General features: G+C 46.6%; 4 long non-coding RNA genes across 4 annotated transcripts; 2 read left to right on the forward strand and 2 right to left on the reverse strand.

Moving 5' to 3' along the window:
• Nucleotides 1-5265: 5265 nt before the first annotated feature.
• Nucleotides 5266-9680, reverse strand: LOC110348150 (uncharacterized). Its single transcript, XR_002393134.2, has 3 exons — nt 8509-9680; nt 7666-7806; nt 5266-7163 (listed from the first exon to the last, which is right to left on the reverse strand). It is a non-coding gene; the product is annotated as an uncharacterized LOC110348150 (long non-coding RNA).
• Nucleotides 9681-15644: 5964 nt separating this feature from the next.
• On the forward strand, nt 15645-20041 carry LOC106008998 (uncharacterized). The gene is made up of 3 exons (XR_001183164.3): nt 15645-15969; nt 18241-18306; nt 19446-20041. It is a non-coding gene; the product is annotated as an uncharacterized LOC106008998 (long non-coding RNA).
• Nucleotides 20042-28482: 8441 nt separating this feature from the next.
• On the reverse strand, nt 28483-97978 carry LOC110348191 (uncharacterized). Its single transcript, XR_002393184.2, has 3 exons — nt 97033-97978; nt 30912-31019; nt 28483-28758 (listed from the first exon to the last, which is right to left on the reverse strand). It is a non-coding gene; the product is annotated as an uncharacterized LOC110348191 (long non-coding RNA).
• An 11769-nt stretch (nt 97979-109747) lies between these two features.
• Nucleotides 109748-121408, forward strand: LOC110348151 (uncharacterized). Its single transcript, XR_002393135.2, has 3 exons — nt 109748-110063; nt 117912-117961; nt 119500-121408. It is a non-coding gene; the product is annotated as an uncharacterized LOC110348151 (long non-coding RNA).
• Nucleotides 121409-121896: the final 488 nt, after the last annotated feature.

The following is a 121896-nucleotide window of genomic DNA, read 5'->3' on the forward strand; positions in this document are numbered from 1 at the left end:
GCAACGCTGTCTTTCACATCACCTACCACTGTTCAGCTCCCAGATCCACTGTGAGACTGAAGTGAAACTGATTTCTACACAGGAAGAGAGGAGAAACGCTCCTGCCAGCAGTGCCCAACAAAGACATGGCTCCACCTAAGGCCACCACCTCAGTGAAGGACAACTAGAGACAATGCCCAGCATCCTCAAAGGGACTCCTTGGTGCTGACAAGCTACTTCTCCTTTCCCAAGACAAAGTTGCCCTGTGACATCCCAAGACAGGCTGGTGTTGGCTTCTCCATAGAGCTCTCCCGGGTCTGATTTATTGTCCTTCCCTCCAGGACACTGTGAAGTTCTGGAAGGGCCTCCATTATTGAGCTCACCTACAATAGCTGCAAAGCTTTTCCAAAGAGAAGACCTAGAAATACTGGCAAGAGAAAATGGGAAACCTAAGTGGAAATGTTCACTCGATTTTTCTCACCATGAAATGTTTTATTCCTATTTCAATTTTTCTGAAGGGAAGATGTTCAAAATTCCAAGCAAAGTGTTCTCTGATCTCTTTCCTTCTCACCAGCTTCCCTCTTCTCTCCCATGTTCCTGTGGGATTATGGGTGTAGGAGACGCTGGAAGGGTGGCTGAGGGGGCAGAAATTCAGGGCAAGGAAAATACACCTTCCCGCAACTGGGAACTGCCTGGGTGTCTCTGGCATCCAGGATTTAATGGGCATCGATGCATGCTGGCCTGCATGTCTGGCCTCGGAAGGAAGCTTGTCCCTGAAAATGAGTGACTGCTGCCAGGGACACAAAGTTTGCATGACCCAAAGGCTCTGGCTATTCATAGATTTACTTACTAAGGGCCCATTAGCTCCAAAGAAGACGGTGCTTTCCACACTGGCTCCCACCTGGGCTCTCGGAAGGGACAGCTCCCGGTCCTGGTGTTCAGCCTCAGCGCTCCTTTCTGTTGTATTTATAACTCTCCATTTGCCCTACTTCCTGTCTACTGGCTTTTGCTCTTTTTAGCCAAAGTGTGGACAGCATAGCATTTTCCTCCTTTGGTTAGAGATCCCCTATGGTCACATAGCATGTGCTTCGACCTCTTTTTTTTTTCTTTATTGCTGCCATTTGATTCAAGGCTTTAGTGAGACCTTTTGACATTTCTCCCCCAAGTTTTCCACTTACCTTACAAGGTAACAGCCTTTTTAAAGCTTTGCAGAGTTCTGGGCATGGTAGATGAATCACCTCTCTGCTGTTTATGTGTTTGAGTGCAATGAAGGCTTCTGACAAGAAACAAGTCTCCCCAAGCCTGGCATTTCTGACCAATTTCTGCAGCTGTTCAACAAGCTCATAAGCTTTATGGAAAAGTCTGTCTACTCATGATTCTTTTTGGTCCAATAGGGTTCATGGTTGTGGAAAGTTCTTGTCTAGCATCATGAATAATACACCAAGGAAAACAGACTGTTATCTGGTTTTTTATTTATGAATCTTGGGTTTTAGCAGTAAAATGGAGAGTTTGATTCTTCTAGAGAAGGAATGTCATTTCCATACGTGTCCACACTAAGCCTGTCCTGTGTGCAGCTCCTTAGGAAGCCAGACCCAGGGTCACAGCCCTGTCCCGTTCCCTAAAGGACCAAGTGGTGGTGCACTGTGGGAAAATCTCCAACGATTGGTTGAGTTCAACCCTCATCAGAAAGGAGCTTTGCAAAAGCTCTGAAGACACACACAGGTAGCTTCTTCCACACTTCACCACCTGAGCCTTTCCAGGTGATGGCCACCACAGAACGAAGTCATGTTTTAAGAATAAAAATTAAGCAAACACAAGCTGTGAGGCTGCTCAGCCCACCAAGCTTTTCTAAGCTGTGCTTCAACTGTCCACTCTGCTGTCCAACAGCGACTCAGAGGTGACAAAACAATCCACCACCGATCAAAGACCCGACCCATCCTGAATTGGTGAAGACCACCATAGCCCAGCTTTGGAAAAATGAGACCCAAAATGCAAGAGCCCTTTATGCCTTCATTATCAAGATAACTGGGAAAATCTTGGTCCCACTTCAACTGGCCCACAGACGCTTGGCTGGTACGATTGTTTCCACTCTCCTGGAAGCTTATAAACAAACTAGGAATGATCTGTCTTTGTTGGCAGAAGCTCTGCAGTGGTTCCTTGGAACCAGAAAGCAAGGGTATCTGCCAGGCTCTGACGGAGCCCACAGCTATGCGCTGCCTGGCTCACCCTCACTGGCAGACATCTGTTCAGATACCTGAGAGCCCAATGCACAGAAGCCGCCTTGGGCCCAAGGATGGGTGGACCTAGCAGAGACGGCAGACCCTCTTTGCAGCCTTCTCCATAGACAGCCTCTGGGTTAGACAGAAAAGGAGAAATTACAGAAAAGAACTAAGCTCCTTCCCTCCCCATTCACCAAAAAAGCTGGCAGTGTTCAATATACAGGACAAGGCTCTTGGAGTGGATGATTTCAGTTAGGCGATGGTGTCCTCATCATGGACAGGCCAGGCTCCAGCAGCTAGTGATGGCAGACCCAACTTAGCTGTCGTTGGGAAGAAAAGCCAAAGGAATGCAGTGAGGGTGCAAAGCATGTGGTCAATGGTACCTCAGCTACTCCACCTCTGACCTTGACTCCTGGCATTGCTTTCCTACCGTGCCCCTGCACACAGCAGTCTGCCTCCAAGTTCAAAGCTTACATCACTCCTGATGAGTCTGTTTTCACTGCACAAGACCTCCTCAGATGCAGGACCGTATTTCTTATCGATTTGTCTGTTTTGTCTTACTTAGAGAAGCAAATTTAGCAATTCTGGAACCAGGGAAGAGAGTGTATGGTGATCAGCACAAAGTTTTATCTACTGCTCTTAGTCAAAATACTGCCTCCCAATGAGCCTGTGATAGCTTCTCTTTCTTCCATTTTCTGCTTTTCAGGTTTTATAAATGAAGGTTTGTAGTCATCTTGAGAACTTCTTCAGCAATCAAGTTAACGCAATCCGCATAGGAAAGTAGGTTTGGGAGAAGTTTGAAGAAAAAAAAAATTTTCCTTTAGAGACAACTTGTCTGAGACTATGTGACCACAAAGTGTTGGAGCCTGGCCTTCACCTCAGAGCTTTTTGCCTCCAAGTTCAATGTCATTCCCACTTCATCACACTGTGTCCCCTATGATCGTATTTCCCCTGCTGTAGCGCTACACCCCTCCCACGGGCTTATCACAGAGATGGGTGCTGGAATTCAAAGATTAATAAGACACCTTCACCCTTGCACTCAGGAGCTCTCAGCCCCATTGCAATGTGGGGCAGGGGACAAAGCACCTGCCAGGAGTTAGGTACAGCTATTGCCTGAGCTAAATGTGAGAGATAAGAGTCATCCGAGAAGCAAAGGCAGCTAAGACAAATGGGATGCACAAGGACCCAGCCTTCCAGTGTGAGCCTGCACAGAATCACCAGGGACATTTGCAGAGTTCTAACTGGTGAAGTCATAGGAGGCCTGGGAATGGTGTTGCTAGAACACTCTCAGGTGATGTCGATGCTGCTGCCCTGGGACCACATTTAAGAGCCACTAGAATGGGAGCCTAAACAGAAGAGACTAGGCAAAGGCATGGAGACCAGCATTTCTCCCTGTATTAGACTAAATGCTCAAGACATGGCTGATATATAAGCTGATTGATGTGCATGGTTAGGAAGGGTGTATTGTCTCTGTCCACCATTTTGTTTTCTCCTCTCCTTTCAGCAGCCCAAACCCCCAACTAAGGGCCTTAAATAATGTCTGCTTCTCTCTTTACACTAATCTATCAGAAGTCTGTATAAAGTAATTACATTCATATGAAGGGATTCTCTGTATTACCACTACTACCAAAGAGGAATTCCTAGGAAAAGGATAAAGATTAATTCAGAGAAACTAAACAATGATGGAAAATTCTCAAGCATCAGTGGAGAAGAAATGTGGAGGCATGGCCCTACTGAACCCACATTAAGACACAACAGGACAGTGTCTGCTCCCTGGCTTTGGCAATAACAGTAGAGACAGAATTAAACCAGAATAAGTCAATGCATATCACAGCAGCACTCTAACAAAATGCACATAATAATATTTAGTGTCTACTCGGTATTATGAGACAAATTCTCGATAGTTTTGTATTGCAGCATGCTTCATTGCTTTATTTTTCTTCTGCATTTGCACTACTTGTTATATGTTTGTTAACAAACATTTGAAAATCTGTGTTGTATCACTTAATCCAGATAATGGTTTTGCCAACTCAGCTGGATAGCTGTTATCTTTCATAAGAAAAAGGATTTCATCTACAGAAGCTACTTACATGGAATCTGTTGTATGCATGGCCTAGATGGCTTTGAACTTGGGCCTTTTAGCGTCTACCCTATTACTTTGTCACTTTCCCACCCACAAGCCTGTAACTAAAGAGACTAGTGAACATCAGGACCTACCCTGTTCCTTCACTGAGAAATTTTCCTGTAGGCAAATGTTTTAAAAATCAAAAATGTGCCGAGAAACAGACCAAGCAACTGTCAACACCAGACAAGGGACAGCATGACTCCGCAGTGCAGTGTGAAAGGAAATTCTTTGCAAAACCGATACAGGAGCAATTTCAAGCTCATTTTTAAACAATAAAATGGAATTCCCATCACATAAGACACAAAACTTGATCTCTAAAATGAACCATATTGTATTAGTCACTTTTCCATTGCAGAAAGAAAGCACTTGATGTGCACAACTTAAAGGGCAAAATGTTTATTTTTGCTCATGGTTTCAGAGGGTTCAGTCCATGATCAGCTGGCTCCAAGACAAAAACAGCATGGTGGGAAGGGATGGTAGAAGAAAGCAGCTCAACTCATGGCAGAGAGCAGGAAGGGGCTGGGGAAAAAAATACACCCTTCTGAGAGACACTGCCAGCACTACCTCCTGCAAACAGACCTGCCTCCATTCAGCCATGAACTCATCCATAGACGGATTCACTAGTGAGTATGGTGGCCCCATGGTCTGATCACCTTCCAATAGGCCCACCTCTGAACACATGAGTGTTTGGTAGGCATTTTAGATATAAACCATAATCCACACCCATCCATTAATATATCACTTAGAGAATAAAATTCCTATCACCAAATAGGAAAATACATATTCCTATGTTAAAACAATGGACTTATATTGAAAATAGATGAAGAATTACAAATCAGTAACAAAAAGACAGAGAAAATAATAGAAAAAAATATATGAGCAGATTATTTACAAAACAGGAATTCCTAGTTATCAATAAGTACATGCAAAAACTTATTACCTTGTTAATAATTAATGACATCCAGATTAAAACTATGAGGTACAACTACACTTCTAATAGATATTCAAAAATCAGAATTGTGCCTCAGTACTAAACATTCAGAAGGTTGTAGAGAAAGCTGAATTTCAGTAATACTGGTAATTTAGACTGATAATAAAAACTTCTGAAAGCTTTTGATATTTTCCAGAAAATTTGAAAGTGCTTACACTTTGTAGCCAAGCAAGTCAGTATCTGAATATACAAAGTTATGTACCCCAGAAAAGAATCATAAGCAAATATATGAGATAGTAGTCAAAATACTCAGAATTTGAAAGCATCCATATATCCATCTGCATTAAAATGGGTAAGTTGTGATATTTTCATACAATAAGGCAATACAGAGCAAAGAGAATAAATACAATACAATACTGTGGATGAGTCCAACAAAAGTAATATTAAATATAAATGAATTTACGGTGTAATTCCACCTCTGTTGTATAAAATCAGTATGAGCCTTACGTTGGTAAGGAGCACAAAGGGAGGCAATGCACTACAAAGCAAGCCAGGCATTGCTTGTATATTAGTCACTTTCCTGTATCTGAGATAAAATACCCAACCCTCCCAATTTTAAGAAGGAAAGGTTGATTTTGGAAAGGAAAGAAGGAAAGGGAACTTAGTCCAAGATCGGCTGTCTCCAAGGCAGGAACAGCACCATGAAGACCTGGCAGAGGACAACTGCTCATGCCATGGCAGCCAGGGAGCAGAGAGAAGGGAGGAGCCAGGGACAGGAACACACCCTCCCGGATCACCCCAGGGACCACCTCCTACCAGGCCCCACCTTCTAACAGCTCAGCCAGCCGTGAACTCAACAATGGATGAATCCACTGATTAGTACAGCACCTCATGGTCCACCTCTGACACAGGAGACTCGGAAACATTTTAGATCCCAGCCACAACAGCTTGACACAGATGTTTAGGGTACTGATCACACAATGGAGAAAGTGATGGTGCCATGACAGAGAAAGACCACAAGGGCATTTAGGCTGCCTTCTGCCAGGACGGGCTTCCGGGCCTGCACATGCAAAGCCTGCTCTCAGAAGACCCTGCTCTGGGCTTCATGCTCTGCTGCTACTATCTTGAAATTATTGATAATTTTTAAGAAGGACCCCCATATTTTCATTTTGCACTGGGTGACCCCAAATTCCAGACCTGGTTTTCATTATAAGGTATTTGCTCTATAAACTGTCCATTAGGGAATGTGTTATATTTCAAAAAACGTCAGAAAAACGTTACTTAACATGATTCGAGGTATGGGAAGTGTGGATTCGGGCACAGATATGGTACCAATTATGAAATTGCATAAAATGTCCTGAAAAATTTATCATGATCACTTTTTCACTTTTCTTTTCTTGGCAAAAGCCCTGGAAATAAGATGTGTTACTTCTTAAACTCTACTAATCTGTGAACCACCCTTTGCATCTCAATCACAGGAATTTAATTCAATTTTCAACCTATGATTTTTAAATACATCCTCATCACCTCCACCAGAGAAACTGAAATTCTGCCATGCTCTTTGCTATATACATATATATTTTCAGAACTTCACACATTTTCTTTGATTTGCATTCTTTCATAATTGAGTGCACTGATGTTTTGCTTAAGAAAGAATCCAATTGTAGTTAAAGATTTTTCACTTTGATACACTGTAATGGACAATTCCAGCAAAGACAGAGAGCCACAGGTTCTAAGAAGCTCAAGTTTATGTTGGGGCCCCTTGAGGAAACACAGAGTTCCATCCATGTGTCTTCATTTCTGGGCACACGGCTCATGTCTCTTCCCACTTAAACCTCGGTCTTCATGGCCCTATTTGCCAATGTCATGTCTAGGTCCTCATCTTTGTGAACACTGTCTTGCATCCATTCTGGAGCAAAATGGAAAGAAAGTTGACAACATGAAAATCAGAAGAAGAGAGAGAATGTGGAATCTTGAAGACTGACCAGTAGCCCCCATTAGCCAAGTTATTGTTCAGCCTTGGGTGGTTTGGGAAGAATGAGTTTGAGAAAGGGCGTCACTCACTGATCAGGTGACTTTCACCCAGAGAGAAAAGAGAAGAGGCCACTGCAGCAGGCTCTACCCTGAGGGGAGCCACAGGGTATGGGGCCAGGCCTTTGGTGCACAAACTACTTTGGCAAAACAGAACACTCTGACCTCACAGGTAGGTCTGGGCAGGAAGTCTCAGCCCTCTGAGGTATGCCAGCCCACACAGATGTCTGACTCCACCACCCACATCCCTATTTCCCCCTGAGGACCATCACTGCTTTCAGCATTAGGCAGCTCTGTCTGGTCCCATTGTAAGCCAGGTCCACTTGCCTTAGTCAGCTTTCTGTCACTGTGACAAAATACCTTTAAAAAAATCAACTTACAAGGAGAAAACTTTTCTTCTGGAGCATGGTTTCAGAGGTTTCAGTCCATAGTTCAGTAGTCTCGCCATCTTGGTCCTGTGGCAAGGCAGAGCATCGTGGCTGGGAGTGCCTGGTAGAGTCGAGCTGGCCACATCATGGAATCTGGGAAGGAGAGAGAGACAGGAAAGGGGCAGCCGCCCCATGGCCCCTTCACAGATGCACTCCCAGTGACTTAACTTCCTCCAACTGATCCCCACCGCATATATGTCCCACCACCTTCCAGTGGTACCACAGGCCGGCCACCAAGCCTTACAGACAAGAGTTTTGGGGTCACTGAAGATGCAAACCATAACACCCCCCTGAAATTCAGTGGGCCAAGGCTCACAGGAGATGTTGGCACAGGTAGGCTCTACACCCCTTTGAGTACAGCAAACTGAACTATGACAGTGGTAACCGCCATACAGTGTATTTTAGTTACTTTTCTCTCGTTGCTGAGAAAAAATACCTGGCACCCAAAGTTAAAGGAGGAAAGGTTTATTTAGCTCATAGTTTGTGGGGACTTCAGTCCATAATCAGTTGGCTCCAAGGCAGAGTGGATGGCAGAGGGGCCTCACAGAGGAGGAACACCATGGGATGCCAGAAGGTAGCAAAAGCAACAAGGGGCCCTAACAGCATTTTCCCCCTTTTTATCCCATCCAGACTCCCGGGGTTAGGGCGGTGCCAAACTAGTCACCACTCAAGCATGGTGGTTTAGTCACCACACGTCCTTAACCCCAGCACCACACATTCCAGATTCACCCTCCTCTAAAAAGACTGCCTGAGACCTCGGGGAACATCTACTCACAGAAACAATGCTGTACATACCCTTCTCAACCAGGGCTTCTCCGGGGACAGTGGATTCTCAGGTCTTCCCTTTATTTGTTTTGGTGTTGTCGATCTTTTCCAAGTTTGGATCCCAGGATCTTCAAGTAGAAAATGATCGGGAAAAGGTATGCACTTATCTTAGGGCTGATGAAAACCTTCTCTTGCTGGACTATCAGCTGCGCAGAGCAGACTTTGCTACCCCTGGAGCAATGTAGGGCAGGACAGGCCCCTCATCAGAACACATCAGAGAGGGGAGGATGGGCCCCAACACTGGCCCAACCACTGCCTCCAGGAGCCACACGGATTGGGAGCAAGGCTGGAGACCCTCCTGCAACTGCTTCTCACTTAACAGGAATTCGATAACAATCTCTAAGTTCTTCCCATCCTAGACGTTGGGACAAAGATTTTCCAGATTCTCTTTGTCCCAAACAGCAGTGGATACTTGAACAGGACTATGGTTCACACCTACAAGTGGGTGAAAAAAACAAAAGTGTGTGTGTGTGTGTGTGTGTGTGTGTGTGTGTGCATTGCTCTGAAAGAAAACATCTGCCCAAATGGCACAGGCTAGAACTCGGTGTGGCAGGGTGACCTGTACTTTGCCACGCGGAGCGTCTATAGTGTCTAGGGTGAAACTGTGGGAGTTATGAGGGGGAGGAAAACAAAATAGAACAAGGAACTCACAGAGTTTGGCAGTTTATACAATTTTCTGTCTCTAAAATCTTTAGTGATATTACAAACAGTTCCGGAAGACTGGAGGCAGCAGAGGGGAGGGAAATGTTTGGTGAGATGAGGCCTAAAAATTCTCATGTTTCACCCTAAATTCTGCTTCCTGGGCCACAGAGGACGCACGGAGGGTGGGCAGATGCCGTCCTTGTCCTCGTGGCAGGAACAGAAGCTCCAGATAGTAAGAGTGGCCACAGCCCTGTCCCGAGGTTGTGGCCACCTTCGGGGCCTCACCCCAGCACCTGGGAGAATGGAGCTTGGCTTGGCGGGCCCTGGTGCTCAGATGTATGACCCGGGCAAGTGCTTGGGTCTGCCGCTTCCGTATAGCCGGCTCCACTTCCAGCCCTCCAGAGGGTGGAGTCAATGCACACAAAGGACTCAAAAGGGTGGGCGGTGCAGAAGGAGCATTGGGCAGGAAGGAGCCAATTCCAGCTGCTCAGCTCCTCCACAGGTCAGTGCTTAGGCTTGGAGCGAGCCTCCCACACCCACAGGGCACGTTGACAGCCAACAGCCACAGCTCAGTGCTCCCCTCACCGCCCTCCCCTCGCATCAGCCAGCCCACCAGCTCCCTCGCCCGCCCGGGACAGCAGGCCCAGCACCTTAAGGCAGAGACGCAGCATCCTGCGACCTTTCCCTTCTGCCAGTCTTCACCTCCGCACTGTCATCCTACACTTCGGGAGGATCCCAAGTCCAAGGCCTACTGGACAACATAGCAAATGCTTGTCTCCAGATAAAAAGTAAAGAAAGGGCTGAGGATGGGGCTCAGTGTGAAAAGCCTCAGTAAATTATAAACAAACTAAATATCTCAGAAGCGTTTTCCCCTCAAAAATGAGACGGGTGAACATTCAAATGATTTCCAGTCAAATCCTGACTCTTCCATTTTCACTCGGCCTCAGTTTTCCCCTCCTGGAAAATGGGAGGACACAACTGGAATACTCTTGCGGGCTGGCTGCAGGGATGAGATGAGGTCAGGTGTGGGTGTGCACTCGGTGGAATGCAGGTCCGTTGTTACATGGATAATCCTCAGTTCACGGCCTACACGTCTATGCCTCATCAGATGTATGGCCTGCCACTCGAACTTAGGACCGGTCGTTTTTGTACAGTTCTGTACCTCTTGTTGCTAGAGCCTCAATATCTTTCTTATTTCTAGTAGACCTTGTTTGTACAGTGCTCACTTAGGCTGACTGTATGCACCATACAGTGCTGTAGCTTTATGCTCTGTTACACATGACGGCACTGCATGGAAGAGTTGTGCACATAAAAGCAAAGTCACAAGTTGGAGTCTCCTTTCCTCACTTCTCTGTTCTGAATACTGTAATGTGCACACTGCATACGATGCCTCATTGACCCACCAGCATAACTGACGACCTAATTGCAAGAAGGGGACTCGGCAGTTAAGCGACAGGCAGTTAAGCGAGGGGCAGTTAAGTGAGGGGCATCTGCACCATAGGGCTGAGCGCCCTCTTGCTCTCAGGCCATTGTCCTTTCACGAATGAGGACTGGGTCTCTGTCTCGACATCTGCTGCACTCCTGGCCTCATGTCACCCTTGGTCGCATTAGGTTCTGACGTCACTAAATTGAGCAGAACGTTTAGGTGATCCATGCTGTCCTGTACATGGCGGTCACTTTGGCCAGCTTCTGAGGGACCTGTGACCCCAAAGCAAGAGGCAGAACCCTGGGAGAAGTTCTCAGGCATCAACACTGTACCACATGCCCCAGGGAAGTCAAACCCACAGCCAGAGCTGAGCACGCGACTCCTGTCACTCGCTCCCTACTCACCAATTCCCCACGGCCTACTCGGGGCTGAGGACACCAGCAGAAGCTGCAAAGTCTCAGGTGAGCAAGAGCATGCACAACCTTATAAGCTTCGCCGGTGATCATCTGTCAATCATTAGCACACGAGTGTGCGCCCTGGGCAGAGCCGTGTGTGCCGAGGACCGCCCTGGACTGAGATGCGTTGCTGCTGTAGATGGGAGCTAATTTCACAGGAGGGGCAGAGCTGGGGGGATGGCCTTGCATGGACTGAACCTCACGGTTACCCTCAGGGCGTATCCAGGATCGCAGTTACCCATCACTGATACACGTTCTGCTCCGTGGTGCTAGGTGCAGACACACATTCTGTGACACACGTGTGTGTCCCACTGGAAGACCTGCTAAAGGAAGGCACAGGCATCTCCTTCATTCAGTGGCAGGGACCCTTCCCTCCTTCCTCATCTCCAAACTTCAGACTTTCTTCACACTCGAGCTCCGGAAACCTTATAGAGGAGGTTCTATCCATTGATGAATTTTGTGCCCAAAATTGTGACCCAACTATGAAAGATTTCCTTTTCCTTTTTCTTTCAGATCATTCCCCTTATTTTTTTTAAAAAAATTGCTTCAAATTCTCTTCTTAGACAAGATGAGCAGAAAATAATTGCATCGAAATGCTGCCACTCTATAATTTCTTCACAACAAAGTAACCATGATTCATTTTCCTAATTCAGCTGAGTTAGACACGAGGAAGGGAAACGCAGATGTACGGGGTGCTTATCATGTGTCAAGCAATTTGCTATGTGCTTTGCATATGTCATCAAATTATTTCTCCCAGCAGTCCTGTGATGTCTTCTTAACCTACCATCTGACAAGAGCAGAAGTAAAATGAGTCAGATACCGAGAGGTCTGCCACCTTCAAGAGGCCCAGCGAGGGACGAACAGGAGGTGCCCTGAGACCCAAAGTTTGCACCTCCCCTCTCCTCGCACTCACTGCTGGGTCACTGACAACCACAGCCCACACTCCCCACTTTCCACAGGCAAACCCTCACCTTTTCCCTCAGAGTCACGCACCCTCCGTTTAATAAATTCAAGCTATAACTAAGCAGTGCACACCCAGCTGCTGGGTGTGATGGGGAGAAGAGTCAGAAGTGGATTCTGCCTTTAAGGGAATTTGTTAATCACTGGAGCAGGAAAGCACATGCAGAAAAATAAAACCCAGCACAGCAGTATGACACTGTGCCAGGTGGGAAGAGCTGAGTGCGAGTCCTCCACTGAGCAGCACGTGGCAAAGGCCACGCTCAGATGATCCCATGGGAGAGGCTCCAGGGTTGGACAGGCGCGGGACCCAAAGCTCGGAGCCGAAGATAGAGAAAGGGCCTTAAGTACTTTGACCCTCCAGGCTGAGACTACAGGATGGCAGTGGTTTCCCTGGCCCAGGGCAGGGAGCTAATTCAGAGCAGGTATTTTTAAAACTTCCCCTGAGAGCAGGAGTCCAACATCCAAACTGCAAGTCCTGCAGCGCAAATATGGTGCAAAGAACAAATGAGCAGCCTGAAGGTCAGGGTGGGCTGTGCACATGGACAAAGAGGAAGTCAACAGGAGAGCAGGGATGCTCTCTCCCAGCCACGAGCAGAGAGTGCCCCGACGCCACCCGCGTTCAGTGGGCTGGGGGAAAGCAGGTGGGCCTGGCAGCTTAAGCCTCCTAAGGATAGTGTGGGTGGAAAACCAGGAGTGGCGGTGCACACCAGCAATCCCAGGACAGTGGGAGGCTGAGGCAGGAGGACTGCAAGATGGAGCCGGCCTGGTGTGGTGGGTGAACTAACGGGGCACTCAGAATGCCCAGCTGAACTGAGGCAGCATGTTCTGAACGTGGAAGGCCCACCCGAGGATTGTTCCCAACGGCATAAAAAGAGAACTGAAGGAGAAGATTGTGGACTGCTGATTTCTAGGAGAAGCTTGCTGCAGCTGGTTTTCCTGGGGCAAACTTGCCTGTTCTCGTCAGAGGAGGACCTCGGGCCTCACTCTCCCTGGGAATGGCTGCTGTTCTCCTCAGGGAGCTCTGGTCTTCAACATGAGCATCGCTTCCTGGCTCCAGGGCAGATGCCTCAGCCTGGGGTCTCAAATCCTTCTTCATCCCACTGGCCCAGGTTTTCTGGCTTCCACCACTGGCCTTTGGGCCTTCGGAGTGCAAATCCTCAATTCTGACTTGCATGAGACACTGCCACGGCCTCCAGGCCTCTGGCTGGACTCACAGAGGACACTGCCTTGGACTCTAGGCCTTCAGCTGGACTTGTGTGGGACATTGCTGTGGGATCCAGGCCCTTGGCTGGATTCTTTAGGTCTCTAGTATGAGGCTAATCTCTTGCACTTCTCTGCATTTGACTTTTTGGGTGACTATTATAAAATAATCCTATAAATTATGTGTCCTGTATTAAATGTATTCCCTTACCAAAACCCTGACTACATCACCTGGGTACATTAGTGACTTAGGAAGATCCTATCTCAAAACAAAAAATAAAAAAGGGTCTGGGGATGTAGTCAAAAAATTAAAAAAATAAAGGATAAAGTAGATAGTCACTTGATGCTCTCATCTTAAGATCCTGGGAAAATGGGAATAGAGAAACAAGAAGAAATTCAGTGATTCAGGCCTCATTCTTAAACCCCAGAAATTCAGGACCATGCTTGACATTCCTCCAACATTGCTTCTGGGCAGTTGGTCTGTGTTCTTTCCTGTGGTTTCTTGTTTGTCTGTTTCCATGGTAATTGCTATTTAGATTCATCTCAGCTTATTTTCAATCGTTGACAAGTTTGGAGATGTTACTTTTCGGCAACAGAGAGGTTTTGTGGCTGATGTTAAGTAAAGAGTGAAAGGAGATCTATTTGGAGTAAAAAAAGTGGATTTAAAAGAAGGTAGAAAGACAACCTAAGTGCCACTTGGATTTTTTTCAGGGCATAAGTTAAACTATTAAAAACATCCCTCACCTGCAAAACAAAAATTACCAATAAAGAACAATCTTAGTCCAACACCAAAAGTGACGTTATTTGTTTAGTATTAATGCAAATATGACTGATTTCTGGCTATGGTACAGAGAATGTAAAATACCCTTTGCTGTTTGGTTTGTACTTGAGTATGTGAGTTGACTGATTTTCTAAAAGAATCTGACTTTTCAGTTCTGGATCATGATACAAAAGTGGCAGCCAGAATAACGTGACAAAATCGTCCTTTGTGTAAACGTCACACGCTGTCACTAAGGCCTGACTTCCTGAGTGCAGGCATTTCCCAAGAGCCCTGAATGATGAACCCAAGGGCATGTACGGGATGAGCAGAAGATACAATGAATGTTTACATTAAATCTTATCACTGTAAAGGATGCATTGCTAGGAGCAATGGGCAAGTGTGATTGAACACAAGAGTATGGGAGTATTCTGATTATTTTGAGGGAATTAATGACATTGTGTTTACTACTATATATATATATATATTTTTTTAGTACCAGGGATGGAACTCAGGACCTTGTGCTTGCAAGGCAGGCATGGCACCACTGAGCTGAATCCCTGGCCCAACTACAATATATTTTTTAATTTAATATCACCATATTTTATGATCACCTCTCATTTATAGCAATGTCTGTCAAACAGAAACATGATGGTGTGTCCTCATCCAACTTATTCACCAGATATGGCACTGGCTCTTCCTCAAAGTCAAAATGACCATGATAGGTCACTGTTTTCATTGATTCCGGAGACCAAGGCAGACACAACAGAGAAACTAAAGACAATCACAAAAGTGCACTTCCAGAATTGCAAAGTGAGGGTTAGTATTTTGATGGGAATTAATACCAATGTGTCTTGCATTGTAATAAATTTTTAAAATGTAAACTTTCGCCATCTTTTTTATTATACTTTATACATAAGAAAAATCCCCACCCATTTTGGACCATTCTTGCCTTCCTGGTGTGAAGTAGATATACAAAAGTCAGCTGTTCTTAGCATTTTCATAGTCTAGGGCAGCAAACTCTGTTCCAAGAAAATAGAAGAATGGTGTGTTTGGGAATAGAGAGGATACCGAGCTCCAAAGGGAGGGACATTAAAACCCACCCTAAAATGACAAGTGGGACATCAGGTCCACCTGAAAAGCTGCCCAAGAGTTCACCGCAACAACCAAGCAGCAGACAGTGCCTGACACGTGCTTCAGGGGCTTGGCAACTTAGGTCATGTGAATAACATGCCTGGACCCACAAGCCATCTCGCTACCCTAAATGCACCATGAAAGAGGGCACAGGCATTGGAGGTGGGGGTGACCCTACAGGGAAACTGACAGAACCACACTGAACTACTTTGCTTGCAGGACCCCAGGGATGTATAAGCAGCTCTGTGTGACCTCACACCTGTGTAAGAGACTTGAGGCCACCAGCCTGGCACCTTATGTAAGCCCACCACACGCCCAGACTGAAACACACGCCCAGGAACAGGGAAAAGTGGCTATTTTTAGTCCCAGTTCTCAGCTTGACCAGGGACTACCCCGCTCCAGCCTCAGCAGATGGCGAGCCAGGCAGTTTTGTCTGATGATCTAATTAGTTTTCAGCACCTCATTATCACCTCACAATGGAATCTAGAATAAAGACTCCAAGTGCAGAATGTTTACAGGGCTGCTTTGAATGCAGTGCAGAGTTCTTTAAGCTAAATTCTCTCACCAGAAATGGGCTCTATCCACTCAGGAGACATTTGAAGGAAATGAAGATGTAGGAGAAAACTGTTAATCAAGTAGCATGTCTCTCATATTGAAATGTTGTCAAAATGTGATGTGTGTTCCAGATAAAACACAGCTAAGCCACAGTTTGGACTAAAAAGAAACTTGGAAAGAGAAGATAGGAATTCTAGTCTCATCTCTGTCACTAACTAGCTGACTGGCTGAAGGCATGGCAGCATCTCTGAGCTCCATCCCCTTATCTATGGAATGAAAATGTTGGACCACAAAGATGAATGGTAGGATCCTTTCCAAATTCAACGTTCCCCTATTTTAATAAGATACATGCAACATCGCCTTGGGAACCATCTTTGAGCACTTAGCAAGATGTATTTTTTCAGATAAAATAAATTTTCACTTTGCTAAACACTAACAAGCTTCGCTTCAATAGTAGAATTGCTATGGCTGATCCGCCTGTGTGTGCAAATCCACCATGTGAGCTGGCAAACACCTGGCCAGCCGAGCTGGTGTGCAGGGAGGCTAAGCGACAGCCTCAGCGACACACTCAGCAGGGCGGTCACATCAGGGGGACTGCGAATGCCTGGGGCCTCCCAGGACACCAAGAGGCACTTGCTGAGCCTGTGAGGAGCTGGGGAGGGACAGATACTGTGTTCTCGGCCCTCGGAGTCTGGCTCCCACGCGGTATTTCAAAAATGTTGCCTAACAGCGTGACACTAAGTAGCCTTGCACCATGGTTAAAACACATCTCAAATGTAGGGTTCTCTGCTGGCATCAGATTTTTTCTGACATGATTCAGAAAATACTCACTTCCAATGTCTGTTGCCTTTAAGCTGTCAACACTTTTGACCTGCTGGATTCCAACATGGTAGGTACTGGCCATATGTGCCTGTGGAAATCTGCTTTAACTGATATGTAATGAAATTTCAAAGTCAGTTCCTCAGTGGCAACAGCCACATTTCAAAGGCCCAATAGCCATGAGCAGCACATGGGATGGGACAGCTGGGGAACATCTCCATCTTCTCCAAAAGCTCTTCTGAACATCAGTGTCCCACACTAGCCTTCGCCAACTCCGTGAAATTCCTCTTTGGTTTAACTTATGTGCATAACAAATGAAGACATCAGGAAAAGAAAAACCTGTATAAATACTTTCATAGTAAATTTATTGAGACATCATGAGATTAATACAAGTTACCTTTGGCCTCCACAATTGCCAGAGGAGCTCGGAGTAGGGGCCATTGGCTTAGTACAGTGAAGTGCTAAAGAGTGTGTACATTTTTTGATGGACTCTATTCAACTACATGTATGTGTTAATCCTATCAGATATTAACTATAATAAATATGAGTGATTTGAAGTAAAGTAACACAGAGAGTCCAACTGGGGCTGATGGCTTACTCCCCATCACGCATCTGAACCTGGGCAATGCCCCAGGGCCAGCTGCCATCCTTGTTTGGAGGCCCACTGCTTGGAGGCAGAGGTAAGACACATGTGTGTCAGATCCTCCTGCATCACCTGAGGTAACTTCCTTCACGTAGGTCAGAGGACAGGCACAGGAGACACAGCTGACGGGTCTCAGCACCCTGTCAATCACTTTGTCAAGCACGCCCTGAAACACCCAATGGGAGACGTCCCAAACCCGCACAACATTTTTAATTTTTAAATCCATGAGCTCAGCGCTGCTGCCATTTTCCTTTCTGTGGGTGCAAGCTCCCCTCACTCCATGCACACGGTCGCATCATTAACACTTTGCTGCTTTTTCCTTACCATTCCGTGCCACGTCCAATGTTTTATTCATGGAGCACAAGAACCTAGAATCCCCTCAGAGACACCATCACCTATGGCAACAAAAATATACTTTAGTAATTTCTTCAATTGTCTTTGGGGGAACACCAAGGGCTCGTAGCAGAATAAGTCCAAGCCCAACTAAAATAAATAAATATACATTTATCAGGTCAGAATTAGCTATATTTAAAAAGAAAAAAATAGTGAGCAATACATATTCTCTTCATTATTTTGTAACTTGAAATATCAAACTTGTTGCCATATTTTATGTATAACAGTCTCAATTTAACAATGGTTCAACTTTCAATTTTTACTTTATAGTGCAAAGGTGATAGACATTCGGGTGTTTTCCCAGCAGATGCAGAGGGTTATTCCCCAGGATGCTGGGCAGAGGCAGAGAACACACTTATCTTTCTGCCACATGCTCCACAGTGCACTATCTCTGAGATAAGAGGCACAGCAGCCTAGGTGCCCTCTTCCTGCCCCCCCCACTAGGGTCATGGCCGGCACCCCACCGAATGTCAGGCTAACAAGAGGAGAAGCACACATGCCTTCTGCCATGGCTTTGTATGAGTCAGGGACTGAAAATGCAAAGGCTCAGGGTGAACTCTTCATTTTTGTGCTCAGGCTTGGTGAAGCACAGAGAGCCATGTAGAAATGGGACTGGACAACAAGACCCAGAGCGAATAGTGGTAAAGCAAGTGGGGGACTGCAAGCCTGTCTTTCCTGGTTCTTCTGACCTCTCAGCTGTAGCATTTCTTTCTTCCAGGGAGAAGGCAGGACCTACATGGAAGGAGAGTCCAAAGTTCTTTATGGCCAACTCTTCCACAGAAAGGTGAGGGAAGTTAGAACAATATTTGTAGGTTTTATGGCTGTCCTTGGGGGAACAGGGCTCTGGTTTCTATGACCTACATCAGGCCAGAGGGATGGCACCTTCTATAGCTTCCCTTGGGGAGGAGAGAAGGGCAGGGGCAGACGGGCAGAAGGCAGTCAGGGAGAAACTGCTTTTGAGGCTGCTTTCAAGGCCCGCACTTTGGAGAAGCCTTCTCTGAGGCCCAGTGGTGTGCTAATGCCTCTTCAACATGTAATATTTTCAATTTATGGTGTGTATATTGTGATGTAATCCCACTGTAAGTCAGAGCCCCTGCACTTGTGTGTGTAACCTTCTCATGTGTACAAATGAGCTTGTAAATGTGCAGAAATATCAGGGAGGAACACTGGTCAGCAAATCCATGATTGTATCCTCTACCTTTCTAGAAGTGAGTATGTTCCTATTTTCATCTCTTACTGTCCAATTTCTTCAGGCTAGTGAAAAGATTGGCTTTGTTTGTCTTTATTGCTTTTTCTTCCCTTATTATGGAGGGATTTTTCCTTTTTCACTCCACTTTCTTTAAAAGGTTAATTCACAAGGAAAACAAATGCACTGATGACTATTTTGCCACAACCACTAAGACTTCATCTGAATTGATTTCTTTCTTTGAAAGACCTTTTCCTACATCTTCATTTAGGGAATTCTATTTGGAATGTATCAAGACATAGTTTTGATATAGGAATTGTAGTTACTAAGTACTGGTATATAAAATAAATGACATCAACATTACAAACAGGAACATCCTTCTCAAAATACTGATAGAGTTGTCCCTCAATATCCAAGACACCTTCCATTACTAAATTCTGTGGGTGCTCGGTCCCTTATAGCAAACCGTGTAAAATTTGCATGTAACTAATGACATCCTCCAGCATACTTTAAATCTTTGCTAGGTTACTTACAATGCCGAATAATATCTAAATATTATGTAAGAGGTTGTTATACTGAGCTATTTAGAGAATTAGGACAAGAATGAAATGTCTGTACTTGTTCCATATAGACACGTTTTTAAATATTTTTCATTCATGCTTGTTTAAATCTTTGAATATGGAACCCGCTGACCATGTAATTTTTGTAATCAGCTTCTACTTCTCTTCTTCTGGCAGTGATTGTCTGGTTTCCTCCTCAACAGCAGACCCACTGTGCCTGGGCAAAGGGTCAACTGGAAATGATCCACATGGGGATCCATAGCCATCAGAGTCACAAGCTCAGTCAACCCTGCAATGTGTCCCAGGCAGGACTGAGGCTACAGCTGCTGCCACATCCTGTGGATTCAGCCATGACAGAGGATGGGAGCAAAGGGAATGGGACAGACATGAGGTGCCAGCTGAGAATGGGCAGGCTGGGCATGTCTGAGCCCCTGCACTCTGCCAGTCTTGAGTCCAGAACACCTGCAGAATTCCCATGGAAGGCACTGCCCATGGACTATACAGTCTTTTCCAGATTCCACTCTGAAAACCTTTAGACAAAATCTCAACTTAGTAATAATTATTTGCAAATTATTTTTGAAAACTGACACATATTTTAACAGAGGAAAACTTTCCTCAAACTATCTAATCCGGAGTAGCACAAGAAAGCAGTGGTAAGATCCTGCTGTAATTAATAGGCGTGTTGTTAAGTGAATTATACAAGATTGAAATATTACCATGGGGACAGAACCAGAGATAAATGTCCTCATCTGGGCTGGGTGGAGCTCATAGGAGAGAACTACATTATAAAATCCTTTAATTTAAAAAATTACATTTCCAGGGCCTAATACTGTCAGAAAGACAAATAATCTGGCTCAATAAGGAATACAGATTTAGAGGATTGTACTTACAGGGCTAGTGCAGTGACCGTCCATCACTGTGAGGAGGAAGAGCAGAGCCATAGAAGCCGCATCCTGGGCTGGCTGCCAGAGTGAACAGCAGAGGCATCCTGGAGCCACTGAATTGGTGCTGAGAGCCCCTCTTCCCTCTCCGAGGTTCCCAGCCTTGGGAGACTCCCTCACGAGCGCTCTTGAACACAGGTCTCGTTATTCTTTAGGCAGAGTAAGCAGGAGACCGTCATTTCAGAAGGCCCTGGGACAGAGGGGCTGCCCCTAGTGGTGTTTGACGGCTGGGGACAGGGACAGGTGGAAAGCGGTGGGACTGAGAAGGCTGGGGGAGGTGGTTGGGGTCTGGGCTCCGGTTTGGCCGGTGCTATGATAAGTGCACCAAAGAGTGGTGATTTAGAGAACAACATCTAGTTCTCGTGGTTATAACAGCCAGGACACCCAAGACCAAGGTGCCAGTGGTTCTGGTGTCTGGTAGGGCCCACTTTCCTCGCTGCATCCTCATATGATGGAGAGCAGAGGAAACAATGTCTCTTCTCACAAAGGCACTATTCCCAGCACTCAGAGAGGCTGAGGCAGGAGGATCCCAAGTTTGAGTCCAGCCTGGACAACTTTCAACTTATACCCTGGTTCAAAAATTTTTTTAAAAGAAAATTAAAAGGTCTGGGGATGTAGCTCAGTGCATACGACCTGGGTTGCATCCTCACTGCTGAAAAAAAATGGCACTAACTCCATCAAGTGGCCGCACCTCATGACCTAATGACCTTCCTGAAGTGACCTGGAGACCCACATGGGCCAGCACATCAACTGCACCTCACAAAGGGTCGGGTAACAGATGCCTTCTGTCCCTCTCACTTCCTAGCTCTCGGAACCTGAAATTCCCTGAGTTCTCATGTGGACTCTGGACCCAGTGCCAGGAAAGAGGCCCTACCTCCTCCCGAGCTGTCCCCAGAGGGCTCCAACAGCAGAGTGGACCAGAGAGGTGGCCGGGCCCCCTCATCACCAGCGACCCCAGGGCCATCAGCAGCTAAGGTGGTCGTGAGGACTTACAGGCTGGGACAGCCCCGAGGCCCAGCGAGTCCCAGGCCTGAGGGAGACCAAGCGCCCAGTACCCAGGAGGAACCTAGCCCCACAGCACTCGGGGACCATCCTATCCTCTCTGACACTGCACACAGGCTGAAGAGAGACTGAAGCCAGGGACAGCAGAGTCTGGAACAGACCCCTCCCCTGCAGCTAGGAAAGAACTGCCCACCCTGTCCCTCCTCCCAGAGAAGACCCCTGGCTGTCCCAGCACATGTCCATCAAAACCCAAAAACCTGTGGGGTGTGGTAGCACACTCCTGTCATCCCAGCACTTGGGAGGCTGAGGCAGGAGGATAACAAGTTCAAGCCCAGCCTGGGAAACTCAGGGACTTAGCAAGACCCTGACTCAAACTAAAAAATTAAAAAGGGGGCAAAGGTTGTAGCTCAGTGTGAAGGCCCTAGGTTCGATCCCCAGTACCACGTGCACACACACAAAAGATGCAGCCTCCAGCTAACAGTTGCCCATCCCTGATTCTCCAACCTAAGGGGAAAAATCCTCACAAACTAAAATGGAACATTTTTCTCACTCTGATGCACTCAGGCCCTGAGGAGACGCAGAAGGCAGGAGAGAAGCGAGGCCATTCCAGTGCTGTCGCCTGTAGGAGAGGCAGGTGCTACAGGGGACAGAGGCGTGGAGGCCATGGAGGTCAGGATGACCACAGGTTGCCTGCCAGGAAGCAGCCCAGATGGGCATCTGTCACCTGAGCATCTTCAGACTCCTGTTCCGAGATGTGACCTGCAGCCAGGGTGCTGAGGTTTACAGAATCTCTCTGGAGGCTCTGGGCCCCGCAGGTCAGGTGGACAACCTGATGAGTCACCACGGAAATTAATGGTGAGGCCGAGAAGGAGCTCTTTAACTCAAGATGTAGCAATGAAAAGGAGGTTGCTGAATATTGCTAAACCTGCAAACCTGAACGAGAAACTTAGGCAGTTCAGTGTTCACTTACACAGGACTATGATAATCCGTTGATATCCACAAAGACACCTCAAAATCCCCAAGTTTTGGGCACAAAAAGGTTTGCACAGTCTGCCAGCTTTGCCTGGAAACAGATTTCCATTAAGATCCATTCATTTAGGGGATTTCCTCACACCACACACTGACCATCTCTCAGCCCTGGTTAGGGTTTTTGTCTCAGTTAATGGGCACTGGGAAGAATTGTCTGGAGAACTTGATTCATGGTTTCTCTGATCAATTAATTGGTTTTCACTTGTGGGCTGGTAGCCAGTGTGAGGAACTTCAGTCCCATGCCCAGGGCTGGGTCCACTACCAAAGACTCCTGCTGTAGCCTTGAAGGAGTCTCCCAACAGTCAATGGAGATCCCCAAAGAGTTATCATACCCAGGAACATGGCACCTGGGTGTAAACTATAGCTCCCAAGGCTTGCAAAGCAGAAAACAATGCAGAATTTACAACCCGCTGCTTTCTGCAAAGCCTCCTGAACTCCAGCCTTTCCCAAATCCATTCACACTGTTGTTGTTCTGCCCAAACACATAGATGATTTGGGTACATTAAATCCACCCAGCCAGTCTCCGCTGTCTTTTTCTTTTTCACATGACTTGGAGTGGAAAGCACAGATAAAATTCTAAGAAACTGCTCCTCACCCCTGGTAGGTGAATTGTTTCCTAAAGCACATTGCTGTCACCCAGTGAGGCTAGGTTCACTGAGTACCACTTCTGTGGCTAGTTGGCTGGGGATGATGTTGGAAATTGTGCTCTTTACACAACAAGATTCAACAGAAGGGAGAAAATCTCAATCTCTCTCTCAATCTCTCTCTCTCTCTCTCTCTCTCTCTCTCTCTCTCTCTCTCTCTCTCTCTCGGGAGGGGGTGATGGGTGGTGCCATAATCCCATGTGTTAGCCAACTTTCTGTCACTATGACAAATAACTGACAGAATCAACTTGGAAAGAGAAAAGATTGAATTTTGGCTCAGAGTTTGGGAAGGTCCAGTCCATGGGTTCTATTGCTCTGGGCCTGTGGAGAAGTAACCATTACGGCAGAGCAAAACTGCTCACCTCATATTGGGGAGAAAAAGAGGAAGAGACCAGAGTCCTCCCATCCCCTTCCCAGGCACAGCTCCAATAACCTAAAGACCTCCCACTAGGCCCCACCTCTCTGTGGTCTCACTGCCCCTCAGTAGTGCTACCTTGGGGATTAAGACTTTAACACACAGACTTTGGGAGACACGTGAGATCCAAACTATAGCCCCTAGGAAGTCAGACCCACATAATGGCCCCAGCTTACTGGATCTCAACCAGGCAAAAGTCCCAGTAGCTCTAGCATATCCCAACAGTCCTCCTCCACAGGACTGACCGTGGCCACCATCCTTGCAGTCCTGCCCCCCATAGCTCTGTAAGTGGCCCAGGACCACAGGACTCCTCACAGGCTGCACCTGTCCACTCTACTTGTTCTGATGGTGCAATGAGTGCTCAGTGGAAGACGTGAGCTGTGAGTATTCCTGCAGAATACACAGAGTGTGCAGCTGGCCCACTGTGTCTGGGCACCCAATCTCATTGCTTTTTAAGGCTTGGTAAGCTGCAAGCAAATAATTTCAAATATAATGATAAAATAGCTCTTGTGCATCTGCTTACTTTGGTGCAGATACTGTTCTGAATGTTTTTCAGACATGTAGTGTTTATTGCTCCATTAAAAACATGACAGGAATTAGATGAAATCACCTGAGGAGAAGATGATCACAGGCTGCCTGCATGGTGGGAGAGAGTGATGGTGCCTCATCAGGCCTTAAAGAGGAGCCTGCAGGAGGAGAAGGCTCTGACCACACATGTCCTGGGAGAGGCTGTTGTTCTCAATGGCCCACAGTTTGGCAGGGCTGAGGGCCACTGTACCAATCCCAAAGCAGTATTATCTTATCAAATGTGTGTTTGAATAACAGCCATGGTGTATACAGAAAAGGGTTCTAAGCCAGAACTCAGAACATCTGTTCCAAGGCAGAGTCAGACCAAACACATACAGCTCAGGCTGTGGGGTTCAGTAGCTGATGGGCCCTAATGAGCAGCACAGCGCTGTGTCTGTGTTCTGAGCTGCCGACCAGGAGATACAGAGAGCCCAACTGACTGGGACTTTCTTGCATTTCTTTCTTCTGTCCATTGCAAATGTTATTTTTCCTGCACAGCTATCCCCAGAACACTCTCACCAACTCAGCTGTTCTCATGGGGTGATCTCATCTTTTCCGTGGTTTCATCCAGTCATAATTTATATGGTAATACATCCTCAATAAGTGCACCCACTCTAGGCTCATCTCCCGAGTTTGCAAACTGAAGACTCAAGAGTTCAGTGCACAGGTCCCTTAGGAAGCACTTTGGACGCTCCAGTACTTCATGCTCCCAGTGCAAGGCTTGATCCTGCCTCTCCAGGTACCCGGCTCTTCCTCCTCTTCTCTGCCTTCCACATACATCATTACCAAAGTCTCACCACTTACCTGCCTATGTATCTCCCTCCACAGCTCTTTGCTTCTTTGACCTATTTACCTGACTCTCGTTCAGTCTTTCATCATTGCCTGCCTGTTTATTTCCACAACAACATTTTAACTTTTCTTCCTGCTTCCAGATTTGAGATCTTCAAATTTCCAGAAGGGTGCATTTACTAAATTGCAAGTCTGCTATCACAATCCTGTTTAAAATCCTCCTGTGGACACCCAGCACCCTCAGAATAAGCTTTGATCTGATTACCAATGTCCTTCTGGGTCTGTTCCCAATGGTCCCTGTAGCCTTCCCTGGATCCTGCCTCCCCTCTGTCCCCAAACACCCTGATGGAAATTCACTGCACAGATGCGGCTTGCTCATCCCACCTTCCTGCTTTGATGCTGCCTTCTGAAGCTCTGGTCAAGCTTCCTCCATCAAGACTCACCCCGTCTTTGCCTACGCCAGCACTGTAACAAGGCATGGTGGTGTCCTCACCCTCACCTTAGCTTCGCCGGCTGCTGGTGGCCCAAGTTAGAGGGGTGGGATACAGAGGAAATGCAGGCAAAGGAGACACTGTGCTCTCGGGTTCTAAACAGAAGTGTCAGGAGTGTTTAACATCACTCCTGTCTGTGGTAACTTAGTGGCTGACTCAAAACTTTAAAAAAGAGAAACTGGGCAATAAGGTTATCGGAGGTCTTTGGAAAGTTCTTATGAACTTCTGGGGCTCTGCTATGCAGAGGTGACTGAGAAGGACCTAAGAGAGTCCTGTGTGTTCACCTCTGGTCAATCTTGAGGCTCAACACAAGCGGGAAGTGAGCTATAAGGCAGAGCTGTAAGCTGTCTAAGCATTGGAGCCATGCTCAGAGAATTATTGGTTCAGTAAATTTAAGGAAATTATTTCCAGTCACCAGCTGATCTCTAGCTAACTGATCAGAAACTTCACTGGCCACAGAACAAAGAACACAGCCTTTTCAGAATTTGTTTGGGAAAGTCACTAAACAGTAGCAACAGATGTGGAGGCAGAAAAGACAAATCTAATTTATAGTTTCATCCATTATATTATTTTAAACTTCCAGTTTTCCACAAAATGTATACAGAGATACTGATACAAGATATACAGAGAAAAACAAAAACACGTAGAAACTAACATGGAGGAATCCAAAACTAGTTTGAAGAAAGCCAAAATATTGGATTCATAAGACAAAAACTTCAAATCATCATTTAAAACATGTTGAAAAATGAAGGCAAATGATGTCTAAAGAATAAAGACATGTATGAGAATGATGCCTTGTCATGGAGATTATATAAATAGAAATCTATACAGTCTCTTGTCTAGAGACTATAATAAATAGAAATTATTTTTAAAATAGAAATTCTGAACTTGAAAATTACAAAACAGAAATTGCAAAATTCACTAGATCTCAACAGGAGATTTGAACCAACAGAAGAAAAGTATTTGTAAACTTGAAGATAGGTGAATGGCAATTAGTTACTCTAAAGAAGAAAAAGAAAGAGGGGAGAAAATGAACAGAGCCTCACGGACCTGTGGGATACCACCAAACCTGTCCACACACACACAAAAGAGAACACCAAGAAGAGAAGGAAAGAGAGAGGTACAGAAAGAGTATTAGAAGATATTATGGCAACATCTCCCCAAAATTCCTGTCAAAATTAATCAGCACATCCAAGAAGTTCAATAAGCACCAAGTAAGATAAACTCAAAGAAACCCAAATCTAGACATTTCAGGGACTCTCAGAAACATCAAGATCAGAGTGACTTCTTATGTTATTAAATTTAATTAACAGCTGACTTTCCTCAGAAACCATGCAAGCCAAAGAAAGTGGAATAACATATTTAGTGCTGTAAGAAAAGATTGCCAACCTAAAGCTCTACATCTAGTGAAACTATTATTCAAAAGCAAAGGAGAAATTATGATATTCCCAGGTTAAGAAAAAAATGGAGAAAACTTGTTATCAGCAGATATTCCTCACAAGAAAAATACAAGGGAATCTTTCAAGTAGAAATATATAGAGCTCCACCTGAAGATAAAATCCATGGAGAAATAAACAACAGTTATAAAGGGTACTATAAAAGACAGTGTAACTATATTATTATTTATAACTTTTCTTCTCTATAATCTACAAGAAAACTGCATAAAACAATAATTCTTAAACTATATTTATGGAAAGAAAAGAAGAAACTGTCTATGTTCATAGATTTAAAAATTAATATTGTTAAAATGCCCATATTTTCTAAATTAATGGACAGATTCAATACAATCATCAACAAAATACTGATAACATTCTTCACAAAAAAATCGTAAAATTATAGGGGAGCATGAAAGTCCCCAATTAGCCAAAACAACCTTAAACAAAAAGAACAAAACTGGAGGCAACACAACCCCTGACTTTAAAATATACTACAAAGATATAGTAACTATAACAGCATAATATTGGCATAAAGCAGACATGTACACCAGCAGAAAAGTATTGAGCACCCAGAAATAACCCCATGCCTTTACAGCTGGCTGACTTTCAGCAAAGGTGCCAAAAGCATGCTTCAGAAAGGACAGTGTTTTCAGTTGATGGTGCTGGAAAAGTTTGGTATTCACATGAAATCAAAATGGACAAATACTTAGATATAAGACCAGGAACAACAGAATTAATGACACAGACATGGGAGAAATGCCTCAGGAGATTGGAATAGGGAATAATTTTTTGGACAAGATCCCAAAAGCACAAGAAACAAAACAAAAAGATGTGTACCAATTACATATCTTTGTTGCAATAGAAAAAAATTTAAATAAAATAACTCACTTAAAACTTGGCAACATGGGTTTGGGAGGTAGCTCAGTATCAAATCTCTTCTTGAATATGTTTGAGGCCCTGTGTTCAGTCCCCAGCACTGCAAAAAACACAAAATGGTCAATAGATCCATATAGACTTCTCAAAAGAAGACATACAAATTGCCAATAAGTTATGAAAAAAAAGGGCTCAGCACCTCTAATTATCAGGAAAATGAAAATCAAAACCTCAATGGGATATGACTTCACTATAGTAAGAGTGGCTGTCATAAAACAGACAAAGCATGATTCCTGGCAAAAATGTTGAGAAAAGGGAGTTCTCACACACCATTGCTGAGAATGTAATTAGTATTGTCATTGTAGAAAACAGTATGAAATTTCCCTGAAAATTAAAACTATGTGATCCAACAGCCCACTACTAGGATGTTATGATTTAAGTCTAAAACATCCCCAAAGTCTCCTGTGTTTGTAGATGGGATAATGATTAGATTATGGGTCTGGGGGTGCTATACTAATCATTGAGTTAATCCACTGAAGCTTTCACAGTTGAATGTGCTGTTAGGGGGTGAGGCCTTGTTGGAAGTAGATCACTACGGGTATAACCTGGATGAGTGTGTTCTCTTCCTGGCTCCTTCTCTCTCTGCTTTTTGAATGCCATTGGTCGAGCAGCTGTCCTCTGCCACACCCTTCTGCCATGCCATTTCTACCTGAAAACCATCCATGAACTGAATTGTCTGAAACCATGAGCCAAAAATCAACCTCTCCTCCTTTAAACTGTGGATATCAGGCATTTTGTCCTAGCAATGGAAAAACTCCTAATTCATGGGCTATATCCAAAGGAAAGGAAATCAGCATGATGAGACCTCTAGACCCCCATGTACCCTGTACCAAGGTATGGAATCAACCTAAGTGTCCATCAACAGATGAATGGATAAAGGAAGTGTGCCATATAAATGCAATGGAATATTATTTGCCAAAAAAATGAACAAAATCTTGTCTTTTGCAACAAATGGATGGACCTCAAAATCATTTTATTAAGTGAAATGAGCAAAATACAGAAAGACAAATACTGCATGATCCCATTCATATTTGGAGTACAAAAGGTTGATCCCACGGAAGTAGAGAGTGGAATGGTAATTTCCAGAGGCTGAGGAGAGAAGAGAGGAAGGAAAGGCAGGAAGACCTTGATTAACAAGTGCAGAATTGGTTGCATAAGAGCAAGCAGCTGTACTGTGGTGATGCATGGTTGGGTGACTTGATAGCGCTGTGCTCTGTATCTCAGGAGGCTTCAGCAGAGGACACTGGAGAAATGACACAGACAGGGATACAGATATGTGTATTACACTACACAGTGCATACATGCACTAAAGCATTATTATGTACATTTTTATGATTTTATAAATCAGGTTACAAGCAATGAAATGATAGTTTGAGACTTCAATACTCTAATTCCTAAATTTTTAGAAAAATAGATAGAAAGCAAGGAAATAGAATATTTAAATAATACTACGAGCCACGCTCACCCAGCACAGTCTGCTGTGCTCACGGTCCTGCAGGTGCACACAGGCATTCTCAGGGGCAGATCACATATGGGGACATATGCTTCAGCGAAGTTTAAATGATTGAAATTATAGCACTGTGTTCTCTGACGACAGTGGAATATAATTGGAAATAAATAACGAGAAAATGTTGAAATTCCAATAGATGTGTAAATTAAACAACATATTTCTAAGTAATCAATGAGCCAATGAAGAAATCACAAAACAAATTTTAAAACATTTTGAGATAAATAAAAACAAAAGCTTAACTAAACAAAATTTATGGAAAGTAACTAATACAAAGATTAAAAGTAAATGTATGGTTGGGGCCGGGGATTTAGCTCAGTGGTTTCTCCGCCTGCTGCGCAAGCGCAAGGACCCAAGTTCGATCCCTGGTACCAAAAAAAAAGTAAATGTATGGCTGTAAACACTGACATTAAAAATAGGAAAGATACCATATAAATAATCATCTAGACTAAGAAAACTAGAAAACTAAGAAACTAGAAAAATAGAAACAAAGTAGGAAGAAGAAAAAATAAAAATTTTAGAGAAAATAAATGCAACTGAGACTAGAAAAACAATAGAGAAAATTATTAAAACCAAAAATTGGCTTTTGTAAATATAAACTAAAACGAAAAAAAGAGCGCATTTGTGTTACTGTCAGGAAAAAGGATTTTACAAAATACTATAGAAAATCGTATGTCTACAAACTAGATAATCTGGATGAAAATGTCAATTTCTTTTTTAAAAAGTAAACTGTTGATATGGACTAAACAAAAAACTTAAGAGATCTAGCTTGTTGAGACTTAGTAATACCATATTAAGCCAAAGATCTCACAAGAGAACAAAATTATAGACCAACATCCTTTGGGAGTATAGATAAAAATTCTCCAAAAATATTAACAAATTTCACACAGAAATATAGAGAAATGATTATATAAGTGCAGTTTATCTCAAAATTCCAAGAGTAAATTAACATTCAAAAATCAATGTAATTCAGCATATTAATAGAATAAATAACACATGATTGTGTCCAAAGACAAAGAATAAAAGCATTTTACAAATCTTAACACCTTTTTGTGATTAAAAAATAAAGCCTCGAAAAGCTAGAAAAAGACAGGAATTTCTTCACCCTGATAAATGTCATCTGTTTAAACTCACAGCTAACATACAGATGAGGGCAGAGGGTGAATCCTTCCCTAAGACTTTACCACTTCTTTTCAAGATTTTACTAGTTAGGGAAATTAGACACAAAAAAAGAAATAAAATATATCCAGGCTGGAAACCAAGAAGTAAAATTTTCTCCATTCACAGGTAACACAATAGATAGAAAATTCTAAGAATCTAAAACACACACACAGAGACCAGACACTTACAAGACTAACAAATGTGTTAATCACAGTCGTTAGATAGAAGATACAAAAAAATCAATTGTATTTCTATACACCACTATATGAAAAGGAAATTAGGAAAATTACAATAGAATTTAAAATAATAAAACATTTCAGTATAAAATTTTAAGTGCCCGCATCTTATCCCGCTCCAAGGGCGCTGGTACCCTAGGGGTCCCCCGAAGGTATGGGGGCAGTAGGTGCCCTGCTGAGTTCTGGTGTCTGAGGTGGGTGTTGGGGAGTCGCCTACTGCACTACATGAAAAGGGACTCCGGTCCATCCTGCGCTCCCCCCAATCCCTCTTGTCCTGTCTGTCCCGGGTGTCTGTCTGTGTCACTCTGGGCATGAGAGCCCCTGAGCAGGTCCTCCAGTCCCCAGCTTCCCAGGGCCCCTCCCTCCACCGAGGCGGGCCTGGAGCAGCTGGGTCAAGGCCATCAGGGGTCTGCCTCCCCCTCCTGCCCGCCTCTCCTTCCTCCCCTCTGCCTCCTGCCCCTCACCAGTGTCTCCACCTCCCTCCCTTCTTACCTGGCTCCTATGCTGTGATATATATTTTTGTATTATCTTTTTCTTCTTCTTGTGGTGATAATCTTGAATTCTTCTGGGATGTAAGTTTCAAAATTTTTCAAATAAAGCCTTTGCAAGATAAAAAAAAAAATTAAGTGCAAAACTCATGCACTGAAAACTACAAAAAATTCTTGGAAGAAATTTTAAAAGACCTAGTAAAGGGATTTTTTTCATGAGCCAGTTTCTCACTATGTAGCTCAGACTGACCTTGAACTTTCTATGTAGCTCAGACTGGCCTCAAGCTAGGAGAAATCAAGATCCTCCTGGCTCAGCCTGGTATCACAGGTGTATGCTACCATGCCTGGCCAAGGTCTGAGAAAATGGAAAGAAAGGCCATGTCCATACATTGGAATGCTTAGTAGTTAATGCCAATACTACCCAAAGTGACCCACAAGTGAAATGCATCTCTATCAAAATCCTGTTGCCTTTTTGCAGAAATCTGTAAACTGGTGTCAAAATTCATAAGGAAGTACAAGAAACCAAAATAGGCAAAAACAGTCCTTAAAATTAAAAAACCAAAGTGAAAAATTCACACTTCGTGATTTCAAAACTTACTGCAAAACTACAGCAGTAAGCAATGTTCTACTGGCATAAAGATAACATCTAGAGGGAAGGAGTAGTATGGAGTCCAAAATTAAACTTGCATGTATGATCAATTAATTTTTAATACAGGTGCCAAGATGATTAAAGAGGGACAGAATGGTTGTATATCTTTTCAACAAATGTTACTGGGAAAACTGGAATCTACATGCAAGGGTGCGGAGCTGAGCTCAGCCCCACACCACACTCAGGACTGACTCAAGGAGCAGGCACCCAAGTGTAAGAGCTGAGGCTCCAGGCCTCCTGGGGTGGGGAGGGAACAGGAGGAACCCACATGGCCCTGGGTCAAACCATGCTTCTTCCAGATCCGAAAGGAAAAATGGACACATTTACTTCATAAAAAGTGGTGCTTCAAAGGACACTATCGAAAAAATAAAAAGAAGATCTACAGAATGGGAGAAAGTATTTGAAAGACCATGTATCAGTAAAGATCAAGTATCCAGAACAATGCAAATAATTCTTATGACTCAAGAAAAAGAAAAGTAATGTCATTTTTAGTATGTGCTGCTGAAGTGAGCACAAGTAATGTTATTTTTAAATGGGCACAAAATTTGAATGCACATTTCTCTAGAGAAGGCCATCCATACACACACACACACACACACACACACACACACACACACACACACACATGGCTACGGGCCATATGAAAAACTGTCCAACAGGATTAGTCATTAGGGAAATGCAAATCAAAATGACAAGATTCTTCTGGGCGTGGTGGTGCACACCTGTAATCCCAGCACTCGGGAGGCTGAGGCAGGGGGATTGCCGGGTGTTGGAGGCCAGCCTAGGGTACATAGTGAGCTCAAGGATGGCCTGAACTACAGAGCAAGACCTTGTCTCAAAAAACAAAAAAAGACAAGATGCCATGTCACCTCCACTAGGACAGCTGCAATAAGCACAGTGCCAGAAGGACACTCACTCATTGTGGGTGGCACAAGAAACAGTGCAGCCACTTGAGAAGGCATCAACGGCCTTTGAAATGTTAAACACACAGTTTCCATACATCAGAGCAATTCTGTGCCTTGGCACATACCCAAGAAAATTTAAAATTTATGTCCACTGTTAGGATGTAGATCTAAAGCATTCCCCGAAGCCTCCTGTGTGTGGAGGTGATAGACCTCGGGTGCCATGTTTCTCAGTAGGTTCATCATGGACGAGTTCAGGGCTGATGCTGTCAGAGGTGGGGCCTGGCTGGAGGAGTCCCAGGGGTGACCTGGGAGGGTGAGCTCCTGTCCCCAGCTCCTCCCTTCTCTCTGCTTCTGGTTGCCTTGGGGTGAGCCATTTTGCTCCACCTGACTCTGCCACCCTGTCATTTGTACCTTGGAGGAGGCCAACATGGACTGCAACCATGAGCTCAAATAAGCCTCTCCCCCTTTGTGTTGTGGTGTGGAGCATTTTGTCCCAGGAGGGGAAAGTAGCTAAGACATTCACACACATCCACCAACTTATAAATGAGAGAACGTGACTTATGACTACATTCCAATGGAATTGTATTCAGCCATAGAAAGGAACGAAGTACTGACCGATAGTAGAATAGTGAATGAAAGAAACTAATCCCAAAAGACCACATAATGCACGATTCCATTATACGAAATGTCCAGAAGAGGAAAATTCCCATGCATAAAGAGTAGTGGCTGCCCAGGAATGAGGGGGTAGCAATGAGGAATGCTAATAGGCACTGGGTTTCTTTTGGGGGTGATAATTTTCTCCCAGAAGGTAAATTTGAGTCAGTTGTAGGAAAACAGATGCACTTTTAGACCATCATGTTAAGTGAAATCAATCAGACACACGAGCTTAAGTATCACACGGTTTCTCTTGTATGACAAACCCAGATTATAAATAAAGAGCAAAATAAAAGACAGACATCGAAAGTTGTGAGATGGAACTTTCCCCGATGGGAAGGGCACCGAGAGATGCAGGGAGGAGGGAGGGAGGGAAGGGGGTGAAGAAGGGCGAAGGGCGGCAGGTGTGCTATGCGCGTGGACAGCACCATACAAGGAGGGCAAACGTTAGGTCCCAAAACAAACATGGTAATGATGGTGGCTCACTCTGTACATACACAAAGCCACTGACTTGTACACTTCTGGAGGTTGAGATTTTACATTATGTAAGTTGCACCTCCAGAGAGAGGGCTGTTATAAAGGTGGGACTGACCAGGGAATGACCCCGGGGCTGCATGACCACCGAGAGAGGACCCCACCCTGAGAGGCACTCCGCCAGCTTTCTTTCTGTCTGCTTTCCCCTCTGCTTACTCCGTTTACTGGGTGGCATCTGATTACGGGCATCATCATGCTCACCTGCTCCCCCCACTTCCAGTTAGACCAGGTGATCTTCACCCGGCTCTGGGCTGCCCCTCTTTGTGATGAGCCTCCGTGTTCTCCCGCAGAGCCAGTCGGCCGGGCAGGGCCCCGCGCACTCTCAGGTTTGCACACGCGCTCAGGTTTGAACGTGCAGTCGCCCCAGAGCTTGGCCTTGGCCAGCTCATTATAGAAGCGCTTTCATTTGAAATTCCAAGCAAGCCTGTGCCACCTGTACCTAGGGCTCCGCACGCAGACGAGGGGCAGGTCTATTTTGTACTACTGGGAGTGTGGCTAGAACACAGTCTCTTCAGCTCTGCGCGCACCAGGGAGGAGAGAAAGACCGCAGACAGAGCAGGTCTGTTGTACGCATCGGACTGGATTTGGCAGGTGCTCCTAGCGGGAGAAGGAAACCATTATATTGCTAGAAAGGACATACGTTTCCCCAGTGACTCATACGGCACAGGGGGAGCCAGAAGCTGGGATTAGTAACCAGAGCAGGACTTCCTCCAAAGAGTCTGGCCTCACACCAAGATCTAAAAATAGAAAGCATGTGAAAAAGGCCCCTTCGAATCCCGGCTGCCAAGAGATCCTGCTCGGCCCTGGGGTAGCTGCCTGGCTTGCTCCCTCCCCAGGCCGTACCTGGCCACCGGAAGTGCCCTCAGTTGTTCCCCCACCTACAGTGCAAGAGCCTCAAGCCCATCTTCCGCACAGCCCACAGACGTCTGTCTGTAAAAAGCCGTGGCCATGATCCAGGAGATTCTGGCATTGCCAGCTAGGAAGCTCCTTCTCTTTCATGCATCCTGTGTCGCCTAGAGAGAAACAGACTTCTGATGGAATCTCTTGTAGCTACATAGCAAGTTTTCAGTTAGTTGTCCACACCCAGGAGACATGCTGACCCTTACTCCACTTCACATTTGAGCTTCCCAACTGAACTGACCCACTTCACAATCACAGACGTTAAGTGGCCAGGGTCACGGGGTGGGAAGGAGGTGGCACTCCCAGCCCTCCACAGTGCACCCCATGCCCACCTCCTGAGCCATCAGAAGCCACCTCTGCCAGGAAGTCCCCCGGCTCTCAGAAGCCTCCCCAGTGGTGACCCCCTGTGTGCCAAGGCAGGTCTACACAGTGTCTTCTGTCCAGAAACTACAGGAATGGGTCATCTCTCTTTCACCGAGTTGTGACATAAAGTCCAAGCACAACAATAGTTCTTTACTTTCTCACACTTTAAAAATGCTTTTCCAATTAGTTTTTACTGTCATAAAATACACATGACAAAATTTCCCACCTTGTGCACATTAGGCATACAGTTCAGTGATATGAAGTATCCTCCTTTGTTGCAGAATTATCATCACCAGCCATCTCTGTCTCTGCAACTTCCTGTGTTAACCAGTAACTATGCTCCCCCTCACGCCACCTCTGGTCCCCACCAGGCTATTTTCAATCTCTGCAGCTCTGACCACTCTAAGCACCTTGTCTCAATGAAATAATAAAGGTGGTTTTCTTTTTGTGATTGGTTTATTTCACTGAGCACAATGTCCTTAGAGTTCTTCCACGATGGCCACGTCTCAGAGTCCTTTCTACCTCAAGGTTGAATAATTGTCCGTTGTGCATGCATCACACCTTGCTTACCTGTGCATCTGCAGTGGACACTTCTATCCCTCCACATTTTAGCTGTTGTTATCAATGTTGGTGTGAACATGAATGCACAGATATCCATTCAGAACTCTGATCCAATTTTTTTCTGTGTAGACTTCCTGTATCTTACAGTGATTCTATTTTTTAATTTTGTTGGTAACTGCCATAATGTTTCAATGACTGTACCAGTTTACAATACCACCAGCAAGACACAAGGGCTCCCATTTCTCTGCGTGCTCACCAACATTCGTTCTTTCCTGATGCAGGGTGGCAGGTGGTCCGGTGAATACGAGGTGGTCTCTCGTGGGCTTTGCTGCTCATTTCCTCGTAACTAGTGATATATTTTGGGTCTTAAAGATCCCCAAGGATCCACATTCTGGCACCGTGGCCCCTGGGGAGGTGCTGTTGGGCTTTAAGAGGTGGGGCCTAGGGGAGGTCTTTAGGCCACTGGGGTGCACCTTAAAGGAGATGGCGGCTGGCACTACCCTGCCACTGACTGCTACCGTGAAGTGCGGCTCACCACAGGCCCACTCATTCTTGGACCAGAACCTCTAAACCGTGAGCCAAGTGAACCTTTCTCAATCGATGGTCACCTCCAGCGGGGCTTTCTTATAGCAGCAGGAAGCTGGCTCACCGAGCGCTGACATGGGGTACCTCTACAGGTGCTTATTGGTCACTGGTATTTGAAAAACGTGGAAGCGCTTTGCCTATTTTTGAACAGTGTTTCTTGGTATTGAGTTTTAAGAGTTTTCTACATAGCCTAAATATTCATTCTCTATCACATACCTAATTTTCAATTATTTTCTCCCATTCTTTGTGCTTTTACTCTGCTGATACTGTTGTGCAATGCAATCTTTTACGATTTGCATGAAGTGCGATTAGTCTCCAGTTCATGGTGACAAAGAATGGCTTACACACTTACAGTTGAACTCTTCCATTTGCCTTTTGTGTGTTCACACAGTTCTGGTCATGGTCAGAGTCTCAGATTATGAGCCGTGTAAGGTAACGGGACCTGGGGCCCTGTCCTGAAGCTCCCGTCTGTCCTTCCTAAGTGCCAGGCTGTGGATGGTGTGAGGGGATAGCATCAGTGCCCTGAGAAGTCAGACAGCTGAGACAAGGCACAGCCTGGCCACTCCCAGGAAGAGCAGCTGGCCTACAGGAGCAGGGTGGGGAGGTCATCGAAATGGCATTTTACATCTGCATTTCTTTCCTGTACAAAGTAAAAATATTTTATACATTTGGACAATTTTTTTTTTTTTGCAAGCTTCAAAGACCACATAAGATTCACTCCCTGGAAATAATTTCTAGTAAGCCCTAGCTTTGTTTCATTTTTGTTCTCATTGTAAGCGGAATGCTTTTTGGCTGGGTACTGATTCAAACAGGAAATTTCTGGAGGTGGTTTTTGCCCCGCTGGGGACACTTCCAATGGCCACAGACCTTCTGACACTTTGGTTGTCTCAAGCACACTGGCATCCAGGGGAGCAAGACCAGGGCAGCTGCTTGACCTCGTGCAAAGCACAGGTTAGACCCACACCTGCTCCCCAGCACACAGCTGCCTGGGGGTGATGCCCAGGTGAGAATCCCTGCCCTGTACCCATGTCCCCCGGCTGGCTTGTCCACAGGCTGCTGGGATCCAACTCCAGAGTCTTTGATTCAGAAGACAGAACCAGCCCGGGTGAGCAGAGCATCCAGTGTCTGCCATGCTGCATCCCAGGTGACTCCCTCTTTCCTTCCCGCTCTGCGTCTCTTCCCGGCTGAGCACGGTGTGGCCGGGGCTCTCCTGCAGGCTGGGCAGCAACGTGAGTGCCTGCTCCCCCGTGGGTAGGTTGCTCCTCAGAGCACAATCCTGCCCCACCGCCACCTGGCCCAGGACCAGGCTCAGGCCCCAGGAGGCCCAGGGCCACTCCCACTCACTGAGCTCATGTTGTCACCCCTACCTGGGGCAGCCCTATCCCTTCAGCTTCTGAATCCAGACAAGAAGAGCCTGTGTGTCTCGGGTCCCTTCAGACTTCCACACTAGAGGTCTCAACCTGAAACCGAAAAGTGCACAGGTCCTTGGAACCAGCCAGATGGGAACCAACGTCACACCAGAAAGCGGAAGGCCTCTGTGCTGGCCAGAAAGGCAAACTGTGCGGGCAGGGTAGGAGCAGAACTGGGAGCCTTTACTACCTGTTGGGCCCTCACAGCCTGTCCTGGCTGTGACCAAGGCTCCTGGTTGTACCTCGAAGGCCCCTGCTGCCTGTTAAAACACACATGTTCACCAGCCCAGGACAAGCAACTTCCACTGCTCACTGACCCAAGCCTGTGGGGTGAGGCAGAAACTAGATTAAAGCCTGGACTCAAAACGGACCATAGGCTTTTGAGTCGTTGGTGTGGGAACTATTTTTGCTCTCTTCAAAATCTTTTCCGGCCAGGCCTGCAGGTACAGGCTTTCATCTGCAGCAGGCTGCTTTTCAGGGGGCTGCAGAGACCCCGAGGCTGGGGTCTCAGCTTTACAGACTCAGTGCCATGTGTTGGGAACTCTGCCTCATTTCTGACTGCTCTAGCCAGGCCGGGGACGAAGCAGGACAGGAAAGGCCCTGATCTTCAGGGTTAGTCCACAGACATCTGAAGTCACATCGACCCACTAGGGCTGAGGGTTGGATTGTTTTTAAATCTGACAAACTAAGCCTGATGCCGGTCTTTGGGTTTCAAGGACAGCACCAGTGAGCTCAGCCATAAAGGACGCTAAGTGTGCCCGGGAAGCAGAGACTGACAAAGGCTGATTGTACAATCATAGGGGATTGTCCTTCTTTCCTAGGGTGAGGCAGACGCCCTCTGAACAGGGTAGCACACACATCTCCCCAGGAGCCCTGTTTCCAGGTTGCATGTGATAGTCCATCTCGTCAATGACGTCAGAAAGGAGGCAGCACGGACAATGTCCATCAGCTCTCTGAGCCGAGGACAAACTCCTGCCAGTGACGACCTTGAGGAAGGAGAGGTCCATTCTGGCTCGCACAGTGTGTGGTTTCCATCTGGGGTGGTCCAGCCCTTGGGGCCTGTGGTGTGGTGTGGCGGGACACATCCTGGTGGCCAGGAAGCAGAGGAGAGGTGGAGGGAGAGGGATGGGACCCATGACCCTCACAAGGTCCCTCATGAAGTAGGGGGGAGGCTGGGCCCCATGGCGGCGCTGGGTGTGGCTGCTGGTTGAAGGGACTCATTAACCCCACACAGGTTGGCAGAGCCTGCATTGGGCTCCAGTCCCCCCACATAGGAAGGTGGTGAACGTGGCCCCTGAGGCCAAACTTCTAGCAGGAGACCAAGCTGTCAAGGGAGACACGAAAGGACTGCAGCGATGGCCTGGGATGCTGCCCTCTCACTCTCGCTGCAGTCCAGTCTGCACATAGGACTCATGGGCTCTTCAACCTTCAGAGCAAGCTTTTCTCCCTAGCACTTCTGCATTTCTCCTCCTCTCCTCCTCCTCCTCCTCCTCCTCCTCCTCCTCCTCCTCCTCCTCCTGCTCCTCCTCCCCCTCCTGCTGTTCCTCCTCTTCCTCCTCCTGCTCCTCATCCTGCTCTTCTTCTGCTGCTCCTTCTCCTTCTTCCTTCCCTAAAGTAAACAGAAGTCTTCCACATTCTCCAACTGTGCTGCCCAGTCCATCGAACTGGGCAGTAGATGCCTGGAATGCACTGCTGGTCCCTACTCATTGGGTGACACTGAGCGCGTTGGGCCAGGGTCCACGCTAATGACCCCATCTGACTTTAATCGCATCCTTCCTCCACGTGTACCCTGAATGCTCACACTGTGAGTTGGCGTCTCATGAGCTTAATGAGAGGTTTAGGATCCAGATGAGGACACAGGCAATAGGCCATGCCGGGGGAAAGGGTCCTTAGGAGGAGGCTGTGGGTATAAGGCAGCCTCTGTGATATTTCCAGGGCAGCTCAGGGACTGGCTTTGGTTGCCCTTGCATCCCCCACAGCAGGATTCCTCAGACATCTGGCCAGAGAGTGGCGTCTCCATTTCAGGGATGTGGAGGCTGAGGATACCCTAATGCCTCCTGGGAATGTGTCTGGCACATGTAGAAATTACAGATTTCATTTTTATCATTTGGGGGTTATCCATACTATAAAGTCTAGAGGAAAACAAATATATAGGCCTGAAGGCAAAGGGAGAATATAAAGGATGAGTAACACCATGATAAGACAGCAGGGAGTGCATGTGTTCAGGCTCCAGCTCCTCAGTGTGAATGAGCTGATTATGCATCACAAACATAAGGGGAAAAGGCGGACACAGACTTACAGACAGACAGACAGACAGAAAGGCAGCCAGGTACAAAAGCAGCCTACAGGAGCACTTGGAATCATGGCCCTGTGCCTGAGGGATCTGAGCCAGTCAGCCAGGGGGGCAGGAGGGCTGGCTAGGGACCACTGTGCCACACCCAGTTCTATGAGACCCAAGGGTTGACCCAGCAGGCCCTTGAGATTAAATTTGTTGATGTGGACTTGTCCTGGACTGTGATCTGTTAGAAGGATGGTTGTCTGACATCTGAGTGAATCAGTTGTGAAAATCATTATATTTAAGTAAGTAAGGAAAGTGACCCTGGAGTGTCAGAGAGGAAATCCCCCTAGAAATAAATGGGTGGGCCAGAAGATGGCAGGAATTTCCAAAACCCTTGATAAGAACAGCCAGTGAGGGTGAGGGACGCCAGCATTTGCAGAAGCGGGCCTTTGAGGAGCATGCAAGAGCCCCAGGAATTGCTAGGGAATCAAGGAAGGTACTGCCATTCCTCCTGGGCTGTGGGTACAAGGAGCACGAAAATCAATGGTCAGACATCTCCAAGGGCCATCTGGGAGGAAGGTCCTCAAAAGTGACCTGGTTCCCAAAAAGACGAGCAGGGAGGGGGGATGGAGGGGGACAGAGGGGGACAGAGGGGACAGAGGGCCTGTTTGCAGTCACAGTGGGAGTCTGTATGGAGGAAGTCTGCGTAAGAACAAAGCCGCTCAAAGGAAGGAAAAGTGCAGCCGAGGAATCTTGAAGCATTCCGGGAGGGAGGGCTACGTATGTATCATGGGCAAGTACTGACCCCCACCCTAAAAATGTCAGTCTGGATCCCCCAAAAGCCTCAGAACCTGGCTCTGGTCCGTTATTTAGGAAGAAGTGCTCAGCATGTATTTTAAGGTTACTCAAAGTTTAATCGGTAGAGATTGTTTGGGTTAGTAGAGTCTCACTCTCACTCCTGTCGTAGCCGTTCACAGTGCTTCCTCCTGCCAGCAGCAGGCTGACCAGTGTGGCACTACTGAGCGTCTCACCACTGAGTGATGACTTGGCTGTGTGAAGCCTCCCTAGGACGATGCGACGGACAGTCAGACCTCTATGAGGAAGGAAATGAGCACACTGACAACTGTTCCCTGTGTTCACCATAGAGACAGAGAGCTAATGCATCAAATTAGTTGGATTCCCCACCGCAGACACAGTACCTGACACCCACAACTTAAAGGAGAAAGGTTTCCTGAGCTCAGTTTCCAGAGGGCTCAGTCCATGGTCAGCTGCTCAAGGTGGAACAGCATGGCAGAGGGCCCCAGCAGAGGAAAAGCTGCTCAACCCACTGCAGCCAGGAAGCAGAGAGGGAAGGGAGGAGCCAGGGACAGGAACATACCCTTCCAGGTCACCCCAGTTGGTAGAGACCCCTGCATCCAGGTTCCAGTCCCCACCTGCCCAGTGTGCGATGCAGGCCTGAGAAAAGAATACACTGAGACAGAACTAAGAGAGAGAAAGTGGGGGCCAGGATGACCAATGCCAGTGCAACTGACAAAGGCCCTGGCCAGTCCCAGGCACTGACTTTTATTGGCAATCAATTGGGGTAAAGGTGACGTGTGGTTTCTATGGAAATTTATGTAAACAAGGCTCAGAAAGGACAAGGCAAAGTGTTCTCAAATTAGGAACAGAATAGACAAAATATATGATTGTAATTGGAACACTGTCCTTCTAGTCTGAAGGTTTTAGTTGTGGGAACGGAATTTGGGTCGAGTTACTCTGACCTTGGCATGTAGGCTTCGGCCAGACTCACTTCTATAAGCAAGCCAGTCGTGGGGTTCACTCTTCACAACCTGCCTCGGGCATGATCAGTATCAGGTCCTCTGCACCAGGGACCACCTCCACCCAGCCCCACCTCAGCTATGGCATCCCCATGACTTAGTCACTTTCCAAAACGTTGCCCCGTGAGACTTCTGGGGGCCATTTTATATCTAAACCACAGCATACTGTTGTGTATTTTTCCAGTTTTTCATTCTGAACCTGCCTTTCAGAACTGCCCGCCATAACCTTACCTGAGGACACGCAGTAGAGTGACAGCCACCATGGCTGCACCTCACAAAGACACCTCAGCACTCACTGTCCAGGCCCCTAACGCCACAATGCCCCAGCAGGTGAGTAGAGTCTCCTCTGAGTAGGTGAGAAAACTAAGCCCCTACAATCATACAGCGACAAAGGCTTCCTGACTTGAGCCTCTACCTCCCCTCTCCGATTCTCTTCTATATGTTCCTAAAATGCATTGCCAAAGAAGCTCTTCCAGCCCCAATTTGAAAAAAGATGGGGAAAATCCCTGCATCTCAGCTCCTGCCAGAGGCCTCCACTTGGTGATGGGAGACATTAATCTTGGAGTACAGGGTGGTATTTTCCTCTGGTAAGTCACCCTCTCCAAACTGAGTCCTTTCCCTCCCTGACCCTGAACCAAGCGGGACCACAGAATTCAGGTCAGAGAGCAGAAGCTGTGGCCCCACCTCCCACAAGGGGGCACCACCCTCACTGAGGAATGGCCTCCTGCAGATCCAGCATCTTTTCAAACCATGACTGCTACAAGTGTCAGTTTTTTTCAGAGCCAAAGACGAAGCTGTGTGGCACACAGAGGAAGGAATTTCGCAGGAGACACAGACACCCCGTGCATCCTCCCCCAGGGGCTCGCTGCTGGACTGCCAAGACTTTACCCTCCAGTGGGGCATGCAGTGTGGAGAGCCACTGAGGCAGAACAGCTGCTCCCAGGAGTGCTTTACATGCGTGCACACACTCCATCTGGCGGGGCCTCATCCCAGCCCCATTTCAGCTGTGAAAATCGGTCACCCGCATTCCAGCCCCTTTTGTCCTTGTGCTTCTAAGATTCGGTCCTAATTGTCAAGCTGCGCAAGTACTTATGGAGCGTGGCTTGCTTGTTAAGTGTGTTGGAAGCTCTCTCGCCATTTCACACACGCCCTGGGATTGATGTGTTCTTGGATGTAAGGAGGAGCGAGGCCAAGCTTGGTGTACAGGACTGAAAGCCTTGAACTTTGGGAGGCTGAGGCAGGAGGATCCCAAGTTCACACCCAGCTGAGGCAACTTTTGAGAGCCTGCCTCAAAATAAAATACTATTGAAAAGGTCTGGGGATGTAGCTCAGGTCAAAGCCCAGTACTGGAAAAACATCAGTAAGAAGAGAAGAAAAGAGGTCATGGACACATGTGACACAGAGCACAGCTGCATCATCTCGTCCTTTGATTTTTACTACAAATAATTTTATTTGAGGGATTCGTCTCCACAGCCCCTGCAGGAGCTGGTTCAGCACCCAGCACCTAGGTGACTCTCACTTAACAGGAATCGATGGCTGTGGTCCTAAACCAAGTGTTCCCACTAGTGAGGTGGCTTGCGACCTGGCCGTGAGGGGCCTGCCGAGACCGTGGAGCAGAGCTGGGGAGGGCGCCCCAGCCCAGGGCTCTGTGGCCTCAGCTTTGAGAGCAAGGCCCCGGCGCTGTGGTAAGCAGCTGCGAGTCATCACTGGTGAGAACAGCCGCCCCTAGCTCTGCCGGCAGGAGCTCCCCAGGGATGAGGACCGCGCCTTGCCCTCCAAGCTCGGCGTTGGAGATGTCAGGTGAGGTCTGGCGGTCCATCTGGCTCGCCCTTAAAATAACCCCAATAAAACTGAGGCCTCCCCATCTGAGGCACATTGGCAGAGCATACAGTCAGTCTGCAGGGGGAAGACGGGCCGGGCTAGGCCTTGGCCTCTTGTCCCCGTCCCGTGGGTGAGATCCTGTGACAGCTGCTGCTGACCACCTGACCACGGGTGGAGGGCACCTGTCCTCCCACCTCCTGCCTGGTGGCCACGAAACTGTCCCAGCCCACAGCCCTGGAGGATGCAGACGGCACTGCTCATGGCTCCCGCTGACTTTCAGAAGCACAAGCAGAGAGTGAGCAAGGGCCGTGCATGGCAGGGCTGCTCTGCTGTGGCCGGGAGGGAGGCAGAGGAGCCCAGAAGAAAGGAAGCTGCGAGGAGACCACGCCCTGGGGTTGCCCGCTTCCTGCGTGAGTCTCCTCCCCTCCCTGCCCTCTCCAGTTGTGCTGCTTGGCTTTAGCCTGTAGAAAATCCCTCTCCACAGGACAGTAAGAGAGCTGCTAACAGCCCTGGCGTCCCATTATTCCAAATTAGCAGCCCTATGTAATGGTTTCCTGAAATTCCCTCCATTATCTAACAAATCTTTACTGAGTGCCTCTGTGCTTGACTGTGTCAGTAAAGGAAAACGGAGGTCAAAGCAGGGCAGAGCCGCCGTCCTGGAAAGAAGCGTGTGGGCCCTGCTAGGGTCCCTTTGCAGCAGTGAGCTGGGAGGCCAGGCAGAGTGTCTGCTCCCAAGAGGGGAGTTGTAAATCTTAAGTAAAGACTGAAAGAGTGAGGAGAATGTAATAGGGAATCCAGGGAAGAGGGAACTCACAGACGACAGAAAGAGTCTGCTTGGGCCACCACCACTGGGATTGGGGAGTCACCAAACCCACTCTGAGGTTCCCAGTGGGCAAGGTAAAAATAGGCACAGGATTAGATCTTCTAATGAGCAAGGCACCCTCTCAGATATGTGCTTTAATTTTCTCAACAGTATGTTTGGTAAGAGCTATTGTGCACTTTATTTCAGACAAGGAAATCTGTTTACAAAGCTGAGGTATTTACCTTAACTCCAATCCTAATGAGTGTTCACGGGCTTAGGTTCAAGCCTAAGTCAGCACAACCTCAAAGCCAGGATCCTGTCACATGGGGGGTGGGGTGGGGGGGTCAGACCTGCTCCCAGTTGTTACGTCGTGTGGAGAACACATGAAATGACTTACTCAGGGCCATGGCCAAAGCTCTGCTGGAAGCCTGAGCACCTGGGCATGCAGAGTTTTGTCGCAGCCTGCTGTTCATTGTAGACGAGTACCCCAGATGTGCTGAGAGCCCTGGCTGAGAACCCAGCTTCACTCTGAGGCAGTGATAGGGCATCTGTCCTCTTGAGTTCAGTGCCGGGTGTCTGCAAATTAAGCCAGTGACAGACAGGAAAGGCACACAGACACCAGCAGGCATCAACATTGTCACTCTCCAGGCACGGTGGACACATAGAAAAGAAGTGAAGACACCGCCAAAGAAGCAGTTACATTGGTAGATTTATATACCATTTTAACAAAGGATGGCAAATTACGGAAAAGTGAAAAAGGAAAGGAGCAGTGAATGTGGAAAGAAGGTTCATGTGGGAGAACCCAGAGGAAGACTTTCTTACCCAGATTCCTCACACAGACCTGTCCGGTGCCACCTTTCTGCCCGTGATAATGATGGTTCTACTACCTCCCTTCTCGTAGTGGGCGGGGAGGGAGAAGACCTACACACATGGGGAGCCCACAGCCCGCTCTGAGGCAGACAGGCAGAGGACACGAGTTCTCCCTGTCTGTGCTGCGCTTTCATTGCTCTCAGCATAAACCAGCCCTTCCACAGCAGTGGCTTCTCCTGGGCAATGGCTGCCGTACTCCTGGACATCACCCCTGCCCACCAGGCATCGGGAGGAGAAGCAATCGATCATACACGGGACCCCTGGGCAGGCACTGAGCTCAGGCTGTAGTGATCAATGCAATCTCCCCAGCTCTGCTACACACAGCTGCAAAAACCACAGTGGCACAGTTGCCAGAGGGGATTACGGTAGGTCTTCTGGGGCCTTCAGGTGTGCCTGCCCACACTAAATTCCAACCTCCAGTCAGCTTGTCACTCACGCCCTCCCTGACTTTTCTTAGGAAAGAGAGTGCGACTGCAGTCCCTGCAGCTGTTTTCCTTCTCCAGCTTCCTTCCCCCACCCGCCATGGCCCCAGCGGGAACAGCACTGAGAGCACTAATCACCTGACCTCCCCTGGCTGTCCTGTTCTCTCAGCAGATGGCACACGAAGCCCGAGGCCTCAGCAAGACGGTTGATTTTGCAAACACTCCTCTTCTCACAAAAGCCTGAGCTCAAAGCAAATCCTCTTGGAGGCACCCCCCGCCCCGGGACAGCGTTTACACGGGAACCGAGAGCAATCCTCCTGGGCTTTCAAACCCCGCTCAGGGGCCTGCGAAGCTGAGCCAGAGAAGCAGCAGCCCCTCCCGCTCCCGCACTCACCACCCGACCGTGGGTGCAAGGGAAAGATCTTCTCCTGAGTCACCAAAGGTGGAGCCCCTCACCGGCAACCCGGGCACAGACGTGCAGTGAACACACCGTGGAGGGGCCCCCTCTGCGGGCACCGGGGACACCCTCGGACCCCTTGTGTGCAGTGCACCAGGCGCAGACCTCGGCCACGCTGAGAGCAGGGCTGCCCGGTGACCCCCAGCCGGGCCGGCGTTGATATGCAACCCGCACTCGCAGTCTGTGGGCTGCTCTCGGCTCTGGCACAGGACGACAAATGCATCCAGCCAGGCCCAAGGAGGGACGGTCACCGTCACAGGGTCGTGGGGAGACTGGTGTGCAGGGCGGGGAGCAGTCGCTAAGCCGCAGAAGCCACCAAGGAAGCTAAAGCCACCAAGCCACCGGCCTAAACACCGTGGCCTCTGCTGAGGAAAAGGCACAGCCTCCTGAGTTAAGTGTCCTAATCGCAGAGACTGACTTCCTCACTGAATAGTCTGTCCTCAGTTTATTTCACAAAAGTGAACTAATTAAATTCACAAAACTGCTACCATCAAAACATCTTTACAATAGATTAATAAATGACAGAAAATGAAATAAAATCACCATATTTTAACAATCATGGTAAGAACTGATTTAGGTAAAGAGGATTAATCAGAAGTAAAACAAAATTTGAGCCAGGCATGGTGGTGCATGTGTGTAGTCCCAGCACTCAGGAAGCTGAGGCAGGAGGATTGCCACTAGTGTGAGATTGGTTTGAGCTACATGGTCAGTTCAAGGCTAGCCTGAGCTACATAGCAAGACTCTGTTAAAAAAAACACCTAAATTAATGGGTAAAAGTTCAATGAGGAACTACCTATTTATATAATTTTACAAAATATCTTTAACAGGTTATTGAGTAACTATGAAACAGTAAGTAGTAACTGTACTGGGGAGAAACAGGATCGAGGTTAATATCACCAATATCAGGACAGATCACCCTCTTGTGCCTCTTTCTTTTATTAATTTTATTGGTACATTTTAGGTATACAATATAATGACACTCATCACTGGAAATTTGCACCTTTACATAGTCTCTCTTTGTTCTTATTTTTTCCCATTCCCCTGCCCTCCCTTCAACCCCTCCATCCCTCCCTATTTACAGAGAATTTCCTTTTTATCCTTTTCTCATATTAATTCCATTCCCTTCTTTCCTTTTCCCTACCTCTCCTACTTCCTCTTCCCCTTTGCCCATTTTCTTCCTATTTCACATTATCTAATATACCTTTTAGTCCTTATTTACACTTTCAGTTTCTCACACTAGAGAAACTATTCGGTATTTACACGTGTGTGTCCTATTTATTTCACTTAAGAGTATGGCCTCAATATGCATCCATTTAGCTGTAAATGTCCCTAATTTCTCATTCTTTATGGCTGAGTAGTACTCCATTTTATTAAAAAACTCACATTTTCTTTATCCAGTCTCCAGTTGATGGGCACTTGGGCTGTTTCCAAGCTTTAGCTATTACAAACTGTGCTGCTAAGAACATGGGTGCACATATATCGCTGTGGTGTGATTCTTTTAATTCTTTGGGGAAGATCCCCAGCAGTGAAATAGCTGGGTCAAATGGGACTTCCAGTCCTAGTTCTTTGAGGTATCTCCATACTGATTTTCACAGCGGTCATACCAGTCTATACTCCCACCAGCAGTGGAGCAGTGTTCTTGATAGAATGCACTGAGATGGACCAAACACTGTTCATGAAAGATGCTGCCCAAGGCTGAGACTCAGCCAAAGCCAGGCTGAGGGGGCCCCTTAGGGGACAACCGCCCTGTAAGCTTTTGAAATATCAGTGTCATAAAAGAAAAATCCAAGAGTCTTTTCCAGATCCAGGAGTCTCAGGACACATAGCACAAAACCCAGTGTGTGCACTGGGACTGGATCCTGAACCAGGTGCTAAATTATAGAACAGTCACATTAGCACCCCAGAAACAGGAATGCAGGCTTCAGTGAGAGCCACGCTGCGTTGGTGTGAAAGTGTTGGGACTCAATAACTACATCATGGTTTGTTAAAAAATGCCCTGTTCTCACAGAAAGCACACTGAAGCATTAAAGGGTAGCTGATATGACACAAGCACTTCACACTCAAGGGTTAGGAAAGGAAGGAAAGGAGAGGGAGAGAATAGGGAGAAAGAAGGAAAGGAAAGGGAAGAAAGGAAGGAAGGAAGAAAGGAAGGAAAGGAAAGAAGGAAGGAAGAAAAAGAAGGAAGGAAGGAAGGAAAGAAAGAAAGAAAGAAAGAAAGAAAGAAAGAAAGAAAGAAAGAAAGAAAGGAGAAAGAGAGGAGAGGAAAAAAGGAGGAAAGAAGGAAGGAAGGGAGAATAAGAAGGGAGGGAGGGAAGAAAGGAATCAGAAAGAGAAAATAAATTTGTAAACTACTAACAAGGGTAAATCCTTATGAAAGGTATACAGGGATTCTTTATTCCACTCTTGTGACTTATCTATAAGTGAAACTATTTCACAGTTAAAAACCAAAATGTAAAATAACGAAGATTGAATGTCAGAACTTCATAGGATTTGTTCTGCTAGGGTTCGGCGCTTCCTCCCTTCTGCTCAAGTCTCAGTTTCTCCTTAGCCATGGCAGGGAGATAGTAACGGCCCTCTGCCCCTCTGGGGGCTGCTGAGAACCCCTAAAGGCTGTGAAGCCCGCAGCGGCCTGGCCTCGTACACAGTAGCGGGCATTCACTGGGTCCAGGTTGCCCCTAAAGTGTTTCATAATTATCCCAGAACACGGATAAAGGACAGGGCGCAGGGAACTTGCGTTCACCCTTCGGGGCTAACGAAGAGGGTCGTGTGCATCTGGCTGTGCTAGGGGTGATGCCTGTTCCCTCTCCCTCGGCTAAGCTATTTTCTGTCCGTGTTCCTTTTATTCCATGTACAAATGCGTTTCTGTGCCGACTGCTGATTTTACAGAATGTTCGGCGTGTGAGCAGCCTGTAAATTAAACTCTCAAAGCCGCAGCCTGCGTGGGGCCTGAGGTTTACCAAACCCTGAGTCTCAGCTGCAGCCGCGCCACACACTGGGGTCCTGGCTGGAAACGGTGCCCACCTCCTCGCTGTGCTAGGAAATTACATGGAAAAAGTAATGTTGTCTTTTTTTTTTTTCAAGTATGAAGGGCAGAAAGTTCAATGAGCCAATCTAGGCAGAAAGAGTAAATGGAAGAGAAAACTATGGAGATTTCTGGGTCCGGCGTTCTGAGGAACTACCATTTGGTGCCTGCTAACAGAAGCCGGGCTCCACGGCCCTCCTCCCTCCTGGACAGAGGTCAAGAGCAGGTGTGGCTGAAGCCGCCTTTCTACTGCTCGGCTGTGGCTCTTCCCACGTGGGGCAGCTGCCTCTCCCCAGCCCTTTATTTCTATTTTTAGACAGGGTCTCACTGAGTCCTTAAGTTGCCCAAGCTGGGCTTGAACTTGGCAGTCCTCCTGCCTCAGCCTCCCAGAGTGCTACAGACATGTGCCACCTTTATCCGTGCCCAGCTGTGCCCCCTGGTGGCCCTGGAGCAGATGGCTCGATTCAGTGACACCAGGGCTGCAGTGGAGTAGGGACCTTCAGGCTTGGCCTCTACTCTCCCACTGCACACAGTGGCTTCTGTCCTGGGACTCGGCTCCCTGGGCCCAGTGAGGCGTTTGGTCCCCCTGGGATGAGATCCTCCAGCTCAGAACCATGCCGGGTGGCTTCACAACCCGTGTCCCGAGGACTGAGCCCAAGATCTGAGACAGCAGAATGCAGTGCCCAGCCTGACCCTGCGGCATCTCACCTGGAGGGAGGGAGGGAGGGACGGGCCGTCACCGGAGCAGCTAGGGCTGGCTCCAGACCTGCGGGGGGGCGGGCCCAGAGACATGGCTTTGAACATTTCCCGGACCCTTATTTTTAGAGTGCGAAATACTCCTCTAACGCATTCAGGTAGGAAAAGGTTTTGCCCCCTGCACGTCGTCTTCCTGAAGGCAACACCCGCACGCCATGCTTCCAAGACAGATGGACCCTCGGCTGTGGGCGGGCGCTCACAGAGGCAGAGGCATTTCCTTGCACCAGTAACTCGGGCAGGAGATCCCGCTCAAGCTGCTCCTCCACAGTAAACTGCAGCCTAGAAACTGGCTCCGAACGCTCTGTGAGCTAGAAAAACAGCTGAGGTTCTTCCTCTCCACCCATTCCTTTCCCATTCTTCCATCTTCCCTGACAGTGGCTTTCACCACTAAGCTCTGATAACCCCAAGACCACTTGTCCATCTGTCCGGTCCCAAGGCTGAGGTCAGGACAGGAGGTGCGGTGCTGAGCAGAGTCCCTGTCTGTGCCTGCCCAGGGAGGCCCAGGGTGTTGGCGACCCAGCTTCACCTCCATCCCGGCCACCGATCGGATCGCCCTCTCCTGCAGCATGTTTCCCTGGCAATAAGCTCCCTTCTGTCTGAAGCAGCAGCCTGGAGAGAAGGAGGGAGGGGGCTGCCTTTGTCCATCGTTCTGGCTGATTAGCAGGAGAAAGCAGCCTGCACAATGGCTGGCTTTAATGTACTTCTCAGGTTTGACCGGATGCAGAAGCCATCTGTGAAGCAGCCACTCCTGTGAGGCAGCAGTCAGGCCCGGCTGCCTCAGCACATGGAGCCGGGGCCTGCCAGTTGCAAGGGTGCCCAGTGACAAGGACACTTCTCTTCTGCAGAGAGAAATGAGGAAGCCAACACCGGATGGAGCGAGGAAGATCCGCAGCAGGCCAGGGCCAATGCGGGCGGCCACGTCCCAGGGTGGGACAGCACGTGAGTCCAAGGGCCACAGGGATGGAGTCTGGGGGCTGAGGGCAGACCTGACAGCAACTGCAGGCTCAGAGGCCTGCGGGACTGAGGAGACCCAAGCGCTAACCCGCAGACCCAGTCACCACCCACAACTCCAGGGAGCTGGCGCTGCCCAGGGGCGCCCGGTCAGCCAGGAGGGACCACAGGGACCCAGGGGGCAGAGGAGGCACGGCACCCAGCATGTCCCCTCCTCTCTGCTCTGAGAGGTCCTGGACGAGCGGTGCTGTTCTCAGTTTAATATTAGTGGAGTTGTTCACCAGTGAAAGCATCAAGGCCCAGAGCTGCCTTTGCGGCAGGGTACTGCGTGACTGATAAGCAAGGCAGCTGGCTTTGCTCTGCTGGGAGCAGGGGCAGAAGGAACCTGGAGCCAGGCCCTGATTTTTAAAAAGAGTTCGATTTGGTGTACGATGGAGCTACGCAGCTGGCAAGGTGGTGCACATCCGTAATCCCAGGAGGGCCCCTTCCCCTGGACCACCCCCCTCGCTGGGTGGGTTCAGATGCACTTTGCTTGCTCTGCTGCTGGGAACCAGCACATGGGCCAGCCTGGGGGGCTGAGAGAGGAAGACTGAAAGTTCAAGCCCAGCCTGGACAACTTAGCCACTGAGCAAGACTTGTCTGAAAATTTAAAAAATGAAAAGGAGCTGGGGATGTAGCTCAGTGTGAAGGTCTTGGGTTCGACCTCAGTACTGCAAGAAGAAAAGTAATAATAAATAGGAGATGGAGCCAGGCCACAGGAGAATGGCACACTCGTGGGGCACAGGGCAGTCTCCAAGGGGCCACCCACCCACCTCGAGACAAGCGGGCCAGGCACAGGCTATAGAAGATGCTGCTGGTGGCTTCCATCTGGGCATCCCATGCTCACCTGCACTGTCTCCAAACCACCGGGAAACCATGCTGTGAGGGACCCCAAGGGCCCCACCTCGAGAAAAATGGGCATCTTCTCTCCTGCCTGCTGGGGGTCCCAAGCCAGCTGGGCCACCTGGTGCCAAGCAGGCCACGACTCGGCCGATAGAAAGCAAGCATCACTGTGTGGGGAAGAGCCACCCACGGGGAACCTGGACGCCACCCTACACCAGCCGGCCCACCTGCGCTCCTCCTGTTGGTCAGCGGGGGAGCTAGGACCAAGGACCACAGGCTGGCCTGCTTCAACCCCAGGGTGCACCCTTGGCCAGCCCTGCAGGATGCCCGCCGGGAGCCAGGTGTGGCCAGCGCTGGCCTCTTCTAAGGCCCCAGGGGCATGTGCTGCTGGCCCTCTGTGGCCCAAGTATGCAGGCGCGTCCTGTGTCGGGCCAGAGCTCTCTGGTAAGGACACAGGTCAGGCTGGACTAGGGCCACCCGCAGACCTCACCTAGCGTCACAACCTCTGTATACACTCTCTTTATCGGAGTCCCAGGGCTGGGGAGAGGGGACCCCGACACAGGAATTCAGGACAGGGTCACCTCCACACACCCTCCTGCAGTGCCCACCCAGGCACCTGTGCCCAGTAAAGGACAAAGAGCAAGGATGAAGACAGCCTCTCCACCCCATGCCTCCAAAATCGCTTTTCAGAGGAATGAGCGTCACCATCAGCCGCCAGGCTGACATCAGGCCTGAAGTCGGTGCCAGGTGATCTGCCTGTGCTGGGCAACAGGAAGATCTGCAACCTCCCCTGTGTCATCACTGCCCCTAAATGTGCGCCAGGGTGTCTGGCAGTGGCCTCCTCCAGGACGCAGCACAGAGAGGTTGCGGAGCAGCTGCACTGGCTCTGATGGGGGAGGAAGCTGCTCTATGCTCTCCAGAGAGATTCACTTTTGAAGGAGATCTTTCTCTGCACGAGCGTGTGTGTGTGTGTGTGTGTGTGTTTGTGTATTTGAAATTCACCTTTGAATGGCTATGAAAGATGCAGGTCTTTCCTTGCCAAATATCCCAGGGAAGTGAGAGCCTCGAGGCGGGGAGCACCTGTCACAGTTCCATTGTGCTGTGGGACAGCAGGACAGGACACCAGGGAGAGGGCATCCTGTGTATCGAATGCCACTTGAACCGGTGGGTCTTGGAGATTTTCTTTTCAGTATTAGGGATTGAACCTGGGGTCTGCACACTGAGCTACACCTTCCCTGTTCTTTTTTCATTTTGAGACAAGTTTCACTAAGTGGCTAATTGGCCCAGGCTTGAGGTCCCTCACCTCAGCCTCACAGAGTGCTGGGATTACAGCATGCCCAGCTTCAACTTCTTTATAAGAGACTATTACAGTCACCACAAACCTCAGAGAAAGTAGTATAGACTTGAAATAGCTCAGGGTTTGCAATAATGTCTAGATAAAATACCAGTAGGAATCAAAGAACAGATACTAGTTTTTTTAAGAAGTGATTTATTGCACTTAAGAGTACGGCCTCAATATACACATGTGTAAATACCAAATAGTTTCTCTGGTGTGAGAAACTGAAAGTGTAAATAAGGATTAAAATGATTAAAATGAATAATTGATAATATGAAATAGGAAGAAAAGGTCCAAAGGTATAGGGGAAGTGGGAGGGGAAGGGGAAAGGAAAGAAGGGAAAAGAAAAATTATGAGGAAGGGAAAAGAAAAATTATGAGAAAAGGAAAAAATGGAAATGAAGTCTTTGTAAATAGAGAAGGGTGGAGGGGGTAAAGGGTGCACAGGTAATGGGAAAAAAATAAGAACAGGATATATCATGTGCAGGTACAAGCACCCAATGATAAATGTAAATGTATTGTATACCTAAAATGCACCAATAAAAGAATTTAAGCAAAATCAAAAGAAGTGATTTATTGGAATGGTGGCTTATCCTGGTTTGACCCCAAAACCTGAATGAAAACTTGGGAAGCAGGGGGACTGTCTCTTCCCGCTCTGGCTCCTGCTAAGCCTCTCTCTACTATCCCCAATCCCTGCCTTCCTCCTCTGTAGGAGATGTTGGATTTGTATGGGTCAGGCGTGTGCTGAGAACTAGGACTAGAAACAAGAAGAGGCCACTGACCTTCAAAGAAATCAGATATCAGAGCAGGAAGTCTAGGATTCAACCATAAATTTAAAAATAATATTGACTCAAACATTATTCTAGGCATCGGAATAGGTAAAGAAACTCACTGAAGGCCTAAATGAATGCAATACTGATGGGGACCCCCATGTTAAAGGTCCTGTCCAGGGTCCCCTAAAGGCCACGTGTTAGAGGCTGGCTTCCAATATGGCACCACAGGAAGGCATTGGACCAGGAGGCAGGGCTGAGAGGGAGCTCTGTAGGTGTCATTGCTCCCATGGGGCCATGAGCCCCTCATTCCCACCTTGCTCTCTTTGCCCCTTCGTTTATGGTGTGAGTGGTTTTCTCCACCTGGGCTCTCAGGCTGTGCTGTCTCAGGCCCATAGAATATGGTCTAACGCCCTCAGGTCTAATGCCTCTGAGACTCCATAAACCTTCTCTTTTTACAAGATAACCATCTCAGGTATTTTGTTATAGTGAAGGAAATCTGACTAACACAGTCATATGTGACAAAAACTCTCAAGCACCAGCGTTACAGAGATGGGCAAGAAAGAAAGGTCATATTCTGGCCTCATGGAATTTAGATTTTAATTAGGAAGGCAGACAACTAAACAAGCAGTTAAAAACAAAGTATTAGTTACAATGTAGCTGAATTTTCATGCAGCGCCACAATGACGAAAATCAAATGATGGGATCAAGTGCCTAACACAGGGCAGGCACTCAGAAAATGCTACTTTTAATAAACTAAACAGCTTCACTTGTATGCAGAGAGAATTTATAAACAATAGGGCTCTGCAAAGGTCACCACGGCAAGATATCATCCCCTGAGTTAAGTAGAAGATCATTGTTCCCCATCCCTGGGGACACTTATTTGTCCATCCCAGACTAATTTTTCTCTCCTAATTTCACTGGCTAAGAGAGCTCATTAAGAGATTTACCTGATCAGACTCAATGTCTCTTTCCTCATTACATTTCCAGCACCCCTGGAACTGGCCTAAACATTGGAATTTCATAGCGCCATTAATGCAAATAGCATCTCATCAAGGGCTAAACACACCTAGGAGAGTGGGACTGAATGTCCTCATTTGAATGCATGAGACAGCAGCAGCAGCCATGGCTATTTCCCTTGTTGACAGTGTTTCCTTTGGCCAGAGCTGAGATTGTCACTGCTATGCAAAACCAGCGAAAGCACTGCAGACTCACTCAGGACCGGACTGAACCAGACCTCTTCAGTCAGCTCCAGACAAATCCAATAAAGTATTCACAATGGGAGGGAGGAGCATAGAACTCTTAACATTCAAGTAAAATCAATGGCACACCCAAAATGAAGAGAAACATTAAAAATGAGAGAAGAAAAATGAAAAAACAATGAAAAGGGAGAGGATGGGGTCGAAAGTACAACACCAGGGAAAATGTGCCAAAATGCCAGGGAGGAAGAGGGAATGCGCGCTGGGGCCCATCTCTCCTCACCAGCTAGGAGACCCTGAAAGGCCGGCCAACATGCACCGCCCCCATTCTGCATCTGAACAATGGAGATAACAACAATCCATACCTCACTGCTGCAGTGAAATCGCAGCAACAGCACACAAGATGCTTTACACAGTGCTTGGGGAAAAGCTCTCAAGCGCAAAGAACCAGCGAACCAGCAGCACTATAGGAATTAGATCCTGTGATGTGAGAAAGAGAGAGAGACAGAGAGACAGAGAGAGAGGAGGCTGCTGATAAATTCAAAACCTTAGCTTCGTGGACAACTGCATTGTGATATAAATTAATAATAAAATTGATCCAAAAAAAGCATATAAAATAAGTTAAATTATTAAAGAAATTAAAATAATATTCAAAAGTCTACCTGTACAGACCTAAACACTGACACAAACACATACAATGCATCAAGAAAGAGTTGATTCTTTTGTTCACAAACTGAAATAAGAGATTTTTAAAAGGCTGATGTATCTATTACATGTTTTGGTCCTTATTTACCCTTTCAGTTTCTCACACCAAAGACAATGCAATATTTACACATGTGTGTCTTATTTCACTTAAGAGTATGGTCTCAAGGTGCATCCATTTACCTAGAAATGTCTCAAGTTTATCCTCCTTTATGGCTGAGTAGTAGTCCATTGTATAAAAAAAAAATCTTCTTTATCCATTCATCAGGTGATGGGTATTTGGATTGTTTCCAAGATTCAGCTCTTACAGACTGTGCCACTATAAACATGGGTGTACATATAGCACAGTGGTATGATGCTTTTAATAAGGACCAAAATGTATAATAGATATTGTGAAATAAGAAGAAATTGTTCAAAAGGAAAGGGAAACTAAAGAGGAGGGAGGGGAAAGGAAGGAAGGGAAAAGAAAAAATAAGAAATGAAGGAAAAATGGAAACAAAGCTTTTGTAAATAAGGACGGGAAGAGGGGTTAAAGGGAGGGGGAGGGAATGGGAAAAAATAAGAATCCAGATATATCATGTACAGTACAAATTCCTTATAATGAATGTGATCATCATATATATCTAAAGTGTACCAATAAACTTAATTTAAAAACTATCCATACACAACTAAAGAAGAAAAAAGTAAAATAAAATAAAAAGGCTGAAAAACTCCAACTCATGTTGTAAGCGTGATGCCAGAGTAGAAAATGATAACAGAAGGAGACAAAATTAGAGATCAACCTCATTATGCACAAATGAGCAAATAGCCTGAATAAAAATGCCAGGAAATTATCTTCCACTGTGCATTAAAACACATATGTTGATGGGGCAGCTCTTCTCTGAAGAACACAGGTGTGTCAACATCAAAAATCAATTTCCATAAGGCTCCATTTTTGCAGCTCAAAGAAGAAAATCCATCATCATTTCAAATGGTAAAGCTGAAAGTTTATTTGTAATTAAAAATGCATTGAGCAAGCTGGAAATATAAGGAATTTCCATATTGTGAAACTGTAGCCAATAGGAACCCTGAGCAAACAGTGTAACTAATGGCAGTACATCACATGCAAGGCATTTATAGACAAAAGGATGCAAATTCTCACCACTTCTGTTCAGTATTGTACTGCAGAAGGTCATCAGTACAATGAGAAAAACTTTCTTTAGAATATAAGAATTAAAAGAAGTAGAAACAAGTCACACTGTTTCCAAACAAGATACTTATTCACAAATAATATGGCTTCTTCAGAAATGTTAAAACTTAGACTATTAAAAATACTTTTTAAAACAACTGCAAGATGCCTGGATATTAGATCGACACACAAATCTCAATAGTGTCCCTGTATACCAAGCAAAAATGAAACATAATAAATTTGTAAAATGCCACTCTTGTCACAAGAACAAGAAGCCCAAGGCATTCGGAATAAATAATTCTAAAGATGTTTGGAAATTAATTTTAAAACCACAAGCTATTTCAAAATGAAGAATCAAAATCTGTTTAAATGTAGATACATCCTTATAACTCCCAGTAAAGTTATCAAGGGTTTATACCCTGAGACACAGGTAGGTAGGAGGAGTGCACCCAGGTGCCAGTCCAAGTAGGTACAGATGAGGGACACAGGTGTGGATGCGGACACAGGCACAGGTAGATAGAATTAATGAGAACGTTACATACAATGAACATATAATTATTCCCCCAACTTATCTCTACATTGACTGAAATTGTTGTTTAAAATGCAGTGAGGTAATTTTTGGAACTTGACCAGCTGAGATTTATACAAAGTAAAGAGCCAGGATTAAGTAAGACAGTTATAGGGAAAAAGCAAAGGACTGTAGGACTTTCCTGACAAGAAATTGCCTCGATGCATCTGTGCTGCTGACACAAAATACCTCACACCGCGTAATTTATAAACAACACATACTCAGGAAAGGACGCCGAGACCAAGGTGTGGGCCAACCCGCCTTCTGGGAAGACGGGGCCTCGCTGCTGTGGTAGGGCCTCCTGGTCCCTCCAGCTCCTCCCCAGCACCAACTCCGGCCCTGGCCTCATCCTGTCCCAAAGCCCCTCCTCTCCACACCACTGTGCTCCGGATTTCTTTTCAACCTGAATCTTTGAGGGAACCCAGTCATTCTAATCATAGCAGTCTCCCTCTTAGAGTAGACGAAACATGAAAGGGTAAGGAGAAAAACTCCCCGACTAAAGGTTCACAGATACAACATAGTGATATGTGACAAAGGTGGTGTTGGAAATCAATAGGATTGGGACAGATTACTGAGAAAAATGCTGGGAGATTTGATTAACTGATAGGAGAAAAACTATATCGTATATACCTTGTAGAGTTTTTAAAGAATCCATAATGAATAAAGTCCTATACATGGAAAAAATACCTTCAAAGTGTAAGGAGGAGAATATGTCTTTTTGGCTTTAAGCAAAAATTCTTTAAACAAGACATAAAAAGCATAAGCCATAATGAAAAGATTGGTAAATATAACTATATTAAACTTTTAAATGCCAAGATTTAAAAAATAAGCCACAAATGGGTTTACAATGTATAGAATATATGTGTGTGTGTGTGTATATATATATATATATATATATATGAGATTTGGTACAAAAATTATATAAATAACCATACATGATATTTTTGAACACCTAAGAAAAACTGAACAAATAATACTAACAGTCAACAAAAGAGGAAATCCAAAGAGCCAATAAATGTGAAAAGATACTCGAGCTCAGAGATAGCACATGAAAACAATAATGGACTGTTTTATATCCAATGACCTTGGTAAAAATTCAAAATCTGGTATCATTTTAGAGAGAATTTGAGGAAAGAAAACTGGTGGCAGAATAAATTATTGTGATTATTGTGTGACCAATTAGGAGTGATCTAACAAAGTTAAAGATGCATATACCTTTTACATTATAATTCCATTTCTAGTACTTATCCTAAAATACCTTTTATCTACATGCACAAAGCTATATAAAAGGAACAATGTTTAAGTGAAAAGAAATAATCCAAATACCTTTCAATGGGAAACTGTGTAAATAAATATTGCTCTATTCGTATAATAAAATGATATAAAACAATTGAGTGAAATAAAGGTATGTATATCAACATAAATAAATCACAAGAAAAAACATTAAGTGAAGAAGGAAATTGCAGAAGCCTATTTACAATACCTGATTCATCACAGGGAATTGCAAAATCATAATATTATGTATGACCATATGCATACGAAGCCACAAATGTCTAGATGCACAAGAGAGTCCTGCTTACAATGTGATCAGTTAGTCCCACCTGGAGAAAATGTTCTGATCCAAAATCTTGAAAAATTAACTAATGGAACTAGATGTTACATAAAAGTAGGCAGGAACAAGAAAAGAGTTGACAATTGGGAAAACAAAGAAAGCAAATAGGTGAATTTTCTGATTTTTCTTATTTTTAGCCTGAAGGAAGGCCCAAGTGTGTCTTGGAAAGGTAGCTAAAACTGCAATGGAAGGCAGACCCATGAGGTTAGTAGCCAAAAGAACCAAAGCAGTGGCTGGGGGAACTACAGGTAGAAAAATGAGGGCAAAATCTTAGAAAAGAGGGAGCAAGAAAGGGTGAGTATGGGTCACACGTACAAATTCCCCAGATCTCCGCTGGCTCTGAGGCACCCCAACAGCAACCCTGGGGTGACACCATGCTGTGCAACTGAACTAAAATAACTAGACTAAAACTTGAGTGATCACCACCTCAAGGAAAAGAAAGTTTTAGTGTTTGGGCCAATTATCTGACAGCCTGAAGAATAGTATTCTTTTCTGGAAGACCGTAAAAGAAATCAGATCTTTACAACATACCAATCACAAGTTCTAGGATATGATCCAAAACTACCTCACATATGCAGAAGGAAAACAAACTTTATTCTCAAATAATAATAATAACAACAACAACAAACCAATAGCAGAATAAATCAGGTGGTGAATTAATAAAGAGTTTTAGAAATATTGGAACTATACCCAAAGACAGAAAGTATGCTCTCATGTTTGAATAAGTTAGAAGTTCCCAGCAAAGAAAGAGAAAGAAACTATAAGGAAGAACAAATTGAAACACTAGAACTCAAAGTACAATGTCAAAAATTATTTTTTAATATTATCAGTTTGCTTAACAGCAGAAAGAAGATAGTAGGACAAAGCATATGTGTGCTTGGCGTCCATCAATCCCCGGGAAGTCATCCAATATGTAGAACATGATCGGGAAGAACCAGCCGGAAATATATCCAAACATCCAAGGAGAGGTGGGAAGCAGAGTGAGGGAGTAGAGAGGAGAAAAGTATCCCAAACTTCCTAAAGTTACTGAAGACATTGATTTCAAGCAAGGTCAATACAAAGTAAACCAGACCTACACACATTATAGACAAACTGTAAATAACCAAAGATAGGAAGAAAAGCCTTCAGCACCCAGGGGTGCTGTGACAGCCATGTAAATGACTGGCTTCACCTCAAGAAGAAAAGAAATCCAAAACACCTTGAAACAACTTTAAAAACACCAATACTAGCAACAAAATGGTTTAGACTGCATTTGAATAAAATCCAAAACACATGTGAATTTTAAGTGATTTTATAGAGAATGTAATGGTGAAGTTCTCTTAATTGGTCTGCCATTGCTAATTAGTAAATGGAAAACTGAGAAACACACACAAAACAAGACAAAAAGGACAGGATAGCATACAGCACATAGTCTTGTTTTACTGAAAAAAAAAAAAAGTGTAGTTTAGGAAGATGCAAGAACAAATAGGAAATGATGGGTGGGAAATATTGACTAAAAGAAAAACCTCCCCAATGGAAGGAGGGAAATGTACCATGACTGTTTAACGAAAGTAAATGAATCTGTAGTAGATACTTACCAGCCAGACTTCTATGTAGAGAGAGGAGAAAACACCAAGACATGGTTGGGTGCATGGATGGACAGACGGATGGCTGACATACGGTGATCAACCTACTGGGGTAAGTTGAGGAAGTCAGCTTCTGGACCCTTGGGTGTGTACTATATAGTTCTTTCAATTTTTCTGTTTGAATTTCTTCCTAACACAATTTTGAAAAAATAAAGAAATGAGGAAAAAAAGGCAACACTCTAGAAATTTATGCTTTGCTGGCTATAAACAAAAATGAGAGCAACTGGAAAGAAAAATGGTTCCCTGGCATGGTGGAGACAGACACGGGGCTTCCCAGGGTTCCCGCCCACGGGCACTGTCCTCCACGCGACTCGTGGTCCTGGGCAGCTTCCTCACAGGGCGTCTTCCCGGGGAACGCTTGAGGCATTTGTGAGGCTTGGTGTAGCCAAACTGTCAGAGCAGAGTGCTCCTCCTAACAACAGCCTCCCCGCGCCCCCGGGCCTCTGTGACAGTGCAGTTCCACGGCACCTCCAGAGCCGAGCAGGGAGCTGACCCAGGGCACCAGGAGGCGGGGGAAGGCGGCCAGGCAGAGGAGGGCGCTTGAAGAAGCAGTGGCAACGAGGGTTAACAGATGGTCCGGCTGATGCCGCTGTCCTTGAGATCCACTCCTCCTCGTGAACTACAGATGCGCAGCGGATGCTCTTTGCTCCTCTCCATCGTCCTCGGCTTCAGTTCTCTCCCAGTTTGGTCCCACTGTTTTCCCTGCACACATCCCCTGGTCCCCCGTTGCTCTCCCTTCTCTGCTGCACTTCAGCTCTAAGCTCTCTCTCCCCAGCCCGTCCTCCAACCCGTCCTCCTCCTGCATCCTCGGCCTGGCACGCCATGCTCCCTCATCCCCTTCCTCTCGACCCCTTCCCTCCTTGCTGGTGAAATACTAAGGAGAATGACAAACCGCAAGCAGCGAAGGTCTGCAAAGTGCTCGCAGCTCACAAATGCTGACGGCAATGTCTTCACATTCGTCTGATAGAAACAGAAACCTTCTATTATCCAAAGCCCGAGAAAGTGCAGGGCCTTCGAGGTAATTTTCAGTTAGAGGAACTTCATCCAACTCCTCTCTCACGATGACGCACGCGAGGTGGGAAGTAAGGGAAGCAGGAAGGCCAGCAGTCATACACTGACCCTCCGTCTGTTTCAGGACGAAGGGGCTCGGCACCGCACACGTGCAGCTGCCGCTGTGATGACGCCACAAAGTCGGCTGCCCGGGCACAGGGGTCCAAACTAAGCACCCGAGCATGAAGGCCGACTGAGCCCAGCGACACGCGGTGGACTTTGTTGATGTGGTGGACCTCAGAGAAGCCGGGTGGCAGAGACTGAAAATTTCCCACGCACGCTGCGGTCGTGCTCTGCAAACAGCATCCGTGTGACTCCTGTTTCCACTAATGTGAAATAAATTAGCGTTTGGGGAATAACTAGAAATTCAAGGTAGAGTAGTGTGAAACTCAGTCCTTGTGCCCACCACCACCATCACTACCACCAAACAGCAAGGCGGTAACGTGGGAGGCGACATGGGGGAGTGGTTAACTAAGACTTAGAAGATGGCCACATGTGAGGATGCACACCTGCAACCCCAGCACTTTGGGATGCTGAGGCAGGAGGATTGCAAGCTCAAACACAGCTTGGACAACTTAATGGCTTAGCAAAACCCTGTTTTTTTAAGAAAATAAATGTTTTTAAAGAAAAGGGCAGGGCGATGTAACTGAGTACAAAAGCCCTGGGTACAATCCCCAAAGACATTGAAAAATAACACTTGTTTGATGGCCATGATCACACACACACAAACACATACATGTATGTGTATGCAAATATATGGTTGCCCAGTAGGTTTCTGTCTCTTATAATTGAAGTCCAAACTAACCACTTTAATTCCTTTAAGTGATCCTTCTAATCTCTATATTCTATGGTATTGTTGCAAACTTATTCTTGGGGGTTTTCTCTATACATATAATGCTATGCTTTGGTGTCTAAGTTTCAGATATTACTCTTGGGTTCTTTTGAGAAGAGGAGAATTTAAACCTCTAGTATTCTTCTCTAAAAACCATAACATAGTAAACCTCTAAGCTCCCTCTCAGTATGGTCAAAGGTGTGGTCAGAGATACAAGTGCAATTGGCTATAAATACATAATGGTCACAGTTATACCAGGCTGTCTGATGACATTTATTCTGGTGTAACGTTGTGTTTTCCCTACAGTACATAATCCCTTCCCCCTCAATTACTTTGTGCTTCTTCTCTCCTCCTCTGTTTCTTAATGTTTTTTCTTCCATTAAGGAATCCCAGAATCTCACGCACAAGGCTAAGTCCCATCTCAGAATATCCAAGCAAAGAACCACCCTTGGATATCCTCTACCACCCTGCTGTGGATTTCTTTACCTCTGTCCTCTGAAGAATGCTGCAATGAATTTTCAAGCCACTTAGCCCATATCAGATGTATTCATCACTTGCCTATCACTAGGAAAATAGTACCTAACACCCACAACTTTAAGGTTCATTGTGGCTCACGGTTTTAGTGGGCTCAGTCCATGGCTAGTTGATTCCAAGGCAGAAACATCACAGTAAAAAGACATGGCAGAGAAAAGATGTTCAACCCATGGCAGCCACAAAGCAGAGAGAGAAAGGTAGAGCCAAGGAGGCTGATATATCCTACAAAGGCACCCCAGTGACCCACCTGTTCCTGACAAGCCCACCTCCTAATAGCACATTTAGCTATGAACTCTGTGGATGAATCTACTGATGAATGTAGCACCCCCATGATCCAGTCCCCTTCCTAAAGTTCCACCTCTGAACACAAGACTTTTAGGGCGTGTACTAGATCCAAACTATCACATCACACTTACGTGGGTTCTTAACCTCCAGTCTCTCTCTCCTCTATCTCTTCTCTCTTCTCTCTTCTCTCTCTGTCCCTCTCTGTCTCTGTCTGACTCTATCTTTATCTCAGTCCCTATCCCTATCTATCTATCTATCTATCTATCTATCTATCTATCTCTATCTCAATCTCTATTTCTATCATCTCCCACTCTGTCTCCCAGAAAGGCCGGGCTAAGTGAGGACATAACAAGAAGGCAAGCATCTACAACCCAGAAAGAGAGCCTCCACCAGGAACTGACTCTCCTTGACCTTCATCTGAGACTTCAGAACTAGGAAAAAGTAATTTCTATTGTTTGATTCACTCAGTCTGTAATATTTTGTTAGTGCCACACAAGTCAGTTGATCTTAATTTTTGAGTGAGAGACAGATACTCCTATACAAATACCTAAATATAAGACTTTGGAGCTGAGTGATATATAGAGGTCAGAAGAGTATTGAGGTACATTCCTAGGAAATGTCCACATTGCCTTGAAGAGGTTGTTTGTAGAAGTATGGATACTCATGATGACTCTGGCAAGGGTTTGAGAAGAAAATAGGAGAGCTGTGGAGAAAATCTGTGTCACCTTAGAGAGTCCATAAATAACGACAAATAGAACATGGGTCAGAATATGAATGCCACAGACTGTTCTGGTGAAACTTAGTCAGGAATGGGGAATGGGAGTATATGAGAAGCCGAGGAAAGGAAATCCTTGTTTAAAAGTGGCTTAGAAGGACTTGCTGAAAAGAACTTGGCTGAATCATGTCTGTGTTCCAGTGTTACCTGGAGAGTAGACCAGAAATCAGGTAGGGTGGCTGAGGAGATCTCTAAGCAAAACACTGAAAGAACAACTTGATTTTTCCTTACCACTTCCAGTAAAATGCAGGTGGAGAAGGAGAAATGGAAGGAATTGTGAAGCAAGAAGCCAGAACTTGAAGATTTGAAAAATTCTCCACCTATCCACATCACAAAAATAACTACATAAAAGGAGCAAGCTTGTTCTGAAAAGCACACTAAGGATGCAGTGAATAATCACCCGCTATGGAGATTGTGTGAGAGTAATCAACCACGTCCACAGGAGCTAGGGACAGGAGGCACTGTGCAGCAGAAGTGCTGCCGCCAGCTGGAACTAAAGGGGACAAAGGGAATGTGCCAGAATAAAAGAGAAATGTTACCAGCTTTGGAGTTTAGACCACCAGAAGAATGTGCTGCACCCCATGAACAAGCCTTCTCCTTGCATTGAGTCCCTCAAGCCTGCCCTCCCACCACAGACCCCGGGCAGGGGTGGCTTTTCCTCAGTTTCAAAGTTTAGGGCCTTTACAATGTGGGCCGGGGGTCAGGATGGCACCTTCCAGTAGCTTACAGCTAAGACACAGCCACCCAGGCCCACAGGGCCAGCACTACCCCCAGAGCCACACGGTAAGGACTCCACCCCAGTGGCCAACATACCAGAGAAAATTAATCTCGAGCCTTAAGATCTAATGGGACTCGACCCACAACTTTCTATTTGTTTGAAACCTGTCACTCCTTTCTTTTTCCCAGTTTCCCCACTGGGGTAGGGATGTTTATCCTGTGTTTGTCACATAAGCTTGTGGGACTTCATAGGTCTACAGCTGCAGAGGAATGTTGGATCAGGAAGAATTGTACCTCGAGTCTCAAACCTACTGCACTTACATAATATCTAAATAAAACTTTGGACTTTAGGGCTCAGAATTGATGCTAAAATGAGTTGAGACTTTTGAAGCTATTGGAATAGAGTGAATTTATTTTGCAGGCAAAGAGGGCCTAAAGCGGGTGGGGGCTGGGAGCAGAATGCTATAGATGGAACGCATCCCTCAGATTCACACAGTCAAGCTCTACCCTGGTGTGGTTGGACAATTAGGCTCCTTGTGTTATGGCTTGTGTCTAGCTGTCCCCTCAGAGCCTCATGCGAATGAAGTGGGGCTATTTTGGAGGTGGCTGAATCTAGAGGGTGTGACTGATTCATGGTAGGGCTGGGCCTGAAGGCACTGGATTAAGGGCATGAGCTCTGCCCACTATAAGTAGTCTGAATAGGATAAAAGGGCCAGGCAGACACTGTTAATGTCTCTTGTTGCTTTTGGTGCTTTTGCTGCTGCCATGAACTATTGCCCCCCTGCCATGAACTATTGCCCCCCTGCCACCCTGCCTTGGAGCCAGCCAATTATGGATGAAACCTGTATGAACTGTGAGCTAAATGAACCCTTTCCCTTTAACTTTGGGTGTTGGGTATTTTGTCTCAGCAATGATAGGGAAGTGACTAACACAGCTGGTGACTTTTCAGGCATGACAAGCCATGTATAGGACAGCAGCCAGCAGACTCACAGTACCAGATCTACCAGGCCTCCTCATAACATCTGGCATTGCTTTGTTGCTTGATGTAATTTGGTTATCATGGCTCCTTCTCGTACAAAGCCCATCATTAATGTTGGCAGTAAGAGCCCATGTGGAGTGACAGACTGGCAAGAGAATGAAAAGTGTAAGGAACCATGGTGGAAATCATGACAGGCCTGCTCACCATTGAGGAGGGTCCTGTGTCACCATAACTATAATCTTGAAAAGTAAGAATAAAATGACGACAGAACTCCTTCATTGAAGACAACAAGACTAATAAAAATTCAAGAAGAGCCTGCCACATATGGAGAAATTTCTAGTGACCCATGCTGAGCAGCAGACACAGGACAGCATCCTCTCTAGATTTAGGCAAGAGTGATGTATTTGTATGCACAGTGATGAAACAGTCTAACAACATGTGTTAACACCGTTTTTAAAATTAAGAAGTAAATAAAATAATAAAAACTGAAACAATGAACTCGGATGGCCACGTGTTCACCGAACAAGATCACTTTGTGGAATGACAGATGCCCATCCAGGGCTCTCCGGGCAGAGCTGGGGCTTCCGCCCAGTCTTCCTGTGAAGGACTCTTTGCGGATAGCAAAATGCCAGTGCTCTTGCGTGGCTGGAGAGAGGCTGCTTCTCGAGGTGGAGGAAGACCTGCGGGGGCCCTAAATACCTACTATATCTCATTCCACAGAAACCGCCCTCTCAGCCTCAACGCTGGTTTTGCGAGCCTTGGTTCCTCCTCCCTGAACACCAGGTCAGGAACGCGGGATAGCTCCCTGCTCGCCTCCAGCCACCGCTGACTCTTGGACCCCGAAGTCCTCTCGCCCTTCACCGCCTTAAAAACAGCTCTGCTCTTGTTTCTCACCCATGCTCTTTGACCGTATGAGTTGTTATGGCCCCCAAACCCCACACAGTTAAAGGCGGGGAGGGCCGGGGATTTAGCTCAGTGGTTCTGGCGCCTGCCTCGCAAGCGCAAGGTCCCAAGTTGATCCCCAGTACCAAAAAAAGAAAAAAACAGTTAAAGGCAGGAGTTCTGAAGTCGGCTGGATTAGGGGGTGTGAGTGAGGTTTAAGGGTGGGATGCTGGGACTGAGAGTGTGGATGATGGAAGCCCCACCCTGGGTGTGGGTGGCACCAATCAGTAGCCTTACAACCTGCGTGGAATACAGAAGGAGAGAGAAGGCAGGCTCGCTGCTACTGCTGCTGTTTTGCTGCAGCAGCTGCTGCTCACTGGCTCCTGCCTGCTGTGTCATGAAGTGCTTCTCTGCCAGGCCACCCTGCCTTGGAGCCAGTCAATTATGGACTGAAGCCCCTACAAGCTGTGAGCTAAATAAGCCTTTCCTCCTCTAATTTTGGTGTCAGGTATTTTGTCTCAGCAAGGAGAAAAGTGACCAAGACATGAGCATACACCTTCAAACACTGATTTACCACTGCTGTGGTGTCTCAGGAGGGACCTGGGAGCAGGCAGGTCTGCTTACTGCTCAGGACCCACCCGCTGGCTGTGCCCCTTACCCAGGTGACTTGCCTGTGACTCATTCTTCTTTCTAAAGTGGGATAATAACAGTATTAAGTCATCTTCCATTATTTTGAGGGCTCAGTGGATAACAGCTGTAAAGGGCTTGGGCAGGAAATGACATAACCACGGTTATTATGGAATAAGTCCCACCAGGCAGCTATAGAAAAATTGCCAGAAGCATTTTAACAGCCAAGGTCCCTCTGCTTCTCAGGATAAAGAAGCACTCAATTTTTTAATTGTGGAGTTGCAGAGATACATGCATTTACATAGAGGAATAAATATCAAAAAATCCCAGTGAATATACCTACTATCTGCAACTTGAGGCATGCAAGTATTTTATTTTAAGGGAGTGAAGACCCTGATGTGTCCAGTGATCAAGGAACAGCAAGCAGAAGGCCACGGTGCCATATGGGTGCCTGGTTTAAATTTCAAGTGGATTTTTTGTTTAGCAGCAGGATGACATTTCTAGAGTGCACACATCCTGACCTGAGTATTGTTTGCAGGTACTCACTCACTGAGTGAACTTCAGTAACTTACTAACCTGTCCATGTTTTATTTTGCCAAGTAAGAACCAGAGAACACAATGGTCCTACCTAAAGAGTCCTTGAGAGAAATATGTGAGATAATATGTGAAATACTTAAAACTGAGGCCATAGGATGCTCTCCATAAAAATTATGATCTAGTACCATTTTATTTTAGTGATCATAACGTATTTCTAAAGGCTTATATAAGTTTCACTCAAAACCTTGGTTTTCTTTTTTTATCTTCCCTAGAAATATTACATCTTGTCACAAGCAGAGCTTCGGGCATATGTCTCAGGTGATTTGGGGGGAAATACAGCATTTTCACCAGACAAAAACTTTTTTCTCCCAGCTAGCAGATGTGCTGAGCAACAGTCCTAGGTGGTGGTGGTGGGAAAGGCTGACGAAGGTGCCTGGGAATGCTCCTATTTCCAACACGGGCTGGAGGAGATTTTTCAGGACCTCTGGGTTTGGGAAATGTTCCTAATTTCTGTTATCATGAGAGTTTAGACACTGGTTGGGCAGGTAGACAACTCTAGAAATAAATAAGATTCCCAAAGGCCATAACCTCACAGATTCCAAGAGGGACCCATGATAAATGTGAAAAACAGGGCAAAGAGATGTAAAGAGAGTAGATGGAGATCATGAGAGTAGATGGAGATCAATAACAAAAATTCGGACAACAGTCAGTTTCAAACATGTTGTCCAGTCTGATCCCAGGAGCATAGTTTTGTGTGGGCCACTGGGCAGCAACCTCTAATAGAGTACACTAACTGCCTTGCACACCAATGGAGTCAGCACACAGGTGACCAAACTTGCCCTCATTAGCTCTCCCTCCATTCACACATGGAGGCCTTATGGCCCTCCCTCTCTCTGGCCCCCAGCCCTCCTGGACATCAAAGATGTGATAAAAAATATGATGGCTATTTTAACAATTTTAATGTATTATAGTAAAAAATGCACTGCCACGAATCCCTTCACTTCAAACACTCATCCTATCATCCTCACCACTTTCCACAGCAGTTCTGGGAGTCCTCTTTCCTGAGTGTCTTTAATTGCACAATCCTGGCTGCCTCAATGTCCTGAAATGATTCAAATACTGACTTTTGGTGGTCATTTGGATTTGGGGGAAAAGCCAGAAGTCGCACAGTGCCAGATCAGTTGAATACAGTGGGTGACGGAGGATACACCATCATGTTTTAATTTGACAGAGTTTGCCATAAAGGTTTGATCAATCAGTGTTGATCATAAAATATGATGAATGTGTAAATTAAAATATTAATTACAATAAAAGACACATTGCCCCTAGTCCCCTTCAAAACACTAAGAATACTCCACCTCACTTCAAAACACACTTATCCCATTGTTCCTAGCAAGGTGTCTTTTACTGTAAGTTTTTTTTTTATTTAAAAATCCATTGTATCTTCTGATCACCCTTGCATGAGTTGGGAGCAACCTCAGCAGTGAGACTGCACTGTCCCTCCTGAAGCCAGGGCTGGGGCTCATCAACCCCTTGGGTCTCTGCTCCTTGGCCCTCATTGCGCAAGTGGGGAACCAGACTCTCTTGGGTCTCTTGGCTCACTGGGCTACAGTCTAGACTGATGAGTATCCATTTCAATGTCTTGGATGATTTCTTATTATAAAAGCAATATGTTGTCACAGTTGAAAATCTGTAAAATATAGAAAAGCACTAAGAGGACATTTTAATCACCACTAGAGAGAGCCACAGTTAATATTATTTAAACTTTCAGTAATTTTTGTATTCATTTCTGTTATATTTTAGATGTCAAGTGTTGCCCAAAAGTCTCCTGTGTTCAGAGGTGGGGTCTTGGGAAGCTAACTGGACCTTGGAGGTGCTGTACTCATCAGTGGATTCATCCATTGATAAGTTCAGAGCTAATGGCACTGTTAAGAGGGTGGGGCCTGGTTGGAAGTAGTGGTTCCTGGAGGCATGACCCAGAAGGGTGATATATTTCCCTCCCTGGCTGCATTGAGAGAGCAGCTTTCCTCACCACACCCTTCCACCATGTTGTTTCTGCTAAGAGCCGGCTCACCATGGACTGAATTCCCCAAAACCATAAGGCAAATTATAACTTTCTTACTCCTTTCATTTAAGTTCTGGGTATAGGGGATTGTGTCCCATTGACAGGAAAGCTGACTAATAAATTTCTATAGAAATTAGATCATGGTGTGTGAATGCAGTGCATAGTGAACATTCTTCATGAATCCCTCTGTAGGAAGTATCATGTTTCATCATTTCAGATAATACTAAAAATATTCTATTGTCTCCTTTAACACAAGCAATATCTCCTTGGCTTTACCCAACATTCTATGTCACCGTACTTCTAAAAAAAAGTCTATGTCCTAAGCTTCAGAAGGCAAATAATTGTATTGTTGTAAAGATTCTTTAGCAAGTTGTTTTCTTTTAATGGGTAATATTTTTAAAGATCTTTATAGTAGGGCAGAGGCCTATGTCCATTTTGTGTGGCTGTAACAGAATACCACAGAATTTATAAGGGGCAAACAGGGGTCCCTGTGGCATGGCAGAAGACGTCACATGACCAAGAGGGCTGACTTTAGCCTTTTAGGAGGAACCTGCTCCTACAGTCATGGCACTGATCCATGCATAAGGGTTCTGCCCTCACGACCTATGGCTTCTTAAAGGCACACTGAAAATGAAGCTTCCCACATGGGACCAGAGCCATAGCCTCACTCTTTTATTTCCAAATGTCACTTAAATGACCTGTCTTGTTCCCCACAAGTACCAAGAATATGACAGTGCTTCCAGTGAATGAGGAAACCACCTTTTTCCCACTGCATTGGCTATGACTTTCACGTTCCAGAAAAAAGTCAGGACCCAGAGTGGTCAACGCAGATACAGACCCCAGAGACAGCAGGGGGGCGAAGGTGGTTTATTCCAACCTTTCCTGTAACTCCTGAGCCAGTGGAGACTCAAAGACCACCAAAGACTGGCCTGAGGTCACAGGAACCACACCAGAAGCCAGAGCTTCAGACCCTGTGTGTCTGGCAGAAGATCCACTCTCCACGATGCTGTTTTATGAAAGGCCATCAGAATGAACTGTTGTGAGGCGAAGGTAAGCTTGCTAGCCCTGCTGCAGGGGCAGAATCGTGGCCACCACTGCCTTAGAGGAGCCTGGATGAAAGAGGCCGGAAGAGGATGCTGACTGGGCTGTGGCCGGGCTTGGGATGGGGAGCTGATTGTAAATGGGTGCTGTTCGCCATTGAGGGTTGGGGTACATAGTGGGGTGAGCATGTCAAGCCCGTCTTATGAGCAAACTCCTGCCTGGGTAATACTGCTTGCCGAGTGGTCCTGAGAGAGCAGCTGTGTGCCCAGATGGGCATTGGCTTTCAGGAATTTCCTAAGGCAAACAGTAAATGATTGATGAGTCTATGGCCTTGTCTTCCTGGGCAAGAATTTCCTGTCATAAACAAGTAAGCTGTGAAGTCACAATATGACGGTTTTTGTTCTCAATTCTAAGATTTAAATTATATGAATATAAAGGTTCCAATTCTCAGTCACCTCAGGAAGGATTTCCTCCTGAAGATCTAGCTTGGGTCTGGACTGTTTTAGGGAAATGAGTTACTTCTGTTGGGGAGTCTATCCCAGATATCTGAGAATAGTCACAGAAGCACGGTGCTGTTAGATAAAAATTACCCCAGACCATTATTTTAAAGTTAGCTCCCACTCTAGGCTCCAAGAGATTAGGCTAAAAAATCAAAATGGAGTCACTCATGCTAAAGTTCCACATTGCCAAGCTGAAACTAAGCTGTTTATCTGACCTCCCAGAAATCAGGACTAGTGAGATAACAGCCAGATTTCCCAAACAGGCTGGCTTCAATTGGCATGGTACTAAAGTTCCCCCTGCTTTAATCCTTACACACATGTAATCTATCCTGGCTCTGCAAAGAAAGTAACTTTGAAATGACCAATCTGCTTTTTGTGTTTTGTTTCTACTTTCTTCAGCCTTTTTTTTTTTTTTTTGTCTAAGACCACCCTCCTCTGTTCTACTCATTGGAACATTTGCTTTATTTTATGGAATGAAGAGAAGTCATATTTAAGACCATAAATAAAGCCAATTAAGATCTTTAAGTTAAGTTGTAACTTTGTTTTTGACAGTGTCATAAGACCCTGATAAAGTTTCACCTACTTATAGCAAATTGTATTGAACCGCAGACTTTGAAGAATATAAACCATTGGGAGACATCTTTGATGCTTGCAGCTGTGCTGGCCTTCAGCAATTAATTGGCTTCAGAGGTCAGAATTGGGACAGCCGTGGTCAGGCCAGACTTCATATTTCATCCAAGTCCTTCCATCCACCCTCCATTAATTAAAAAAAATTGATTAGGTGTCCACTAAATGCTAAGTGATGAAGTAAGCATTAGGGAATTGATCTAGTGAAAGATATAGAACACTATATAAATAACTGCAGTTAGGGTCCTGGGGGTGTAACTCAGAGGTAGAGTACTTGTCTAGCATATGAGAGACGCTGAGTTCAATCCCCAGTACTGCAAAAGAAAATCCATTTGGTGGAGTGCAGCAGTTAGGACAGCATCTCATGAAAAAATGACATTCCAGCAGGGTCAGAGGACGATGACTATTGCAGAGGAAGGCGGGAGGGAAGGAGCTTGTCACAGGGGCCACTGGCAGTGAGCCTGAGAAAGATGCATCTTGGGGCACTGGGGGCTCAGGGCAGGGCAGAGCTGGGGTGGGGGAGAAAGCACCGGGGCTGCATATTGGAGACTTCCAGCACCCTGAGCAGCTTGCTCCCAAGGAGACTGGAGATAGTGGAGGGTTTTAAGCCAGGATTTGACCTTGCATGTACTCGTCTATTACTGGCCCCTAGGGATGGAAGCAGGAGACGGAATCTGCCCTTTGAAAGGGACCCAGGGAGCCTCATCAATCTAGAAAGGCTCACCACAAAGTGGTCAGTTCCCACCCCACACTGGGTTTTTAAGCTTTATTCTGTGGCACTGCTTGAAAAGTGCACTCAAATGTCAATTTCCAACTCAGAGGGTGGCCTTTTAAAAATACCCCTCAGCAGCCCAGCAAGCCGGAAAACTTGGAATCACTTTTTCTTATGCCATCTGCTTTGCTCTCACTGAACTAGTGAATTGTTAGGGGTTCCCTGAACATCACTCACCAAATTACTACTCAGGTCAGCCTGACCCTGGCGGAGAACTTTCAAAAGCAGACTGTCATCTTGTTGATAAACAATAGACCCTTTACTCTGCACTGGGAGCCCTTAGGGCTGTTGAGACTTAGTGCTGGCAGTGGGTTGCCCTCTCCTGAACCCCAGATTCAAGACTCACATCTGCCAATCACATGAGCCCCATTCAGTCTCCTGCAAGTGTGAGCTGAGAGCAAAACATACCGTGAGTGTCTGCAATGTAAAAATGCATTCCAGGAAAAGACACATTGGCATGAATCCCCTTCACAATCCTGCCTCTCATTCCAAACACATTTATCTCATAGTGTTACCATATTCTGGGGTTCTCTACACTCTTTCCAGATCCTTAGTGTCCTGAACAAAAAATTGGGGAAGACACACGAAAAAGGCAGGGAGGTTTTACATTTACCAAGGGTAGGAAAAGAAGGCCACTCTGCAGAGTGACAGCAGGCCACTGAGAGAGCTCATAGCGGCCTTGAGGTTAGCAAAGAGGTCTTTGGCATCCTGCATTCTTCAGGCTAACATCAGCACTAGAAACGTCCTATCAAAACTGTGCTTATTTTCTGCCAGAAGAATTGAAGACAGCATTTTGTGGTTGGTCCCAGGTGCTGGGAAACTGAGTTCTGTGCTTGTCGTGGATGTCCGTGACAGAGGGAGCACATCCACTTGCTCAGATGCTGGCAATACCCTAATCACCTGCCTCGATGGAGCTCGCTGCTTTCTGAAGCAGTTCTGCAAGTCCTCTTTCCTTGAATGCCTTTCCATGGCTGCCTTGATGTCCTGAACTGCTTCAAAACATTTACAACAATTTCTGTCAAATAAAAACGTGATGCTGCATCCTCATTCACCTTCTTCGTTGGATCTGGCACGGTACAACTTCTGGCTCTTCCCCAAAGTCACAACGACCGTGAAAGGGAAATGTTCTAAACTATTCAGGACATCGAGGCAGCCAGGCCAGTACAACTAAAGACACTCAGAGTGGCAAGAATGATGGATCAGCACAGTGCTTGAAGTGAAGGGGAGGATTTTGAGGGGGATTCATGGTGATGTATCTTTTCCTGTAGTTTTTTTTAATTTAAGCATTCACTGCAACTTTGAAGACTTGAGGGCCACAAAGCCTCAGAGAGGCTGCCCAGGCAGCTCCTGAGGGAGAAAGGCACCACCAAGCCCTTGCTGGCCCATATTCCTGCCTTTGGGACTACCAGCTCCTTAATTTTGCTTTTGAATATTCTGCACCCTTTTTCACCTTCAGTTAGTGCTTGGGTTCTATAAAGCTCACAGCCAGATGTTAAGATAGCCATTGGCTGAAACTTACAAAGATGCATTTGAGGATCAGTCTGCAAAGAAACCTCCCCGGGGCCTCACACGTGCTGCTGAGGGGGACTAGGGTCTCAAAGAGCCTCGATAGAAGCCTCAAGGGTGCAAAGACCTGCTGGACTTTAGCACTAATGGGCAGGGGCCAGTGTCACGAGAGGTGAGGACCCACCAGGAGGAAAGAGCCAGCTTAGATTCCTGTGGACAGGCGAATCCCACCGAATGCCGATCCTGCTCTGTGGTCACCATGCCCCTGCTGCTCAGCATGGCCCAAGTGCAGTGTAATGAGGACTTGCTGAAATATAACATTTTTAAGCTGGGCTACATCCCCAAACTTGTTTTTAGAACATTTTTAATTTTGAGAAAGAGCCTCTCTGAGTCACTGAGTTTCCCAGGCTGGGCTCCCACTGGCAACCCTCCTGCCTCAGCCTCCCAGAGTGCTGGGGTTACAGGCGTGCCCAGCTTGAACTATAACTTACAGTTATAGCACCGAGGTCAGGTGCAGTGGAGGTGGTTAAACTGTACGAACTTTTGTCAATTTTATCTCCTGCAGACTGGCTCTGGGATGCTCACTTTCACCCTTTTCTTCTTTTACCCATCCTGAAATTGATGAATTCTCTTACTACCTGAGCCCCAAGGGGACCTGAGGGTGGTAGGAGGCTCTGAACAGGGCCCTGAGGTCAGACAGGCTTTCATGAGAGAGGCATTCATTCGGAAACTTCCCTAATTACATGCCAGCCTCAGTTTACTCCTTTGATAAAATGGGAATAGTGAAATCTGCTTTACAGAGGTCCTGTGGAAATGAGTTAGAATGAGAATCAAGAACCTCACAACCAGCAAAACTTATTATTTATTATATGAATTTGGGGCCAGGTATCTTAGTCGAACAATCCGGAGGAACCACTTTGTGAAAACCATTTTATAAAATGACTTTAAAAAAAAATCTCCTTACCTCTCTGTCAGCCTGCCACTCGGAATACTATGCAATCGAAGTTCAGTGTGTGTGTGTGAAGTTCCTGTCCGACCACCTTGTGCACCTCTCCCCACAGCGAGGGCTGCTCCAGGGGACAAGAAGGCCGGGACGCCTTTCGGCCAGGGATGCTCTGCCTGCTGTCTACCTGGCAAGACCGGGAGCATGGAGCTCTTGAGCACACAGCATCCCTGGGTCAGGGAAATGAAACTGTAGACCACAGATCCTGGGGTAAACTGCTCAGCCCTCCACACAGAGGTGAGAACTGGGTCCAGCTGAGATCCCAAGCAGGAGGTTTGGCCTCGAAGGAACATGCCTTGTTCATCCCCATCTCCCTCTAGAACACAGGGTCCTCACCACCCTGGTCCCCGGCCTGTATACCTCCTCGCCCAGAACCCCCTGGGGCACTGGCTCCTGCTCTGAGCAAAGGCTGTGTGATTGTTTAAGTCTCTCTCCTGTATGGTACCACCAGAATGGGTGGCTGACCACCCCTTTAAACAGCAAGGAAATAAATCGATACTGCAAACACCGCTCCCTGAAGCAGACTTCTGCCTTAGGCCTGCGGATCCCTCCTGAAGGCCGCCCCTGGCAGGCACAGGATGTCATCCTTACCAGCTGCATGACAGTGGCTGCAGGGACAGCAAACAGGGCCCATTGCTCCTGCAACCAAGCCTTGAAAGCCAGGGAAAGAGCCCGCATGTCTCCACAGCGTCAGAGTCAGGGCAGCGCCAGGCACAATCACCTGACTTAGCAGAGGAGAGTTCAGGGTACACGGGTGAGTCTGACAGTTGGCAAACAGGAAATGACCTGCTGGTGTGAGCATGCCCCGAGCTACATGGAGCACAGTGATTCAAAGGGCCGCCCTACTCTGCATGGAGAGTGGGGAATCTAAGGGATGTGTGTGACCCCCAGCCTGCCTTGCAGGGGCCCCAGGAGACCTACTCCTCCCTCCCACTCAAGCTCATCTGCAAATGCCACCAGCCAGGGTGGCAGGCAGGCCAGGCCTTCAAAGGGACTCTTGCTGTGCAGACCTGAAGCTCCTGGTTAGTGTTAGTCAAGCAAGAGTAACAGCCTCAGCCATCCAGAGTGTCACATGACATCTGCAAGGCCTGCAACACCAGGCACACACCTGTCCATCTTCTCTTCCCATTTGTGACCACTGTTAATCATGACTGTCAACCGGACTGGATAAGGAGACACCTAACAGAGGAGTGAAGCACATACTGTCCGTGTGGGTGGGTGTTGCAGAGATGACTGACATGTAGACCAGCAAACTGGCAACTGGCAGGGCTAAGAAAAACCTACCCTAATTGTGGGAGACCCCATCCAATGGGCTCACAGCCTGGATGGAGTAGAAGGGGAAGGAAGAGGCTGTCGGCTGCCTTTGAAAAGCTCCATTCTGCTTGATCTGTGTGCCTTTCGCTGCTGCCATCACCTATGATCATCAGGCTCCAGCTCCTTCATCCTTTCACTGTGGATTCGCACTGGCGACTCTCCAGGGAGCTCCCAGGCCTTCAGCCTTGGGCTGGGGCTGCATCCTTGCTCCCTCTTATTCTGAGGCTTCCAGTTTCCTGGGCTGAGCAGCTCCTGGATCCTCCAGCTCTCTGATGTGCAGTGGGATATATATATATGTTTCACTGATTCTGTTCCTCTGGATAACCCTAACCAATACAGGGTTCAACCCTTATCTGCTTCCTGGCTTCTGTGATGGGAGCACCTTTTCCTCCAGAAAGCCCTTCCTCCATGATGTTTCTACTTCAGATCCAGTGGACCATGGACTGAAGCTCCTGAATTGTGAGCCAATTCAAAGCTCTCCTCTTTAAGGTGTGGGTGTGAGGTATCATGTCCATCACAGGAACACTGAGTTGGACAGCAACCCTGCTGACACCTCGATCACAGACTTCCAGCCTCCAGAGCAAAAGACAATGAATTTCTGCCAGAGTCCATCCAGGTATGGTGTTTGTCACCATGGCCCCATGACACTAAGAAAAGTCTGACTGATTGCTCAATGGTATCCCTTTTGACCCTCTTCAAAACACATAAAACACAGAGAGTGGGGTGTGCACTCACACTTGTCCAGGAGGGACAGTGGGGGAAAGAGGGTAGTTTGTCCTCTGTGAGGCACCCAGGACTTTGAGTGCTGAGCTGATAGGAAGGAGGAGGAGCAGGAGAGGAAAGCCACGCCAGAGAGGGCTGGCAAGGGTTGGTCCCTGGCCTGGATGAGGAGACAGATCATTTCTGTGACCTGTTCTTTGCAGGTCCTCTTTGTACTTCTTTTTTCTTTTAAGAGATATTTATTGGGTCTGCAGTGTGTTCCTGGGAGATGAGAGGAAGCTTCCTGGAGGGAATGACCTGCATGCTGATGCCTAGATGAGGAGGAGAGCGCATCAGGAGAGGGATGAGGCGAGGAGGAGAGAAGGGCATTCCAGAAAGAGAGGGTGGCTTTCATCAAGTGCAAGTGCAGTTAGATGACCGTGCTTCAGGCTGGAGAAAGGGTCCACTTTGAGGCAAGGAGAGATGAAAGTTGGGGTTGAATATAAGCCATGAAGGGTGCTCCATGCCATGGAGTGTGGATGTCATGGGGGACAGAAGGCAGCCACAGGAAATTACAATGCAAGGAATCCGTGATGTGCTGTGTGTAACTGTCCATTCCAATATCAAGCTGCTTGTTCTCCATATCCATGTGCTCTATATTTTCAGGCTCCTCCTCTGCGGAATCAAGCAACTGTGGACTGAAAATATTCAGAAGGAGCAAGTTGCATCTGGCCGGTGGATGCATGGAGTTGCCTTTCATATTAGCTCTCACAAAACAGTGCAGCATAACAACCACCACATAACATGCATATCACCACCAGCACGACAGGTGATCTGGAGATGGTCTGAAGTTCAGGGAGGCTGCACAGGTTCTCTGCAGATACTGTTTTGTGCTGAGCACCTGCGTGTGTGAGTGTCTGCAGGGGCGTGGACCAATGCCCAGCAGAGTCCAACTCACAGCAATTGGAAATGCCCTCATAAAAGGCCTCACTGCAGTTGAAACATCTGTGCTTCTCTTCTTAAAAGCTCCAGCCTGAATCATTTCATCTCTTTCTTTTGAACCAGTTGCTTTTGAAATGGAAGTCCTAATAAATGATAATACAAGGGGCCATTTTTCTCCCCCTAGTGGACATTTGATAATCAGGAGACAGTTTTGCTTGTCACAACTGGAGAGCGAGTGCCCTTGGTATCCAGAGGAGGAGATGTTGCTAAATACCCTGCAATGCACACTGCAGCCGCCCACAATGAATTATTCGGCCCCGAAATGTCAATAATGCCGACCTTGATCCTAAGCCTAGACTGCCTTTGAGCTGAAGATTTATGGAAATGGAGGCAATGAAGTCATCCCTAATTTGCAGACAAAAGAACCAGGCCTCAAAGAAGTCATGGAATTCATCCAGGGCTTCATCATGAGCAAATTGTAGGGATGTAAGCAGCTGAGGGGTGACTGTTCTCAGTGAACCATGAGCCTCTCATGTCCTCTCAACAGAGGACGGGGCAGGGGCAGCTCTATCACCTCTCCTCCGTCACATCAATGCCATTGTTATCTAGGATAAAATGGTTCAATACAACTATGTATAATTGTCAAAAATACTGCAATTTGGTATTGGGCTCAGATTCTTCTCCTTGGCTTTTCAAGGTAACAAAAGGCTTCTAGTGTCAGATTCAAGCACTGCAGTAGACCTTCAGGAATCTGGCTGCATCTGCCTGACCTGTCCACACGCCCCTGCCGCCCTGCACGGGGCTGTCGTCTGTTGGTGCTCAGCTCTCAAGACCAAGTGCTGGGTCTTCAGGCCCAGACAACACTTTTCTGCATACATCTTTTTATTACAGACTTTTTATTTCACCTAGCGCTGTCTGCCAGCTTCCTGCAAATCTCCTTTAGAAACAAGTTGGGCATGGTGGCACACACCTACAATCTCAGCACCCAGGAGTCTGAGGCAGGAGTATCTAGTTGAGTTCAAGGCCAGCATAGGCTAGCTATATAGTGAGTTCAAGGCTACCCTGAACTACATAGTGAGACCCTATCTCAAAACACAAAACAAAAAAATAAGAAGAAAGAAAAGAAGCAGACCCTATTTGCTTCTGCAATGTTAGTGTTACAAACAAGACACTGTTTGAAACTGAAAGAAAACTTGCAGATGCTCAGCACATGCCTAGTGAGCTTGTCCCTTTACTACACCGTGGCTGCCTTTCCCAAACTGCAGTCAGAAACGCTCTTTGGAGAGAGGATAACAAGTGAAGCAGAAACAACAGAGATTGAAGTAAAAAAATGAAAAGGGTCACATACAAAATGCCCTGTGGAAATTCAAAGGTGCACTACCTACAGCCTCTAAGAAACCAAAGCACATGGGTTCAGAACTCTGCCTCCTGGGCTCCACCCAACCCTGATTTTCCCAGGCTTCTGTCATAAGCAGATCTATTTTTTCCGAAATGCATTAGCAACCAGCAGTCTATTGTTTCACAGAACATCAAAAATGCTCCTCTAAGACAGAAAAAATTAAGGAATTATTATTTCCACTCTACAGATGAGAAAACTGGGGCTCATAGAAGCCACATGACCAAACTCAATGTCACCAAATGAGTGAGGCTTGGTACCAACACTTGAAGTTGGATTCTGAATCCAAAATTCTGTCTCCTCGATATGTAGGGTTGTTATTGCTTATGTCTTCCTGTTGTTTTGTTTTGTGTTTTTCATGTATGAGGACTTTCTACAAAACTACATACTACCAGGCCATACCTGGTTCCTGGCTCCTTCAAACTTCCCCTCACAAAACATACTCACCTTTGCTTACAAGACTGGGCCCTGGATATGTTCTTAGCCCTCCCACTAAGAGCAGGCACAAGCGTGGTTCCTTCCTTCCATAGGACTCATCTTAAAATTGACACAGATACCAAGGAATCACTGTCTCAGACTCCGGGTCTCAATATGAAGTCATGGAGCTGTTGGCCCATCGTGGACTTGTTTCCCTGTACCCAGGCCCTGCACTGATTCCCGTTCCTGAGCCTCAGGTCACTCTGGAGCTGCTTGGTCAGGGAATCCTAAGGCCATAGTTTGGATCGTGAATGGATCTTTCATAAATGGAAGGCTGGGTCCCCAGAGCTCAGTGCTGTGCATGGAGCCTTCATAAGTGGTGGCTTATAAGGAGGCAAGCAGGCCATGGAGACAGATAATGGGACCTGGCACCTCCCTGTCTTTGCTTCTCATCTGCCATGTGCCGAGCAGCTTTGTCCACCACACTGCCCACCATGGTGGGCTGTGCCACCCGGGCCCCAGGCAATAGGCTATCCAGCCTTGGTCAGTGCTCTGACTCTGAGAAGCCCTCCTCCGAGGTTGGTTAGCTCGGATTTTGTGACTCACTCACTTGCCAGGCATCAAAGCAGAGACACGGTGTGCCCTCAGGGGTCTTTCCTGCCAAGGGCCTGCCAGCTCTGCTCAGTCTGAGGCTCCTTCAGTCTCAGTATTCCTAGACAGACGAGATCAGGCGGATTCAGGGTGGTATGGCTGTAGACAGTATTCCTGTCTTCTGAAGAAGCCAGCATGGCACAAGGGCCTGGAAGACCAATGGTTTCCTGAGAGCCCCGGCCTGGAGCTGCACTACTCAGAGATTGGTTTTCCTAAGCAACTAGACATTCTCTGCACTTCTTGTGGAATCCTCTGTCACTCTGTTTCTTCATTTTTCCCACAGAAAAGCAAATCCAGTGCCTATTATAAAAAAACTTCTATTTATCTTTTCAGTGAATTGAGTATGTGGCCCCCAGAAAGAGTCATTTGTGGATCTACTAACTCCTTCTGTGTCTCAGTACTAGTTCCTGGGTACAACTGACGGCAAGAATACTGTCTTGCCCCTGTGGATTAATAAATAATGCAAGGTCAGGTGGACATATGTGCCACACAAGAAAGGCAGGCAGGGTGCAGGGAAGGAACTGACCACAGTGGAGGGGCTGTGCGCCAGCGTGGGCATGGAGACTGTGAGGACAGGGCATGGGGACAAAGCCGAACAGAAGAAGAAAAGGGGGAGGGGGAGAAGATGGATCAGAGAGGCTCAAGTGAAGCAGGTGCTGGTGGAGAAGATGCAAAGTTGTCTCACCCAGGGAAAGCACACAAGTCACAGCTCACTGATGAGAAGAATGAGCAGACACATAGGCCGAGGCAGTGCTTGACTCGGGGACGATGCCGTCCATGTGGGGAAATCCACATTCTGGTGTGAACGTGCTGAATGGGAGGGCCTACAGGGGAAAGAAATGGCTTCCCATGCCACTGCAATTTGCATCTGGACTGGCAGTGCATTGGTCCCCAGCGGCAGCAGCACTGGGAGGTAGGGTGACTTTAAGAGGTGGTGCCTGGTGGGGGTCTTCAGGTTGCAGCCTTGCAGGCAACAGGGGACCCAGCCCTTTCCTGTTCCTCTTACTTTTGCTTCCTGGCCATGAAGTAGGTAGTTTTTATTCATTAAGTGCTCCTACCATGTGGCACTGACTCATCATAGACTAAAAAGCAGCAAGGCCAAATGACCATGGGCTGCAACCCCTAAAACTCTAAACTTTCTTCCTTATAAGTTGATTATCTCAGTATCTTAGTTACTTTCTCATCACTAGGATGAAATACCTGACATTCACAATTTAAAGGAAAAGAGGTTTACCTTTGGTTCACAGTTTTCAGGGGGTTCAGTCCATGGTCAGTTGGCTCCATGGCAGGACATCATGATGGAAGGGCACAGTGAAGGAGGAAAGCTGCTCATGTCATAATGGCCAGGAAGCAGAGGGGAAAGACAGGAGCCCAGTTCAGGAGATAAACTCCTCCAGGCCACACCCCCTAATGACCCAGCTCTGACCAGGCCCTACCTCATAACCTCATATTCAGCTAAGAACTCATGAATGGATGAAACCATGGATGAGCACAGCACCCCCCACGATCCAATCCAACACACGAGGCTCTGAGCGACACTCTGGATATAAACTATATATGAAGCTGATTAACATGGCCTCTTATCCTCGCCTCATAACAAAAGCCTGATATAAACCAAGAAATCATGAACAAGGTTGAAATAAAGGCAAAAATAGTTTTATTTCTGTGCAAAATATGTTTACAAGTTGGGAACCACAGGTTCAGTTTTGTTGAAGGAGCATTCCACCAAAGGAAATCGGGCTGAGGCTTTTTTAACAAGAACTTGATACAAGCAGCTGAGCATTTTGGTGGGGGCAGGGAGGGAACAAGCAGAATTGAAACAAGCCCTACGGTTGGGAGCAGGCACAAATCAAGGTGTAGTGATTTCGTAAATCCACTTGAATCCCCAGACTATGAGCCAAAACCGATCACACTGCTATTTCTCAAACCTTGCAAGGTATTGTTAGATTCTGGAAAATTATTCCTTCTGGTGGATTAAATTCCCAACCCAATGTTGGTGTGGTTATTTACCCCAACAATAAATCTCTCCAGCTCAACAAAGGGTTTTTTCTCCCCTTCTGACCATTTGACTACCATTTTAATTTTTATGTTGTCACCCGAGATCAAAACACTGACAAACCAGAGAAAGTCACAATGAGATAGAGGAATAGGTTCTGGTGTTCCATTGCACAGTTGGGTGGCTACTATACATTTCAAAACAGCTAGAAGTGACAATTTTGTATGTTTCACCACAAAGAAATGATAAAAGTTTGAGGTTATGAACATGCCAACTGCCTGATCCAAACACTACACACTAGACACATGAATGGAAAATCATATTGTACCCCGTAAATTTGTATAATTATTTTGTGTCAATTAAAAAAGAGGAAAATCATACCAATTTATTTCACATACATTTTGCAGGACATGGGAACCTTCAGAAATAAGAACCCAAAGAAAAAGGCAAACCTGTATGTTTTCTATGCTAGGTTTGATGAGGATTGAATCATTGTAGAAAAGTAGGATGAGCAGAGAGGGTATGGTATAAAGATAACCAACGAGGAGGAAATTATTGGGGTGTTAAGAGTCATCCCTGTGTCTTCACAGAGAAAGATATTTTTGCTTCTGGGTAGAAGGAGGAAACTTATTTAATGAGAGTCTCAGGATAAAATATATTTTATAAGAAAGTCAGAAAATTCATGCTAAGTTTTTGACCTGCCCCAGGAGGAAGGGCAGGGAGAAGACAAGAGCGACCTTCCACTTCTCCTATTGTCTCAGATTCTTCCAGCTGAAAATATTCAATGTGCCAAGGCACCATATTTCGCGATCCTCACCCTAACTCTCCTTGGTCTCCTAGTACTCCAGGTAGAAATGCGGAATAGAGCTTATCCACAAGATCTGCAGCTTCCACGTCCAGAGCCAACCAATCACGGATGAAAGCTACCTGGAAAAACTGCACCCTTAATGAATATACACAGACATGTTTTCTTGTGTTAGATCTTAAATAGACAGTATAACGATTCTTTTCACTAACATTGTATTAGGTATTATAATTTAGAGATGATTTAGAGGATTCAGGAGAATATATGCAAATGCCACGCCATTTCATAGAATGACTTGAGCATCCTGAGATTTGGGTATCTGCACTGGGTAAGAGGGTGAGCCAACTAATCTGCCACAGATGCCAAGGGGTGACCACATGAAAGCATGGAATTCAAGGTAAGAGTTGGGACCGAAGGTCAAATTGGGAGCCCCAAGTGACAGGTTGAATGGAATTGGATAAGAGCACATAGAAAGTGGTTGGAAGTGAAGAAGAGTTCTGAGAAATGAGCCTGAAGACACTCAAACTTTGTCTGTATGGGACTGGAAGGTTGACTGGAACACAGGATTGGTTCATTGACTGGTGCAGGAGGTGGAGATGCCAGGGTCAGAGAAGCAAGAAGAGAGCACACTGGAAGACACATGGAGCGACTGAACAACTCTGATGGTTCAGGACGGCAATGAGGAATCTCTGGATTTGGGCTGAGTGGGTTTGCTGATGTCCTTGGTTATAGTGTGACAATGATAAAGCAAGAGTCAAGTAGATTGCAGTGAGAGTTAAGGAGGAAATACTACAGAAGAGTTTTTCTGGGAACTGCAGAAGCCAAGATGAAGTTTTTTTGTTTTGTTTTGTTTTTTTAAGGTAAGAGATTTCACAACTGGTCTCTGTCCTTCTGTGAAAGGGGAAAAAATGTTAATGCAGAAGTGAGATTCAGGATATTAGCTGTTAAGGTGTTGACCTGAAAAGTCGCCCCCAAAAATCTCATGTGTTCAGAGATGGGACTTTAGAAGGCAGAAGGAGACTAGTCATAAGGTTGTTAATCTCATCAATGAACCAACCCATTGCTCTCTCTCCCTGCTTCCTTGTAGTCATGCATTGAGCAGTTTTCCTACACCAAGCCCTTCTGCCATTCCTTTTCTGCCTTGGAGGTAACCAACCATGGACTGAAGCCTCTGAAACTGTTAGCCAAAATAAATTGCTCATCCTTTAAGTTGTGTAGGTCAGGCATTTTGTCTCAGCAATGGAAATGTGACTAAAACATTAGCAGAGTCAAAGTCTCTATCAGACCAGAGGATCAGAACCTAGCACTTCCAAAGAGTGGCTGGCACTGGCCAAGGTGAGACCTGAGTGCTCGTTGTGACGAGGAGAAGAGAGGGGCTGGGTCACAGGATGGGTAGATCAGTGGTTCAGGAATACAGAGGCTTGCATCCTATCTATTTTATTTCTCAATTAAATAAGCATAGAAGCTATTGAGTGATGAGGGAGAGGGCATGACAGAAGAGGTCTGATGGGTAATTTTAGGTGTTGTGGGAATTAAGCTGGACTGTCAACTTGATTGGCCTGATTGCCACTCAGGAAGAGGAAAGTACACTTCTGGGTGTGTCAGGGCAGGGGTTGTGGAGGTGTGGTATGTATACTAAATCTGCCCCTGGCCCTTCCTCTATGGTACTTTCTCCTGCTCTGCTTCCTAGCTGCCATGAACTAAGTATCTTTGCTCTTCCATGCCCTTCTGCCATGATGTTTCTGCCTTGGAACCAGCCAACCATGGACTGAAACCTCTGAAACCATGAGTCAAGTAAACCTCTCCTCCTTTAAGTTGTGGGTATCAATCATCACGTCCCATAGCAGGAAAGCTGGACAATTCAGGTGTCAATGTGCCTGGATGAAAGAATACCTAGAACTGGATGAAGGATATCAAGAGAACCCCTAAGGCATTATTCTAGGTTATGTGTAAGTGGGTGTTTTCTGAGGAGATCGGCATGTGAGTCTGTGTGGACCACATGGGGAATATCCATGCTCAGTGTGGGCAGGCGACACCCATTCTGCTGGAGCTCAGAGAGAGCACAACAGGAGAGAAAACGATTTCCTCTCATTTTCCTGGAGCTAGGATGCCCTTCTGTTGCCTTGGAATTCTAGGCTCCAAGCTTCCTGGCTTTGGGACGCCAATGATTTACACCCTCCCCCACCCCCCACCAGTTTCTCCTGTTTCCAGCCTTGGCCTGGTTCTGAGTCCTAAAGACTTGAATTGACCCATATCCCAGGATCTCTGGCTATAGGGGACAATATGACATAGGTCCTCTAGCAAATCCTTCTCATGTATATTGGTTCCATCCTGTTGGTTCTGTCTTTCTGGAAACCCCTGCTACAAGGTGGGAAGCAATCTCCAGAGAGCAAGGGAAGTGGGCAGGTTACCCCAGGACAGGCAGGAAGGCTGAGTCCAGCCAGGAAGCACTGAGCCCACTGGCCAGTTTTCAAGAGAGAGAGAGAGCAAGCAATGCGTTTCCCATGATTTTGTAAGCATTTTTCCTTTAAAAACACAAAAAGCCACAAGGAAAGATTTTAAGGCTAAAACATTGGAATCCATGGCAGCAAATATAAACTTTCTCTGGATACATTTCAAATGAGAGCCAGCAAAGAAAATAGAAAGAAAGAAAACAAGGACAACAAATATCTGACATAGCAAAAGGCAATCTACTCCTCCTTCTGTCTTAATAACCTCCATTTATTCTGCATCCCTCTTCTTTTTGCAAATGTTTTTGCAGCAGGAGGAAAGAGGCGTTCTGCATTCTGTTACATTATGGCTATGACTAGAATGAGGTGAAGTGATTAGGGAACTAAGACTGTCAGGCTCTACAAACATTTAAAAATATGAACCTGTGCCAAGGGAAAGGGAGTCATTTCATTTCTCCCAAGTCTCATAAGATAAGATGCACTTGGCTAAAAGGGTCATTCAATTGCCAAGGAAATAATAACCTATGTTCAGAATAAATACCATCGTGGTCTCTGTTCCAATTCATAATGCCAAGATCAGCAGTGAATCCCCCACCTCTCCGCAGAGAAATGCAAAGTGCTGGTCCACGTGTCTCATTTATCAGCATTATAAGGTGGGCATGGAAATTCCAAAGCCTGTTTTGCAGGTGGTAGAGGGAGAATGCAAGTGTGTTGTTATCGTTCAAGGTTACATAGATCTCAGCAAGGCAGATTCCACTACCCAGAAATATCAGCTGTAGCAGGATTTCAAAGAGGAGACAAAAACAAAATGAAGTGGTTCTTTGATTTGAAAGCAATCTTTCACTAGCCCTGCTTTGTACATATTTCTGTTTTCTTTCTACTGAAGTAATTATTTCTATTTGTAAGGTAATTGTATTTCCTAATCAATCATAGTCCTCACACACATTTAAGAATTTTCCTATAGTGATATTCCCATGCTGGGGAGAAAAATTGATTGCGATACGTTTGAAAGAATTAGGTTCCCAATTTTAAAAGCTATTATTCTCATTGACATCACATCTGGCAGGAAGCCGGGAGAAGGGACCCTGGCCATGAGCCGAGTCACAGTGATGAAGGCAGGGAAGAGCTCTGTGCCGAGGTCAGGGACACAGTTCAGTCCCCAGGCTGTGACAGCCGGCCGGCCCTGACAGAGACACACTTCCACTCTGCTTACTACACCTCCTTGCCATAAAATGAAAGTAGGCCTTCAGCTCAGGGCAGTTGGGTCTGCTGATCTTTCAGGAGAATGGGAATTGCTACACAGAACCTCCAAATGTTTCAGTGGTGTTCACTTCCCACCCACCTGGTGGGCCAGACCAGTCCGTCTACACTTGGGATCTCAAGGGCACAGCTCACTGACTCCGCACTGGATCAGGTGCCAACTCGAGCACACCTGGGTCCTCAGTGTCACCGGTGATTTAAGAATGTGACATAGGGGAACCCATCTGACCCTTCACCCTCCTGGGCAGTGTTTAGTTCTAGGATGACACTTCAGCAGACACGGCTGGGAGGGTCTCATGGCTAGGTCTGCGGCAAGGCCAGCTGTCAATGTCAACTGAGACATGACTGTGGGCTTCTCACCAGTGCCACAGTAGCTCCGTGGTCCCGAGCTGGCGCCAGCCCCAGACCTGGAGGTGAGCGGACTATAAGAGGGGCCTCTGCCACTTGGATGGAACGTGCTTTCTTCCCTGAGGCCTGGGCTTGGCTTCCTGCAGTGAGCACCAGGCAATCTTCTGCTCCGTGGCATATGACAAACTATAGACCAACTTGTGTCCACTCCCCACTGGATGTGACACGCTGTCCCCTGGCCCCGGACCCTACCCTGTGGAGAACTCTGCTGTCACTGTCTTGACATCCCAAGGATTCTATCTTGGAACATGTTTTCTCTCTATGTGAAATCTGCTGGGAAAATATGCACACGAGCAGCAAAATTACGTGAAAGAAAGGAAAAAGTATACATATTTTCTACCTTTAAGGCAAAAGCTTATCTTCTCTATTCTCACAGCTCTTCTGACACCAAATGGGCGGGTGTTCCAATATTGCAGACACCACCGAGGGCTCCACAACTTAATGCAATCCTAGCAATAGAGAGAGTTGGGGGGACCCCAGGGGAGGCCGACCTGATAGACCCCATCACGAGGCCCAGCTTCGCTTCCAACTTCTGACGGCTACAAATCAGGGTTCCCACGGCCCCTTCCTTGTGGTCAGTGTTTGTTAGCATGGCTTGGAGAATACAGGAAAGCAGTTTCCTTACTCTCACTGTCTGGATTCCTTACTCTACGGTTTTGATCTAAAGGATACAACTCAGAGCTGAGGCCAGGTGCCCACAGCGGTAATGTTCATTACTCAGGAGGCTGTAGCGGGAAGGTAACAAGTTCAAGGCCAGCTTGGTCATTTTAGTGAGTTCTTGTCTCAAAATAAGAAATCCAAAGGAATGAAGATGTAGCTCAGTGTAAAGGGCCTGGGCTCGATTCCCAGTACCAGAGCAGGGGGAAAAAGATGTAAGACAGGAACGGCTTGATGGAAGAGATTCGCGGGGGTAATTCGTAGGGGGGTGGACAGGGTGGCACCCCTCTCTGGTGTCCTGGAAGGGCTGGGAAGCCCATGCTTTGGGGGTTCTATGGCGCTTCTGCTGTGGGCTGGGGGTCACCCCTGCAGGGCCCATGGTAAAGCCTTGATGCCTACCCTGTGGCGCTCTGGGAGTAGGCATGGCAGGAAGAAGCTACTCCACTGGGCTCATACCCTTGAAGGGGACACACACTCCCCAAAACCAACCACAGCTGCCCACAGATGAGCTCTGAGCCCACAAGACAGGCACACCTTCCCTCTCTGGGTGACACTTCCCATCGGATTCTGACAGAAGTGCAAGCGAAGGCAGCTTCATCACAGGGCACCATGACGGGCCCATTGCCTAGGAGATAAGCCCTGTCTTCCAAGGAGGCTGCAGAGGGCCAAGTTCCTCTCAGGGCAGCCACCTCCACCCCGAGGACCCGAAGCCACATATGTCCAGGTCCCACGGCGAGGCCTCTTATGGGCAAAGGAAGCTTCTCTCTTCCAGGCAGAGCCGGAGGAGGGAGGGAGGGAGGAGGAAAGCAAGAAGGAAGAGGCGTGCTGGCCAGTCCTTTAATACCAGCACCGGAGAGGCTGAGGCAAGAGACTCATTTGTTTGAGCCCAGCCTGGACAGCTAATTAACTGAGGAGATCCTGTCTATTTTTTTTTTTCTGTACCAGGGATTAAATTCAGGACCTTGTGCTTTTGAGGTAGGTGCACTGCCACTGAGCTGAATTCCCGGCAGGAGATCCTGTCTTAAGATGAAAGAAAGAGGAAGGGAGGGAGGGAAGGAGGAAAAGAGAGAGAGAAAGAAAAGAAAGAAAAGAAAGAAAGGAAAGAAAGAAAGAAAGAAAGAAAGAAAGAAAGAAAGAAAGAAAGAAAGAAAGAAAGAAAGAAAGAAAGAAAGAAAGAAAGAAAGAAAGAAAGAAAGAAAGAAAGAAAGAAAGAAAGAAAAAGAGAGAAAGGCTGAGGATGTAGCTCAGTGTGAATGGCCAGGTTTAATCCCCAGTGCTGCTGAAACAAAGAAGGAACAGGAAGGGAAGGAGAGGGGAGGGAAGGGGAGGGAAGAAGGGGAAGGGAAGGAAGAAGGGAGCCTCCTGGATGACCCCATCACTACAGGAACAGCCATTTAAACCAGGAATGCTTTCCCTACAACACACGGACTCACAGTAAGCCTCAGTTAGTTTGGGGCCCCCTATATGCGCTTGTAATATTTCCTGTGCACACACAAGGTGTGATCCAAATATATGGTGAAGGTTGCAATTTTTAAATGTATACTAAAAGACACATTTCCATGAATCCTCCTCAAATTACTCCCCCTTGCTTCAGTCATCCCATCATCTTTCATGCCACTTTCTGAAGCTGCTCTGGAATTCCTCTTTCCTGAGTGTCTTTACAAATTGTGATCAAAACTACAGTGAATGCTGCTGCCGAGCGCCACTGTGCAACTCCTGGCTCTTCCCCAAAGTCAAAGTGACCATGAAAGGGAACCATTTTGAATCCATTCAGGACATTGAGGCAGCCAGGATAGCACAGCTAAAGACCCTCAGGAAAGAGGACTCGAGAGCTGCTGCAGGAAGTGGGAAGCATGATGGGATGAGGATTTTGAGGGGGAAATATGGCAGTGTCTTTACTCTAATAATTTTTTTAAAATTTAAACAGTAGTTTGCGATCGTACCTCCTGACTTCTCTTTCTCCTCCGGCCATGCCCTCCCTTCCGCATCTGTCCAGCCATCATCTATTTATTCCAGGCTCTCCAATTCGATTCCCCCATCCTCCGGATACTCGGGGAAATCATTCTCTCCACCCTGGGCTCTGACACCTCTTCTGTCTGCTTTGTGGCCCTGGTCACAGATGGATTGCACCCTCCTTTAAACCAACAGGCAAAGGAACTCAGTCACGGCCCACACCGTGTCACAGCCAGCCTGCCACATGCTGGAAAGGCCCTGGATGGCACCATCTCCTCATCACAGCCCCGTGGGAACAATTCCAGACTCATTTCACAGGAGAAGGAGAAGTTCAAAGAGGTCAGATTACCCAGGACCAGCAATCAAGTCTGTGGTGGAGCAGGATTCAGTCTGCAGTCCAGGAAATGAACATCCCTGCAGGGCAGAGCCACTGTCACATTCTTTGGGAAGCATGCCCAGTGCCAACGCAGACCCATCGTGATGGATGCTGAACAGGATCGAATGCGCCCCACGATCAGCCATGGACAGCCACCGAGCACATCGTGGGTCTCAGAGAACAGCACCCCCGTGCCTGGGGTGGGCAGGGTGAGTCCGGTGCCTTGGGCACGGTCCCCGCATGCAGGCCTCAGCTGAGCAGCATCTCCTCTTTGGGGTGGTGCCGTGGAACCCTGCTGAGCATCAGCTCTGCCCACCATATCCACCCTTCGCTCACGCACTGACCCCAAGTGCTGTCCCATGGCAGACATGCACAGTCTCATCCTGCCCACCCAACGTGAAACATGGCGATGGGAGCAGCCAACACAATCCAGTGGCTTTCGCTTGTTTTTGTTACAAATCTTTCTCCATTGCATCTTCGTTCGCAGGTGAGTGAGATCAGTTTTGAATTCCATTGCTAGGCGTTAGCATTTTGGATGATCATGTGTGATCTGTGAAAGTTGTCATCTGGTTCTCAGCCAGCAAGGGGTGGCCACATACAGACCAGAGTGGCACTGCTGTCCCGAGACTCGAGTGTGCCCGAGTCCTGTCTCCTCCTTCACCCTTTGGGATACTGGAGGGTTTTGTGTTGTTTTGCTTTTGCCTATTTGTTCAGTGTTTCTTGTGCCTGCCTTCCAAACCCCTTCTGGATCTACTTAACTTGCAGTCTCAGTTTATTTTTTATTTTAATTGTTATCAGTCCATGCTTGCAATGCACAGTGATCAGATTCCCAAGGGGAGTGGGTATATGTACATAACTCGTCTTCATTCTTTTCACTTCTCCTTCTCCATCTCCTTTTCTCCCTTCCCTCCATCTCTCAGTCTGCTGCCCTTTTACAAAAGACCCATCTCTCTGTTTCCCATTATCTGTCTTTGATTTTCCTCTTTATTTATACTTTGGAGCCAGGTCTGGTGGCACACTCCTGCAATCCCAGCACTCAGGAGGCTCAGACAAAAGGGTCACCATGAATTCAAGGCCAGCCTGAACTATATAGCAAAGCCCTGACTCAAAAAAACCCATTATTCATAGGTTGGGTTTCTCATACAACAGTAACCTTGTGACATTAAGCTTGTGTGTCTGTGTAGTTCAGTTAGCATTGTGCTCTCGGGTGCGTTTTGCTCCTATAATTGCCCTGTGCTCCCCATCCTCTGTGCTCTCTTCTGCTCCACCTCCCAGGCTCTCGGGCCTTCAGGCTCCTTTTGCATCTGTGTCCCATGATGTCCCTCACCTCAGCTTAGCAGCAAGGGACAATGATAAGGAGCACAGAACCTGAAGACTCTGCTCCTCACAGAACCGCTGGCTGCTCTTGTTCAGGCTCGGCCCCTGGGCCTGCCCCTTCCCGGGCAGCGGTGACAGTGCTGTGTGGAGTCCAGGGCCTGCATCACCATAAGTGGCCCACGCTCCCTCTGGACAGGTTCAAGTTCACCTTGGGGTCACGTGCTGGGTGGCTACAGGGAGGCGCCAGCCTCTGTCACACAGCTGCCATTCCTCAGAGACCCATCCCTCAGGGTGAGCAAGTGTTGCCACCCAGTCAGGGGAGGTCCTTGTCCCCAGCGACAGACAGGTCATCCATGCCATACTGTTGTGTCCTGTCTGATCCAAGGGCTTCCTCTTCCAGCCACAAAGGATAGGGCCACTCTGCTTTCACCATCGGCCCCTCACCCAGTGCCTGAGACCCAGGCTTCCACACTTCTGCACTTCAAGGCCCAGCTCTATGGGCCACGTTTGTACCTCCTTCTTGTGTCTGTTTCTATTCACATACCTCACCTTAATTAAGAAAGAAGTTAAATAATGCGTAAGTAGACACATACAATTTTTAGTTGACACTGTTTGCATCAATTTCCTTCATAAACAAGATACCCAAGCCCAATGGTGCATAGCTATAATCCTAGCTACTCAGAAAGCTGAGGCAAAAGGTCTAGACTACCCCAGATAATTGAACGAAACCCCATGTCAAAATAAGAAATAGAAAGGGTAAGGGGTACCGCGCAGTGTAGGGAGCTTCCTTAGCATGTGCAAGGCCATGGCTCCATCCCCAGTACCACAGAGAAGTGGATATATGTAAGATTAGACAGGGTGAAAATTAGAGACAAGTGCACATTTGAGGCAGATAGAGTGTGGATCCCATAGAGCAAGGGGTCGGATGCTGAAGGGTGACTGCTGCCCACAGTTCCACAAGTCTCTTTTTCCAGCAGATTCCTGGTGGTTCTCGTTTGGTTCAAGGAAGGAGATGATAGGATTCCAGCATCTACAAAATGAACCATAGGACTGTCACTGAACCTCGGACTTGGGAGAATTTCTTCTCTGGGCCCTTATGAAAGGCTGCTGTGCGAAATAATGGTCACCTCCAGTCTGTGCTCATGGATTCATGACTGATTTATTGATTTACAGTCTTTCATCTTCTTATCTGAAGATATTAAAATGAGAGCAATAACACAAATGGATTCCTTCCCTCTGGTTCCTGCACAATCCTCTCTGTCTCTCTTTACATAAGGAAAGGTTTAACCTGGAAGTGTATTTTTCAAACAAACTTGCTGGGCCTTATTTGTTCAGGTTGTGTCCTCTTTTTCTGCTTCTGTCTGTATCATCCACGTCATAGCCCAGGCCTCACATGTGCTGGCTTGTGCTGAGGATCTCAGGATTGATGTGATGCAGGCAAAGATTCTCTTTTGTTTTTAAGGCACATAGGCATTTTTCTCATGCATTATTTCAGTAAAATGCATTGTGCAGAGACAATAATAGAAGCAAAGAGATAAAATAGGCTCTCTGAGCACGTGAAGATTCAGCTGGGTCCGCGCACATTTTGATCTTTATTTAAGTGGGTTCCTGTAGGATGCTGCCATTTCCAAAACATCAGCACCTTCCCTCTCTCATCTCCGCTGCATTTGCCTGATCTAGATACTGAGAAATAGAGGCACAGTCAAAGCCTGGAGTGGGATTCTGTGGCTGGCAGCCAGTTCTAGAACAACACAGTGCCTAAGGGATGTGATATTTAAGGGTTATTGGTAGGTTTCATTAAGAATCATTTTCTTTTACTTTTCTTTGCTTAAATCCATTAAAATTTTTAACTCCCAGAGTTAAGTAGGCTTAACATGATGTTTACTAAGGATAAAAAGAAATCACTTTAATTGTCAATGTTTACCCATCCAAAATATGCCAAATGAACATGCGGGTCATTACTGATGTTGGGTCTGATCAGTACTCTCCCAGTCGGCCATCTGCAGATCCAGAGTTTTCCTACAATCTGACTCTCCATCCTCGGATTTAGGAAAGGATATTTCTGTTGAACGAGGGATAAAGAATTTCCAAGAGAAACATTTTGAAAACATAATCAGGATGCTGGGAAGGGGCGTCAGGATTTCTGTGGGGGCAGCAGCGACATCTTGTGGCCAAAAGGACACCTGCAAGCTGAAAATCCCTTTGCCTCCTGTTGGTGAAGAAATTGTTGCAAAAGTCTTTGGGCAGCAGATTTGAGGAAAGGTGGGCAAGGTAGGATTGTCAGGCAGGTAGGCAGACATTAGTGGGCCTGAGGGACAGATGGTTTAGGAGTGTTCAAAATAGCTTCTGTTGCTAGTTGAATAAAGAAATGAATACAGGGGCTGGGGATTTAGCTCAGTGGTTTCACTGCCTGTTGTGCAAGCGCAAGGACCCGAGTTCGATCCCCAGTACCAAAAAAAAAAAAAAAAAAAGAAAGAAAAGAAATGAATACATCAATGTATTTATAATCATTTATAATCATTTCTTAGATCTCAGACCTAAAGTGACCCCACAGAGCCACAGTGACGTCTTAGGTCGCATGACACACAGACCTGGCACCTGGCCATCCAGCTATCTAACTCCATAGCAAGGCACACAGCTTTTCTGGCTGTCACAGACTACAGCCCAATGACATCAGGAAAGGAAATGTCCTTTAAAAATAGCTCTCTTGCCTTGGGCTGAGACCAGTTTCAGTGAAGAGCTTATCTTCCGACCTGCTACATGACTAGAGCCCCAAGCAATCACTGACCATCTAACAGGACAAGAACACACTGTACAATTCCTAAGTAACTTCTAAGTAAAATATTGATAAGCCTCATAGTCACCCTAGTTTCCCGGACTCCAAGAGTAACTCTTGTTTCTTTTTTTGGTACACGGGATCAAACTCGGGTCCTTGCGCTTGCAAGGCAGGCGGCGGAACAACTGAGCTAAATCCCCAGCCCAAGAGTAACTCTTGTGTGCATAGCAATGAACCCAAGATGTTGGTCAGTACAGATGCCTTCGTGGCCCTGCCCACCCTGTCTCCTGAGGCCGTGACTCTGTCTCTACCTTACAGTAAGTGCTACCTGTTCTTCCACATGGCCTGCGTGTCTTGACAGGATTCAGTCATCAAGGGCACAGAGAAACGAGGACCAAGCAAGTGAGGGCCAGTTCTTCATCACAGCAGGACCCAGCGCCCCTGTCAGAGGATGAGCACCAGTCTGCAGGGGCAGCACAAGGACATCCTGACTGATGTCACCAGGTCACTGGCCATACCAGGGTTATCAGGGACCAGAAGGACATTCTGGGCCACATTGCTGATGACAGAGGAGAAAAGTATCAGCAATCGCAAGAGGCCCCCACCAGGCCACAGGGACAGATGCTGGTGACCTGGATGGCAGAAGCCACCGGTGACAGGCTGTTCACGCTGGCACTGACTCAGGATGGATACAGCCTCTTCCAACACGTGGGGTAATAGGGCCCACAGAAGTTATATGAGCACACAGACATGCAGCCAGTGACTTTGTGGCTAGACAGAAACATGGGACCCTCACCTCCCCCGTCATTTATCCCAAGATAGTACCCACAGTGATCTATTCTGAGGGACGGGGCAGGAGAGGGTGGAGAACACAGAACAATATCCTTGTCTCTCTGGGACTTTAAGCTAGTGTAGTACTAGAACTGCTAATGTTGAGAATTAGGACAGTTCTGAGTATCAAATGAGTTGGGGACCAAAACAGTGTCAGGCAAGGAGGCTGAGGCATGAGCATCTAGACATGCTCTGGAAATTCCCCAGTGCTGCTGCCTTGTTCCATGGTAACCTGTTCTTCCTACAGGAGGACCATGCTCCTACCTCTGTGCAGAAACTGAGAGCGAGCTGCATTTCCACCAGCTGGATACACTGATCCTACCATGCCTCCCCGAATGCTCAAAAGATGTTCTCCCTTAGTCTAATCAGTAAAAACCAAGGCACTGTGGTGGGAAAACCATTGAACTTAGACCTAGACAACATGAATGTGACTGTGGGCTCCTTTGCCTGTTCTGTGACTTTCATTAACTTCCTGAAATTTTCTGAAACCCAGTTTCTTTTCTTTGAGGGAAGAGGGGTATTAGGGATTGAACTCAGGCCCTCTGCACTGAGCTACATCCATGGTTCTTTTTTTAATTTTTTAAATTTTGAGACAGGGTCTGCAATTGCAATCTTCTGGCCTCGCCCTCCCAGAGTACTGGAATTCCTGGAGTGTGCCCACCATGCCTGGTTATGAAACTTCCTTTCTTAGTATATTTTAAAATACTACTACTACTCACCTCAGGGTAATTGATTAAAATTGATATAAGCAAGTTGAAAGTGCCAGGCACTTACATAGGACTTTTTGCTTTCTGATGTTTTATTATGAAACACCCAACATATAGAAGAGTGGAAAGTGCGTCCCTGAGGTCACACCTGTATCTCCCATCTTGATCCTATAATTAATGTTTTACTGCAGTCTCTTCATCACCCATCCCTCCACCTTACCCTGTAATTCATCAATCATATTATTTACTGATGCATCTGAAAGACACACACATCAGTCCTTACCCAGAGTTCAATATTTACTCGGGATCCTTCTCCTTTAATTTGGAAGAAGTTCACATACAATGAAAAACACGAGTGCTAAGTGTGCCATCCGGTGGGTTCTGATCAATGGCCGCACCCCGCGACCTGAGCCCCCACCTGGCACAGACACACAGTGCCACCCACAAAGTCCTCTGTGCCCCTCTGGTAAATTCCTGACCCACCTGAGAGTTGCAGCTGCTATTCAGATTTTTCTCACAACACCTTAGTTTTGCTCCCTCGCAAGCGGAGTCTAGGGGACCATCCCTTCCTTTGCCAGGCCTGGTGGCCCACAGTCGTAGTCTCAGCACTTGGCAGGCTGAAGCAGGAGGATCGCCCAGAGTTCAACACTTGAATGGATTGCACAGAGAAACGCAGTACAAAGCCAAAGGGGCCCAAAGCTTCTGTCCTGTGACGTTGGACCGCCCTAACCCCCAAATAGGTGCATTCTTCATGGTGGTGGCACCTTGCTTTCTAAGAACCATTGCGTATCTAAGGTGATAAATGCATTCCCAACTCATACCTGTCTGAGGTGCAGAATAGGAACATCAATCCAGAGTGCTTGTGGGCGCGCAATGACACGTTCTACCAGCAGGGGGCAGCAAGAGACCATCCGTCATTCTAGATTCCTGCTACGCACAGCTTTGCTGTCCTGTCTTCATTCCTGATTCACAGGAACATACATTTGGTTACAATGTCTGAAGAAGGAAAGTTTCTTGAATTAGCCAAAAATACATTAAAACATCTGGATTCCTTTTCTTAAAAATTAAAAAAAAAAAAAAAAAACAGCAGAAACGTCCAAAGGCAAAGACTCAAGAGATACTGAGGAAAAGGCAGGTCATTCACCACACAGCACTAATTTATCCACACTACAAAGGCTTCTCTCTTGCACAGGAAAAGTCCAAGTATCAAAAGAGCAATGGCCAATCTACAAAGGAAAAGGAAAAGGTGATCTACTGCGGGGACGATTCTCAACTTCATTCTAAAAGAAACCTGTGGCGACACAGCCAGACCCCGGCGCCCGTTCCCACCTCGCAGAAGGCAGATCTTCATGCTCGGTGCAGTGAGGGCCGGGCTGGGCAGCCTGTGAGGAAAAGGGCGCTTCCTCACCTTCGGGCTGAGAGTTGAATGACACCAGCTCCCCGGAGCCAGGAGGTGGGCCCTGAGGGCGGGAGCTCCGAGGGGCCGCTGGGAGCAGGGGGGACCCGAGGCACGCGGGGACAGAGCGACAGGGGGCCTGAAGAGGGGCGGGAGCGCTAGCCTGGAGTGGCTCATTGCAACAGACGAACGGGCCCACGGGAAACGGAGAGAACGAACAGGAGCCCTGCCCAGAAGGCGAGGAGACATGGAAAGAAGATGCAAGAGGAGAAGCCGAGGAGGAGGAATGAACCAGCCTGGATGCGGGCCCTTGGGGGCACGGAGAGAGCCGAGGAGAAACGGAAGAACCCGAGGCGTGGCGGAAAGAGCCGAGGAGGCACGCACGGAGGAAACCGAGGAGGCATGGAGGAAACCGAGGAGACACGGAAGGACCCAAGCAGGGGCTGGTGGAACCGGATGTGTGGGGTCCCCAGGTGGACAGAGGGACTCAGGGGAAAGCAATGGAGCGGAAGCCTAGCAGAAAAGACCTAGGAGGCACCCAGGGACCCGAGGCCAGAGGTTGGGAACCCCGCGGCGGCACAGTGACCCACAAGGGCGCGAGGACTTTTGGAACATCCTGAGGACGGGCAGAGGCGGGCTCTGCCTGCTGTACCATGGCGGCCGGAAGTGCACGATTCTCTGCGAAGGAATCCGAGTCCTGACGAAGATAGCGGAGGTGGGAGCGGAAGAGCCTCGGGTAGTCGATGAATCTGAGCGGGGTCGCGGGCGGTGAAAGGCAGAGAGGGAGTGTTGGGGCCACAGGTCCCAGAGAGCACGTAGCCAGGCGAGGCCCGGTTGGGAGCGAGGGGCCTTGCTGTGGGTGCCCGAGGCAAGGCGACAGGAGGTGAGCCAAACCAAACCGCGGAAGCTGGGGAGGGCAGAGATGGGCCCTGGAAACTCGGTCTGGCTGAAAGAGCTAAGGGAGAGAGTGCAGTAAGAGGCCAGGCAAGGCCTGGGGCCCAGAAGGTAGCAAGCGATGGCTGGTGCGGAGAGACTGAGGTCGTGGGAGCAGAGATGCGTCCACTGGCTGGACAGCGGGCACACGGATCCCAGGACAGCGAGGAGTGCAATTGATTGCAGGCCCTTAGGGAAGCCTGCGCCTCGGGGACACTGAACAGGGCAGCACAGCTGGTTGAGGTGAGCTCTTTCTGCCTAATGCCTCAATCATCATGACCGACGCGATAGGGCCCTAAAAGGAGGCTGGTGCTGCGACCCTCCAACATGGCCCACATCCCACTAGACCATGCTACACGTTCCATACGGGCATCCAGACAGGAGATAGCCATGTCCCAGTCATTTCTCCAGACCCCACTTCAAAACATTTTGGCATTGAGGATCCAGGCCTCAATGCATGGGTGTGTTTGTGGGGATGTGGGAGCCGGATTACAGAGAACAAACCATTAACCAACAGATTGCTGTATCCCTGAAAGTTTAGTAAGGATATAAGACCCAGAAAGCAAGCCCAGGTGCTTACAAAGCCAAAAATAAAAGAGCCCATCAGGTGCCACAACATTTCCAACCAACAGGAGCTTGTGTTCCTTGACTAGCCAGCACTGTGTAGGTGTAACTCCAGCAGTAACACCCTAGATAGACAAAGGCCAGATTGGCCTTACACAGTGGGCTCCATTTTCCAATGACAGTGATAAGTAGATGCCCAGAACACCTGTCTTCGCTTTTTCATCAAGTCTAAATTGATAGAACCCTAGGCAAGCAACTCTCTCAATTGAAATGAGGAGGGGAGATCACCAGCCACATTCCTCAATTCTCCCACAGGAAATGACTGCTGGACATTTTTGAGGAAAAAGGAAGCTCATCAGTTAGGACAGGTTTGTTTAGAAGGAACCTGAGAGGGACTGCCCTGTCACTTTGACCAGACTGGTGACTCTCATACAGGCTTATTGTTACCCAGTCATGGGGTGCTGGAGTCTCCTTCTGGAGGTGGTTTCTAGGTTCTTTCTGTGCTGAGCAAAGAATTGGCCGAGACAAGCCCAAATGGTAGCAACCTTGTATTAAATGTAGGAAAAGAAATGGGCCCTGCAGAGCGAGTTTAGGCCTAGTAAAAGTAAGAAAAGAAGTATATCCTACAGCATGACAGCAGACCACCGTGAAAGAGCACAATAGCAAAAGCTCAATGTGGACTGTCCTTTTTGTATCACCCATTACTCAGGCTAATGTCAGGTCTAGGCCACCCTACTGCAAACCTGCTCGAGTTCTCATGAGAAGTTCGTGTATAGGACTTTGGGAACTGTTCTGTGCCCATGTTCCAAGATCTTGTCACTTTCTTGTCCTTTCCCATCCAGTTTTACCACACCCTACCTTCCTGTCTCACTGTGAGTTCTTTTATATGATTGTGAGCAAAAGCGGGGGTGGGTGCTATGAGGGGAAAAGTTCAGTGAAAAGGAGTTGTGCCATCTGCTAGAGATAAAGCTTGAGAAATGCAGGCTGTGATGGCTGTCTGCCAGCAATGACCACACCTTTCTCCAAAACACAAAAGTCAAACTCAAACCCAGGGCAACCGATGCACCTCCCTGATACCTAAGTCTCCATGCGCAAGTTTCAGAGGGCTTGAATTTTTTCATCATCACAGGAGGGCAGGTGAGAGGCTCAGGGAATAAGGATTTGGTAAAAAGAATCATTGTGCTGGCTGAAGAGGCTAGTCACTGATTTAAGTGTCAGAACTAATACCATAAGTAAAGCTACAAGAAACCAAGGGGTAAATATTTTCATTTGAAACAAAGAATGGATGTAGTAATTGTTGGGATTTTTAAACAGATAAATTAATGAGATTCTGAGGCAATCTGCAAAGGAGGCTGATTAATATAGGAGGGTTTTTTGAGGTCAGGTTTCTGGTTTTCTGTTGTCCTGCCCAGAAGATTGAAAGAACTGTAGGTGACAGAGGACTGATTCTTTTCTGCCCATTATAGACTCAGACCCCCATAATCAATTAACAGAGTTAACAGGAAAGACCTTCATTCAAACTTCAAAACCTGAGAAACAGCAGCTTGTTCACTCTGTCACCACCATCTCTCTAATTTTCATATAAAATTACAAAGAAATGTGAAAAGGGTAGAAATTTGCATCTGGTCTGATGAGTTGGGAGTGGTTGTGATACATATGCAAAAGAAACTAAGGAGCAATTGGGATATGAAGGGAAGGTGCTGGGCCAACTCACTGATATTCTTTAAGCAAGTTTGTGATGTCCTAGGAAGTAAAATAGGGTCCTGTTAGTGACATACTGCATAAACACAGAGTGAAGTACCAGAAAAACAAGAACAAATGATGTATGGAAGACTGGGGTTGGCACCGTTTAAGAAGATTTTCCAGTAACAGCAACATTCAACAGCACAAAGCCAGTGTTTTCCAGGATTGTTCTAGGCCAGGAGTGGCAGCCTTGGGAGTGGATTCTAAGGAGAAAAATTCCTACACCTGGGGACTGAAAATAAAGGCTTGCTCTGCAAACTGCAGGCTCCTACTGCCTGTCGCAGGCACCATGATATCCATGTAAAGAGAGATGAATTCAAGAGGTGGATTGGGGGTGCACATTAAATAACAGGCACAAGGCAGCATGGGTAATTCATCGATCTTCCTTCTTGCCCCACAGTTCACCACCTGCAGCCCAAGTGGAAAATCCACAAGGAAGAATGGGCCCTAAAGGGAACATTTCTTTCAGTCACAGCCCTCTTTGCCTTTCCCTGCCTACCAGAGCCTTTTCTGTCTCCCAAGGCCACCCACAGCCACCCCCCCAAGCAACAACACCCCACAAAAGCCCCTCCTGGATGCCCCAGATGACATCTACGTTCACAGTCAGGATGTATATATTTTTTTTCCAAATAAAGTATTTTTAAAACATAAGTATTTAAGTAAAGAAATGTAAATCAATGTAAAACACAGTAACAAAAACTAGGATAAATGATAGATTTGGCAGAAACTTGAAGGAAACACAGGAATGACCAAAAGTTGGAAAAATATTGAGCAGAGGTGTTCTCAGTTTTAATGATATGATGAATTTCAAGTCAGTTCAATTGCTGTTTATTTCTTTCCTTTTTATCAAAATAATAAATACAAACTTTTTTTTATGTGAGGATGAAGTATTACATATGGAAGTTTGGTGATTGAGGCATGCTCTAGAAGAGCTGCCAGGAAATGACCCCTGGACCCCATCCTCCTGCCATGATGTTTTATGCCTTCACAGGCCCAAAGGGACAGGGTCAAGCCACCATAGACTGAAACCTCTGAAACTATCACATTATAACTTTTTCTCTTTATAAGTTGTTCATCTCAAAACATTTTGTCACAGCAATGGAAAGCTAACTAATGCACACATGAAGGAACCTGCTGCTCAGAAAGTGCTGCCTTACAGATGAAAACAAACTTCTCCTTCCTTTTGTCTTTGGTCAGTACAGAAGAACATGCTTTTATATCATAATGCAAGTTCCACATTCTTCAGTCTTGAGAAAGATGACTTGTTTTCCCATTGTTCTGGCCACCAAAGATTTCAACCCAGAGAAATTTTCAGGCTTTGCTTGGCTGCTGGGTAGACTGGATCTGAAACACAAGAACCCAGTTAAAATGACACAACTACAGAGCAGTGTACAGGCTGCAAAGAAGGAAACGCCTCTTTCCTTAGCAAGGACTTTGGTGCCCAAAAGGCAGACCCTGCAGGTGCCATCAAGACATTCTGTCTCAGTTGCTGTGGAAACTAATATCATATACATAGCACTGATGCCAAAAGAAAAAAATCCCATCCATCATCCCAAGATAGAAACTTTTCAGGAGTTCACTGGACCTGCCAACCCTGATACGATCCAGACACAGTTGGACTGCCCTTCATTCTGCGTGTGGGTATCCTGGGAATTGAAGCCAGGGCTATCACTTATGCTCTTATTTTTCATTCTGGGCAGGGTCTTGTGAATATGCTTAGTTGTCCAGGCTGGGCCCAAACTTGTGTTCCTCCTGCCTCAGTCTCCCAGAGTGCTGGGATTATAGGTGTGGGCTACCACAGTCAATGGAATAGATTCTTTCTCAGCACCCTCAGCAGAAACCATCCCTGCTTCATCTTGTGCTTCTGGCTCTGTGGGCAGTGAAACAAGAAGTCTCCAGCATTTGCATTACTCGGTTTGTGGTACTATTATGAAAAGTACTGCTGTAACTTTGATGTGAAAGTTTGTATGCAGACATGTTTTCATTACCCTCTGTATACACCTCAGGGTGGAACTGCTGGGTGTATTGGTTAGAGGTCTGTCAAGGAAGGGAATTTATTAGGTAGCTCACAGGATCAAATGTCACAGAGCCCACAGTGGCCATCTGCACACTGGTGAGCTGGAGGATCCAGGAGCTGCTCAACCCGGGAAGGTGGAAGCCACAGAACAAGAGGGGGCCAAGGATGCAGCCCAGGTTCTAGACTGAAGGTCTGGAAGGCCCTGGAGAGTTGCTGCTGCCAGTCTGCATTAAAAGGCTAAAGAATGCCAGGCATGGTGGTGCATACCTGTAATATCAGCACTTTGGGAGGCTGAGACAGGATGATTACAAATTTGAGTCCACCCTAGGCAATTTAGATCCTGTCTCAAAATACATTTTTAAAAAGTTCCGGGGATGGAGACATCCTGTGTTCAATCTTCAGTACCACAAAAAACAAAACAAAACACTGACAAAATTGGAGTCAGGCAGTTAAAACAGTAAAACACAGAACAGACCTGCTCAAGCCAAATTGAGCTTGCAAGCAAATAAGACTTCCTCCTTCTGCCCCTTTTATTCTTGTCCTGCAAGCCTGTTGGATGGCTCCTTCCATGGTCAAAGTAGGTAGTCCCCTCATTTGCTCACCTACCTGTCACTCATCTGTAGAGCCACACACAGACACCCAGAAGTTGCATGACTAATCTAGGCTTTCTCAAATCTGGTCATGTTGACAGTCAAGGTTAAGCATCATACTTGGGTCACATTGTAAATCTAACGTTTTGAAAAGCTGCCGAACTTTTCCAAACTGACAGCACCATTATGTATTGTCACTAGCAATGTCAAGAGTTGTGATTTCTCCCCACCCTTGTCAACACTTGTTATTGTCTGCATTTTGTATTTTAGCCATCCTTGTGCATATGAGGTGTGATCTCACTTTATTGTTGCTTTGCATTTCCCAAATAATGAGGGGTGCTTATCACCTTTGCGTGTGCTTATTGCCACTCCAATATTTTCTTCAAAAAAAAATAATAATTCAAAGCCTCTGCCCAACATTTAACTGGACTTTTTGTCATTTTATTACTGTAAGTTTCAAGGATTCTTTATATATTCTGGACACAGAAATTCTATTAGATATATAATTTTTAAACATTTTCTCTGTAGACTTCGCTTTCTTGATGGTACTATTTGAAAAACACACACACAGACCAAAAATATCCTTCAATTTTGATGAAGAAATCCAATTTATCTACTTTTCTTTCTGTGCTTTTCATGTCTTGGCTAAAAAGGCACTATCTGAACTAAAGTCCCGAAGATCTACTCCTTGGTTTCTTCTAAGAGTTTTCAATGGTGAAAACAGAAGTTCTCACATTTTGATGTATGACCCATTCATTCTTTTATCACTTCATATAATGCTAGCAATAGATTTTTCACAAGTATCTTTTATCAGGTTGAGGAAAACCTCTTCTTCTTAGTTAATTTTCTTAAATGTGTGTATGTGTGCAATACCTCATAGTTGCACTTATTTTGAAGGCTTGCTATATGGGTATGGCATGTCTGAATCAATTCCAAGCCCTTTCTCCTCCTCCTTACCCTTCCTCATTTCCTTCCTGTCGTCCAGCAAGTCTGCCTTCTTTTGTTTCTTACCATCTCTCCTTTATCTTGCTCTTTTATTTATTTATGCTTTAGCTATCTCATAAGAGGGAAAATATAATATGTTTAACTTCTATATCTGACTGATTTCACTTGACATTATTGTTTCCAGTTCCATATTTTCCTACAAATGACATGATTTCATTCTTCCTTATGGATGACTAATACTCCATCTTGTATATACACCACATTTCTTTGTCCATTCCTCTGTTGGTGGGCTCCTAGGCTGCTTCCAGAGCTTAGCTATTGTGAGTTGCACTGCTATAAATATAGGTATATATGAATCACCCTAGTGTAGTATGATGTCTACAACTGCGGGACTATGTCCAGGAGAAGTATAGCTGAGTCCAGTGGTATTTCTATATCTAACTTATTGAGGAATCTCCATACTGATTTTCATAGTGATTGTAACATTCCCAGCAAAGGTGGAAAGGTTCCTTTTCCCCTAGATCCTCACCATATGCTTGGTTTCTTGAGTATTTTTATCATGCAAAGGTATTGGAATTTTTTGGTCAGGTGTTTTTCCTTCATCTGTTGCAATGTCTGTACATTGTATCCTCTTTCCCGTCAATATGGCATAGATTATTCATTGACTTTGACCTACTAAACTTCCCTTGCATCTTGGCATAAATCCCATTTGGTATGGGGTATCACATAAGTGTACACACACACAAGCGCAAGCAGGTAATCCAAAGATACAGTAAATGCTTAAATAAAAGTAACTTCCTACAGCAAAAGATGCATTGCCCAGAATGATGGAATAAGTGTGCTCAAAGTGAGAGAGAGTATTTTGAGAGGGAATTAATGGCAATGTGACTTTTACTGTTAATGTTTTCAAGTTTTAAACATTCATTGTATTTTTTGATCACTCTCCATTGACCAAACATCCATGGCAATTTCTGTCAAATAAAAACATCACAATTTACCCTCATCCAGCTTATGGAATAAGTGTGTTCAAGGTTGGGGAGAATTTTAAGGGGGATTCATGGCAATCTGTCTTATTGTAATCATATTTTTTAATTTAAATATTCATCATATATTTTATCACCCCTTGTATATATGCATTTTAAATATAATAGTGCTTTTATATATTTATCATGCTTTTGTATACAAAGAATGCATATGGTGCTAGATTGAGTTGGCTAATAATTTTCTGAGCAGTTTTATGCCTATATCCCTGAAGATGCTACTCCACAGTTCCCTACCACTGCACATGATGCATTGATTGGGAAGTGTTCCCTCACCTTTATTTTGGAGGAGTTTATGGAAGATTGACATAATTTTTTTTTTTTTTTACCAGGGATCAAACTCAGGACCTTGCACTTGTGAGGTAGGCGTGGTGCCACTGAGCCAAACCCGCGGCCCATAAATAATTCTTTTAAGTGTTAGACTTCACCCATGAGGCCACCCCTGCCCGTGCCTTTCATTGTAAAAAGTTTAAAGTTGCTAATTCAGTCTATTTCCCTGTCAGAAGAGCATCCTTTTTGCATCCACTTTGGTGATGTGTGTCTTGCTGGGGGCCTGTCCATGTAACAATCATCTCACTGACTCATCTCTGAGTAAATATTTATCAGATCTTATTATATGCCAGGAACTGTTAGATATTGCAACTACAGGGTTTTTGGTTTTTATTTTATTTTTAATTGAGACAGGGTCTCATTCTGTACTCCAGGCTGGCCTGGAACTTGGAGTGGTCCTCCTGTCTCAGCCTCTCAAGTGCTGGGATTATAGGCCCATGCCACCATGCCTAGCTAGAAACAGGTTTTTATTTTATTTTATTTTATTTTATTTTATTTTATTTTATTTTTGAGATAGGGTCTCACTATGTATTAGGGTAGCCTTGAACTCACAGCAATCCTCCTGCTTCAGCCCCCCAAGTGCAGATGCAGGTTTTAAGACAGTGTGCTGGCTTTAAGAATTCCAAATCCTAGGGTGGAGAAGTGAAGGGAAAATAAAGAGAATTAAGATTTGATATGCATACATACCAGTTCTCCACAATGAATGTAATTATTATATTGCAAACATAAGTAATAAAAAAAGAAACTAAAGGAGGAGAGGAGGAAATATGGAGCAACCTTAAAACAAAAAGTTCCCAATCTAAGGTAGAAGACAAAATCACCATGTAGAAGGAGTGTACCAAACTGAGGTAGTTTGAAAATATTGGGAGAAAAATAATTAATCTGCAATTTAGATAGAAAAGTAATGAACTCTGCATGTAATGGCAGAAAGATGGGTGAGGACGGGGCACAGTGGACTGGGGTGGAGGGAAGACTTGGCCAGATCAGTGCATCCGCACCAAGGAGCCATCCTCAGCCTGACCTGCACACGTGACTGCCCAAGACATTTAGGGAATCGGTACTGGGAGCCCAGGCAGCCGTAGCCTACTGTAATTCTGCAATGGGTGATGCCTCCAACAGGAGGGCACCAAACACAGCTCAAGGCCTGGAACCCACCTGCCTTCTCTGCTCATCGTAATCAACCATTTCAACCCAGTTACTACACCATTCAGCAGCCAAAGCCAGAATACCTAACAGCTGCAGTGCCCTACCAAGAGCAGCAAGGGATGCATGCACACCACAAGTCTAAAATGCAGACACCCATAGCCCAGTACTCTGGGAGGCTGAGGCAAGAGGATGTCAAGTTCCAGCCCAGTTTGGGAAACTCAGCAACTTAGAGAGACTCTATCTAAAAAAAAAATTGACATGGGGATGTCGCTCAGTGTGAAAGCCTGAGTTCAATCCCTAGTACCACACACACATTCCCACAGTCAATCAGACCCTTAGAAATGAGGTTGAACCTTCATGATGGCCCAGGGCATCTTGGTGAACTGTCTCCCTTATCTCCTGCCCTGGAGTCCACATTGACTTTGAGGGGTCATAGGGACCCATGTGTGGACACAACAACTCTGAAGGCCAAGCCCTGTCCACAGATGCTGAAGGCCCAGGCAACTCCATGCACCCCTATAGGATGACGGAGAACAAAAGGCTGCTGCAAGCACTGGAAGCTGATATGGCTGTGGGGACAGGAAACACGTGCTTCTGGGCACATAAGCTGTGATCTGGAAGGGGACTGGATTCCAGGTGCACACAGCCCTTTGGTCTGTTCCCTCTTTGCCCTCATGGTGACAGGACTGCTGCACAGGCACTGGGAGGGAGGATGTCACATTTAAGGAGGAGCTGTCTGGAAGTCCTTGCACCTCCTTGCAATGTAGCAGAGAGCTTTGAAGAAGCAGCTCTGATCGCTTACTTGTTTAACGCTTCCAGTGAACTCTTGTCCAGGGGAGGTGCAAATAAGGGAACATCTGTTATTCCAGAAGGGAAATCTCAACCCATTGAATTACATCATGCTGATGGTGCCTGCAGGACTCCAGCTAAGTGAGCTGGTAGTGTATGATGTTTCATGTTTAGTAGAAGGAAAAAGTGTCCCAGCAGCTATTTCCAAGGACAGTGAAGAGTATCAGAAGGTGGTCAAGTTCAGCCGGGAGGAAGAGGCAGCCTCTCTCCTGGATGGCAGAGTGTGGACGTCCTAGGGCACTGTGGGAGGAGCACCATCTGTCAGGGAAGCCCTTTGAGCTGAAAGCACCTCACCCTTGCTTCCTGCTGGGGCTGGGACAAGCCTGCATCAGGATGAAGGATGAGATCATGAGGACAGACGGCCTGAACATCATGCTGTGCTCACCTGACCTGGAGACCCTGAGCTACATACAGATCCCACCCCAAGGCCACAGTCTCCAAGTCCACACTAGAGGGCAATGAGGATTCAAATCTTTTTCAACACTATGCACCTTAGCTGTTTGGTATCTTACCTCTCCATTGAGGGCTCCAAGATCCAAGGCCAGGGCTAGGGGTGCAGCTCAGTGGTTGGGTGCTTGTCTTACATGTGGGAGGCCTTGGGCCCAGGGTTCCATCCCCAGCACTGAAAAAATAAATTTTTCCAGACCTTTTTTTTTGCAGTACTGAGGATTGTCCCCAAGGCCTTTGGACTAAGATATAACTCCAGCCCTTTCAATTTTTTTATTTTGAGAAAGGATCTCACTGACTTACTAAATCACCCAAGGGTGACTCAAACTTGTGATCCTTCTGCTCTGCCTCCCGGAGTGCTATGCTTATAGGCACGCATCACCACACCCAGCTCAGAACAATTTTTTATGTAAATCACTGTCAACATTGCCATATGCTTTCTGTCCTTTCTCCATGCCAGTGAGTAGCCTCTGGGGACACAGCCACCTTTCAATCATTCATTTATATTTTACACCAACAAAGGAAGCTGCAAATGGATGAATTCTGTCACCAATTGTGTGAGCTTGGAAGAGGACCCTAAGCCTCAGGTGAGACCCAGCCTTAGTTGGGACAGAATCACATCTGTGACACCCTGAGCCAGGACATAGCCAGGCCCCCTCTGATTCTTGACACAGGCCACTGTAAGGTAAAAAATATGTTAAGCTGCTAAACTGCAGTGTTTTGCCACCAAACGGTGGAAATGATACAAACATGAGCCTTAGGTGCCATCATGATGGGGACCAAATCTTCACACACAGATCTCACAGGTGCACAGTGTACCTGCAACACTTGACCTCTACTTCAAGCTCCATTGCACCTATGCAGAGAAAAGGGGTGCAGCTGGAGCCCTCAGATCCAGTACCCAGCATGGGGATGGTAAATAAAGGGCTCTACTTACTCCTTTCACCACAGATGCCATCCTGAGACTCCAGACGTAAGTGTTCCCTTCCACTCACACGCATGTGCTCTGTGACCCTCGCTCCTGCATGCTCCAGGTGGGGACTCCATGTCCGTCTCCTGTGACTCCCTGCACCAACACTGAAGTTTATTGGGAGCATCTTTGCCCAGTGATCAGCAGTGACAGTGGGCAGCCTGCATGGACCCTGGAGAAATACTGAAATTGGCGATAACCAGGGTATGTTGGTTTTCTTCCAACACAGCCTTTTGGCAAATATTGACCCACACAAGCAGCAATGATTTAATTCCACAGAAGGACTCCAAGGTCAGCAAGAGAGACAGACATGCCAGTAGAGGACCTTCTCTTAAATGAACAGACTCCAAAAAGGCATGTTACTTCCACTATCAGCCTCAGGTGGAACCTGTCCCCGCTGAACTGCAGGGCTGGGAAATCTGGGGTAGCACAGGGACCTTCCCTGAGAAATGAAAGTTTTGTGGCCCCAGGGAGAGCAGATGGCAGGCGTGTTGCTGTAGCCACATTGAGGAGAGCTGTGGGTGGGTTCCTGCAGAAGTGTAGAGGAAGAGGCGCTTTGTGGAGAGCATAGGAGAGACCGGTGCCTAAAGTACAGAGTCAGACATGCATAGGTTGTTCATGATAGTTTGTTTCCATGGTTTTGATATTTGTCTTTCCAAAATTCACCCATTGAAATCTAATTTTCAGGCGAATCACCGCGCCTTACAAGGGAAATTGAGTGCAGATGGCCAGAAGTAGGGAGATCAGCAAAGAGGCAGTGGCCAGAATCCCAACCAGAGATGGTGGCAGCTCAGCTCATCACGGAAGACTTGGAGCTGTGGACAGAAGAGCTGAGTCCAGAGTGCTTATTTGAAATGTAGGGACCCAGGCATGGTGGAGGAGGTAAGGGGGGGTCACGTGTTTTGTCTGGGGCTGTGTAGAAGGGGGAAGATGGTGAAGGTGGGAGAGATGGGTGCTGCCCAGATGAAAGGCTCCTGGGGTGACAGTGGCCCCGTGGCGACTGCAGAGCAGGCATCTGGATAAATTGACCTGAGCTTTAGAAGCACAGTCCAAAGAAATTTTACATCTCTAACCAAGTGTCGACCATCTTATGGGCAGAATGAAACGGTGGCTTTTCTTTTTTCTTCCTTAGTGTTTTTTTTTTTTTTTTTTTTTGGTTTTTAAGACAAGATCTCACTATGTAATTCGGACTGGCCTCATACTCATGGCAGCCCTCCTGCCTCAGCCTCCCAAGTACTGGGATCACAGTTCTGTGCCACCACACGGGGCAGCAATGGCATTTTTTCCCCATGCAATACCTCTCCATGCTGTAGTGGTGAAGGGATTGCCATCATTTGTCATTAGAGGGCAGCATACATCCATTCTCTCCTGTCAGTCTTAGAAGAGGAGTTAAAGCAAGGCTGTAAAACAGTGGAGAAGGTTAGGTCGATCAGGTGTTCAGATTCAGAATGGCAAGCAGGAGGGGTGAGAATGATCGCATCAGGGTTCTTCATTATGGGGACATTTACGCCAGGCCACCACGGAGAGGTTAGAAAGCTGGCATGTCCACAGTGAGTGAAGCTCACTGCCTGAGGGGCCCCAGCGTCTGCTTGCTGCACCTGTCTCAGTGGTAGGAACGATAGCACTGCTGCGTGAGCTCATGCACTGCAGTAGATACAAAGGGAACAGGGGCATGTGAGCCTTATCTTTGAGAAACAGCAGGGTAAGGTCACAGCGTGACCAAGGCCCCATCGCCCTTGGCACTCTGCTCACGTCCTTGCAGGTTGCTAGAGAGGACATGTGGAGGCCATGGGGGTAGATTTCCAAGGAGTCTCAGCTGCAGAGGCTGCTCAAGGGAATGAAAAACCAGATATAATACAAGCTGTGATCGAAAACCACAGTGATGGTTTAATTTGTAAGGTGTTGGTTACAGTAAAAGACACATTGCCGTGAATCCCCCTCAAAATCCTCCGCCTCACTCGAACACTTCTTCCATTGTTCCTGCCACTTTCCAAAGCAGCCCTGAAGCCCTCTTGAATAATGTAGAACAATGATAACAGTATGTCAGGGTACAATTTACTTAAAACTTGTAAGTTATTTGTTTCTGAAATATTCCACTTAGCAATTTCACACTGCAGTTGACCTGGGATCACTGAAACCTCAAAAAGTAAAACCATGGATAGAAAGGAGAGGACAGTATCTACACTACAAGAGGGCTTTGAAAAAGACATCACACTGCCATTCGAAGGGGACAGCTGTGGTGCAGGCTCAATGGGAGCAGCCTAAGCTGAGAAGCCCAGGAGCTGTGGGCCCTGGTGGGGGATATGTGTTCAGGAAGCCGCAGGCCGGAGCCTGAGCCAGGGGTTCCTTGGGTAGTGACTGATCAGGGAACCAAATGCCAAGAGAGAGCAGCAGGGAGGTCAGAAGAGCCTGGCTTCCTGGAGCAGTACAGGTTCACAGGTGAAGGTTGCTTTTAGTCTCTTTCTGGTCAGGTCACTGGGACAAAATACTTGACTCCCATAACTTACAGGAGGGGAGGTTTGTTTCGGCTCACAGCTTCAGTCCATAGTTGGACAGCTCCAAGCCAGGAAGGCATGGAAGAAGGGCCTGGCAGAGGAAAGCTGCTTGTGGCTTGGTGGACAGGAACCAGAGAGTCAAGAGAGGAGCCAGAGAGGGAGATGCACCCTGCCAGGTCACAGCTTAGCGACATCTCTTCTGAGGAGGCCCCTCCCGCAACAGCAGGTCAGCTATAAACCCCATAATCCAACCACTTTCCAACACATGGAGCACATGAGGCTTGGGGGGACATCTAGACATAAACCATGCAGAGGCTGGAGTGTCTGGTACCAGCAGGACAGGGTGGGGGCTGAGAGTATAAACAGAGGCCCTGGGCCTCATCACATTCAAGATCCTGTTTCACATAGAAAGAAGTTTCAGTAGAAGAGAGGGACCCATGCGATGGGCCTTTCAGGACACAAGGACAGGCACAGCAGAACTAGATAGCTCATAATGAAGTAGCTGGGCTACCAAGGAGGACGAGGATGGAAAGTCAATTGACCCACCCAGCTCTGGTAAAGATAAAGAGTTATGCTTGTGATAGATGTGCGTGGCTGTGTGTGTGGCCTCTGGAAGTCGCCTTAGGATTTGTATTAGTCACTTTCTCATCCCTGGGACAAAATTCCCAACCCCCACCATATGAAGGAGGATTCTTTCGGCTCATGGTTTTACAGGGTTCAGTCCGTGGACAGTTGGCTCCAAGGCAGAAACAAAGGGCAGGAGGGTGTGGTGGAAGAAAGCTGCTCTTATCACAGCGCCAAAGAAGCAGAGAGAGGAGGAGGACTTGGGGACAGGAACACACCATTCTAGGTCACCCCAGTGATCACCTCCAACTAGGCCCCGCCTCCTAACAGCACAGTCAGCCACGCACTCACCACAACGAATCCACAGATGAGCACAGCACCCCGTGATCCATCACCTTCCACACACAGGAGACTTTGGGGGACATTCAGATGTCAATCGTGACAACATTGTAACATCACCTCAGTTCATAGCCTGACCTTATCCTCAGCTTTTCTATTAAAAATTGTATCTTTTTCTGTGAAACCAGAGCAAAGACACTGATGATTCACATTAGCTAAATCCACAAGAGCCAGTTATAGAAACCAGAATGCTCACTTCCTCAGTTATGAGGGATCTTGGGGAAATGCAATGAGAACGCCCCTAAGATTTCTCTATAAACACATCCTAACATTACCCCTGGGAAGACCAGCAATGCCACGTGTCAGCAAGGATGTGGATTGCCTGGCCCTCCTCTGCTGCTGGGCATGCACATTGGCACCCACTTTCTGATTGAGCAGTCTTATTCCTAGATATAAGCTGTCAGGAACATGTACACATGCCCACCAAGCCCACATCATATACTGGCCATGACACCTGTATTTATCATAGCTGAAACCAAGAGTCACCCACCTGTGAGTCATGAGTAGACTGAACAGATAAGCCAGGGTCTTTCTGTACAGTGCAGTACCACAGAGCACCTCAAAGAACCAGCAGCCACTGCCCACACCACATGGACAAATCTCAGGGTGAGAAGCAGCCACCCCCAAAAGAAGTGTGGTGCTTCCCTGTGCAGACAGGACTGGGTGCTGGGGCATCCCACATCCCGGAAATGCTCTCTGTCCCTGGTTGTGCTTAGCTCTCGCAGCCCAGCCACCCACATCTCTTAACAATGCAGGAGCTGCACATTTACAAGACCTGGGTATTTGACAGTAGGCATGGCAGGAATAAAAAATTTTGTAAAAGCAAAAGAGCTTAATTGGAAGGTAAGTAGAAGTTGAAGAAAGAAGCAAAGACTATTTGATGAGCAGGGCCTGTCTTCATTGAACACAAAATAACAGAACCTCAAAGAGGAGAACCCAGAAAGTTTCCCAGAAAGTCAGAAGTTGCTGCCTGGCAGAGTTCATTCTAATCTAGCAGGGTCTGAATGCATGCTGGGACATAGGAGGCACTCAATAAATAGGTTGCCAATTAATGAAAATTCCTAAGCCAAAGCTGTGATGATTAAATCACTGACAGGAGCAGTGCTTTGAGACTCACGTGTCCATCTAAGCTAGTAACAGAAACGACAAAAATCACTCTCTGATAGCTTTCTTTCTCGCTCTTTTTTCCTTTTATCTACTTATTTATTTTGACGGTACAAACCAGGGGTTCCCTACCACCCAGCTACAACCCCAACCCTTTTCTCTTTAATTTTTGGTTTGAAACAGGGTCTCGCTAAATTGTGCATGCTGGATTCAAACTTGTGGCCCTCCTGCCTCAGCCTCCCTAAATGCTGCCATTATAGGTGTGCACTACTGCACCTGGCTTATTTTTTAGTTTTCTAATGTGTGTAGCCTTTGTGAAGGCATTTGAGGTTCTTATCTATGGCTCCAGTTCAACTTGTTTCCATTTTGATAAATCTGATACATTTGGGAAACCTTGTAAACTAAGTTTTAATTCAATTAGGAAATCCTGGATTCAGGCCCAAAATTGATGATACCAAAATGAACAACAGTAAACTGAAACTACTGCTGGGGAGGAAGAAAGGCCACCTTTGTCAAACTTCCCCAACTCAGTGAGGCCCACCTCGCAGGAGGGTGTGGAAACTTGGAACACAAACCCTCCCCACTTGCCAGTCTCAGTCTAAAAAAGAAAACAGTTATTTAACTCAGGACAGGTGGAAATGCAAACCGAGGTTTCCCACAGGCTGCTGCTTGGAGCAGCTTGGAGCAGTAGCTGCTCACCTGATGGCCCAGTGTCACCCGGTGGCTTGGAGACGTGGCTGCCAGACCTGACTGTCACACTGTCACGTGCAGAAGCACTGGTAGATTTCATATTTACCACACCTCTGCCTTTTCAGGCTCCAGCGATCAAGTGCTAAAACCCCGCAGTTTATGCAGATGGCCCAGGAATGTCAGGGTCATTGCCCCCTGCAGCAAGGACTCAGGGCATGGACTGTCCCTGGGAAGGACGGGGGTCTCCTGGGAAGGCTTCTGGGAGTGAGCCACCTCCAGGTCTAGGGAAAAACATTGCATGGGGAACTAGTGCTGCCTGCAGAAGAAATGGGGTGATGGGAGGGGCAAAAATGCTGCCTCTGGTATCCTGTGGTACTGCAGAGAGGAGTGGCCGGGAAGCAGGTGACCCTGCTGTGGGGCTGTTACAGGAAGACACCCGGGAGGGAAGCATGGCCAGTTGCGTGTGGTCTCCCAAGTTTTCCTTACTATTGCCGAGGCAGTTCAAGGTCTCCACACCATGTATGTGACCATACTGACATGTTTAAAGAAACGGACTCCCATTAACCAGATATACAAAGGCCAATCAGATACCAACTTCTAAATGATGGTCAGATGTGTGAATAGCAAGAAGTGATGTGAATCACATCCATCAGCAGGTTCCTTGTGCTTGTGGAAAGTCTGTATGGAAAACCAGTCACAGCCAGAGAACTAGCTCCAGAGACCAAGGTCCCGGGGTTGACATGGCTGGAGGCTACTGTTTCCCTGGGGACCTTGAGCCTGCTGGTCACACACTGTCTCCTCCTCTGCACAGCTGAGGAGATCTGGCCACTCTGGCTCCTGGATACACCTTCTGGGGATTCTTTGAGGGGCTGGCAAGATGCCCCCATGAGCCCTTTCTGCAAGATGTGAACAGGACCCAGATTTTTGCACACTTAGACCTAACCACCCCTCAGAACAATCTCGGTCATACTCAGGCTGATCCATTATGTGTTGATTTTATCTACTGAATTCTCCAGTGTGACTTGCAGGTTCTCAGAAACACTCACAGTAACAACACCCTACATATGACCCAGAATTTCCTCTTCGACGTGCCACTAGCTGTCGGGAGCTGATCAGACTCCCGAATACCTGAAAGGAGGACAACAGGGCAATAAAAGAGACAGAGACAATATTCAGTATGCAAGAGGAGACCAGGAGGAATCTGCCTCTAGTGGATGGTGGGCCCACTTTCATTTAGCCAGCAGGAAGTGCAGGGGAGGAGCTACTGTACTTTCCTAGGAACAGTGACTGCAGTAAGATTAGGGTAGTAAGATAGGGACCAAGTTTAGCATCTCAGGGGAACCAGTTAAGGCCCTTCCCCCTGCCTGGGTGCCTGCAGGTTATATTGCCCCCAGTAGATGCTATCTTGCCTCAGGAGCACTATGGCTTTCCCACACAGCCAGGAAGTCTGTGTCTTTTGCATACTTCTGTGTTCCTGAGGCAAGTTAACACCGTCCTTGGGACTTCGGGGGTCCTGTTTCTTGGCCCCCGCCAATCTATATATATCATGGCTGGTCCCCAACTACTAACTAGCTCTGTGATCTTAGCCAAATCACCTTTCAGACCAAAGGTATGGTGTCTATAAAATTTTAGCCTGTAGGATTTAGGCAAGATGGGCTCTTGGGTCCCCACCAAGTCAGTGACTTCCAGGAGAAATGAGCCTGAAGCTAGCGTGTTCCCACGGAACAGAGCTGGGGTTCACAGTGACCCCTCTCTTCCTAGACCAAGCACTCACGCCCCCTTAGCAGGGGTTGAAATCATACATGCAGGGATCCACTTCCGGTCCTACTATGGCTCATTGGGTGAGATTAGAAATCTACATCCTACAAAGCTTTGCTGCTTCCATGACAGTTACAGAAAGTGTTTCTCATCACGATCTTTAAGTTACAGACATAGGAAAACGCTTCATAGGAAGCCACAGCCACTGTGTCCTGGTTCCCGTCCCTGATGATGACGAGCTGGGTCTCAAACCAAGAGCATTCCATATTCAAATCCAGTGTGACTGGCAGGAAACTGGGCACACAAACTTGTGTCTGCTCACAGGCTGCACAACCCACTTCATCCTGTGACAGTCCCCTTTACATCAGTGCCATCCTCAGGGAGAGAAGCGTGACCCCAACACAGCAAGCCCTGGAGAAGAGTGATTCACACTTCACACGTGTCACCAGACATGGCCTGGTTCACACAAGGGAGATACATATGCTCGGGGAACAAGGCCTCACCATGCAGCCCTGGAGTCTGAGGTTTCCAGAAGGGAAGGACGCCGAGACGAACCTGATACTGGGACCCCATCCATTCTTTCTCATGAGCTGAAACTCAGCACCTGCCTTCACCACACACAGGAGGTCCTTTCCCCTGTCTGGAAGGCGCTTGCATCCTGCGCCCTGAAACCTGAGCAGCCCTGCTGCCACTGGGCTGTATTGTGTGTCCTGGGAGAGGCAGAGCCAAGGACACCAGCTCTGTTGGCTTCTCCACACCTCTTGCTGTGCAGGTCTGCCTGGAGACAGTCCCCTGGCTGGAGTGTGTCAGGGTCCATGCAGATGGGGAGGACAGCTGCCCAGTGGCGCTGCCCAGCAGCTATGCTAGAGCAAGAAGCCTGAGAGTGAATGTTTTCCTGCCTCACACCCCATTAGCGCAATGAAGAACCGCTCCTCTCAATCAAGCCCTCCCTCTTCTCCTTGGAAACATGCCTAAGTTGCACATGAGGGAGGAATGGGGTTTAATCACTACATCTTGGGCCAGAGAACCCAGAGATCCATGCCCTGTTATCTTCTCCAGTTTCCTCCCATCAAAGGGAAGAGAGATCGTTGTAGCCGGTGCCCATTCACAAACGCACATAGCGAATAAAAGCTGGAATTGCAAGCTGGTGGTGGGGCCCAGGAGTAGAGCGTTGGCCTAGCGTGGGACCTTGGATTTGTTCCCCACCAACACAAAAATAAAATAAAACCCTGAATTTAAATATTTATCACAGAGAAGCCTTTTATATTGGTGCAACCACCAGCGATACAAATACCCAGCGATGTCCTTAACCCTTTACATTTCAAATGAATTTGCACTAATTTCTTTTGTGAAGCATTGTTTATGCAAGAGGGTATTATTTAATTTCCATGTGTTTGCATAGTTTCAGTGACAACCCTAGCATTCAGTTTCATGCTGCCCAAGGGGCAGGATTGTCGGAGTCAGGCCTGGCCTGGACACAGTGAGCTCGGTGTCCTGTCTGGAGCCGGGACAGAAGCAGCAGCCATGATGAGGGCTAAATGACTGCCATTCCCATGATTTCTTCTTTCTTTGAACTTTCTGCTGTCAAAATAAAAAGATCTGTCTACATTTTCAGTCATTATATTCTCAGGAAAATATTTTATTTGCACACTAATATAATTCATGTAAAGAAGAATAATGAAACCGATAACCAAGTATTATGCATAATTTTACTTTTCAGATTATCCTGACCCTATAGAGACTTGGGAGCCCATTGTCACGGCACAGGAAGTAAGTGAAACTACCTGTCTGTCATGTCATCAGCCTAAGAGCAGGATTTGAATGTGTTACATATGTTTATTGCCGATTCTTTCACTTACTCACATCATCATCATATGAGCATTTCACATGATCCTCGGGATGGGGCCATGACACTGATACTTTTGCTAGCCTATGTTTTAGATGAGAATGGGGTTTCCATGGGGACCTTTGGCTTACAGCCCACAGTGACAGCTGAGTAAGGGCTGCCCTCTGGATGTCACACTCAGTCATGCAATCCTTTTGTTAACCTGGGTGTGGTGATACACACCTGTAATCCTAGCGCACTGGGAGGCTGAGGCAGGAGGATCTCAAATCTAAGCAGTCCATGAAACTTAGCAACCTGGTAAGACCCTTTCTCAAAATAAAACATACAAAGGCCTGGAAATTTAGCTCAGTGCAAAGGCACTGGATTCGATACCCAGTACCAGAAAAAAAAAAGACAAAAGATTAATATTGTAAAGGGAAATTATCACTAATTTGAGGGCTCTGTATTGATGACAGCATATCCCTACCTATAATCCCATTTTCCCACTGTAAATCCAAATGACCACAAGAATGAACTTTCAAACAATGAAAGGGTGGATAAATGAACAAACCAAACTTGTTTCCTCAATTTGATCATTTGCAAAGGTCCCTTTAATTTTGTAAGAAAAGACACATATAAAATAAACCAATTTTTAAAAGTTCAAGATCACCACAAACCCCACTAACAGAGTAAGCATTCTTAAACATTTTTTAACTGTTTTAAATTCCTCTATATATCTGTGTGTTCACAAATAAAATCATGCCCTTCCAAGTTACAGGAGAGGCATAATGAACATAACATTAAAATAATTCAGTGAAAGAATTTTGTATGGAAAAAGGCATTTTAAATGACCACGATACCTGGGCATGATCATATTTTAATGCCAATATAATATTTCAACTATGAGTCTAATGGTGTGCACAAATTCTCTAATAGGAATTTACTGCTAAGGCCGTAATAGCACGGCTCAACCATTTCCAATCTGTACCAGTTAGAAGTTGGTTAGACATAGACATTATGTTAAATATTAGAAGTATACTGAAAAGGGGATGTTAAGCTGAAAAGGAATAGCCTGATATTCTTAGGAAATTTCCAAATAAGCATAATTGAGTGATATGAATGGTTCAAACTGCCGCACTTTAGCTATAGGCAAAAGGTCTGCAAGGCTGGAAGGCTCAGTACAAAGATGTAGGCAGCACCCTGGTAGAAGCAGCCTAAATCTTACCTTTCTCTTCTAATAGTTTCTCCTTTAACTGGGGCTGGGGGAGAATCATTTCTTATTTTTAGGAGTCTGAAGAGTTGAGTGGCATCTGCGCCGGACAGGGGGTTTGACACGCTGTTGTTAGGTGGGTGTTTGCGGCCTTTCAACTCGCTGGGTGCACACAGTGGTCAAGGGTAGGGGGGCTAAGGATCCAGGACTGCAGAGGCCTTGAGAGCAGTGCAAATTGTGTGTCGGCCACTGTGTGATGACGCCTTCCCGCAGGCCCATCGCAACGCGTGACTCCTGGAATCGCGTGCACTCGTGAGACGGATAAAACCCTTCACACCCCGGCCACCTGGGGTAGGGAGCCCAGCGCCCTATGGAGCACCTCTTGTCCCCTAAGGCAGGACAGCTCATCCCGTGTCACTTCTCAGAGGACAACGACCACATGCACACCACTGGGTCCCCGACCGTCAACACCTGTCAGATGGCAACGGGCTAAGAACAAAAGACCTTTGTGGATCGCTTGGCACCATCTGTGGGGTGGAATTCTCCGCACAGCTGCCGCCCACATTTTATGTCATCCCTCCGTGGAAAGAAGGCGACATGGCATTCAGATGGGTGTTGAGCAGCGACAGAGGTCTTGCTTTTCAAGGGAGGGGGAGGCAGCCTGTCCACTGTCAGAGCCCACAGGTCAGGTAACTGGCCCAAAAGAAAGAGGAAGTTTCCTTATCCACCCAGCTCATCTGAAATTGACAGCAGCTCCCTCCTTGCCATGTGAGTGGAAGAATTGATATTTTGCATGGTGCCGTTTTATGCCATCTGTGACAGCGGATTTAAAAATCTGACACCAAGAATTTGCTGTTCAGTGATGAGCAGGACAGACATGCAGCTGTCCATTTGGCTGTTTTGTCAGAATCCAGGAAAACACTGACGTTTTACACTGGCCCGAATGGCTAATGATTGTCTATTTTCCTATATCTCAGCTGTTCCTCTCTTTGGATTTCCACATTTCAAGTCCACAGCATCAGAGAGCCAAGGAGAGAGGGCAGAGGGCACCCCCCGAAGGTGTAACATGGTGATGGTAAACCCTTCAGAGCATTCAGTGATACAAACTGCCCACTGCAGCACCTCGTGCCCTGACTAAGGAGAACCTTTAGGGAGCAAATTTTTTGATCTGTGAATTGTATTTCAGTTTAGATGGTACAGAGGGGCTACACAGCCCTTATTCAAGTGTTCGCACCTGTATCTACTTCTGCTCTCCTTTTGAAGCAAGTATATGTGTAAAATGAAGACTGTCTCTTGGCAGTGGCAGAACACTGGCTTCCCTTCCCTCTCCGAATGTAGACCTTTTGGTTATTTCACATTTTATACTTCCTATCTACAGGTTTTTCTACTTTAGTTACACTTTGTGCAGCATTTTCTATATTTGTAATTTACTTTTTATCTAGATCAGCATACATTGTCCATGACCATAAGAATCAATGTTGTTACTTGTGCTGGCATTTGCTGTTTACATCCCCTGGTATTGACAGAATTATGCCTTCGCTGAGGGCCACTTTCTGCATACCAGGCTCTGCTCCAGATGCCCCTTGAGGTACCACACTGCTGGTGCCAGGTCACCCACACCTCACCCGCCGCCCTGCACCCAGTCCCAGCCCTAAGGAGCCATCCGGCAGCTGTCACACATGCACATCCCTCCCTCTTGGGTGAGACTGCCTCTGCCTGTGTTCTCACCCGTGTGTCCCTGGGGCTGGCCCACTTCAATTCTCCCTTTCCTAAGACTGCCCTCCACCTGCAGAAACCGGTCAGTGCATTGTGCTGAATTGCAGGAGGCAGGCCCAAGGTCAGTGAGAATTATGCCCTCTCTCCTGAGCCTGGGCTGTCCCCTCGAAGCTCTGGAGTGGCTGCAGATGCTTGAAGCCTGTGTTCCATTCCATTCTGCCCAGGTTGTTGATAAAGCCGTTAGACAATATGGCCGGGCCAGCCCTGCCAAACACCTGTTCTCTAACTGTGTTATCACTGATCGCCTATAACCGTGTTCCGTGGAGAATCACCGAGCCCGTCACTGATGGTGCATTGTACCCCTGTGTCTTTTTTTTTTTTTTTTTTTTTTTGGTACTGGGGATCGAACTCAGGACCTTGTGCTTGCCAGCCAGGTGCTGGAACCACTGAGCTAAATCCCCGGCCCCACGCCCCTGTGTCTTAATGTAGCTCTCTGGAAAAGGCTGCTTGTTCAAAGGTGTTTCATGGCTGAGATACAAGCACAGGTATAATTATAGATTAATATTTAATAGAATGTTAAATCATTTGCAGTGTAAAAGAAAAGGACTATGAGAAATGTTCATGAGTCTTGCATGTGAGAGAAAATTGGGCAACTCATTGTTGTATGAGGGAGCAGTGTTAAATAGAGCAGTCTTTGCTCTCCATGTATTAACAAGCTTATTAAGCAGATATTTGTAACATGCGCTTTATCATTAGCTTGCAGGAATGATTTAGAATTGATGGCTTTACAATAGACTCTTTTCACTTCCCCTCTGTCAGCTTTTCATATTTGATATTGCTTGCTTTCTAGCAGCTTCTAATCCAAACATTTCTGATTCATTGCCATCATTCTAGATTATAACTTCAGTCTTAGGATAAACTTAGACATAGCCAGGTGTAGCAGTGCACACCTGT

The sequence above is a fragment of the Heterocephalus glaber genome, unplaced genomic scaffold, assembly GCF_053883595.1.
Source record: "Heterocephalus glaber isolate CG9 unplaced genomic scaffold, H.glaber_assembly_v1.0 deba00001610, whole genome shotgun sequence".
Lineage (NCBI taxonomy): Eukaryota > Metazoa > Chordata > Mammalia > Rodentia > Bathyergidae > Heterocephalus > Heterocephalus glaber.